At 42.9% G+C, this 143,348-nt stretch overlaps 3 protein-coding genes, 1 long non-coding RNA gene, 1 other non-coding gene and 1 pseudogene across 5 annotated transcripts; 3 read left to right on the forward strand and 3 right to left on the reverse strand.

Annotated features, from left to right (window-relative positions):
• Positions 1-252: 252 nt before the first annotated feature.
• On the forward strand, positions 253-68,781 carry NUP205 (nucleoporin 205). The gene is made up of 43 exons (XM_037513925.2): positions 253-498; positions 6,255-6,397; positions 7,780-7,951; positions 10,944-11,088; positions 11,483-11,642; positions 12,063-12,291; positions 15,008-15,172; positions 18,395-18,570; positions 21,033-21,149; positions 21,332-21,469; positions 24,140-24,290; positions 25,575-25,780; positions 27,125-27,307; positions 29,678-29,728; positions 30,493-30,702; positions 33,424-33,523; positions 34,165-34,302; positions 35,237-35,426; positions 36,108-36,228; positions 37,644-37,725; positions 38,327-38,491; positions 39,002-39,126; positions 43,482-43,596; positions 45,126-45,275; positions 45,862-45,933; positions 46,272-46,429; positions 46,886-46,966; positions 47,698-47,889; positions 48,394-48,661; positions 48,760-48,858; positions 51,916-52,064; positions 53,071-53,262; positions 54,149-54,270; positions 56,740-56,878; positions 58,594-58,720; positions 59,890-59,966; positions 61,711-61,839; positions 62,019-62,145; positions 63,492-63,658; positions 65,115-65,238; positions 65,684-65,812; positions 66,369-66,442; positions 68,436-68,781. The coding sequence occupies exons 1-43, from the start codon at positions 471-473 to the stop codon at positions 68,586-68,588; spliced, it is 6,039 nt and encodes a 2,012-aa protein (XP_037369822.1). The 5' UTR covers positions 253-470; the 3' UTR covers positions 68,589-68,781.
• On the forward strand, positions 38,676-38,835 carry LOC119252041 (U1 spliceosomal RNA). Its single transcript, XR_005126708.1, has one exon. It is a non-coding gene; the product is annotated as a U1 spliceosomal RNA (small nuclear RNA).
• On the forward strand, positions 50,843-51,909 carry LOC119257550 (ATP synthase F(0) complex subunit C2, mitochondrial-like; annotated as a pseudogene).
• Positions 56,546-67,274, reverse strand: LOC119247471 (uncharacterized). Its single transcript, XR_005125760.1, has 3 exons — positions 67,221-67,274; positions 56,974-57,060; positions 56,546-56,890 (listed from the first exon to the last, which is right to left on the reverse strand). It is a non-coding gene; the product is annotated as an uncharacterized LOC119247471 (long non-coding RNA).
• Positions 68,782-91,464: 22,683 nt separating the features above from the next.
• Positions 91,465-124,764, reverse strand: SLC13A4 (solute carrier family 13 member 4). Its single transcript, XM_037513954.1, has 16 exons — positions 123,905-124,764; positions 118,777-118,905; positions 111,575-111,711; positions 109,884-110,056; positions 109,467-109,521; positions 107,044-107,083; positions 106,478-106,555; positions 104,278-104,462; positions 103,031-103,150; positions 101,857-101,958; positions 99,952-100,053; positions 99,125-99,222; positions 98,805-98,929; positions 96,197-96,358; positions 94,844-94,981; positions 91,465-92,795 (listed from the first exon to the last, which is right to left on the reverse strand). The coding sequence occupies exons 1-16, from the start codon at positions 124,001-124,003 to the stop codon at positions 92,658-92,660; spliced, it is 1,881 nt and encodes a 626-aa protein (XP_037369851.1). The 5' UTR covers positions 124,004-124,764; the 3' UTR covers positions 91,465-92,657.
• A 2,759-nt stretch (positions 124,765-127,523) lies between these two features.
• On the reverse strand, positions 127,524-138,630 carry FAM180A (family with sequence similarity 180 member A). The gene is made up of 3 exons (XM_037513963.2): positions 138,342-138,630; positions 132,476-132,576; positions 127,524-130,093 (listed from the first exon to the last, which is right to left on the reverse strand). Exons 1-3 carry the CDS (start codon positions 138,415-138,417, stop codon positions 129,713-129,715), a joined length of 558 nt encoding a protein of 185 aa, XP_037369860.1. The 5' UTR covers positions 138,418-138,630; the 3' UTR covers positions 127,524-129,712.
• Positions 138,631-143,348: the final 4,718 nt, after the last annotated feature.

Consider the following 143,348-nt stretch of genomic DNA (forward strand, 5'->3'; position numbering starts at 1 on the left):
AATGCAAGGAAGTTTAATTTGAAATGAAGATAATGATTTGAATGTAAGGTTTTATAGTATCACAAACGGGGGAGGTGAGGGCGGAAAAGTAAAATAGAAAAAAATAATATCACAAAGGAATGTCATTTCAATAACTATTCAATAACTAGGTCTCCGTATCTGCGTCCCACCTTGCCTAGTTCAGTCATTACAAAAACTACATTTCCCAGGATGCACTGCACAGCAACGTCAACCCGAGGGCCTCGCGTCTCCCAATGGGTTGCCCTCGCCTTATTCGAATGGGACTAATTCCGGCGAAAATTAATATCTGTGGATAAGAGCCGAATTTTGAACTTGCGTTCGCTTGGGACGGTCGGGCACGCCTTTTGGGCGGGACAACGTGGGATCTTTCTGTCAGGCATCGAGCCGGGCAGCCTCACCCTTTTCTGGGACCTCCGTGCGCCCGGGGACGCCGTTAGTGCGCCTCCAAGATGGCGACGCTGTTGGCGGTAAATTCGGGTAAGTGTGGCTGGGGCGCGGGAGACGTTGTGGGGCAGGGGGATCCTCGGTTCTTTAGGGAGAGATCCAGACTGTGAGGACCCTCGGGGTCCCGGCCCCCATTTACGCTGGCTGCCCGCTTTCCCCTGGCTTCTGGAACGAGAGTCCCGCCCTCCCCTGTTTGAATGGCGCGAGGCAGCGCTGCGGCTCCAGCCCAGGAACCCGGGTTTGAGAGCGGGCGGGTGGGGGTTTGGCCCGTGGGGCCCAGGATTTCGTTTCTCCTAGCTCAGGACTGAGCCCGGCCCCTCTCGCTCCCCCACTTTTGTGTCTTGGGCCGGCATTTCGCCTGCATACTGTGAGTCTCCGGCAGTGAGGCCAGAGAAACCGAGATCTTTTTCAGCCATGAGCGCATGTTCAAAGCAGGCACTGGGCCCCTTATGGGAATTGGGGATCCTGCAGGAGACGAGTATCTTCGATGGTGAGGGGTACAGTCCGGAAGGGGGCGGGAAGGGGGTGCCTCGAGCTCAGATGACTCCCCGCTCTGCGGGTGTGGCCCGTCTCTGGATGCTCCCGTACCTTAGAAGCAGTAGATCCTCGGGGCTGGGTAGAGAAGTCGGTAAGGAATCTGGGAGATCTGGGGTGGGTTCTCTTTTGGCGATTCTCAAATTGGGGCGGCACCGCCTCCCGGGGAAATTTGACAGAGTTGGGTGCACTGTGATTGGCAAAGTTCCTGGCACTGCTGGCTCCAAGTGGGCGGGGCAGTGCTGAAATCTAAGAATCACCTGCTCAGAATGTCAGTGCCTGGGTTAAGATGCACTGAACCTCATGGGCACAATGAAGACCATATTTGCGTAGTAAATGTTTGCAGAGAAGTTTTTCCCGAGTGCCCTTGCTTTCTGTTTCTCATTATGCAGGCCTCCCTTTTTCTCCCACCCGTCCTCCCTCTAATGGGACTGCTAGTCTCAAAAAGTTGTCTAAATCTGACTTGCAGATCGAACTATTTCGGAAATAATATGATGGTTTATTTTATAATAAGGAAAGGTTGTATTTATTGGGCACCTACTGTGTTACAGGCACTGGATCAAATGTTTTACATGCCTTATCTCATTTAACTCTATTTATAAACCTATGGTATAGTAGTTATTAAATATCCTATTTTATAATTTGGAAATAGAGACATTGAGTTAAGTAACTTCCCCGAGGCAATACAGATAATAATTCTAAGCCTGTCATAGATGCTTAAATTATTACATGCTACTACTTAAGCAAAGTATTATTATATTATTTTTATTACCCCCAATTCTGATATATCTGAATGTTAGTAATGAAGTTACTTCCATACTATTGCTGTCCTCCCCTAGCACCCAGATATGAAATTAAAAGCAGTGTGTGCATGTTTTATGTGTAGTGATACACATTTCTTCAGTATGCACTCCTCCTAAGTTACTATCAATAAACATAGACCATTGAAGAAGGAAAAGTTGTTGCCAATAGCTGCAAAGAGTTTATACAGTGTATAAGGCTTTGTAGCAGTCCTTTTTAATCGGCAACATAGAAAGGAAACATTTTTAAAAAGCAAGAGCATATTTTTTTAAAAACTTTAACATCTAGGGAAGCAACCCAAATGCTCATAGAGGAATCAACAGGTAAACAAAATGTGGCATACACACAGTGGAATGTTATTTAGCTTTATAAGTAAACAAGTCACAAAAAGACAAATATTGTATGATCCCACTTAAATGAAATAGCTGAAGTCGTCAGACTTATAGAAACAAAGCTTGGTTGCCAGTACTTAGGGAAAATGGGGAGTTATTATTTAACGGGAATAGACTTAGTTTTGGGAGATGAAAAAATCTGGAGAACTATTTACTACAGTGTGAATGCACTTTACTGAATTGTATGTTAAAACATCTGCTAAGATAGCAAATTCAATGTTAGTTTTTTTAACTCACAATTAAAAAAATTTAAACATCTTAGAGTTGTGGAAGAGGAAATATAGTTTGTAGAGTTTTAATTTGCTGAAATTCGCCTGCATATTTACTAGTATTGTGACCTGTATCATCACGGCTGAGTAGACATACAGGCTTGTTTGTAAACAACCATTGGCCCTGCTTGACAGTCTGGTCACCCTGACCTGTTCCCAGCAGTGACTATTTCAGACCTTTTCCATACTCTTCTAACCTAATCTTAGTCACAGAAAAAAATAGAAGCCATGAGTCATGAACTCTTTTTTTTACCCTCAAGCTTAAAATCCTATACAGAGCTGCATGCTTTTCAATCAGTTTCTCTGTGACTTCCTCTTTTAAGCTCTTCTCCTTGTTACCCCCTTTATTTCCTTTTCTTTCCAGTATACTCTCCTTACTCTTGATTCATGCCTCAGTCAAGTTGCTGTTCTCTTGTTCCTCTTCACAGTCAATCCTTTCAAGAAATTTGTTTTCACATTCCACATTTCCATCATTCCGCTTCCTCCTCCCACTTTTTTCAGTCCCCATCCTCTTAAACAACATCCTCTTAAACACTAAAGTTAACATGCTCTTATATTTAAAAATATTCAGTGACTTAAAAAAATTTTTTTTTAAGATTTATTTATTTATACAAACACTGGGGTACAGGTCAGGCACAGGAGGATGAGAGAATTCACCAGAGACAGAGCGGGGAGCAGAACAGGCAGACAGAGTGAAGACACTGCTGAGGCGAGCAGCGGGCGAGGCAGGAGAGTCTGCCGGGCTATGTGGGTTTCTTCCTGGCGGGCCGAGAATTGAACCTGCATTGTAGAAGCTGTGGACAGCTTCACAGCGCGGCGCTCAACCCACTATGCCATGGGGGAGGCCCTTCTGTGACATTTTTAATCTTTATCTTGCTTGATCTTTTAGGATAAAGAAAAAATCCTTAACATGGGTTTGGAAGCGCCCAGCGTGGTGTGGTGTTTGCCTCTTTTGCCAAAACCTTCTTCTGTCCTCTGGCTCTCTTAGCCTTTTAAGTTCTTTGAGGGTCTGGTGTTCCTCTTTCTAAGACAGTGCATGTTGGATGTTAGTTAAACTTAGGTGTGACTCCATGATGAATGTATTTCCTTACTACCCTATAAGCGTACCCTTACCCAATACATGATGAATGAATAAATAAATGTGAACTTGCTAGAGTTTTCTCTAAAATCAGTGAAAATAAATGTATTTTTTTATTTATAAACTTTACTTTTTAGAGCAATTTTAAGTCAAGAACAAATTTACCTAGAGACTTTTCTGATACCTTCCCTTTATATCCTGTGCCAATTAGTTACCAATTCTGACTACTACTACAACAGACCTTTCCTTTCTACTTTACTGCCCTCATCCAAGTTGAGGTTCTGTCTCCTTTGAGTGGTGACTTGGCTATCATCCTTGTTCCTGACAATTGCTATTCTAGTGAGTCCAGCAATCACAGCATTGTCTTACAGTGCCAGTTTTATTTTGTCATCTACTGCTTGCAAATTTCCCTCTTACTAGTAAGAAGAATTCCATGTTGGCCTGGAATCTAAGACTCAAGCCTACTTTATCCTTCACATTTAGAGTCAAGAAAAGAATCTCTAGGAAAATCAGCTAGTCACCATCCAACTAGGACCTCAAAGTGGTCATTAGGATCCAGGGGTTGGTCCTTGTTTTGACAGATGCAGAACTCTTGCTTTGGTAGTTTGTGTGCTCAGAGTTGACTGGATCCCAGCAGTTGATTTTTCTTTAATCAAACTCAGAAAAGACATAAACTAGTATGCCAATTCACTGTTCATTAATGAGAGTATATCTGCATGGGTGCTCATGTTTGTCAGCACATTCTTTAGTCTACAAATTTATATGATACTTTTTTTAATCAGAGGATTGGCAAGTACACAAAGCAGGAGTTGGGTGGTCTCTCTGTGTAAGACCTAGACATGCTGATTCCCACTCCCCCACATCCAAAGGCCTGATAGATCATTGCTTGCCCTGACGTTCAGGTAGGTTAGATTCTCTGTTAGATGTGTTCTCAGCATGCTGTACTTCTCCATCAGAGCTTTCGTTATACTGGTAATTGCTTTTTGAATTCTGGTTTCAATCTGTTTCATCAATCTCTAAGTTCCATGTAGCCTGAGATCCTCTCTGTCTTGCTCATTTTATAGTCTCTGGCAAATAGAGGGCCTACAGTAAATATTTGTTGAGTGAATAAATGATCCAATTTGACTGCTCTATTCTTTGCTTTTCCTGCACATAACCCCTTAGAGTGAAATTTCTTAGTACATTGCCTTCTGTCAGCATTGTTCACAGGATTGTAATGCATTTAATAGGTTACAGTTATCTTTCATGCCACTCTTACGGTCCTGGTAACTATATGGTTTTGTGTTTTCTCAGCGGTTCAATATGCATAAGACCATCCTTTACAGTTTATGTTACAGTTTTAAGTTTCATCTGTTGAGTGATTGATTGGTTTTTACTAGTTTCCCTTTGAGAGTTTTTGCAAACATACATGGGGACCATATCTGATTGTTGCAAACATAAACCTTGGACTTCGGGGTAGTGAGTCTTTAATTTAGTATGTCTCCCATTAAAAAAGGAGACAAGAATATAAATGATCACAGTACATTGATGTGGTAAATAAATGAATGAATGTTAATATCTAATAGAAGATCTTGGTTGTCTTGAACAGGTCTATGCCCTGGACTGAGATGTGTGCAACAATCCCTTAGAAACCTTTGCCATCATTTTGATCTTTTGAAATTCTTTATTTATTTTTTGTGTGAGGCTACAATCATATCCCTTTCTCTTTTCTTTCTTGCTTGCTTTCTTTTTTATTTATTTATTTATTTGTTTGTTTATTTGTTTGTTTGTTTTGTTTATACATGCACTGGGTACAGTCAGAAGCGCGGGAGGGTGAGAGAATTCACCAGAGCCAGAGCGGGGAGCAGAGCAGGCAGAAGGACCAAAGTACACTGCTGAGGGGAGCAGCGGGCGGCAGGAGAGGTCTGCGCGCCATGCGGGACCCTCCTCCGGTGGCCGGGGAGCAGCCGGGGATCGAACCGGCACTGCAGAGGCTACGGGCAGCTTCGCAACCCAGCGCTCAACCGCTGAGCCACTGGGGAGGCCCTTGCTTGCTTTCTTGCTTTCTCTCTCTCTCTCTCTCTCTCTCTCTCTCTCTCTCTCTCTTTCTTTCTTTTTTTTAAGATTTATTTATTTATTCATACAAGAACTGGGGTACAGGTCAGGGGGTGAGAGGATTTACCAGAGACAGAATGGGGAACAGAACAGGTGGAGTGAATGAAATACACTGCTGAGGGGAGCAGCCGGCGAGACAGGAGAGGTCTGTTGTGCCATGTGGGTTGCTCCCTGGCTGGCTGGTGATTGAACTTGTGCTGCAGAGGCTGCGGACTGCTTCACAGTGCAGTGCTCAACCTTCTGTGCCACTAGGGAGGCCCCATATCCCTTTTTCATATTGTTATTGAAATAAAACTTGGTGTGAGCTTTTAAAGACAAGGATTGTATCCCATATTCCCTGTGATATTTTACTGTTCATTTATGGAGCTTAAATATTTTTAGATCAGTGAATTTGGCTGAGGTTAGATGAATTTGCCTAGGTAAATATAAACATGATCTCAATTTCTTCACTTATAAACTATTTGCTGGATATGTCTTAAATTCTGATAAGTATGCTTTTATATTAATGTGAGTTTTGCCTGTATAACTGTATATTTGAAAGTGACAGTGAGCATGACTACAATGTATAAGCAGTAACTTTACATAAGTTTTATTTGATGCTGGTTTTATTTTTTCTTTAAGCTGCAAGTCTGTGGGGCCCTTACAAAGACATTTGGCAAACAGTGGGAAATGCTCTTTGGAGAAGACAACCTGAAGCTGTCCACCTTCTTGACATGATTTTGAAGAAACACAAACCTGACTTCATCTCATTGTTCAGAAACCCAGTAGGAAATTTTCTTTTTCGCCTTTTGAATTTACTTTATTAAAAAGATTGCAGGAGCAAGTCAACTTTTAATGCACGTAAATGGAATATGTTACTATCCTTGTCCATTCAAGTTTTCTCAAAAAGTATGATTTTTCCCTGTGGGCAGTTATTATCTTCCTTTTATTCTCCATAGACATTAATATTGTGTTTCTCTCCAGCTAGGAGATATGATAATATTTGAATACAATTTAGAGAGTTTTGTATTTTCCAGAAATATGAGTCTCCTTAGAATTTCTGACCTATAGTTATACATCTAAGCTTAGTAAAACTGATGATTTCATTTATGTCCAGGCACTCTTCTACAGTTGAAATCTTTATTATGTTATGTAAATTGTGTTAGCTGAACTAATTAATTCTTGCATATTGTCAATCATTGCATCTTGGAATCCTTTTTAACCAGGAATAGAGTTCTTCAGTGGAGGGGCTTCATCTTTGGAATGCCTTATCTTGTTTGACAATTTTCTCTCATAGATTAACAAGGCCATCTAAGAACAATTTATGTTTACCTTACTAGAGATGGTCTTTTGTGTTTTAGGTTTTTTTTTTTCTGTTCATAAGGAGAACCTTTAGCTAAGGAGCTAGTTAAGCTGAGTTCTGGTATTGGCGCTATAAAGAGTTACAAGACCACGGGCAAGTCACCTGACTAACCTGGACTTCAGTTTTATACCTGTTACTAGAGCAGTTGTAGTAAATAATCGTTGTGACCTTTTTCAATGCATAAATTTCTACGATTTTATGATCCTTCTAGTAATTTGATACTTTTATGTCATTTATTAAATATTTCAATACAATAGACCTTTTTAGGAATAAAACTGCATTTTAGATAATAATAAACTATCAGCTTACTAATTAATTCAACAGTTCATACATCCATTTGTTCTCATTTGAAGACTTAATTTTTAACACTTATCATATAGTGTATACTTTGAAAAATTTTTTAGAAAGTTGAAAAATTGTATACTATGTTATGTGACTATTAACAAATTTTAGTTCAGAGTTTGATAGAAGTAGTTACTGAGACGGTAGTACTAGTATACAGAGTTGAAGGTACTGTAAAATAAATATTTTTCCTTGAACCAGGGATGGTTTTATTTATTTTCTCAATTTTCAAAAAATTTATTTATTTATTTTTCAATTGAGGTTAGCAGTGGTTTTACAAAACTGAGTAGTGTAAAATACTACCTCACAAAAGTCTAATTATAAATTATCTGATAAGAAATACTTCTGTCCTATTACCTGGCTGCCTTCCAGGAATCAACTTCTCTAGAAAACTATAATACCTCATCACCAATGTGACTGTTTCTGTTTCATTGTCTTATTTACTTGTTTTTACCATTGTAGCCAAAAAATGTTCAACAACATGAGAAAGTTCAGAAGGCCAGTACAGAGGGAGTCGCCATTCAGGGTCAACAGGGAACCCGACTTCTTCCCGAGCAGCTCATTAAAGAAGCCTTCATCCTCAGTGACCTTTTTGATATTGGAGAATTGGCAGCTGTTGAGCTGCTTCTTGCTGGTAGGTTGACATTTAGCCAAACCTATGGTAAACTAGTACAGAATTATAAAATTACCCACTCGAGTTTAACATACTGTTTAGATTGATTCCCAGTATACTTTCAAGGCTGTAATTTAATGAAAAACCATATTTTAAATATCTCCTTTCTATAATCTTTGATGAATGGAAAGACTTCAGTTTAGTGATCAGGCCAACCCTGGTGGCGCAGTGGTTGAGCACTGAGCTGCGGAGCTGCTCGCAGCCTCTGCAGCACTGGTTTGATCCCCGGCCGCTGGCGAGGATCCCACATGGCGCGACAGACCTCTCCTGCCGCGCGTCACTGCTCCCCTCAGCAGTGTCCTCTGTCTGTCTGCCTGTTCTGTTCCCCAGTCTGTCTCTGGTGAATTCTCTCACCCTCCTGTGCTTCTGACTGTACCTAGTGCTTGTATAAATAAAATAAATAAATCTTTATTTTTTTTTTTTTTAAATTTATTTTTATTTATTTATTTATACAAGCACTGGGTACAGTCAGAAGCGCGGGAGGGTGAGAGAATTCACCAGAGCCAGAGTGGGGAGCAGAGCAGGCAGAAGGACCGAAATACACTGCTGAGGGGAGCAGCGGGCAGCAGGAGAGGTCTGCGCGCCATGTGGGACCCTCCTCCGGTGGCCGGGGAGCAGCCGGGGAATCAAACCGGCGCTGCAGAGGCTGCGGGCAGCCTCTCAACCCAGTGCTCAACCGCTGCGCCACCAGGGAGGCCCAATAAATCTTTAAAAAAAACAAAACAAACAAACAAAAAAGAGTGGTTAAAAATAATTAACTAGCAAAGAATAATGCATCTCACATGCAGTCTAGAACACAAAGTAGTTATTGTCTTATACAAAGTGAGAAGGTAGGGCCTCCCCGGTGGCGCAGTGGTTGAGCGCTGGGTTGCGAAGCTGCCGGCGACCTCTGCGGCGCCGGTTTGATCCCCGGCTGCTCCCCGGCCACCTGAGGAGGGTCCCGCATGGCGCGCAGACCTCTCCTGCCGCCCGCTGCTCCCCTCAGCAGTGTGCTTCGGTCTTTCTGCCTGCTCTGCTCCCCGCTCTGGCTCTGGTGAATTCTCTCACCCTACCGCGCTTCTGACTGTACCCAGTGCATGTATAAACAAAACAAACAAACAAATAAATAATAATAATAAAAAAAAAAACAAAGTGAGAAGGTAATGTTACTGCTTTTTTGGAATTTCTTCTTGAGAGTGATTCAGACCATGAGTAGGTACAAAATAAGAATTTCATTACTGAGTCTTAGGTAAAAAATAAAGCAAGGCTATAAGAAGTAGAGATGGGGGCTAGGAGGGAATTGCTTTAAATAGGGACTTAGAGAAGCCGTATCTAATATTTGGATATTTGACCTGAGACCTGCAGGATGACAAGGTGCCAGAGTTGCTGAAGGATGTTCCAGGCAGAACAGACTTCAAGAGCTAAAAGATTCAAAGAGCATCTATTGTGGCTGGAGTATCACAAGAGACAGGGAGTGTGAAGGAAGAAGGATAGAGCAAAAGTCTGGTCATACTTAAGCTTGCAGGCCATGAAAGTTAATTTGGATTTTATTTTAATTGCAGTGAGAAGTTGTTAACAAGAACTTTAAGCAGAAGAGTTATATAATCTGGAAGAATTTTGAAATCGTCTCTTTGGCTGCTATCTAAAGATTAAAATTTTCATAAAATAAATTAATTTTAATTATAATAAGGGAGCCATGAGGAGAAGCCATGTAGGCATTTTATCTGAAAGTCTAATATGTCTAAAGATAATAATGCAACTGCCAAAATCCTTTTGACTGAAGACTGCATTAAAAGAAGAAGCATAATATTGAGAATGAGGGAGTATACCCATACAATGACAAGGATGTTAACTGGATATCCTCGAGTGTTGAGTTTAATTCAGAACATTAACAAACATTTATTCTGTGACTGCCATGGGCAAGATACTGTGTTAAGACTCCATAGATAGAAAGATGAATAAAACCTCAACTAACTAAAAAGGAACTTATAGTCTAGTAATTGAAAAACACATAAATAATTATGACAGAATTAAGTTCACAATGTGTGTTTGTGCAAGATTTAGTGATCATTCAGAGGGAAGAGGATTTTAAGTTGGCCTCAGGTTGTACAGAATCTTTGAAAACATCATAAGGCTTCAGGTAGTTGCTGAAAAATAAGTAGGCTTATGTCAAGTGGAATAGCTGTACATTCAGCAAGACAGAATGGTTCCACGCAGAAGAAATGGTCTGTATAGAGGTGTGAGCAATGAGATGAATTTGGGGAACAATAGGGAGTGGAGTGATTTGGCTAACAGGAGAAGGAAGGCCTAGGAAATGAAACAAGCTGTAGGCTAGGTATTTTTTTATAATTAATTAAATTTTAATTGAGGCAATATTTGGATATCTCCCCATCACATATCGCCACCATAGTGCACCCACTGCCAAATCACCCACAGTCCACCACCATAGACCCTTGTGCTTCCTTCCCTTTTTGTTCTTACTGTCCTCTCCTCCCCCCAACTGTGCTTTTTAAAGGGACAAAGTGGTAGTTATTTAGAGAAGAGCTGTAAAAAGGGCAAGTGAACTGGAAATGTAAAAAAGGTTTATTTAATTTTCAGAGAAGACCCTAGGGGAAGAAACTTCCAAATATTTTTTAAGATTTCCTGTGTAGTAAAATGGACGTTAAATAACATTAGGTTCACTGGACAGCAGTGAGACCAAAAGGTTCTCACCCAGCATATGGAAATCAGATGGAGAGGAAATTGAGAATTTGGAAAATGGTGAAGTCTATGTTATTGGCTATGTTCCAGCCTGAGTTGGGCGGCCCCTTGGATATGTTGTGGAAGGAGTAACTCAACGGATGGGTGTTTGGAATAGAGGAGCCACTTAAACTCTGAGATCCTAATTTTTTGAACTGAACTTTGCCTATGGTGATTTTTTTCCTATAAACATGTATGTTTATTTATTGAATTATTTCTCAACTTCTTATTTTAGGAGAGCACCAACAGCCACATTTCCCTGGCCTCACCAGGGGATTAGTAGCTGTTCTTTTATACTGGGACGGAAAGCGGTGCATTGCAAATTCCCTGAAAGCTTTAATACAGTCTAGGCGTGGAAAGACATGGACCCTCGAACTCAGGTCTGTTTGCTTCTGAGAATTTCCAGGGGTTAGTTAGAAATGTCTTTAAAAATTATAATTTTAGAAATAACAAAAACCTCTCTTTATGATGTATAATTTAAGTAAAATATGTAACATAAGTCAAGTAATGAATACCCCAGTATTCTGCCAAGAATGACACAACAGTATAAACCTGCTTAATTATGTTTACAAATAAAAAACATTTCATTTATGTCTGGTTAGAAGTTTATTGAAGCCAGTGACCTAAAAAAGGTAAGAAGAGCTAGGTTGTAATTCATCCCAGTTATTGCCAGTAATGCATATTATTGTGAAAAGAGTGTTTGCTGTATCCATCTGATGAGGAAGTATAAACACTACAGTTCATTATAACTTTATTGATTTCCTTTTGTTACAGCCCAGAGCTGATTTCCATAACAACACGCTTTACAGATGAGCTGATGGAGCAAGGATTGACTTATAAAATCCTAACTCTGGTGTCTCAGATTGATGTGAACAATGAGTTTGAGAAACTACAGCGTGAAAGAGGTTTGGGCAATGAGAAACATCGCAAAGAGGCAAGGGTTCAATGAGATAAATTCATGGGTTGTCTGTCATATTTTGGAGGCAGAAAAGTTATGACAACTAGAATATTCTTGTAATAGAGGCCTAGGAAAATTAATAATGCTTATTAAAGTGCATAGGCATCTGCATTAATGAAATTGTCTTGCAGCTATTTCAACTTCTTTCTAGTCACTTTAGGTGACTTTCTAACTCTTTTTTCTGGAATGAATTCTTCCAGAAATTGGTCATCCCATCTGATTAAAATGAGGCATTGACGATAGTTTGTTTAGAATTCCAGAGGTGAGAATTTAGGGTCTTTGGTGAATTGAGATAGATTTATTAATTAGCTTTTATAAAGATAATTTATATTTTGGAATAAAACCAGTCTTCATTGCAATTTATTTATAATGATAACCATCTGTTTTTATTTCTAGGTTTCTGATCTCATTAAGGAGTGCAGGCAGTCTCTGGCAGAGAGCCTTTTTGCCTGGTCTTGCCAGTCACCTTTAGGCAAAGATGACACTCTGCTCCTTATTGGACATTTGGAAAGAGTGACAGTTGAGGCTAATGGCTCCTTGGATATAGTGAATCTGGCTCTTCTCATGGCACTTCTGTACTGCTTTGATATCAGTTTTATAGAACAAGGCACAGAGGAACGAGATGGTATGGGTTTTTAAATTTATTATTTTTTAAAATCAGACTTAAAATTGTGGAGATAACATTTAAGATGGGTGATATTTTAACTATTAATGTATAAGTTGTATATTGTTTCCTTTGTTTTCATTTCATCTGTTTGAATTTTTTTTTTTTAATATTTATTTTTATTTATTTATACAAGCACTGGGTACAGTCAGAAGCGCGGGAGGGTGAGAGAATTCACCAGAGCCAGAGCGGGGAACAGAGCAGGCAGAAGGACCGAAGTACACTGCTGAGGGGGGCAGCGGGCAGCAGGAGAGGTCTGCGCGCCATGTGGGACCCTCCTCCAGTGGCCGGGGAGCAGCTGGGGATCGAACCGGTGCTGCAGAGGCCGTGGACAGCTTCGCAACCCAGCGCTCAACCACTGCGCCACTGGGGAGGGCCCTGTGTTTGAATATTTTAAAAAATATTTATTTTATTTATGCTTACGAGAACTGGGGTATAGGCAGAAGTGTCGGGGGGTGAGAGGATTCACTAGAGACAGGGTGGGGAGCAGAACAGGCAGAGCCACTGCAATACAGTGCTGAGGGGAACAGCGGGCGAGACAGGAGAGGTCTGTTGCACCATGTGGGTTACCTCCCTGGCCAGGGACTGAACTTGTGTTGCAGTGGCTGCGGATAGCTTCATAGTGCTGAGACTTAACCCTTTGTGCCATCAGGGAGGCCCATATTTGAATTTGTTTTTCAAATTTTCAAATTTTTTTATTTGTGCCTAGAAGAACAGGGGTATAGGCCAGAAGTGCTGTGGGTAAGAGGATTTACCAGAGACAGAGTGGGGAGCAGAACAGGCAGATCTCCTGAAATACACTGCTGAGGGGAGCAACGGGTGAGACAGGAGAGGTCTGCTATGTCTTGTGGGTTAGCTCCCTGGTCAGGGGTCAAACTCAGGTCCTAGGGGTGATAGCACTGAGTCTTAACCCCTAAGCCATTAGGGAGGCCCCCCATATTTGAATGTTAAAATGTAAGATCACATTTTAAAAATAATTGCAACCTGTTAGATGTTTCTGTTGTCCTTTTGGGTTTTGGGATAACCAAGTGTTAAAGGATATGTAATACATGTTTATGAGTTACTCATGCCTGACTTACTTAATTGCTTATTTCTTTATTAACATTTCAAAGTTTTCAAGAGAAATAAGAAAGAGTAGCTATAACATTTAGTAACATATTATTTTTGACTTGTATTTTCTGTGACGTTTCAGATGAAACTTCACCAGGTTTACTTGGTAACCATAAAGACATTTAAGAACTAAGGATCTCAAAAATGGTTCCTACAAAGGAAGATTGCTGTCATTTATAAATATTTATAATTATTCCAACATTTATCCCTATCCATTTTTGATTACATTATCCAAATCTCCTCTCATTAGGTAGATAAGGATAGTAGATACTTTCCACTAATCTTTGATGACCATCTTTATCCTGATTTAAAACACATCTACCCTTTACTTTCCATCAAGTTGTCACATGGTCCAGTGTATGTCACGTAATAAGTGACACCCGTCCTCATAGAACCCTCCAGTTAAGATATTGGTCACCTTTCCTGTATTGAATAAAATGAAGCAAAGAATTACAGGGTAGGCTGTGTTAATGACAGTTTAAGAGCTGGGCCTTTTAAAAGCTAAATGGAATGCCGTGGAAGTTTCATAGACTAGGATGTGAAGTTCTTGCATTAGCTTGAAATTACATCAATTTTGGGCACTTATAATGTTTAGCTCATTTTAATTGTAAGGTCTTGTTAGTCATTCTGTATATCTCGTTAATAAGTGGGAGGAGTAGATTATTAGTGCATATAACAGTTGAAGATTTAAAAGTACAGGAAATTAATATGTTCTTGGTTGGGAACCACTGGACTGAGTGAGTATTCACAGGATAGCCAAAGGAAATGTGAGAAAATAATGAAGTAGCGCCTCCCTGGTGGTGTGGGGGTTAAAGTCTTAGCACTAGCAAGCTGGCCAGGGAGCTAACCCACATAGTATAGCAGACCTCTCCTGTCTCGCCTGCTGCTCCCCTCAGCAGTGTGTTTTAGCAAATCCACCTGTTCTGCTCCCCATTCCTTACCCCCCCTCCCCACACCTCTGGCCTGTACCCCAGTTCTTGTATGCATAAATAAATAAATCTTTAAAAGAAATCATGAAGTAAAAGAAACATTCTTAATCAGTGGTGTTTCCTGTTATTTTAGTTTGCATTCGGAGCCCTGTGCTTCTTTTAAGTATAGTATAATTGAATTGTAAATTGAAAATTATTTGGCTGTTTCATTTATGTTACAATCAGAGTAGACACTTGTGTGTAATTTGTATCTTTTGTTTTGGTCACCTATGTGATATTTTAAATTTAGAATATTACAAAATTCTATCTTTTTTCTTCTATAAAAGACATTGATTTATAATTTATAATTTATATACCAAAAAAATTATGGCTCTTTAACTTTTTTAAAATATATGGTATACTTTAAGAAAACCATTGAACACAGTGAAATTGAAATTTAGGATTATTGTCTTTCTCCTTCTATTTTTAGTGTGTGGGCGATTCTCACATAGTGTCCCTTTTGGTTTGTCAAGCATTAATGTTAATTGTCATAATTTTTTGATGAGAATACATGGATTTTCTGACCTTTAGGCCTTCTTTATGTCAAAAGTGAGTATTTTCCTACTTTTTAGCATAGTGCTCCTTTTTTGTGTTTTCAGATATGATTCATCAACTTCCCCTGTTGACAGAAAGACAGTACATTGCAACAATTCACTCTCGCCTTCAAGACTCACAGCCTTGGAAACTACCTGGGCTGCAAGCCACTGTCAGACTTGCCTGGGCGCTGGCATTGAGGGGAATCTCTCAGCTACCTGATGTGACTGGTAAATTGATTGTAGTAATCTTGTTATGAGAAACAACATATCAATGTTTAATTATATAGCAACAGTTTAGGAGGACATCTAGAGTTGTATTAAATGATACTTTGTAATATAGTGGAGTATGTATTTTTTCCCCCATTGTTTCCCCAAAGAAATTGAATGAAATATTTCTCTTTCTTGGAGCCAGTGTCAGTGCTCTTGGAACTTCCTTTTTTCCTTAAAATTTTAAGTTTTGAAATGACAGTAGTATCAAAATACTTTTTTAATTAAAATTTACTATTTAAATTTTTTTTTTTTACGAACTGCTTTTTCACATTGTGTCAAATTAAAAGCTAGTATTTTTAAAATTCACTATATTAGAAAGATATATTTGGATCCGTGATTAACCGATATGAAATTCTGACTTGTAGCGATCTCTTTACCCACTACTCTAGCATAGCTTACTCTCTGTGTACATGCAGGTAATTATATTAATAGTAATTTACACCAACAGAGTGAGAATTATGGTTTCATTGTAATTTGAAGCCCAAGGAAATGCCACTTATTTTTATGATACATCTGGAAAAATTTCATTAGAATTTACAGTCCATGTCAGTGTTCTCTAGTCCTAGAGTGTTAACAGATCCCAGTATTTTATCGGTTGTGTGATTCTAGAACATTTTACTAGTGATATGCTGTTCTCAAAGGGATTGCAGAAAGTTGTATTTTATGAAGAGTCTTTCTTTGGCCAGTTTTTTATATTAAAGCTGATGGAAGGCTAATTAGGTGTTTTTATTTCCAAAATTTTTTTTTTGCGGATTTATTTATTTATGCAAGCACTGGGTACAGTCAGAAGCACGGGATGGTGAGAGAATTCACCAGAGCCAGAGCAGGGAACAGAACCGGCAGACCAATGAAATACACTGCTGAGAGGAGCAGCAGGCGCAGCAGGAGAGGTCTGCGCGCCATGTGGGAACCTCACGCGGTGGCTGGGGATCTAACCAGCGCTTTAGAGGCTGCGGGCAGCTTCGCAACCCAGAGCTCAACCTCTGCGCCACTGGGGAGGCCCCATTTCCAAATTCTTTTTCTGAACTATAAATATGTCTTCTCAGTTCTCAGTTACAAATTTCTTTAAGTACTTTACTGGAATGAATTTTGTTTTTTGTTTTTTGGGTTTTTTTTTTTGCAGAACTCTGTACCATCAGCCTTTGTTTGCTTCACCTCTTTGTTTGGAATTAATTTTTTACCCTTTAAATTTTTAAGTAGCTGTGTGATAGTTAATCAAATTCACATACTATAATTTATTGTACTGAATTATAGTATTGAGAGGTACAGTAGAATATACCACAGTTTGCTACAGAATAGTAGAAAAGAATAGGAATCCAGATTGGTTAAAAGTCCTGTTATCTTTGGCTACTTAATCTCTTTTCTATGGTTATACTAGTTATAAGCTTTGGCAATGAGCTTTCCATTATAAATTATTATAATAGACATTTTTAAATTATAACAATTTTCTGTTTTAGTAATCCTCCCTATCCACAAGGGATATGTTCCAAGACCCCCAGTGGATGCCTGAAACTGGATATTACTGAACCCTATATGTACTGTTTTTTTTCTGTATGTACATACTTAGCATAAAGTTTAATTTATAAATTAGGTACAATAAAAGATTAATAAGAATACTAATCAAATAGAGCTGTATGTACTAATCAAATAAGTATGCTGTAATAAGTTATGTGAATATGGTCTCTCTTTCAAAGTATTATTTATTATATATATTACCTTCCATGCTATGGTTCACCGTATGTAATTGAAAACATGAAAAATGAAACTGGATAAGGAGGGACTACTATAGTTACTATTTAAAAAATTTCTAGAAAAGGTGAATACCTTACATTACAGAAATGATCATTTCTTGAAGTAATCTAACAAAGTTTTTACTCTTATCAAAGACTTCTGAAAAATTTATCAACTGTCTTATATTGTTTTATAAAAATATATTTTGAGGTTTATTGAACTTAAAATCTTGCAACTTTAATTGCAATATTTGTGAATTCAAGTGAAGGGCTAGAATTAATAGTTGTTATTAATATTTTAGTAGCATTAATTAATAATTTTATTTATCATCATTAGTCATAATAAAAAATTAAACTATTTTGTTCTCAAGAAGTTCGTGTTGATGTAGGTAGATATGTGGGCTTTATTTCAAAATGCAAAACCAAACAACCCTAACCCATCTGTCTCCCTTGCTTGAGACTATCCTGACATCTATTTCTGACCCTTTTCAAGGCAGTGATAATGTACTTTTAGTGTCACAGAGACACTATCTGGTTTCTGTGATGGTCAGGTTGACTAAGTTTTGTAGCAGTTCTTTCCAAAACCCAGATTACCACAAAATTACCTAGTAATTTTGTAATTAAAATTTTCAAGATGTAATCAGCAATGTATTTTTTTTTAGCAATGTACTTTTTGATGGAAGAACATAGTGTCACCTATTACATACTCTTACCAAAAAAATTGAGTATCAATTAATTTTTATTACATTCAGAGGGCAGAGAAATTTGTTAACTATATCATGGGAATGCAGTGACAAGCCATGACTTTTTGAATCATCCAGTTTATATCATTATGATAAAGCTTTCATATTATTTTACTATGTTAATACTTTGATATTAGCTCTGACCATGCCAGTGTTATATCATACATTTTTTTTTTTTTCTTTTTTAAAGATTTATTTATTTATTTATACAAGCACTGGATACAGTCAGAAGGGCGGGAGGGTGGGAGAATTCACCAGAGCCAGAGCAGGGAGCAGAACAGGCAGATTGACAAAGTACAATTTGAGGGGAGCAGCGGGTGGCAGGAGAGGTCTGCCTGCCATGTGGGACCCTCCTCCGGTGGCCGGGGATGAAACCGGTGCTGCAGAGGCTGCGGGCAGCTTTGTAGCCCAGCGCTCAACCGCTGCGCCACCAGGGAGGCCCTATATTATACATTTCTAAGGTAAATTTTTTAAATCCCCCATGATGTTACTATGAGTAGCATGTGATTTTTCTCAAATGTACCTTTTCAGTAGTACTTTGGGGTTTGTGAGTTAGTTATAGTTTTGCACAGTCTTATTTTGTATGTAGCACATATGAGATGGTTGAGAACATGTGAATTTTGAACCATCAGCAGAGTATTAGGAGTTATTGTAATCTAGTTTAATAATTCTTCCTCTCTGTGCTGTTTTTCTAAATATATTTTTAGCTTTGGCTGAATTCACAGAAGCAGATGAAGCAATGGCAGAGCTTGCAATTGCTGACAATGTTTTCCTGTTCCTCACTGAATCCGTGGTGGTATCAGAAAACTTCTATCAGGAGGAATTTTATATTCGTAGAATCCATAATCTTATCACAGATTTCCTTGCACTTATGCCGATGAAGGTAAGGAGAATAAGGAAATGTAGTTGGAGAATTTTATGAAAAACTGATCAACTAACTTTATGTTTTGGAAAAATAATAAAATGTTTTATTGCAGACTAAAATTGGACAGTAGTTGTGTTACACCTTGTGAATTAGTTTGTGATTCATGAAAATAAAATAATATGAGGAGCCATTTGCTGAGAATAAGCTAAAAGGAAGAAATATTTGATTTTGAGCATGGTTTTTATTGAGAAAATAATGGGCAAATGAAAATGTTTCTCTGGGTAGAAAATTATTAACCCCATGGTACCCTAGGCATTCATGCTAAGGTTGCATTCATGCTATTTTAATACTTTTATACATGATTTGGAGGAGACACAGTGGAAAATCTACAGCTTTATAGATAGTCTTTTAGACTCTTAGCTGTACTATATAAATGGGCTTCTGCATGAATTTAAATAAAATAATATTTAAGAAACTAATGCAAAGATTGTTTTTATAATTTCTTTTTTTCCTTTTTTAAAAATAATATGTTTAGGGGGAAGGGTGCCCATCTCTAGTGAGGATTCCTTTGAATAAAGGGATGGAGCTATAAATTTCATCCAACAAAGGGTTTTAGAGCCATTCCAGACTTCTTTTTTTTTTTTTTTTAATAGAGGCATGTTTTTTATTTATTTATTTATTTGTTTGTTTGTTTGTTTTGTTTATACATGCACTGGGTACAGTCAGAAGCGCGGGAGGGTGAGAGAATTCACCAGAGCCAGAGCGGGGAGCAGAGCAGGCAGAAGGACTGAAGTACACTGCTGAGGGGAGCAGCGGGCGGCAGGAGAGGTCTGCGCGCCATGCGGGACCCTCCTCCGGTGGCCGGGGAGCAGCCGGGGATCGAACCGGCGCCGCAGAAGCCGCGGGCAGCTTCGCAACCCAGCGCTCAACCACTGCGCCACCGGGGAGGCCCCAGACTTCTTTTATAGTATATGTTCTGTATGCCATTTTATGCTGAGAAGGCCACCAAAATGGTGGCAAGAAGTAAATGAGGAAGCAAAGCCCTATAAAACTATCTTTTCTGTGTGTGTATAATAAAAGCACCCTGAAGGATCTTCACCTGTAATTTTGCTGTGCAATTCTTATACCATAATTCCAAAAACATAGGACAAATGGAAAAAGTACCCAGAATGGCAACAGATGATTGAGGAGTGAGGTGTTTATTCATTAAATGATGAATGAGGTGTTTACTGAGTTTCTCCTGTATTCCTGGAGAAGTGAAGAAGACAAATAAATAGGAGACTTGTTCCTTGCCAGCCAAGAATGTATAATCTAGTTGGAAAAATAAGATAGACATAGAAAAATACAGGTAATGAATAAATGAAAGGTATAGACAATAAATTATAATGAATTCCTTTAGGCTAAGGGCTCACCTGGACTAGAAGAGTTAAGAAGTATTTTACAGTTCACTTTAGTGTTGAAGGACTTGATAGATTAACATCACAGAGTTTTGGAATAGGAAGAAATCATTTTACATTTGCAGAAATGAAGCCTTAGAAAGGTTGAGGCTTTAAGTTTTTCATTAGTCCCGATGGAACTCTGATTTATTGAAAGATAATGTCATCTAGAAAGATGAAGTTTGAGAAATTTGAAAAGACAAAGTCATAAATGGCTTAGAGATGGTAAACAATGAATTTATTTACACAATTCTTGAATACTAAACTTTCTTTAATCAATACAGGACTATTTAGGTTATTTCTTGAATGACCTTTCGTGGTTTGTGTCTGTTAGTCTCCATTTCATTGAAATTAACAAATTGATATAAGGTATAAGTTTATCCTAATATTCCTGTATTATAGTTTTCATGTCTATGGGATCTGTAGTGATATTTCTTCTTTCATTCCTAATGCTTGTTTTTGTGTTTTTCCTTTTTTTCTTAATTAGCTTTCCTTTCTGGTGTTTTATTGTATATTGAAAGAGGAATGTTGAAATCTCCAGTTGTAATTACGCATTTGTCTAGTTATGATTTTTAAGGGAGAATTAACTTCTTAGTTATCATTTAGTTGACCCAAGTATAATAAGGCAATGGTTTTAACCAGACTATAATGTCCTTCAGAGTGGATTTGGGAAATGAATGAGGTTAGTTTTGCTTGTTTCATGGACTGTAGTAGTGACATTGCTAGTTGGTGGGTAGTTTTGGGGATATTAAATATTCTGTAGTGTTCAACATTATCCAGCTCTGTCCAAAATGCCTGGTACTGAGAAACACTGTAGTTAAACTCATTTTATGAGAAATGCTTGAAGTTTTAAGATATTATAAATTATGGATAGTAATATTGCAACAAAATTCCTAGCATAATTTTCCATCTCACTTAACATGGAATAGATATATCATAGTTTTTCTTTCATGTAATCACTTTTGGATAGTTGCTTGATTTTCTGGTTTTATTATTAATCTCTTTAATAAATTTGTGTATTCAATCATGTAATAAATCCAATAGGTGAAACAGTTGAAGAATCGGGCAGATGAAGATGCTCGAATGATTCATATGAGTATGCAGATGGGTAATGAACCCCCCATCTCTCTTAGAAGGGATTTGGAACACTTAATGCTCTTGGTAAGTAATTATGTTGGCTGGATTATCTCCCTCCTTTCATTAATCTTTCCCTAAGTTTGAAAATCTTCAGGTGTGTTTAATATTTTGAATGTACAAGTGAATCCAATAAAGGTTAGATGTTTATTTTAAAGTAATATTTGAGTTATAGACATTTTCCCACAGACTTTATTTACTCTTTGCAGATTGGTGAGCTATATAAAAAGAACCCTTTTAATTTGGAGCTTGCTCTAGAATATTGGTGTCCCTCAGAGCCTCTTCAGACTTCTACAATCATGGGATCCTACCTTGGGGTGGCTCATCAGCGACCCCCTCAACGCCAGGTAAGTGCCTTGTTTATTTATTTATTTTTTTAAAGATTTATTTATTTATTTATACAAGCACTGGGTACAGTCAGAAGTACAGGAGGGTGAGAGAATTCACCAGAGCCAGAGTGGGGAGCAGAACAGGCAGACTGACAAAGTACACTGCTGAGGGGAACAGCGGATGGCTGGAGAGGTCTGCCGCGCCAAGTGGGACCCTCACCAGCAGCCGGGGATTGAACCAGTGCTGCAGAGGCTGTGGGCAGCTTCGCAGCCCAGCACTCAACTGCTGCGCCACCGAGGAGGCCCGCTTCGTTTTTTTACTTTGTACTCTGGAATAGTAATTAGGAGCCTTGAAAGCATGAATAAATGTTATTTCCTGATATTGCTATTAACAGAAAGGATCACTAGTGTAACCTTTGAACATTTGTACTTTTCCCCTTTGTTTAAGGGACTTTCATTTTTTTCATTTTTTTTTTTTTAAAGATTTATTTATTTATTCATATAAGCATTGGGTACATTCAGAAGTGTGGGAGGGTGAGAGAATTCACCAGAGCTAGAGCAGGGAGCAGAGCAGGCAGAAGGACTGAAGTACACTGCTGAGGGGAGCAGCGGGCGGCAGGAGAGGTCTGCGTGCCTTGTGGGACCCTCCTCCTGTGGCCGGGGAGTAGCCGGGGATCGAACCGGCGCTGCAGAGGCTGCGGGCAGCTTTGCAACCCAGTGCTCAACCGCTGAGCCACCGGGGAGGCCCTGTTTAAGGGACTTTTAAATTCTTAAATTTAAGTTCTGATCATTTTGGAGTTTATGGAGTCAGTTAGTTATTAAATAATAGGTATCTAGTAAAATAGAGACAGAAAGGTTCTAGTCTCTTTATATGTCAGTTATTTGAATTTTATTAGTATTAACTAGTATTGGTCTGTTCCTATAGGCATGCCAATAACCAGTATACATCTTTCTTATCAAATTGGGGAAGATGGAAGAGGTACAAGTACTATAAGAAGCAGCTTAGAAGTTATAATTGATTACAACTATGAGTCAGTAGATAATGCAACGTCCATTTTCTATCCTGCAGGATATACTATAGCAAATGAGATGGATTGTCTATCTGTCTTCATCTTTTTTGGAATTTCCGGATCTAGAAATTTCCACACCTCACATATTTCATTTATAGTAGAATCTATGATCTGACATCTTTTTTTTTTTTAAAGATTTATTTATTGGGCCTCCCCTGGTGGCGCAGCGGTTGAGTGCTGGGCTGCAAAGCTGCGCGCAGCCTCAGCAGTGCTGGTTCGATCCCTGGCCATGGGGCTAGGGTCCCACATGGCGCGCAGACCTCTCCTGCCGCCTGCTGCTCCCCTCAGCAGTATACTTTGTCACTCTGCCTGTTCTGCTCTCCTCTCTGGCTCTGGTGAATTCTCTCACCCTCCCGTGCTTCTGACTGTACCCAGTTTGTATGAATAAATAAATAAATCTTAAAAAAAAAAAGATTTATTTATTTATGCACACAAGAGCTGGGACACAGGCCAGAGATGCGGGGGGTGAGAGGATCCACCAGAGACAGAGTGGGGAACAGAACAGGCAGACTGACTGAAATACACTGCTGAGGGGAGCAGCGAGCGAGACAGGAGAGGTCTGCTTCACCATGTGGGTTGCTCCCCAGCCGGCTGGGGATTGAACTTGTGCTGCAGAGGCTGTGGATTGCTTCATAGTGCGGTGCTTAACCCCTTGCACCATCAGGAAGGCCCTGACATCTTTTTTTTTTTAAACTATATTTTATTGTTTTATTTTTCCTCCATTTAAAAAAATGTTTTAGAGAGCATTTATTAAAAAATTTTGAAGACTAAAAACAACTTTCTATTATGAAAAATTTCAAACATAGGAAAGGGAGAACACTTACTGAATATGATGAACACCCTACCTCTTAATTTAATAACTATGAACATCTTACTCTGTTTTACTCAGCTACTACTGTTACTTTTGCTATATTTATTTTCTGGGATATTTTAATGTGAGTTATATACAACATGATATTTTACCTCTTGTTGTTTAAGCTAATGTTTTGTAAAAATAAGGATATTTTTCTACATAATCACAAACCATGTTATCCCTAACAGATTTAACAATAATTTCCAATAATCTGTAACATTCTCTATTCTGAGTTCTGCTATTGAGTGTGAATCATATTTCAGTTGTTGACAATAGATTTGAGGTATATGCAAGAAAAGAAAACACTAAGAAGTAGAATTGTGTAGGAATTTGGCATTGTGGGAACACAAAACAAAATGTGTTTAGGATTACCATCAAAAATCTTTCTGATTCCTAGGTCTCCATACTAAATTTGATGGGATGTAGGTACTCTGGGTTATAATGTCTTTGAATTTAACTAGTTAATTTTGATTAATAAATTTCAGTTGTTTTACATATGTATATGTGAGTAGTCTTATGTTGTGTGACATTGAGATGTTTTTTAGAAATGTACTTCATGTTCATAAGAATATTGTTCTGTAATTGCATTAAATTGCGAACAAACAGAAGAGGCAATTTTTCTTAATACCACATTATTTGGTCTCTGTTGGGTTAAATGAGAGTACTTTATTAGTTTCATTTCATGTGTTATTTATATTAGCTAGTCCATGTTGCCTTAAAGTTAAGGTATGGTTCATGTAAACTATTGGTTTTTCCCTATTTCAGGTTGTCTTGTCAAAGTTTGTGAGGCAAATGGGTGACCTGTTGCCTCCAACTATTTATATTCCTTACTTGAAAATGCTCCAGGGATTGGCCAATGGGCCGCAGTGTGCCCACTACTGTTTCAGCCTGCTCAAAGTCAATGGCAGTAGTCATGGTAAGGAAAATAGGGGGATTTGTCTAAGTTCACTGAGACATTCTTGAGTTCAGTTTTCCCCAGGCTATTAAAGAATATTGATTATTTGTACTAAATTCTACTTGGTGTATAAATTATTTTCATAAAAATGGGGAAAGAAGCACCCTGGTGTCTTTATGGTTAGTGAGTGATGCCTAAGTTATGCCTGATTATGGTCTCACAAATGCGGACTTTTACCATTTGTTTTAGGAAATACCATTCAGTTTGGGAAATCAGAATTAATATATAAAATTTTAAGAACACGTCTGGTGCTTCATAAAATATATACCCTTGTCACATAGGTTTGATTCATTTATCATTATAGGTACTTGTTTTCTAGATTTCTGTAATTAAAACTTTTTTTTCATGACCATCTCCCAATTTCCTCATATAATTTTCAGACTTGTCTGAAACACTGTGAAAGGGAAGAGAAAAATTTATTAAACATCTGCTTTTTTAGGTAGATATTATTACTTTCATCTTTACATGTCAGAAAAGTGAGGTTTAGAGAAGTTCAGTGATTTATCCAAGGTGACATATAAATGGGGCTTGTCTTATATGCGATGCTTTTGCTCCCAGTGCCTGATATCTAAACTAGTTATCGCTTTCTTTTTTTATTTTATTTTTTTAAAAGATTTATTTATTTATGCATACAAGAGCTGGGGTACAGGCCAGAGATGTGGGGGTGAGAGGATCACCAGAGACAGAATGGGGAACAGAACAGGAAGATTGACTGAAATACACTGCTGAGGGGAGCAGCGGGTGAGACAGGAGAGGTCTGCTGCACCATGTGGGTTGCTCCCCAGCTGGCCGGGGATCAAACTCATGCTGCAGAGGCTGCAGATTGCTTCATACTGCGGTGCTTAACCCCTTGCGCCACCAGGGAGGCCACTAGTTATCTCTTTCTTTGGGTATTTAAGCTCAATGTTTGGCAATTACTTGGGAAAAGCAGCCCCATATAGTGATGTGACAACACTGAACTCTCCTCCATATGAAGTAGGTAACTAACATTCGAAGTGATTTATCTTTGCATTTATGTGGATACCACCCATTTACAGCTCTCAGGAGGAATTAATCCAGACTTCTAGTTTGCAGAGGGATTCTAAACTTTTCAACACACTACTTATCTAGATGAGGCAACACTGCTTTTTTCAGGACAACATATTATTTATCTAGGACAAAGGCAACGTTTATTGACTTTCTCCATCCATTTTCAAAAATACTTAGACATTTTTGAGAGAAAATTCTGTCTGTCTTTGTTTACAGTTGAGAATATTCAGGGAGCAGGTGGCAGTCCTGTTAGCTGGGAACATTTCTTTCACTCCCTAATGCTTTACCACGAACACCTCCGGAAGGACCTCCCAAGTGCAGATAGCGTTCAGTACCGTCACCTTCCCTCACGTGGCATCACGCAGAAGGAGCAAGATGGATTGATTGCATTTTTACAGCTCACATCTACCATCATCACTTGGGTAGGTTACCCCGTCCACAGCATATGAGAGTATAATTTTATTTGTATTCTAGCACAGGCCTTGAAGAATCCCCCAAATTTTCTTGTAATGCTTACAGTTTAAAAGTGATATATTTGGCATATATATAGCATTCTTTTCTCAGGCTCTTTGTTTCCCCACCTCCAGAGGGTATAGTTTTGGTTACCCCTGCTCACTGCTATAAGCTTATATGAAAATAATACCCTACACTGGAGAGAAACTAGTCAGAAGGGCAAATAAGAATCAGTTGTTGATACGCGTCCTTCTAAAAAGTTTTCTAGCATATGTGTGATAAGTGTGTTGATGTATGTATAGACATAAAGAATAGCTTTATTAGAAAGAAAAATTATTTGCTGTATTGATTTTTTCTCTCTTCTTATGCCAAAGCATCTTACCTGTTACCACCAAATTAGTCTTTGTAAAAAATATTCATTACATCATTTCCCTGCTTAGAAATCTCTCCTAGTTATTTCTTTTGTTCACCTGAGCAAAGTAAAGTTGCTCAGTGTTGACGTTCTCTGAAGGATAGGCGTGGTGTCTTCCAACTTTTTGGCTTTTCTGATAATGCTTAACATTCTTTTTTTTCCTTTCCTTTTTTTTTTTAAAGATTTATTTATTTATTTATTTATGCATGCATGCATGCATGCAAGTACTGGGTACAGTCAGAAGCGTGGGAGGGTGAGAGAATTCACCAGAGCCAGAGCAGGGAACAGAACAGACAGACTGATGAAGTATACTGCTGAGGGGAGCAGTGGGCGGCAGGAGAGGTCTGCGCACCATGTGGGACCCTCGCCCGGCAGCCAGGGATCGGGCCGGGGATTGAACCGGCACTGCGGAGGCTGTGGGCAGCTTTGCAACCCAGCACTCAATTGCTGCGCCACCTGGGAGGCCCAATGCTCAACATTATTAAACACCAAAACATAAAGATAGTAATTCTTTCTCAATTTAAATTGAGTGATACTGACACCTTCTCTGTGTCTCCATTTTTTTCTCAGAAAAATACAGGTATTTGTTCATTTATATTTTATCTTACAGAAAAATGTATTCTTCCAGAAAGGATTTAAAAATTTATGTGACTGACAGACTGTTTATCTCTATTATTTCCTGTACTTTCTACAAAGGCAATTTATCCTCAGTTCTTTATGTTGACTGAGCTAGTCTGATCTGATCCACTGGTAGACTCTGAGCATAAGGTCTAACCTAATCTTTGTTTTCATGTGTCAAACCATGACTATTCAGTGGAATTGCTAGCAATTTAGGTGACTACTGGTCATTTTTCCTAGCCTTTAAGCAGAAAGTCTCATTTGTTTTGTGTGCAATCCTTAGAGTGAAAACGCTCGTTTGGCACTTTGTGAACACCCTCAGTGGACCCCTGTGGTAGTGATCCTGGGACTCCTGCAGTGCAGTATCCCCCCTGTTCTAAAAGCTGAGCTGCTGAAGACACTTGCAGCTTTTGGAAAATCTCCTGAAATTGCTGCTTCCCTCTGGCAGTCACTGGAATATACTCAGGTATATTTACAAGCTCTCTTATTTTTATTATTACAGTTTGGAAATGAGATTTGGTAATATCCTGGAAACAAGAGCCTCCAATTTGAGATGCTTAGAGTGCCAGGAACTTCGTAATAGAAACTTAGAATTTGGGGATCAAGTATAACATCAGAAACTATTAGACTTAACACAACTATACAAAATATATAGTATCAGTAGGCCTCATTATTTTTTTAAAAATTTTTTTTAAAGATTTATTTATTTATTTATACAAGCACTGGGTACAGTCAGAAGCACGGGAAAGGTGAGAGAATTCACCAGAGCAGGGAGCAGAATGGGCAGACTGACGAAGTACACTGCTGAGGGGAGCAGCGGGTGACAGGAGAGGTCTGCGCACCATGTGGGACCCTTGCTGGCGGCCAGGGATTGAACCTGTGTTGCAGAGGCTGCGAGTAGCTTCGCAACCCAGCACGCAACCGCTGCGCCACCAAGGAAGCCCTCAGTAGGCCTCTTTAAACATTTTAAGAGCTTGTATCTTTTTTAAAAATCTGAAAAATTCTTACCACATTGTAGATATATGCAGATGATAGCTTACAATATGTTTGAAAATAAAGTTGTAAGCAGGACTAAAATAAAACACAAACTATTAGATTTGAGTTTTCTCTTAGATCACTTGACAGCTTCACTAGGCTACTAAAGACTGGCTCCTTAAGCCTTTGTTTTTCAATATATTAATAAATGGACAATATATTAATATATTAATAAATGGACACAAGTCCTCAATTCCCTGAAATCAATCTGTTGTAAACCTTCTGAAGTCATCTGTTCTCACTAAATGTGGGGAATTCCTACTTTTCCCTTCTGGTCCTTCTGTGCTCTTTCTGTCCCATACCAGAGTGAAGTACCTCTGGACAGCTACACATTGCACTTAGGTGGTTTTCCATTGAAGGACAGGGCAACTGTTTTATAAGGTAACAGAAATTTTAATTGCGGCCAGAATTTTTATTGGCGGTTACACCAGGACCTTAAATTTAACTTTGGGCAAAAGTGGGAATGTGATCAAAGGGATTTTTAACTTCTATACATTTAAGGAATATGTATGCTGAAATGGGAGGGAAAAATACAGATGACAGAAAGTTTGAGAACTCAATGAATTATTAACTTTTTAAACATAAGCCTTTCTGGAATTTTTCTGCCGAGGTATAGTTATTCTATAGGTGATAAAGTAAAAAGGAACATAAGGATGTGCTTTATAGAAATTTCTTTAAGAAAATGGAGTGTGTGTTGTCTTAGAAATAATATGAGAGCCTGAGATTCTTACACATTATTCATAGATGCTACTGTTTAAAGCAGTCAAATATTCTAGTCATTTTCTAACATGTGTGCCCTGAAGATGTTGTGTGCTGAGAGACAGAGTCACTTTTGGGTTGATATTAATACTTCATTTTTTCATTCTTGAGTGTATCAGTACTTACCTGTGTCCTGGGTGCCTAGTGCTTCCTTTCACCTAAGATGAAATGTGATTGGGTTTACATTTCTAACTTAGAGCAAGATTTCTTTTTCTTTTTTTAAGAATTCCACCTAAAGTTTATTCTCAAGAGTTGCTCGAGAGTAACATGACATTAAATATAGCTAATTATACCCTAGACCACTTAGGTCTCTAGCTTAGAGAGGATGAAACATCTTAACTCAAAACTTATGCCCACATCAGAAACCTGTTCTTAACAAGTATACCTCTTGTTTTCTAGTACCACTGGTTTTAAACACACCAGTGACTTGAGTGCTGGTGAAATTGTATCCTGTAAGTTTTAAGATTCATTCCTAAAATATCTCAGAGGAAATTTGCTTAAAAACATGTTGTGTGCACTTAAAATTACCAGTTTTCAGAAGCCCAGATAATTGGAAGTTCTATCTGAACCTGACCTAATTGCTGATGAAAATACATCAGAGTCTTTTTATTTATTCTTTTTTTTTTTTTTAAGATTTATTCATTTATGCATGCAAGAACTGGGGCACAGTCCAGAGATGCTGGGTGGGGTGGGCAGGGTGAGAGGATTCACCAGAGACAGAGTGGGGAACAGAACAGGCAGATCGACTGAAATACACTGCTGAGGGGAGTAGTGGGCGAGCCAGGAGAGGTCTGCTGTGCCATGTGGGCTGCTCACTGGCCGGGTGGGGTTCGAACTTGTACTGCAGAGGCTGCGGATCACCACACAGTACGGTGCTCAGCCCCTTGTGCCACCAGGGAAGCCCTTATTTATTATTTCTGATCAACATTGTAAGATGTATGAGTGCAGGGGTGGGGAGGTTTTTGACTATTGTATTGCATTCTCATTACTGCTCTTTGATGAATGAAGATTTCTACCAACATCTAATTCTTGTTATTTTAAGATATTGCAGACTGTAAGAGTTCCAAGCCAGAGACAAGCTATCGGCATTGAGGTAAAGTTTTTCTTTTAATTTAAATGCAGTCCTCCTATATTCACATATTGATAAGATTAAGGGAAATTATTCTTACTGTGGTTATATTTATATGTTTTCATTTGAAGGATTTTCTAGTCAGTATTGAAATGGAGATAGAACTTTTAATGAAAGGAACCAAAATACTTAAGATTTCCCAGTTGGACCAGATGGTCTCACTCATAGCAGGAATCTAGAAAACCTAAATAAGGGACCAGGAAAAAGAATAACTAAGAAAGAAAAAGTCAAAATCAACAAACAACTATGACCCAGATACACACAAGGGGGGGTGGGAAGGGGAAAGAAGCGATTGGGGTCAAAATAAGGGGATTGCAATTGTATGGGGAATATAAAAATAAAATTAAAAAAAAAAGATTTCCCAGTTGGGAAAGGATGTTACATGGTAACCATCCATATTCACTGTTTGGTTTGAACTCGATTTAATTAGGTTACTTGAGTCAATCTGAAGTGAGAATTTACTGTTTCAGTTTCTTCTCCATGTTCACTCTCTTTTTATTAAAGAAATGCTTAAGATTTTTAATTTTAACTCAAAGTTGGTAATAATATGTGGGCATTTTAGATTCTTCCATCTCACTGATCTTGAGTCTGTACTTTTTCTTTTAAATGAAAAATGTATTTGTTGTGACTTTTGGTGTGATATTATAGCAATATGAAGGAGTTAATGTCTGCAATATGCTTTGCCATTTGTTGCCAACAGTTTGACATTACCAATTTTTCTTGGAAAGGTTGAACTGAATGAAATCGAATCCCGCTGTGAAGAATACCCGTTGACTCGGGCCTTTTGCCATCTTATTAGTACGCTGGTGGAGAGCTCATTTCCTGCTAATTTGGGTGCTGGACTGCGGCCTCCTGGCTTTGATCCTTACTTACAGTTCCTTAGAGATTCTGTGTTTCTCCGATTCCGCACAAGAGCTTACCGGAGAGCAGCTGAAAAGGTTATGTTCAGAGAAATCTTTTCTTTCCTTCCTCCCTCCCTCCCTCACTTCCTTCCATTTTTTCATTTATCATATAAGGTGCTATCAATTCATTTTAGCTTTTTAAAGTTATTAAAATTCAGTCTTAATCACCAAAACATCCATAGTCTGAGTAGTTTATATGCATTAAGGAATAAATCTGGACGCTAAAAGCTAAGCACTGACTTTTTAGTGAACAGTACTTTATATGAATTTGTATTCATTCAGATCCTTGAATGAACAAGTGCTGACCAGAATTTAACCAAAAATGTCATACCTTTGACAGTTGGTAACATACTATTTTTTCTTGGAATGATTTAGTTTAGGGACTGAATTAAGGATGAGTTTAACATACCGATTTCTATTCATTAGTAGCACTTACGGGTTGTAGAGCGTTGGCTTAGTGGGAAGGTGTATTACGATATCTGCCATGGATTGAGCCTGAAAGCATACTGACATATTTGCTCCGGTTGTAACCCACTCTTAACTGAGTTTATCTAATATATCATTTTATGTAATTCCAGTATTACTTGAGGCAGATACTATTAATATTCCCATTTTACAGATGGAGGCTTAGCAAAGTTAAGAAACTTGCCTAAGGTCCAGGACCAGGATTTGAACCTAGGACTCTGATTCCAGATCCAAGCTCATAACCACTAAGCTATGTAAGAGACCCTTCCAGGTTCTGATGTGATTCACTTTAGTCTATAATACTGTTTGCCTCACATTACGCACAGTTTGCTGTTTTTGAACCTGTTGGGTTTATTTGTTGTTATATTAATGATTGTAAAAATAATTTATTTCATGCTAATTTGGGACAGTTAGGAATATACGGAAAAGACAGGAAGGAATTATATCACCCATAATCCTGTTGCCAAAGGAAGGATAATTGCTAGTCTTTTTCCTGTGGGTATATATGTAAATTGAAATAATTAGTTATGTTAGTTTGTATCCATTTTTGGCCACTAACTACAGTATCATGAAGATTTTTTCATAATTTAGATAATTTGAAAAGTCTTTTTAATGACCGTAATCATTATTTTTAATGATACCGTCTTTACTTACTTGTGTTCACCATTATTTATTTTATTCATTGCCCTATCACTACACATACTTTGTTTCTACTAGTCCCAAATAACTGAAGTTCATTTTTAATCAATTGCTTTATAATTTTGGCTTATTGTATAGTAAAAATAAATACTGAAGAGGTGCATTTTTAATCCTAGAATTACTAACATTTCCTATCGGATGAAAACAGTAGCAAACACGCTCACTGATAAAAGTCATTCAGATGAATATGGATGCTGATAATTGTCATCTCTTCAAACACGTGTTCTTATATATTTTTTGAATTTGTTTTAAATACCTTATTTCCCTTTTCTTGAAAAGGTTTTTATGACCTTTGTGTTGAGAGCTTCATTCAGCCATGTTCTGTCCAGGTGCTACTCTTTTTCACTCACGCATGTCTGTATTTCAAGTGCTGCTGCTTCCCCCAGTTAACATTAATTTCAGTCCTCACCCCTAAACCCCCACAACATATTTACCAAAAGAAATTTTCCCTCAATTTTGTGAATTTAATTCACTTGAAAGTTTTTCTTTCAGGTTTAACTTATATCACTATAATTTAGAGCACTAGCTTCTCACAAAAACAGTGCTTTGGATTGAGATAGAGTATTAGAGACTATATTTATCAGTCCTGAAATCCATTATCATGTGGTGATAAATCTTTTTTATTTAAGTAAATAAATTTATTTTGATAAATAATCTTGAGAAATTTACAAAATAGAGAAAATTTTATATTTTCCTGAATAATTTAAAAATAATAACAAAATTCACTGTATAGTCCCAAATCCCAAACTCAGCCTTGATAAAATTATGTGAAGAAATAAAGATTTTTAAAATAATTTAAAAAACCACCCTGTGTGTAGTAATGAAGCTCAGTCCTATCAAAATTCTTTACAATGGATTTTTTAAAACAAAATATTAATTTAACCATGCCACCATGTATATTTTTCCTTTGGAATAAATTTTTCTCTTAGAATAGTTTTCTCTTTGTTGTTACATAGACTTTAAAAACATTTTAAACCTAAGGGCCAATTATGGGGTCATTCACGGCAAGCCTATCAGTGACTTTTTGTTCTTCACTTCTTTGGCTAGAGCCATGGCATAGAACCCAGGGCTGGGAAATGTGAATCCCAGCATGTGAATCCTCAGCATGCTTGCTGCCAAGCTTGAGGGTCTTGGGGACAGCATTTGGGCTTAGCACTTCACTTGCTTTGCCTGTGAAGTAAGGGTGATTAGATAAGATGATTTTTCAGATCCTTGCCCCCTGAGATTCTTGGAGAAAATGTGAACTATTTGATACTTTGGAGAAGTGTCCAAATCTGATGTTGTTTAATTACACATTGACTGACTTGATGCTAGGTGCTTTAGATTTGCTAATGAAATCCAAATTTCTGCTATAGAAATGAAGTTTTGTTTTAAACGAGTAAAGCTTTTATAAATATTTTACCTTGAAGAATAAGCCAGTCCTTTATCTTTTAACAAAATAAAGTGAGTTAAGATTTCAATTTGCTTAGCATGCATTAGTTAGGTAGACGAAAGACTTGACTTCTTTTCTGGAGAAAAGTGATAAAAATAAGAAGCCTAGCAAGGCTATCACCCTGGGTGATTGTTACTGAAATAATTTGTGTCTTTCTGTAGTGGGAAGTTGCTGAGGTTGTTTTGGAGGTGTTTTATAAATTGCTCCGAGATTATGAGCCTCAACTTGAAGATTTCATAGACCAGTTTGTGGAACTACAAGGTAATTTAATTATGTCACTTTCAGATAAGGTGTCAGTTATTATTTATTTATTTTTTTTTAGAGAAGAAAAAAATCAGGTAAATTTGTTTTATGACTCTTAGTTCATCATAAAGACAACTCTTCAATTTCAGCAACACATTTTATTTCTCATGAGATAAACATATTTTTATAACATAATTTGTCATTTTATGGCCAAGGAAAAATATACAAAAAAATAAGGTGTCAGTTATTTATAAAGCTAGGTATAATTTATAAATTATATATGTAAATTATAAATAACTTGTTTATAAATTTAAATTGAAATTTAATCTTTTTTGTAACATAATTTTATTCATTTTAATTGTCCTGAGTAAGAGAAAATAAAGTCAAATTGTACTGGTTGGAGGATCAAGAGCACTGCCTTACAGATTCTCTAATGAGTTAACATTTACATGTTTATAATTAGTGACTAACTGCTGTGTCCATATCGGCTTTTTGAAGATTTTCCAGTGTATACAATTTGTGTTATTGTTTCTAAATTGAAACTTGCCATCATCTGTTTAGGTGCTATTTAATTTACAAATCTCATAGATACTGTGTTATTGAGGATATAATAAAAACGCCAATTCACCATCTGTAAGACTCTGCTATGTCTTCTTTAGGAGAAGAAATCATAGCCTATAAGCCACCAGGCTTTAGTCTGATGTATCATCTTCTGAATGAGTCACAGATGTTGGAACTTGCCCTTAGTTTACTGGAAGAAGGCGTTAAGCAGCTTGACACCTATGCTCCTTTCCCAGGTATGTGCTTGAATGTCATCATGTCTTGGAAACAACTTTGATAGTTTCATCTTTTGTAAACTGATGGCTTGAAATAGATGATCCCTGAAGCTCTTTTACATGGTAATGTTCTCTCTGTATCTATAGTGATATTGTCAGTGAGTCATAACATAAAAATTTATTATTTTATTTAATATGTATATTAAAAGTGAAAACAGATGTATTTCATCGTAGCTTTATTTTGGAAATCACTCCTTTAGTTTCTCAGTCTCAGCACCATAGACATTTTTGACTATTATTATTATTTTTTAAAGATTTATTTATTTATTTATACAAGCACTGGGTACAGACAGAAGCGCAGGAGGGTGAGAGAATTCACCAGAGCCAGAGCAGGGAGTAGAACAGGCAGACTGATGAAGTACACTGCTGAGGGGAGCAGTGGGCGGCAGGAGAGGTCTGCTGCGCGCCATGTGGGACCCTCGCCGGCGTTCCGGGATCGAACCAGCGCTGCAGAGGCTGCGGGCAACTTCGCAGCACAGCTCTCAACTGCTGTGCCACCTGGGAGGCCCCCATTTTTGACTAATTATTTGCTGTGGGGGCAATCCTGTGTATTCTAAGCCTCTACCCACTAAAATGCCTGTGGCACCTTCTCAGTTGTGACAACCAGAAGTGTCTCCAGACATAGCTAAGTACCCTCTGGGGCCAGATTAATTCTCATCTGACAACTAATAGGGGGAAATTACAGGAAACATGACTGAGAAGCCATTGCAGAAAAGTAACCTGGGTCACAAGTGTTACCTTGACTTGCATGGGCAAGCACTTGTGTGAGGTTCCTGCTGAAAGCTTGAAAACTGGAAGGCTTTTAGAATCTAGAATTCTTCATCTTGTTTTCCTAAGAACTGACTGATTTTCTAAGATTCATGTGGAGCTTTCTAACTTCAGTTTTGCTCTCTAGGGAAGAAACACTTGGAGAGAGCAGTACAGCATTGTCTTGCACTTCTCAATCTTACTCTACAAAAGGAAAACCTTTTCATGGATCTTTTAAGAGAGAGTCAACTGGCTCTGATAGTCTCTCCTTTGGAACAGCTATTGCAGGGAATTAATCCCAGAACGAAGAAGGCAGATAATGTGGTGAATATTGCCAGGTAAGTACAATTTGTAGTAGAAAAATAGGCTCTTTGAAATAAATGGGCCTGTTAGCTTTGATTTCTACATTTGCGGCCTGTTTTTATTCTTGCTTTCTTTTAGCTCCTCTGATGTTAGTTACTCTGAAACTGTATTCTGTGTCCTAAACATTTCTAAGTATAAAGTGACATAATTTTCATATTGTTTGTTTACTATAGGGGTTGGATGTTTGGAGGATGGGACTGGGGAGCAAACTTCTAGTAGTTTGCTGGCAGTGTTTGGTGTTTCATGACTGGTAGAAGCGTCACCCTGATCTCTGCCTTCAGCTTCACGTGGCACTCTGTGTGTGTGTCTCTGTCTCTCTCTAAATGCTCCCCTTTTATAAGGACATTAAATTGTGAATTTGGACCCTATCTAATGACCTCTTATCACAATTGATTTCATCTACAAAGAGCCTATTTCCAAATAAGGTCCCTTATTTGGAAGTTGTTGGGTTTGTTATCACCATATGCATTGTGAAGGAAACAAATACAAATCAACCCCTAACAGGCTGCATCTTTTTAGAAGGGGAAACCTTTGTCTAATTTACCCAAAAATACTATATGGGTAGAAGAAGCATTGGTCTAAGTGTTTTTTATTGAGCATAATGAAAAGACAAAAGTTTCACTGCATTGCTACTCAAATGTTTTCTTCTTTTAAAGGTATCTGTATCATGGCAATAACAATCCAGAATTGGCTTTTGAGAGTGCCAAGATCCTCTGCTGTATCTCTTGCAACTCCAATATTCAGATAAAATTGGTTGGAGATTTCACACATGACCAGGTAACTGATTTTGTTGTTATTTTTGTGCATTGTGAGTATATATGGATGTGTCTGTAGAAGAATCTTAGTTTTGTTTGTGGAAAAATTCTCTAGGAGTAAGTATATTTATATACAGTGGGTAAAAATCTGCCCATGTCCTGAATTGGGATTTGTTTTTGAAGATAATACTATTTCCAGTGATACTGCATCTACTCTGTGATTATACTTTTTGGTACAATAATGTGTGACTATACGGCTTAATGAAAGAGTACATTAGAACGGTTAGGTTTGTAACTGTTTTTTCATCTTTGTTTCAACCTTAAGTCAGTTGCCTATGTTCTGGCTGAGACTAAATCTAAATGTCTGACTGTAGTACATTGTCTATTTCTGTGACCTTCTGTTGGCCCACATTTGTGTCACATCAAGTGATAATGCACTGATATCAAAGATAATGAACTTTGTAAGTTCTCTTTCTATTCACTGAATAACTACAACTGGGCTACTGCTGTTTCCCATCTCCCCCCACACTCCCTTTTATAGACTTGTTTCTCATTGTATCTTTATATTGGAAATCACTACTTTAGCTAGTTGAAGGATTTTATTGTATGTGCGTCAGTGTTTTGAAACAGATTTTTCTAGTATTTTGGATGAAATAGATCTTTGTTTTGTAGTAACCATCCCTAATATTGCAGAACTCTTAGAACTGTTCCCTAGCTACTTTCTGCTTATGTAGTAACCTTTATTTGTTATAACTCAGGATGCCCTTTCATATTGCTAAGTGATCTCTGGGATGGCAATATCAGCTAGTTGAGAACCACTATAGTAAAATATTGATATCAGATCTGTTTTTAGATGAGGTTCATGAAATCACAAGATAATCCAGGGATATTGAAGATTAAGATTTTCAGTTTACTGGCATTCATTTTAATATAAATTACCGTTAATGATTTTAACATCCTACTGAATTTCTTAAGGAGGTAAATAGTATTTAATGTCTCAGAGGTATAAAACAGGTGATAAGTAATACACTTCCTAGGAGAGAAGGTAAGAATTATATTTTAGTTAAACTCTCATAATGATGAATATATAACAAAGAGGTCAAGAAAGGCCAATTTAATGTGGTTTTTTTTTTTTTTTTTTTTTTTTTTAAGAAAAACTAGTTTGAATCTTTGGGGAGGATAATTAGGGAACCACATTTGGAAATCAATAAATTTTTATAATTGTGTCTAATTTTTTTCTACAGAGAGCTGACTTGTGGCAATTTAAGGAACCGTATTTTCTATTAATAACAACTAAAACCCAATTCCTTTGTTTTAAGCAGATTTCCTTTTATCTTTATAGATAAATGCTTATAAACATGTATTATGTTTATCATTTTTCTAATAATTTATAAACTTTTTATAATTTGTCATTTTTTAATCTTTGTGTAACTTCAGAGTGTAAGTCAGAAGCTGATGGCTGGATTTGTAGAGTGTTTGGATAGTGAAGATACAGAAGAATTTGTACGTCTAGAAGAGGGTATGTCTTAGATTGACATGTATTATATATTTTAGTTTACATAAAAACTTAATAAAAGAAAAAAATTCTCAAAAACTGTTAACAGTCTAGCGGTAATGTAAGGAAAATTGAGAATCTGCCAACATTAATGTGTAAGACTTGAGAAGTCTCTAAACAAATCTGAAATCAACATGGCTAGTTGGGTAAACTGGAACCAAAGAAAATGTGGGGGTTTGGAACACAAGTTTCATATTTTTAAAGTTGATTTATGGTTTGTTTTTTTTTTTTTTTTTTAAAGATTTATTTATTTATTTATACAAGCACTGGGTACAGTCAGAAGCGCGGGAGGGTGAGAGAATTCACCAGAGCCAGAGCGGGGAGCAGAGCAGGCAGAAGGACCGAAGTACACTGCTGAGGGGAGCAGCGGGCGGCAGGAGAGGTCTGCGCACCATGTGGGACCCTCCTCTGGTGGCCGGGGAGCAGCTGGGTATCGAACCGGCGCCGCAGAGGCTGCGGGCAGCTTTGCAACCCAAAGCTCAACCGCTGTGCCACCGGGGAGGCCCTAAAGTTGATTTATGTTAACTACTTATTTTTAATTTTGTCTTATGATTTCCACATTAAGGGTCAGAACTTGAAAAGAAGTTAGCTGGAATCCGTCATGAAACAAGAATCTACATCTTGAATCTTCTCATCACCTCTTTGGAAAGAAATCCACCCAGTCTTGCTCTCTATCTACTGGGCTTTGAATTAAAAAAGCCTGTCAGTACCACAAATCTTCAGGATCCAGGTACAGCTATAAGACACGTAGGCCTTTGTTTCTTTTCATGCTTAGGTGACTAAGTGGTGATTTATTGAATATTGGGCTTGTGGGCTAAGTCACTGAAGTGAATAATGAAGGTTATGTGATGGGTTTACCTTGATGACTTAGATCGGGCCTAGACAAAGCAAGTCTGAGAAAATTAGTATCTATCTTACTTACCTGGCAGGGGAGATACCATGACCACAAAGTTGGTTTCCCTGGGGCGAGACTCATCCATTACACTCTGGATGTGCTGACCCCTGCAATTTCCCCAAATGTGGGAAATGACTGCCTAATTTGTGGTAGTGGGGGACTGTGTTCATGCTCTCCACTGTTAAAAAAAAGAGAGAGAATTAGTATCCATCAGTTTTCCTTATCAGTATTTGAAAGGGTATTTACAGTATTGCACATGTTATAGAATTTTAACTTTTGTAAGAATAATTTAAGGGTCTTAATGCAGAAATTTTAAATACGGAGTTTCCTTTTGGTCTCATGTAGGCGTGTTAGGTTGCCCACGGACGTGCCTTCATGCTATCCTCAACATCTTGGAGAAAGGAACTGAAGGGAGGACAGGCCCGGTGGCAGTGAGAGAATCCCCTCAACTCGCTGAGCTGTGTTACCAGGTATACAGAAGCCTGCTCTTTGTGGGCCTGAACAGAAGCAATTTAACTAGCTCCTTGGCTACACCACAGTTATGGTAGTATAATGAACAGTAAGACTGAATTGAAATGAGTTAATGTTGTAGTTTACCAGTTTTTCATTTAAAACCCATAAAACACAAATCTTAGGATCCTTTAAATTTAATATGTTTTTTAAGATCTATCTATCTATCTATCTATCTATCTATCTATCTATCTATCTATCTATCTATCTATCTATTTATACAAGCACTGGGTGCAGTCAGAAGCGTGGGAGGGTGAGAGAATTCACCAGAGCCAGAGCGGGGATCAGAGCAGGCAAAAGGATGGAAGTACACTGCTGAGGGGAGCAGCGGGCAACAGAAGAGGTCTGCGCGCCATGTGGGACCCTCCTCTGGTGGCCGGGGAGCAGCCGGGGATTGAACCGGTGCTGCAGAGGCTTCGGGCAGCTTCGCAACCCAGTGCTCAACCGCTGTGCCACTGGGGAGGCCCAGGATCCTTTAAATTTACAGATCCAATGTACCACTGACTTGAAACATGAGGGAAATTAATTTTTGTAACATAATGACCAAGTAGTGTAGAAACTTTCCAATGATGCTTTGTTTCAAGTTGGTTTTCTTTTAGTGGAGAGAGCAGTAGAATTGGGTCAGAAGACTTTGATTCCTACCTCTACCCCCCTTAACTAGCTAAGTCAGCTTGGGCATGCCATACAAACGTCTCTGAGTTTTTTAATCTATGAAATGGACTGTTGTGAGACTTAAATAAGAATGTGGTAAAAGTGCTTTTCAAGATCCATGTAAATTATGTAGTCCTGTAGCTATTTGAGGTGTTAGAAAGTTGAATTACTTTTTTCATTCATTCATTCATTCATTCATTCATTCATTCATTTATTTTTAAAGATTTATTTATACAAGCACTGTGTACAGTCAGAAGTGCGGGAGGGTGAGAGAATTCACCAGAGTGGGGAACAGAACAGACAGACTGACGAAATACACTGCTGAGGGGAGCAGTGGGCGTGGCAGGAGAGGTCTGCGCACCATGTGGGACCCTCGCCCGACAGCTGGGGATGGAACCGGCGCTGCAGAGGCCGCGGGCAGCCTCGCAGCCCAGCGCTCAACCACTGTGCCACCAGGGGAGGCCCTACTTTTTCATTTATTTATGCTTAATTCTTACCTTTATTGTTATTATTCATTTTATAACTATTAGTTTAAGAAGTAGACTTTATAGAGCATCACTAATTTCTCAGTTTAAATGGAACCCAGATTCACAGGTTCATCATAAAGAAATACATAATTAGCTTTTAGTGACATGGAGATTTTTCTTTGTTGTTCTCCTGTGCTCTGGCTGCCCACACACCCTTTCACTGTAAGTACTGCTGCTCGGTCTTTCTTGGAGTCAAACTTCATTCTTACTTAATGGGGTGGGGGGGAGGTCAAACTTGATGTACATTTTCATTTTAACACAGTGTTACAGAATTTGACATACATAGGTAGAAGTAATGAATCAACTTACTCATCTAAACTACTCATTAGGCAGGTGAAGAGAATGAAGCCATATTTAAGACAAAAAGGTGGTGAGAGGAAGGGAGAGAAGAATCTGACAGCAGGAGAGTATGTGCCCTGCCTCTCAGCACCTGCTTGTTTTTACCATGGAGGAAAACATGCCAGGGTAGCTAGAGCCCCTGATTTTTTTAAACCACTGTTCTAGCCAAACACAGCATGTGTATCCCAGCAGCCTGCCAGTTTTATAACATATGCTCTGTGACTTTGCTACTCAGAATGCAGACTAACATCATGAGCATCATCTCCTGGGAGCTTGTTAGTACAGAATCTTCGTCCACTCCAGACCTGCTGAGTAGAACCCAGAGTTTTAACAAGAAGCACTGTTCTGTTTTTAATGAAACATGCTTTCTTCACCTATGGGTGTATACTTCACTGGGCTTGAGAAAGAAATCCAAACCTCTAAGAAGAGTTTGTTAGTTTCAGTAAACCTGAGCAAAGGGAAATAATTTGGGCTTTATTGATACTTTAATCATCCAGCAATTGAAGGTCTTCAGGGTGAAAAAGTCTAAACTGAATCTCATGCCTTTGCCTTTTCAAGAATGGAGATTTTTCCTGCCTGGTCCTGAGAGCTAGAAAGGGGACCGGGCACATACCCATTAAATGGCTTGCGACTCACTTTTTTTTGTCCTTCCTCCAACAGTGTTCTGTCTCCCATATCTCTGAGCATCTATTCCTGTGTCTTGTTAACTGGTCATCTGATATAGATGCTGATTATTGTTTTGCTTTGTGAAGTTCAGTGTTAGCTTCTTAAATTTTTTTTATAGGGCATGGAAAACACTATCAAAGCTGTTTGAAAGACTAGCATACATCTGCAATAGAACTACTTTTTACCTTGTGCTCCCTTTTTCCTTAAGAATGCATATTTCTTTAGTTATATGCAGTAGCCATACGATTTTGTGCCCTTCCTCTCTTTCTATGTACTTTCTATGCTTCTACAATGTAAGTTACATTTAGGTTGTTTGCTGCTTGTTACTCTGCTCTAGTGTGTAGTTGCCTTTTGTTGTATATTTTTAATCTGTAACTAGACATGGATTTATAGTCAATTGTTATCTGTTTATAAAAGTCACAGAACACTAAATTGGTAAATACTGAGCTTGTGTTCCTAGGGAAAACATAAGATGAGATTTCTGCAAACCTCTGATAGCAACATTTTCATCAACTGATGAATACATAACCTTGTTTTCTCTGTGTTGTTTCATGACACTTGATTTAACATTTATTGTTGATTCATTAACATTGAACCCATGGCAGGAGTTTGACACTCAGACCTAGCTTTCCTTGTGAGGCTCATCATAGGCTCCTTGCTCTTAGGAACCTTGTACAGGACATCAGCACTGTGCTTGCGGGCAACAGTAAGATCACTCACAGAAAGTACAAAGAAGGTGAAAAACAGGGCAATAAATAGACTGTGACAAAGACTCGTGTTTATAGCGTTAAAAAGCCTGAAACAAAAAGGCAGCTTGTTCAATTTCAGCTGAGAATGTGCAAGTTGGGTGACTGGAATTTTTGCTGCTCTTTGCCTTTCTGTGAGTGACTCCCAAAGCACAAGAAGTGATTTTGGAGTTAGAAATAAACTTTAGCATGTACCCGAATTTGCAAATATGGTATCTGTTAATGAAGACTATGTTGGGTCAAAGAATATGAATACTTTTATGAGTTCAGATTTTAATTTGCAAGTAATTGTAACAATTGCAATAGATATTAAATGGTGTCAATAATAGATGAATCTGAAGTGCCTGATGTATGAAAAACAATGAATAGTAATAAAATGAATCAGTCATGGAAGTTTTCACTACTCCTTTGCCAGATACTGGAATTTGATTTTTGCAATTAAAAAATCAGTATTAAAATTAAAAAATCAGTATTTTGCTGATTTACAGTAAGACACCTGCCTTAATATTGCCCAGATTTTTTTTTATTACTGAAAAGGATGGACATAGTTCTTTGATTATAGGCTATTTTAGTTTTTCTTCATCTAAAATGTTTTTGCCATTTTATCTATTTACATCTTTATGATATTCATAAACCTAATGGAGCTCTTTATACATATTATATTCACTTTTTCCTATATTTGAGATCAAAGCTTTTATCTCCAATTCTATTATTTTTTGTTAAATTTTTTTTTTTTTAAAGATTTATTTATTTTATTTATTTATTTATACAATCATTGGGTACAGTCAGAGTGCGGGAGGGTGAGAGAATTCACCAGAGCCAGAGCGGGGAGCAGAGCAGGCAGAAGGACCGAAGTACACTGCTGAGGGGAGCAGCGGGCGGCAGGAGAGGTCTGCGCACCATGTGGGACCCTCCTCTGGTGGCCGGGAAGCAGCCGGGGATCGAACTGACGCCGCAGAGGCCGCGGGCAGCTTCGCAACCCAGCGCCCAACTGCTGCGCCACCGGGGAGGCCCTATTTTTTGTTAAATTTTTGTGTGTCATTTCAAGATCAGTTCTCTACTAATGTCACAGCATTCTATAATATCCCAATATATTTCCTTGAACTACGGTCCCAAGGATTGTTTATAACTCTGAGTTTCTATTTTATCTATTTGCTTGAGCCCATTCACTCTTAATTATCTATCTTACCTTTTTTCTAAAAATGTATAACAGAAAATGATTTTGGTAGTATGGAAAATAGACTTTTGGTGGCATACATGCTGTAGTATATACAGATGTTGCCTTTTAATTCTTTACACCTGAGATCTATATAATGTCACAAGCAAATGTTCCTTCAATTTTTTAACAAAAGGTGATTTGGGGATTTTCTTATTTTAAATCTTTAGGTGATATATCAGTTATGTGCCTGCTCTGACACATCTGGTCCTACTATGAGATACTTGAGAACCAGCCAGGATTTCTTATTTTCTCAGTTGCAGCATTTGCCTTTTTCTAACAAAGGTAGGATGTTGTTTTCCCTTGTGATTATAACAGATTTATAAAGTTCATACTGACTGACTTTACTTATTACATTTGGGGGTAGCAGCTCTAGTATTAGTAGAACTCTTTTCATTACTCTTCTTTGTAACTTTGGTTGCTTTGTAATTTTGCTTCAGAAGCTTGATGTTTTGGCTGTTAGCACAAAATTATTGAAAAATAACCTGTCAAGGGTGAGATTTGATAATTTCCTAACAAATTCTAATTGAAAATTATGTTGAAGGGATAAAAAAATTCTGGAAATTTAGATTTTTTAAGTGAGAGTTGTTTTATAAAAATATTTGTTTTACTATAAACCAGAGACACACTGTGGGGGGGGGGCAGGGAAAGGAGGAATTGGGGTGATAATAAGGGGGGTGCAAAGTATGGGGAATATAAAAATAAAAAAAAATATTTGTTTTGCTTTGTTCTTGTGTATACATTGAAGCCAGTACAGATATTAAAATAAGAAATAGAAAACTAATTATGATAGAAACAATTTCTAACTTAGTTTATTGACTTGACACAATTATCCCATAATTACGCTTTATCAGGATTCTGCATTATATAATTTCATTTTTGACCCATTTTTGACAACTTTTTGAATTCATGTTTATCCAGGCCCTGATGGCTTTTTGAATTTTTTAAAAGTTTTCTTTTTATCATCTTTATGTTTTAGGAAATCAGGACTCACAGATTTCATAATATCTGTTATTAAGATTACCAGTTTTTAATTTACTTTTTGGAGTGATAATGTGTGAATGATCTAAATTACTATTTACCATTTTCCACTTCATTTTCATAAGTGTGTCTTATTTTTGCTCCTACAATTTTGTTTGTATAAGAACCTTAAAATATCTTTCATAACTAATTATAAAAAAAGAATCTTGGGCCTCTTCTGGTGGTGCAGCGGTTGAGCGCTGGGTTGCGAGGCTGCCTGCAGCCTCTGTAGTGCCAGTTCGATCCCCGGCCACCGGCGAGGGTCCCACACACACACACAAAAAAAAATTCTTGTCTGTTACAGAATCTGTTTTTGAAAAATCAATCTACCTTTATTTTTAGAAGTATTAGTGTCTTATTTGGTGACTTTTATGTTTATATTGTTGCAATTTAGAACTAATACTAGACTTTAAAAGTCCTATTGTGTGATTCCCAATCCTAATTGTATGTCCAACCAGATATCCTTAGTTATCTTAAGAGACAAAATAAAATTTTTCAATTTAAATTTAAATATTAAGTTTTATACTGATGTCAAAATATGACAAACTCAGACTTGTGTAGCTCTTTACTAAGTTATCCTGGTAGGGGAAGCTTGATTCCTTTTTTTTCTTCATTTGCATTTGCTAATTTTTCATAGAAATCTACTGGCTTGTTTCTTCCTTGGTATCTGTTTCTTCTTCTTTAATTTTACAGAGTGCTTAATTACTCTGCTGCCAAGTCTCATAAATTATTAACTAAGTTACATGGGACAATATATGATGATTATGAAATTTAAGTTGTGTGTTTCTTTCCAGAATATGAAATATCTATGCTAAACCAAATGTCATGGCTGATGAAGACTGCCTCGATAGAACTGAGGGTAACTTCTCTGAATCGTCAACGGTCACATACCCAGAGACTCCTACACCTCTTATTGGATGACATGCCAGTGAAGCCATACTCAGGTGATTATGTGAATGCTGGCATTTGTTTTATTGTGCTGCTTAGTGGTCTGTGTGAATGCAACCATAGCTTTGAATCATGGCTAAGTATGACTTGACTATAGACCCAACAAGTTCTTCCTGCCTTGCAATATTTTCCCTTCAAACCCAGAATTTTAAAGTCATCCCATAGCTGTCATTTTATTATTGTTTGAGGCATCCACATTATACTTTGTGCATATATACAAAGATTCAGTGGAGTTTGTCACACTGAGTCAATACAGCCCAAGATATTTTAATGTGTATTATACATGCAAATTAAGCATATGCTTTTCTAATCATCTTATTGGCATGATTGGCCCTCCTCTTTTGGAGTTCTGATTATTCTCTTTACAATTGCGAAGTGGATCCTGTAGTGATGGAAAGAATTAAGTGCATGTTGTTAATAAGTTTCCATCAATCTTTGCATCTTAATTATCCATTTGCAACAGACTCTTTGACCTAGAAGCCATGCATGACCTAGAAATAAAATACTTCATGTTTCTTATTTTCAAATAAATTTTATGAATGTTGTTCTTTTTCTGATTTATTATTACTGATGCGCCAGCAGATGGTGAAGGAGGAATAGAAGATGAAAATAGGTCTGTCTCTGGGCTCCTTCACTTTGACACCGCTACAAAAGGTAAAGCTCTTTCCATTTGTGACACATTTATAACTATATGACATTGCTTAACATTTCAAATGATGATTGTTATGCCCTTATCTTCAAATTCTGAACTGGAATAGAAATGCTATAAAAAGAATTATTTGTTATCCAAAAAAATTTTTTTTGGTAATAGGATAATAGGATGGGGGGAAAAATTGCAAATGGATGTATTAGAATAAAATTTAGATTTTTAACTCAATCTTTTGTTTCTAGACTAAAACTCTTTCTGAACATGACATTTTCCATGAAAGTGAATAGTGGTGGTTTGTTATCCCCAGTATCCCAAGTAAAATTGGCCTGCTTTTTATTTCTAGTTCGTCGAAAAATTCTGAGTATTCTTGACTCAATTGACTTCAGTCAGGAGATCCCTGAGCCTCTGCAGTTGGATTTCTTTGATTGGGCCCAGATTGAACAAGTTATTGCTAACTGTGAGCATAAGAATTTACGGGGACAGACAGTCTGCAATGTCAAGGTGAAGAGTTCTTTAAAGTGTGTGCAATATCAAGTGCTTCACTGTGCTTTTCATTTTGTCAACAGCCAGGAAATAGAACTGAATATACCACACCAAGTTTACCTGCTTCAAAGGTTTCCCCACCACTTCCCTCCTAGTAGTTAGCCTATCCAGCTCTTACTCTGGAGTGATTTTCAATACTCAGCTCTCTGCCAGGTAAATGGTAATGGCTTCCCTGGTAGGAAAAGGATATCTAAGGCCTTTGCATTAACTTACCTGCTTAGCATCTCTCTGGTAACACTTTCTGAAGGTGAGGGGCACCTAATGTGTTTGACTAGAGACTGAACAGTACCACTGTGAAATCAGAGATAAAAGTATCTGAAACTTTTCCTTTGAGGATAGTTTAAAATAATTGCCAAGTGTTATCGTTCTATCAGCGTCTGACATGGTCTCATTTCTCTTTTCCCAATTCTGTAGCTGCTTCACAGGGTTCTTGTAGCTGAAGTAAATGCCCTTCAGGGTATGGCAGCCATAGGACAGAGACCTCTGCTGATGGAGGTAAGCCCTACTGAGTGTATGTTAGTTTTAAACCTTTTATGCTTAAAGTACTTAAATTGCTGTTGAGAAGATGAAATGGTATTTCATTAATTAACAAACTACTTAAAATAATTGAACTTTAATGGAATTTTTCACTTCTGACTTTATAAGCTGAAGTTAACTCTGGGATGCCAGAATAAATAATATTTTTTCTGCTAGGCTAGTTAGGATGTGCATCCTGTTCATATTGTGCTAGACTTCACTTGCTCCCCATCAGTGGAGTCATTTGTCATCATGAGTAGGAATTTATGGGTAAAAGGTGAGGTAGAAGGAACCACATACATGGGCCACAGCAAAAGGCAGAAAAGTAAAAGGCACATCAAGAAAACATACCACCGAACTTGTATTTTATCCAACTCTAGGCTGCAGAGTAAATAAGTACAGAGGAGAAATATGATGGGGTTAAAAATCTTGTATTTCACCTACTTCTCCTCCACTCCCTTCTTTCCTTTCTCTCTCTCTCTCTCTCTCTCTCTCTCTCTCTCTCTCATTCATGGCTTTATATATATTTTCTGGGCTCCAGGTACCAGTCAAACACGAAAGGTCACCTGCTAATTGCCATGCTTGTAGAAGTTTTCCAAAGTATCTATAGACGTTTTCAAATTAACAGATAGTATTACAAATAGGAGCTGTTGGCAATAGGCATTTTTTGCCCATGTGTTAACCTTGCAATTCAATTTCTGTGGCTTTAGGAAATCAGCACCATACTCCAGTATGTGGTGGCAAGAAACAAATTGCTGCAGTGTCTTCATGCAAAACGACATGCGCTAGAGTCCTGGAGGCAGCTGGTGGAGATTATCCTGACAGCTTGTCCCCAGGACCTCATTCAGGCAGAGGACCGACAGCTGATTATTCGTGATATTTTACAAGATGTGCATGATAAGGTGACATCATTCCTGAATTACTTTTATATTGTTGAGCAAATATTTATGTACCATTTGAACGTAGAGTTTGTCACCTTTTTTTTTTCCTGTTATATTAGGAGTAAATAGAGTTGTGCAATAGTAAAATTAATATTTTCTCCTTTAATTCTTTACAGTAGTGGTCTCATTCAGAGTATCAGAATTATCTAGGGAGCTTTTAAAAATTGTATGTGTGTGGATCTTACCCCAGACCTACTAACTGGGACTCTCTGGTGGTGAGCCTATTTATGTGAATTTCCATTAAAATCTTCCCTGCGGATTTCTGATAGGAGTCCCTCCAGGTTAAGAACATGTGTTACTGAACATCATTATTTAAAATTTTCTGTAATATCAGCTTTGAATTTTTTTGACTAGTACAATTCTATTCTTACATTTTTATAGTAATTGAAAAGATGAATATGGTATAAAACATGTTAATGTCGCTGAATGCAAGGTTCTCACTCTGCCTCATTTTTCTATTTTAAGATACTAGATGATGAGGCTGCACAGGAGTTAATGCCAGTGGTAGCAGGTGCCGTGTTCACACTCACCGCTCACCTAAGCCAGGCTGTTCGCACAGAACAGAAGCAGCCATTAGTCTTGGGACCTGGGGAGGCCTCATATGCTTTTGTGCTGGACAATACTTTCACCTCACCGCCTTCAGCCGAGAGCCCAGTGGTGGGTTTTGCTTCTATTGGAGATTCTTCACTTCACATCATATTGAAGAAGCTGTTAGACTTCATTTTGAAGACAGGTTTTTTTTTTCATCTAAATTTTCTATGAACTTCAACTTTGGAATTTGTTTTAATTTTAACTAAAGAGAAAGGTTTTCACCCTATTATATCTCCCTAGGAGGCGGATTCCAGCGAGTGCGGACACACCTGTATGGCTCTCTGCTCTATTATCTACAGATCGCACAGCGACCAGATGAACCAGACACCTTGGAAGCAGGTACACTTAGATTGACTTCTAATCTTTCCTGGCTTTAGAGATTAGTTCCTTTACATTAGAAAAAAATAGCATCTTTTGATTAAGCAAAACTAATGCGTCTGTATGTAATCATTAGAATGCGTACTCTGAATATAAAGAATAGTTTTTTTTATGAAGATAATACTGTGGAAACAAACTCTTAAATAGTATTTAATTAGCTTTATACATTTTTCCATTTTAGATTAGCAGTAAATAGAGTTATACAATACCAATATTGAAACTTCTCCCAAGAAACGGTCATTCTGTACATTGGTAGCTCCTCTCTTACCAATCTCACGGAACAGTGTGTTATAGATAGTTTGTTTACCATCTTCCCTTTGTAGAACTTCATAGAACATATCTAGTTAAATCTTTTAAAATGGGTATTTTCCATGGTATATAAAAGTAACATTTTTAACCATTTGCCTTAATCATAGGTATTTAAATTGCTTCTTATTTTTACCATCCCAAAAAATGCATCAAATATTCTTTTTATGCCTATGTATTTCTTCAGAAGGATGATGTATGGTAGAATTTCCATATGAAAGATTATGCACATTTTCATTTTAATAGATTCTACCAAATGACATTTGACCAGTGTAACTCATCAATAGTGTACTTATTTCTTTTTGTACTAACAGAGGTTTTCCCTGGGTAAATTCCAAGAAGTAGAATTTCCATTTGTAACTAAGAGTAATAATCTGGATTCTTTGGCTTCCAGATATGAAAAATGTTTTTAAATGTTTTAACTATTCAACAAGTAGTATATAATGCTCTATATGCCAAAGATTCTATTTAAGAACTTGTCAGAAGTACTTTCTGATAATGGACATTCTTGCTTTCTTTGTGTGTGTTACTTGGTAAACAGATTCTTTAAAACTACTTTGTGTGAGATCCACATTCTTTTCTTTAATGTTTACCATGTATATGTTTTAAAAATATATATTTTTTGAAGTAACTGGTTTATATAGACTATATTCATAATCTCTTCCTTAGAAGATATTGTCAAATGCTATACTTATAGAAATGTTCTACCCACTTAAATATAGCGCAAAAATACTTTCAAAGGTCATTAAAAATTACAGAATAGTTCACAGAACCTTTGGTAGTGAGATAGTAATGGAGAATTTTTTTTTTTAAGATTTATTTATTTATTTATACAAGCACTGGGTACAGTCAGAAGTGCGGGAAGGTGAGAGAATTCACCAGAGCCAGAGCTGGGAGCAGAACAGGCAGAGTGATGAAATATACTGCTGAGGGGAGCAGCGGGCGGCAGACCATGTGGGACCCTCACCCGGTGGCTGGGGATCGAACCGGCGCTGCAGAGGCTGCGGGCAGCTTCGCAGCCCGGCGCTCAACCGCTGCGCCACCAGGGAGGTCCAGTAATGGAAATTTCACTCCTCCCTTCTTAGCCCCTACCAAACTCTCATTTTCCTCTTGTCTACAATTTTTACATTTTTAGTTGTTGGCAAAATCATCACTTAACCACTAGGTGGAGCTCTACAATATGCGCTTTATAGGAAGTCATTCTTGAGGTGTAGGAAAGAAGGATAACCATAAAAGAAAATTCATCTGCTTTTAATCTTCCAATGCTCTGTTTTTAGAGTACTTTTATTCCTTAATTATTTTTTACTGAGTCATAATTACTGCTTATTTGGACTTATTTAAAATAACAAAATACGTTATTCCCTACATACTAGTATCTTTTTAATTTCAAATTTAAAATATTAAATTTAGTAAATATTTATCAAACACCCCATACTTTTCACTTTTTTTTCCTTTTAAAGTGACTTTTTTAAAGCGTCTTTTATTTATAAGTAAGAGATTAGGAATTACAGTAAGAATAAATAATATTCTCTACTCATAGTTCTGGGTTTATGTTATTTTTGAGCAAGAATATTGTTCCCTGTTTATTAAATCCAAAATAGCCATTAATATTTTTAAAAGGGAGGATTAGAAAGGATAATTTATTACCCTTGAGGCAGTGACTTTTACATTTTACTTTTACATTTTACTGAAACAGTTTTGTCTTGCCCTTCTCCCACCTCTTCTCTGCACTGGGAGCAGCTCTCCTGCTACATCCCCTCATCCCCTGAAAATATATGCCATCCCTCTCTGGTCAGGAGCACCTCTCAGCTGCTGAGTAGATCACTGTCTGCTGTGGCGCTAAAACCACCAGGGACTCTGACAGATGAGCCCCAAGGTGACTGGGTAGCCCACGTTGCTGAACTCGCTTATTCCAAGCTGCAGCTTCCAAACCAGCATCATTTCAAGGGACATCGACACAGCAGCCACGTTCACTGTTGCTGGGGCTACCCCAGTAGGGGTAACTGGCCCTGTGGCAGGAACTGGGACTGTGTTTGGGAGCCCAGCATTGGTTGTGCCAGGAGCCCTCTCTGAGGCAATAGCTCTTCTCTGACACATTCTGGGCTTTGCTCTCTCAGCAGCCCAGGGGCTCTTGCCTGATGGTGGCCTTTCTCATCCTCCTTGCCATGTGAAGAGCCATCTCCACCTGCCATAGTTGTTTCTCTCAAGTTTTGTCTGCCCTATTCCCTTTCCTGTACTCCCTGGGGAAAGCAGTTGGCACCTGGGAAAAGCAGTTGGCTCAGTGTTTTACAGGGGATACAAATAAATACTGTATCAGTAAGAAACAGACAAGTTTGGTGATAATCCTGTGTATAAAACAAAAGAGGAGATGCCTTAGCTCCTTAGGTTGGGTTCCTGATAACCCACCCATGGCACCCATTCTGCGGGAGCTGGTGGTACCCTTACAGCACTGTTTCTGAACTTATTTGAGCTGTTAGCCCACCAGTCATTAATATTTGCGCTTCTACTCTGTGCCAATATTAGGAAAATGGAGATAGATATTAGTCCTGCAGTTCAGTAAGGTCCCATCTGATGTGGGGAAACACAACAAGCATGGAAACCTACTCATTGGTTGGTGGGCTTTCATGTCCATGGAGTAATAAGAGGATATTTTTTGTTGTGTAATTGCCTTTCATTAGAGTATTGACAAGTCTTTCTGTTGCAACCCTCTAGCCAAGAAAACCATGTGGGAAAGGCTGACAGCTCCAGAAGATGTATTTAGTAAATTACAGAGAGAAAACATAGCCATCATTGAGAGCTATGGCGCTGCCCTCATGGAAGTGGTCTGTCGAGATGCTTGTGATGGTCATGAGATTGGGAGGGTAAAGTAACCTTGTATAGCATTATCACTGTATAAGCACTTTGACATATTAAGGTATAAACTGAATTAGCTTTTATAGGTATGTCACATATTGAGAATTATTTTCTGCAGTTTATTTTCGTGAATTTGCTTATTTGCTATAATTTGGAATTTGTTTTTGTTTGTTCATGTTTTGTTTAATTCTGTTCAGAATATTAGTTCAGAGTGTTTCCCTAGAATAATCTTTTTGCTCATTTTGAGGTTGACCTTATACTTGTACAAATAGATGCTGTTCAATAAAGATCTTCGGATAAGAGAATGCTGGATTGACAGCTTTTATACTAAATAAATCTCTCTCAGCTTTGTGAAGGAGAATTTGCATTTATATGTCTTTAAAATTATGTGACATACTGGTGATAATGTAGTGAGAAGATAGTTTCTTGCTAATCAAGAATTATGTAGGTTTGAATCATGTTTTTGAAGACCATTGGAGACAGGATTTTAAAAAATGAGACATGCCAGTTACACCTCAGTAAAAAAGAAGGGTAAAAAAATGGGGGTAAATATAAATTATAAACAGCAAAATAATCTTAAAATCTTTTTAATGCATAGAAAAAGATGCTGGGAAGTGATACACCAAAATGGTTTAACTTTATCAGATTACATATTTTCTACATACTTTTTAATGATTTTTTAATGAGAACATAAAACTTTTTTATTTTTTTAGGGAAGCTATTTTTAAAAACTAATGTTTAGGTTCTGCTAAAATATATTTGAAGCTATTATTTTAATCTGTTAGGTTTTGTTTCAGAAGTATAACTTTACTCTGTAAGACATTCTTTTATTAATGGACTGAGTGAGATTCTGCATACAGTACTTTGAATTTTTCAGAAAACAAAATATGAAAGTTTTATTGCAAGCAATTATTCTCTTTGTAAGAAAAGTTCTAAACATTTCCAGGGAGAGGAAGTTGCTGTTGATTTTGATATTCTTCTCCATCCTCAGGACTTTGTTTTGTTTTCTGTCAGATGCTGGCACTGGCCCTACTTGACCGTATTGTCTCCGTAGACAAGCAGCAGCAGTGGCTTTTGTATCTTTCTAACAGTGGCTATTTGAAGGTGCTTGTAGACAGCTTGGTGGAAGATGACCGTACTCTGCAGAGCTTACTCACTCCACAGCCTCCCCTTTTAAAAGCCCTTTATACTTATGAATCGAAAATGGTAAGACTTCATATGCATTTGGAGTTGAATCAACAGCTCTTTGCCTCTCGGGACTGTACATCTATTAAAGAAAAGTGACCTACATTTTGAATACTCGTATCACATAAACTGATCATTTCTAAGGAGCTTTAAATCTGGATTTGTGCTAGAGATGTGTCTTCTGAGCATGCCAAAGTTGGGGTGAAATGATCCTGAGAGGATTAGTTGGATAACAGGAGTGTGCTTACCCAGGAGCCAGTGCTGCTGAGTGATAAGGCACCCAGTGTTCTAAGAAGAGCTGTGAACAAAACGTTTTTCCACAACAAAATTACACTAAAAATTACAGTGGTTGCTTCTTGAACATTCTGTGTAGACATGCCGGTTCTGCTTGAAACACAGGATTTACAGAATAGTATAAATTCACCATTTTCTTCAAATTTCCTTTAATTTTTGTGTTTCCTCTTGGTTAAAAATGTCATAGTAATATTGAATAGAAGCACTGAAGTCTTAGATTTATTAACTTTCCCCCCACATTCATATGTTTATTCAACAAGCATTTATTAGCTACCTATTATTTGCCAGGCATGGCATTAGGTTTTGGAGATAGAGTTGTGAGCAAAACAGACAAACCTTCCCTGCCCTCCCTAAGCTCATACGATGATAACTGAAACTACAGTGTAGTTGAATAATCAGGCAAAGCACTATGAGAAGCCCATCAGATATGCTGTGCCATTTAATTCTCATAAAAATCCTATGAGATAGGGTATAAATATGCCCATTCCTTGTTAGCTCTGAATATTTCTCCATTGATGATTAAACAGCAGAAATGTGCCATGAAAGACTCTCATTTTTATATAAGACCCTTGGGTATGATTTCTGCAATAATGATCTTCCTTTTGTGACTTAGGCATTTCTCACAAGAGTGGCTAAGATACAGCAGGGCGCTTTGGAGCTGCTGAGGTCTGGAGTGATTGTGAGACTGGCACAATGCCAGGTCTATGACATGCGTCCCGAAATGGACCCACAGGGGTAAGTGTCTGTATAGATTGGTATTGTGAAGTTTCAAGTGAAGGGTTGTTAAGGAAAAAAGAGATCCCAAATATAATTTTCCCACTGATTTACAAAAATGTTTGAGCAATACATTTTCATCTGGGTGATTTTTTTTTTGCTTTTGTTTTTGTTTTTCTTATATCCCCATGTCATTTACTAATGACATGGGACCTAATTAGGGACCTAATTCTTCATTTTAGAGCAGGAATGTTAAAAGGAAGTGGGAGAGCAGTTTGCTTGTTAATGTCCTTCCCAGTGTTGTTTTGCTCAACAGAAATGTGTTTTCAATTTCTCTTGTCTTTTAAGACATTGTAATAAAATTATAAATTTCTGTGGCTTTTCTATTCGTGATGATTCAAGTTAAGGTTTTAGTGTATATAATATTTTTTCATTTTAACATTTTACCAACTTCTTGCTAAAAATGAAAGCTTTGAGTGAAATTATTTTTAATCTTCTTAGCAGGTCTTGGGGTTCAGTTTAAACTGGGCTTTTTTTCTTTTTGTCCACATGGTGCAACATTGCTGGGCAGATAGTATGTCCTGCCGATGATAGTGACACTTAGGTCTTGAGTAATTTTCTTAGAAATAGCCATTGCCTGGGCCTCCCCGGTGGCGCAGCAGTTGAGCGCTGGGTTGCGAAGCTGCCCAAAGCCTCTGAGGCGCCGGTTCGATCCCCGGCTGCTCCCCGGCCACAGAGGAGGGTCCCACATGGCGCGCAGACCTCTCCTGCCGCCCGCTGCTCCCCTCAGCAGTGTACTTCGGTCCTTCTGCCTGCTCTGCTCCCCGCTCTGGCTCTGGTGAATTCTCTAACCCTCCCGCGCTTCTGACTGTACCCAGTGCTTGTATAAATAAATAAATCTTTAAAAAAAAAAAATAAAGAAATAGCCATTACCAAACTGAATCTTTGAGTTTTCAGATGTATCTACAAAACTATTTGACCTCCAGGAAAAAGAATTTTTAATTGGTTTCTAAAGTTTTGAACAAGAGAGTTGTTTTTTCCCCCTTAGGTGAAGAGAGTTGTGTTAATTACACTCCTCAGTTCATGGCATGTTATTATCACTTGTCTGAGCAACACTCTTCTCACCTATTCCCCTTTATTTCCATATTTTGTATTCATTCCCTTCAACAGGCAACCATAAACATTTATAATAAATAGTAGTTGTTAATTAATACAATGTTCTGAGATAATTGTCTTAAAGGCTAAGTAATCCTTGAGCTTTTTAAAAATCTTCTTATTTTTTATATATAATGGGCAATGTAGATTTTTTTTTTTGCCTTTGGGTTTAGGAGAGAGAAATTTAGGGAAAAAAGTAACTTTTGTTTTTTTTATCTATTTCTTAATCACAGTCTCAGTGGCCCAGGGAACATTTCTTTCTTTCTTTGTTTTTTTAATATAATTTTTTTTTTCATTTTTATATTCCCCATACAATTGCGACCCCCTTATTTTGACCCCAATCCCTCCCCTCCGCCCACCCCCCACCCCCCACCCCCCATAGAGTGTCTCTGTTTCATAGTTGTTTGTTGATTTTTATTTTTACTTTCTTATAGTTATTCTTTTTCCTGGTCCCTTATTTAAGTTTTCTAGATTCCTGCTATGAGTGAGACCAACCGGAATTTTTCTTTTTCTTTCTGGCTTATTTCGCTGAGCATGATCCCTTCCAGCACCATCCATGTTGCTGCAAATTGCATGGGTTTATCTTTTTTGAATGCTGAGTAATATTCCATGGTGTATATGTACCCCATCTTCTTGATCCAGAAGATGTACCTAACTGCCCTAATGTACTTAACTGCCATGGTAATTTGATCTGCTTTCCCTGCCATCAGTCTTCAGGGTTTTCTCACTAAGATAGATGGCTGCTTGTTATTTTTGGGCATTTGGGTTGTTTCCACTGTTGTAAACAGTGCTGCTATAAACATAGGGGTGCAGGTGCTCTTTGGAATTGATGTTTCTGTGTCCTTTGGGTAAATACCTAGGAGTGGAATTGCTGGATCATATGGAAGCTCTATGTTTAGTAGGTAAAGAAATCTCCACACAGCTCTTCATAGTGGTTGGACCAGTTTACACTCCCACCAACAGTGCAGGAGAGTTCCTTTTTCTCCACACCCTCGCCAACATTTGTTGTTGCTAGTTTTTTTAATATGTGCCGTTCTCACTGGTGTAAGATGGTATCTCATGGTAGTTTTGATTTGCATTTCCCAGGGAACATTTAGAGTAAAATAAATATGGTTGGAAATTTTCAAATGTCTTAGCAAATTACTCACACTTATTTTACTATGATTTAGCAGAATTCAAATAATTCCATTTTTACTAAATGTATATGTGGCTACTCATTATTAGCTTTGCATCTTAGCCACCTGTGACATGTTTGCATGGTCATGGTTGGGGATTATTAGAATGCACCTAACTTTTGGACTGTTGCTCTCTTCTCCTTTGGTGAAATAAATGAAGCGTGTTTGGCATGAGAGACCCCCCCATGTTCATCCCTACTCCGGTGGATCGGTACCGGCAGATTCTCCTTCCAGCTCTCCGCTTGTGCCAAGTCATCCTCACATCCAGTATGGCCCAGCACTTGCAGGCAGCGGGGCAGGTAAGAGGAATCCTAGTGCAAAAAAGAAATGTTTGGTGAAAACCCCTTATTTTACAAATGCAGAACCCCTGTATAGGAAGCTTAAGTGAATTTACCTTAATCGTACTGTTTGTGGCAGGGCTAGGTCTAGAAAGTGGGTCCTTGTATACTGTACTGAAATTCATTAGCCCATTTTTGTTCTCCTGTTTGAATGAAACACCACAGTTAATAAGTAGAACAGTGAGATGGAAAGCAAGAGGTTGAATGACTTCTAAAATGTAATTGAACCAAGGCATTTATTGAGAGAAGACTGTACATTTATTAGGCCTTGCAGAAAACAGAGAAGGTAGATGGTAGTGCCGCCCTTAGTTGTGATACTTACAGAATGAAGTAATTGAAATAAGTGAATTTTCTAGCTTAATCACATTTTTATCTTTAAACTTGTTTTATTTTCATGGCTTTTCCATAAAAGCTTCAAAAATATATATTTTGTTTCTTTAATAATATAATTTCACTAATTAGGTTTATTATTATTAATCTGCAAACTTTTATTGTATTTATTGCTCTATTGTGATTCCCTCAGAAACTGCCCTAATGGTAATTTGATCTGCTTTCCCTGCCATCAGTCTTCAGGGTTTTCTCACTAAGATAGAGGGCTGCTTGTTATTTTATACAGCATCAGTCTAGGTAATATCCTACTCCTTTCAGACATAAACTTTGAGTCAGTATTTTAAGACTCACAGACTTTTTTTGTCTCCTACTTTATTGAGATTAAGAGTTTTTAGTAGAAGTGGGACCGTTGGCAGGAGATGTTGGTTCTGTACTACTGCTCTTGTACTGATTCTAGCAGCATCCACTGAGGAGCTGTAAAAATACACAGATTATTGAGTGTCATGTCCAGCAATGGTGTGCTGAGGCTAGGAATCTGGTATAAAAAATAAAAGAGCACAGCTCCTTAGAGTCATTCAGATATTTGGCTTGTTTGGGTTTCGTCTCTGCCTTCAAAGCATTTATAATCTAGTTGAGATGTTTGTTCATGAAAATAGTTTGAGAATCCTGCATGACAGTGCATTGTAGAATGCTAAGGTAGAAGTACAAAGTTTGGAGGTCCGGATTTATATCTTTCCTATTTACATATCAAAAGGATAATGAGACTAAAGCTTTTATGTGATTGTTCCTAGGTTACTCTAATCAGACTTTCATAGAGCAACTCGAATTCAGTGAATCATTTTTTATGCCCACTCATAGTAAATTCATGTTCTAGTTGCATATGCACAAAGAAAAAAAATCAGGGTTACATAGTAGTTTTCATGTACTAATTCCAAATTATAGTGCACTTTTCTATAGTACACTTCCCCTAAATATATTACTTTCTAAACATTGACATCATCTTTTAGCTTTCCATGAATTCAGTATGTTTGCTTTTTGTAGAAATAAACAGTTTAAGTGCAGAAATAAGTTTTTCTTTTAAATTTTATGTTTATTGTTGTTGAGATACTGTTCTAAATGCTTAGCATGTTAATTGGTTTAATCCTCATAAGTCTCCTAAGTTAGAACCGTTGTTCATACTTTATAGATGCGAAATAAGTAAATGCAAAATTAGGTAATGGCTAATCTAATATTCATTACATTGAATTACTTGCTTCAGTGTTTTAAAAAAATGGTGATTTATAAATGGGTAATATAATATTACTCTTGTATGTGTTTCTTCCATTTCTCTCTCCTCCTTGGCTTAGGTGTTGCAGTTTCTTATCTCACATTCTGATACCATTCAAGCAATCCTGCGCTGCCAGGATGTCAGTGCTGGATCTTTGCAGGAACTGGCTCTGCTGACAGGAATTATAAGTAAAGCAGCGCTTCCTGGTGAGTTTTTTACATTGGATGGACTTTAACTGATTCTTTACAGACTGACATGTACTTAATAGAACAAGGTTTTTATTCCTTTGCAGCTGTATTTGACTTAATTAAAATTGGTAATGCTAATAATGTTAGCTGACCTTGTAAAAGGAATAAGTTTATATACAAATGAAATATGTTCAGTCTAACAAGTTCAAAAAGCTCACAAAATAATTGACACTTAAAATCCCATTCCTAGAAATGGCCAAATAACATTGGTAGGTTGCTTTGTGTATGAGAGAGAGAAACGGACATACAGAGGTAAGTTGTGAGAATGGCATAACCATTTACATGCAGTTTTATAAGATAAATATTTAATTTAGTGAACTTAGTTAAAAAATTAATGGAAAATAAGGCATTGGTACTTCAAGAAGTTGATTTGCTTGATTTAGAAATTTTCTAATATATCCAGACTGAGAAGTTGAAAGGATATTTTATTTTTCTGTGTGCAAGCTATACTTTTGCCAAAGGAAAAAAGAAAATCAAATGAGAGTTAATAGAAAAAAAGAAACACATTCCATTTTTAGTGTTTCATATTCTAAACACCTATGAGAAAGTACTTTATTGCTGAATTTAGAAAATTTTAACTTTCATGGTTATAAATAAAAAGGTTTTTCTTTAAAAGTTAAAAAATAGGGCCTCCTTGATGGCCTACAGGTTAAGTCTAAGCGCTATAACTGCTGCCACCTACATTCAATCCCCGACCAGGGAGCAACCCACATGGTACAGCAGACCTCTCCTGTCTTGCCTGCTGTTCTCCTCAGCAGTGTATTTCAGTAGATCTGACTGCTCAGTAGATCCCCTCTCTGTCTTTGGTGAATCCTCTCAACCCCCTTATCTCTGGCCTATACCCCAGTTCTTCTATGCAAAATAATTAAAAATTTAAAAAACAAAAACAAAAACTAAAAATTGCCTTTCAAATTCACAAACTCATTCTAGATTTTGATTATAAATGAACGAGCATGTGCTAGTGTCCCTATAACCTGTGCACGGTTGTGGTTCTCAAAACTCTTCCTTGTTAAGAGTCTGAGTATATGCTCATAAGGAATATAAAATATTAGAACCAATCTTCCACTGTAATGTTTTTATTTTGTTGATTATAAAACTACGTTTAAGAGCACTCCAATTTTATTTAGGTATATTAAGTGAACTTGATGTTGATGTAAATGAAGGATCCCTAATGGAATTACAGGGGCATATTGGAAGATTCCAGGTAACTGATTCTTTTTTATTTTGAGTAGCAGCTGAAGGACTTGTAAAAATACAATAGTTCTCGTACCTATCCTCTTCATTCTGCTTCCTAGATTTGGGCAAACCCTTTAAACTCTTAATGATTCTTTCATATCTCTGCATTGCATACTTTTATTGTTACTACTTGATTTTCCAATTTCCACTAAGGAAGATGAGACTTTAGATCTCTGTATTCTTTCTCCTCCATCATACAATATGTGCCTTTCCCACTAGCCCCCCTCTTGTCAAACTCAAGATAATCATATCAATTTTGGTTATGTCAATTTTAGTGTTACATTATTACGATTATGTAAATGTCATTTATGATTAAATGACAGGAATAAAGCACTTTTTTGTTTACAACATTTTGTTTTCCCTAGAGTCAATAATTGGGGGGTTTTTTGGCTTGGTTTTTATGTAGTTATTATGTATTCCCAAATGCTTTTCCAATTATTTAATCTCTCAATATATTCAAATATTATATAGCTTATCAATTAGCTATTTTATCACTGTCTGGGAGCCTCCATATCTAATCTGAATGAATATCTGTGCATTGTACTCACTAAAAGTAATTATATTTATACATTAGAATTTATAATCCATTGTTTTTGATTCAGTAATTTCTCAACCAATCTTCTTTCAAAGAAAATGTATTTTTCGTTGATCTTTTTAAGGTGACTTCTGGAAATGTTTTAGTATATCAGTTTTATTTGTAAGAGTAACAAACATAGTTATTAGTTTACAAAATAGATATAACTATTTTGGCAAATAGTTATAGTCTGTAATACATTTTGCTATATACAAACTTATTATTTAAACAAATACCAGTTTAAACAAGACATTATATATGCATGTGTGTACACACATATGATGTTACCGGTTCTTAAAATGTTATTATTGTGTGCTTACTATGTGCAGAATGCCATGCTAAGCACTTTAAATAAATCCACTGTCTTAAGTAATCCTGGCAACAATCTTAGAAGGTAGGAATTGCTATTAGCACTCTAGAAATATAAGCATTAAAAATGGAGGAAATTAAGTAATTTGTCCCAGGTCACTTAGCAAAAAGTCATGTACCTGCTGTTGGAACTTATATCTCTGATCCCAAGCCCATGTGCTAAATAAACCCTGTACGTATTGCCAATTTAGACAATCTTGTCTTTTCCTTCTGAGAATCATAGGAACAATTGTATTGTCAGTGAAAAGTACCAGTATTTCAGACAGATGTCATTTGCATTTTATCTGCCTATGCTACCTATGTTCCCAACCTTTATATGGAGTCTCCAGACGCAGCCCTGGAAGTAATAGCCTTTAGATTTGAACCTTAGTGACAAAATTATCATGGGTGTGCTTGTTGCTAACCATCTTCCATTTACCATCTCAATTTGCTTCTCGTTGGTTAACTGCGTGCACTTATTTAATGGGTATCTTCCAATGAATAACTAAGTACTTTTTTGGCAGAATACAGAAAATTCTTAGGTTATATTGGGGATTAACTGCTAAAGAAAAATTGGCATTTTCATGAGTTAACTGCCAGTCAAGAACATTGGGGGAAAGATGAGTTTTAATAGTGCTAACATTAGTTGGCTCAGTTGAAAAAAGGGAATCAGATGCGTTAGAGAATGATTCTCCTCCCCACTGAGTTTTTTTTTAACATCCCTGAAGAGAGGTCACTAATTTTAAACATATCCAGCTAGATCTGAACTGAATATCCTTTTTTTCCTTAGCGCCAGTGCTTAGGACTACTCAGTCGCTTTGGTGGCTCTGACAGATTGCGTCAGTTTAAATTCCAAGATGATAATGTGGAGGGCGATAGAGTGAACAAGAAAGATGAGATCGAACTGGCTATGCAACAGGTAAGAGGGGTAAGAATTGTGTAACTGTCCCTTAAGGTTTTTATGTTTTTGAAAATATTTGATAAAGATAACATGTAATTTTACAAACAGATTTATAAATTTGGTCTTCAAATCTGGATTTCTGTGACATTAGGACATTCAGGGAGCTAATATTTTTTATTGCTTTTCTTCCATTGTAGATTTGTGCCAATGTCATGGAATATTGCCAGTCACTCATGTTGCAGAGTTCCCCTACCTTTCAGCATGCTGTGTGTCTCTTCACCCCAAGCCTGTCAGAAACCATTAACAGAGATGGACCCCGACAAGGTGAGCCTCATTCATTCAGTCTGTATATGAGTAAGTTGCTGTCATTAGGACAAGTTTTTGTTGTCTTCAGTAAGATAAGGGGTTTTTTTTCTTTCTGAGTAATTATTGGGAAATTTTTAAATGGTTTTAAGAAGGAGATGTGAGTAGGTATTATTGTCAGACTTGTGGATAGGCTGGAAAACTCAAGACAATAGGGAAACTCAAGATTTTTTGAGCACAAATCTAGAAGAGTTGTGTGGATATATTTTTCAATAGTACTTGAGATCCCATGGGAAGGATCTAGTATTAGAGAGTAAGCTAGCTGGGTGGAGGGTGAAAATATAACAGATAGTTTATATGTAAAATCAAATCAAGCTAAATACAGTGTCTGAATTGGGTTTTGAATAACAGCTCCAAGTTTTAATAATATAGTGAAGTAAAATTTAGATGTCAGGTATCCTGACTTACCCTATGATTTCCTAATGACCCAGGAGGAAAGATTTGGAATACAAGGTAGGATGATGGATTGGTTAAAGCTGTCATCCCAGGGCACACCACGCCCATTCTGATCTTGGTGGGAGTAATGGAATGGACAGCTCATAATTTCAGGAAGGCTTTTGTGAAGATTTCTGTGAATCATTTTGTCATCATTTCATCTTTTTTTAACATCTTATTTTTAAATTACATAAAATGCATAAAATGCATACATAGAATATTATTAAAAATATATTCATTTTACAACCTCTTCTATAAATTAAGCTGCAAACTCTGTCTAGCTCTTACTTAATGTACTCATAGGATTAAAAGTGCTTTTTAAATTGAGGCTAAATCAAATTATACTTTTGGAATACTTCAGTTACTGTTCTTCCTATCTCTTTGGAACAATGACTTTGAACTGGGAATTCAGTAACCAGAAAAATGTGAACTGGAAGTGAACCCAGAAGGAGAGGCAGGAATTACTCACTTTGAATTAAGAAACTTCAAAATTGTGTGTACCGTTTTTGTATGTGTGTGCACAGTGCAGGGGCTTGGGGGTCTGTGGGAAGATAGATATGGTGGTTAGTAGCTTTCATCAACTTCTCAAAGACACCCAGAAAAGGATAAGCGCTACCATTTCCAACAACCAGATTTCCTTATTCTTCCCCAAGGTCCTCAGCCTTCTGTACATACCTCATTACAGCCACTCCTAACCGCTCCTTTGAACTGCAAATGGTATTTAAAAGTAGTCCTGGGTTGATTTTAATAACAGATTGCATGTCCTTACATTCCTGAACATCCCGTGTTTAAAAGAGGTCATTTGGAATTCCTATAAAATGCTTGTAAGGGGAACATTGTTTTTTGTTTTGTTTCTTAAATTATCTTGTTAGATACCCAAGCTCCAGTGGTTCCATACTGGCGCCTGCCTGGTTTGGGCATTATTGTCTACCTGCTGAAGCAGAGCGCTAATGACTTCTTCAGCTACTACGACAGTCATCGACGGAGTGTCAACAAGCTGCAGAATGTGGAGCAGCTTCCTCCAGATGAGATAAAAGAGGTAGGAATTTTGTAATGAGCTGTGGATACTTCTGTGAAGCCGTCGCTTTTGCTATTAAGGGCATTGCTCACTATTACTGTGTCACACTTGTGAGTAAAGATGATGTATGCAGTAGACAGAAGGAAGAAGAGTTCCTGGCCTTGGATTGCATCTCGTAAGCACAGCAACTCTTGACTGAAGACAGGGGCTTATGCCTCTTCAAGACCACCTGCCATTAGTAGACAGGCAGTGACCTTTGAGTAAAGAATTTCGGTAACTCTGAAACCTGTGCTGAGAAACTCGAGTTCCTACTGCAGATGTTTTTTTCAGTAGAAGGTTGTCTTAGTGTCTTTAGTATCTTCAATATCTGCTGAGTGAATTTTTCAGACAAATGATGTGGTGTATCAGACCTGACTGCTTGCTCTTGGTGTCTGGAATCATCCCCTGGTACTTACTGTAGCTAAAGTGCTTGCTCTCTTAGTAGCCTGTTTTCTTTCTGTTTGGCACAGCTGAACATAAGGCATCTCTTTGTGGTGTTGAAGCTTCTTGGTGGCCTGTTGTAGCCTGGCTATTGAGCCACTTTGCCAATCCTGGTTCCCATGAGGTTTTTTGAAAAATTTCATTCACTCTTAAGAGTAGTCAAAGTTACTCTTCGGTTGTAGGGAAAAATTATTTTATTAATGATGTGCCAGGCCCTGAGCTGCATGTTTTACCTGAGCACAGGAGGCAGATATTGTGTCCACTCCCCATTTCTCAGATGAGGAAGCTGAGACACCAAAAGTTTGAGTAATTGACCCAAAGCCACATAACCAGCAAGTAAAGCGGAGGCAGGAATGACTGACCGGGTTCAGATAACCCCTGAAATTGTGTGGTTTACACCTGGCAGTTCTTCCAAATGCAGAGCATTTCATGGGTGATGGCAGGACTGACCAGAGGTGCTATAGCGTCACAGTGAACTATGTGGAGCTCACCAGCCCCACGCCAGTCTGCTCTCTGCCAAGCCTAGTGACTGGACATTAATTGAAATGGTTGTGTTTATAGGTGTGCCAGGTTGAGAGGTGGCCAGGGGAGTTATGTTCTAGAAGTCTACATCATCTTCACAATATGCATGATAGCTGTTACAGAAATGTCCACAGTATTGTTACACCTGCTACTTGAAACTCATGTTCTGTTTTGTTTTAGTATTACGGGGAATTCAGGGTTGGGGCCCATCATGAAAATGTGTTTCCAGGGCAAAGCTTTTTCAGAAAGCAATAGATGAACATTCATTTGTGAAGTCAAATGCTGCTTTGACGCTTGTTGGTTTGTTTTTTAATTACTAGCTTCCTAACTTGATGATAAACTCTTGCTTGTGAGGGTGTTTAAACTCATTTGAGTGTTTTTCCTAATACTTAACCATAAGCAACCCTCTAAGAGTAGAGTTTCATCTATTTTGTTATGTTTAAGATTCTTAATATTGCATGTTTCTTTTTCTTAGTTGTGTCAGTCTGTGATGCCTGCTGGTGTTGATAAAATCTCCACTGCCCAGAAATATCTTCTAGCAAGACGGCGGTTGGTGAAATTGATCAACAATCGAGCTAAACTGCTATCCCTTTGTTCTTGTATCCTTAATGAAATCAAGCATGACTTGAACGGTGACCTTTTAATAGAGTCTTCACATGTGGGAACTGTTTCCTTATTATCACACTATTTGGGGACTCAGAACTATATGATAGAGACATGGTTACTGTTAATTTTTTCCCAGTAATACCTGTTAGATTACCAAGTGGAAATTTTTTTTTTAATCTTTCAAATAGCTGATACTCCTGATAATATATAAAAACTGTCTGGACAGACAACAAGGACATGGAGATGGTGCTAGCATAGTGCTTCACAGCCCCCACCTCCTCCTTCTCAGCACACCTGGCTGTTTTGGGACCAGACACCTTTGGTGTCTGTTAGACAGAGGGTGTGGGCACATCTCTAATTGAGTCTGTTCCTTTTCCCCAGAAACTGGTTTGTAGGTCTGTGATGAGATTGTTTTCCTTTCATTTGAGCTCTCCCCAGTTATCATAGAGACCTGCCTGTTTATTCTTTGGCGCCACCTGGAGTACTACCTGTTGCATTGCACTCCCACGGATTCTCAAGATTCCTTGTTTGCCTCCAGGACTTTATTTAAAAGCAGAAAACTACAAGGTAGGTGTCATTCTGAAAATTAATGAACTATGAATGCCTCTACACTGTAGTACCTTGAGAAATTAGTTACATTTTTTCTTTTTATTTTATGTTTTTGGGTTATTAAGAGTGTATTGGGTAATAGAGAGATACTTAGTTATTGGACATAGCTATTTTCTGTATTTTGCTTCTGGCCATGGGACATGGTATGGGTCATAAAGGTATCTTAGAGACTTCTCAGTTTCTTGCAGTTAAGGGCTAATCTAGACTCTCCTGATAAATAATTTTCCAGAAGAATGGAAGTGGGTCAGTGTAGGCCATAATTTTTGCTCTTGGAGTGAGCCTATGACCAATGCATATACATTAGATTCCTTAGATAGGAAGAAACAAAAGAAAATCTTGAGAACCTTCTCCTAGACCAGTGAAGTGCTTCTGGGGCCTATATATACTGAAACTGAAATAGTTACTAGTGTTAAGCCATTTTTTTCATTGCACTGTAGTTCACTGTCTTCAGCTTCTTTCATTGGCAATAGGTACATACTTGCAAAGCTGAGTTGACTGTGCGTTTTATCTCTAGATTCCTTTGCTTCAGACACTAATCTGGACTTCAGAAGTGGGCTGACTATAGTGAGCCAGCATGACATCGACCAGGTACAGTTCCGTTCTCATGCTCTTTTTGTTTACTTACTTAAATTTATTTATTTAGTGTTCTGATCTGTTACTCTTTTGTTTACTTAATATTTACTTATTTATTTATTGGACATGGAGAGGAAAAGCCAAATATATTTGTAAGATTATCATTTTCAAGGTTACATACAAAGACCTGATTTGAATTTTGGCGTGGCCACCTAACAGCTTTGAGAAATTGGCTGAATTTTTGAGCTTTATTTCCTCATCTAAGAAATAGGAATGATAATTCAACCTCAAAGAGTTTTGTCAGAATTAAGTGAAGGTCGATAATGTGAAGTGCCTAGGGTAGTCCTGGAACATATTAAGAGTTTAGTAATTGGTAGGCCTTATGATCTGGAAACTCCCTAAATTCTTTATGATGAACTTCATGGATTTTTTAAGCACTTAATTTCTCAGAAAATAATTTAATGATAAGATTGTGAGCAGCCATTAAAAATGCAACTGTAGCAGACTATAATATTACATTATACAGTAATATATCCTTAGTAACCTCTTTATCAATAGTGTTAGGATGAAGGAAGAGCAGTCCAAAAAAATTAATGAAAACCTCATTAAACTAATAACGACATCTTATTCCTCACAGAGCCTCTATTGTTCGTGTGATACTAGGAAAAGTATGAATTACAGCTAGCTCTGCTGCTAGGCCTCTGGATGTCCTAAACAATGAGTTGACAATGCCCCTGCCTTTCTCCAAGCCCCCTTGGTCACTGCCTTTCCGAAAGCTGAAGGTTGAAGCTACCTGCAAAGGAGAGGAACAGCTTCAGATACTTAGCCAGTCGTCATGGATACCACACAGTCAGCCTAACCTCGCCTATGTGACTTCATAATAGTAATTCATTTTTTGGCTAGCCTTCCTTAGGGAAGCTAGTATTAAATGAGGTCATGGCAGAGTTAGCTAAAGAATAGATTATCTGGAAGATGTTTAATAAACATGTTGAATTAATAACTTACTGTTTCAGTCAGCTGGTCTGTTGTAAAGTTAGAAAAAGTCAGGATTTAAAAATATTCTATGGTTTGATTTTAATACGAAACTAAAAGCAGGTAGATTCATCTAATTTTGTATAGTACTTAAAAGATGGATTCAGAATTGCATATGCTTTTTTTTTTTTTTTTTTTTTTAATAGAGGCATGTTTATTTATTTATTTATTTGTTTGTTTGTTTTGTTTACACATGCACTGGGTACAGTCAGAAGCACAGGAGGGTGAGAGAATTCACCAGAGCCAGAGCGGGAAGCAGAGTAGGCAGAAGGACCGAAGTACACTGCTGAGGGGAGCAGCGGGCTGCAGGAGAGGTCTGCGCGCCATGTGGGACCCTCCTCTGGTGGCCGGGGAGCAGCCGGGGATCGAACCAGCGCCGTAGAGGCCGCGGGCAGGTTCGCAACCCAGCGCTCAACCGCTGCGCCACCGGGGAGGCCCTGCATATGCTTTCTAAGAAATATGAATTCTAAAGTATACACCAGGTTTCCTCCCCACATTCAGATTTATTTTTTTGAAAGTAAAAGAATGCAAAGTTTTTTTAATTGAAAAAAGGAAGTGAAAATTAAAAGCTTCTTTCCAACCTGTTCTCTGTTTATTTCCTTAAAGACACTCTTAATAGCATCTTACATGATCCTTCAGGAAATGTTTTCCTGCATATGTCAGTTTATCAGCAGCATGACAAATGGAAATGTTATTTAAAAGTTGTTTTAAAACAGAATCAATGGTTGTTGCTATTTAAACCCTATTTAAAATTTCACATATTGGATGTGAAATTTTTCCCTTTTTTATGCAAAAAAAGGAAAGGGGAAAACATCAGTATCATACCAATACATTTTCAGGTGGAAAATGTTAATGTTTAGTTTATTTGGGGCCTGAGAAAGGACTACATTATGAAAATTCAAAGGTAAGACATGGAATAAAGGAAGTACTTGAGACTGCAGTTTTAATAATGAAATGTTATCTCTGTTGCCTCTAGCTTCAGTCTGATGCCATCAGTGCTTTTGGTGAATCTCTACAAAAGAAACTTCTGGACATTGAAGGATTATATTCAAAAGTCCGATCTCGCTATAGTTTCATACAAGCTCTTGTCAGACGTATCCGAGGCCTGCTGAGGATATCACGGAATTGAGAACTTATGCTTACACTCTTCCAGGGAAGAGATGAATTGGGAAAAACCCTCTCCTTTTTATAGATAAGTTTGTTTCTAAATTATGACCAAAAAATATTTTGCTATTTCTTTCTTTATATATGGATATCTTTTCTGTAAACTTCTTAGCCTGGTTCCATTCTCACCAGTAAAAAATAAATACTTTTTAAAAAAATGAAATAAATGTATGGTCAGTCTATTGAAACTTTACCTAAAAGATGATCAGCATCAGGAATCTAGCAAATAAATCTTCCATTGTGGTGGCTTCCCTCAGGAGTATTCTTCTGACTGCTAGGTTAAAGGTCTTGTCTGGAGAGTCTAATGTTTTCTCCCTTATGTCTACATTCTTCTTTTTCTGATGTTCAGGAGTACTTCATGGAGTCAAGTGGATAATAAACTATAGCCGAGTTCTTTCATGGAATATGCTACTCAGTACTGTGAATCATGTATTACAGAAACGTCCAAAAAGTAAAGCCTTCTCTTTCCTAAAATTATTTTTATTTTTTAAAAATATTTATGTATACAAGAACTGGGGTACAGGCCAGAGGTATGGGAGGGTGAGAGGATTCACCAGAGACAGAACAAAGAGCAGAAGAGGCAGATGGACTGAAAACTCTGCTGAGGGGAGCAGCAGGCGAGACGAGAGGTCTGTTGCGCCATATGGGTAGCTGCCTGGCCTGCTAGGGATCGAACCCTCGCTGCAGAGGCTGGGGACAGCTTCATAGCGCAGTGCTCAACCCGCTGCACCACCAGGGAGGTCCCCTAAAATTATTTTTAAATTTTTTTCTTTTTCCCAAAATTAGTGGTATTTTTTCTTGTCATGTATGTAAGTAACAATATAGTTTGCATGTGTTTCTTAGCTGTGATTACAAAACTTCTCAAATTCATCATCTGCTTCTATTTCTCATATAATTAATATGATGGCTACAATTAGGGCAAGAGAATTTATACAATCACCATTTTACTTCTTGCCCAGTTATATTTATGTTCAGTGACAACTTCCTCTGAAAGTCCATTTTTCCATTTCTAGCCACCAATTATTTCAGCCTTATGTATCAGAGACATTGCTGAGAGAGGAGTCTTGACTCTTACACAGTAGCTGAAAGTTACTACTTAGTTCTGTGTGTTGCTTTTTCAAAAATCTTGTCATCAAATTTCCATGGCGTTTAAGCATTCTTTTAAAAAGGCTTTGTCAATGTTATGTATTGAAAGTAACTGAATACCATGTGTAAACATTAGACTTTTGATAGGAAGCATTGTGCTGAATAAACACAAGTCTTAAAGGATGTGGATAAACTGATAGCTGGGTCCCGTGTAGTAATGCTGTTGCTCCACTGCTCAGGCATGTGGTAATCTTTATCTGGAGCACAGACAGGAGCTTGGGGGTCATCAGAAGAGAACTGGGGGCACAGATGCCAAACATTTTATAAACCTGAAGTGTGAAATGGAGATATTAAACTCAACTGATAGTAAACTAAATTTGAAATTAATTAAAAATTTCAGTTTACCAAGTATATCTTCTCCCCTTCCCCTTTATCCCCTTTTCTCCTGAAATGGCAGTACACCGGGCTAGAAGGTAGGGCAGTGCAGAGGCCTCTGGGAGAGAGGGGAAGGAAGGATTGCAGTGTGGTCAGATATGCTGTTTGCATAGGAAACCAGCAGAGAGGCTAACCCTGAGCCACAGGGGCTCCACCTGACTCAGCTTCTGCACCTGCTCCTGGAGAGGGGCTTGGTGTCGCCCCTGCTCTTAAGCAAAGCACAGGATAAATAGATTTTAGATATCTTGTTTTAAAAAGTTTTAGCATTTAAAGGGTAGGTTCACTTACTCCTCAAGAATACTAAATAGGGCCTCCCTGGTGGCGCAAGGGGTTAAGACGCAACCTATGAAGGGCCTCCCCGGTGGCGCAGCGGTTGAGCGCTGGGTTGCGAAGCTGCCCGCAGCCTTTGCGGCACCGGTTCGATCCCCGGCTGCTCCCCGGCCACCGGAGGAGGGTCCCACAGGGCGCGCAGACCTCTCCTGCCGCTCGCTGCACTTCGGTCCTTCTGCCTGCTCTGCTCCCCGATCTGGCTCTGGTGAATTCTCTCACCCTCCCGTGCTTCTGACTGTGCCCAGTGCATGTGTAAACAAAAACAGACAGACAAATAAATAAATAAAGAAAACATGCCTCTATAAAAAAAAAAAAAAAAAAAAAAAAAAACAGTAAGACGCAACCTATGAAGCTGTCCCTGACCGTTGCAGCACGAGTTCGATCCCCAGCCAGGGAGCTACCTACATGGCGCAGCAGACCTCTCCTGACTCGCCTGCTGCTCCCCTCAGCAGTGTATTTCAGTCGATCTGCCTGTTGTGTTCCCCACTCTATCTCTGGTGAATCCTCTCACCCTCCCGCATATCTGGCCTGTACCCCAGTTTTTGCATGCATAAATAAATAAATCTTTTAAAAAAAAGAATACTAAATAAATATAAAGTCTTAATATATTGTTTTTACTGAGTAAATCCGTTTGATGGGGTGAGAAAATCAAAGAGTTACCTTTTCCCTAATTATTGTAGTTTTCATAAAGCAGTGCTGTGTAAATTGATAATGTCTGAACTTTATCTCACTTATCAAAACTATTCATCACAATCTAGTCTTTTCTATGAATTTAGCTTTTGCTTTCCCAACTTTTTGAAGCATTTTGAATCTTTTGAACATTTGAAAGAAAAGTACAGTGAACCAAACAACTTTCCACTAGCTTCACCAACTGTCAACATGTCTCACATTTGCTTTATCTCCTTTTTATATGTATCCATGTTGTTTTGACCTTAGGGCTCACTCTTGATGGTGTACATTTTTTTTTTTATTTTATTTTATTTTTTATTTATTTTTTTGACAACAAAACATTTAATTATTTTTTTTTCTTTTTTTTTTTTTTGCCCCATTCTGACCCCAATCCCTCCCCTCCCGGCCCCCACCCCCCAAAAAGTGTCTCTGGTTCATAGTTTTTTGTTGATTTTAATTTTCACTTTCTTATAGTTATTCATTTTCCTGGTCCCTTATTTAAGTTTTCTAGATTCCTGCTATGAGTGAGACCATCCAGTATTTTTCTTTTTCTTTTTGGCTTATTTCGCTGAGCATGATCCCTTCCAGCGCCATCCATGTTGCTACAAATTGCATGTGTTTATCTTTTTTGAATGCTGAGTAATATTCCATGGTATATATGTACCACATATTCTTGATCCAGTCATCTATTTTTGGGCATTTGGGCTGTTTCCAAAGCTTAGCTATTGTAAATAGTGCTGCTATAAACATAGGGGTGCAGGTGTTCTTTGGAGTTGATGTTTCTGTGTCCTTTGGGTAAATACCTAGGAGTGGAATTGCTGGATCCTATGGAAGCTCTATGTTTAGTAGGTCCAGAAATCTCCACACAGCTCTCCATAGTGGTTGGACCAGTTTGCACTCCCACCAACAGTGCAGAAGAGTTCCTTTTTCTCCACAACCTCACCAACATTTGTTGTTGCTAGTTTTTTTAATATGTGCCATTCTCACTGGTGTAAGAGGGTATCTCATGGTAGTGTTGATTTGCATTTCCCTGATTACAAGTGATGTTGAACATTTTTTCATATGTCTGTTGGCCATTTGCATTTCCTCTTCAGAGAAGTTTCTTTTTAGCTCTTCTGCCCATTTTTTGACTGGATTATTTTCTTTGTTGTTGCTGAGTCTCATCAGCTCTTTGCAGATTTTTGTGATCAGTCCTTTATCATTAGTGTTGGGTGCAAAAATGTTCTCCCGTTGGTGGGGTTTCTCTTTGTTTTTGTTATTGTCTCTTTTGCTGTGCAGAAGCTCTTTAATTTGATGTAGTCCCAGCTGTTTATCTTTGCCTTCACTATCACTGCTTTGGGTGATGTGTCTGTAAAGATGTCTTTGATGTGCAAATTGCGTAGTGTTTCGCCTATATTTCCTTCTATGTATTTTATGGTTTCAGGTCTTATGTCTAGTTCTTTAATCTTGATGGTGTACATTCTATGGGTTTACACAAATGTGTAATGACATGTCCAGCATTATTTTATCATACAGTGTTTCATTGCCTTAAAAGTCCTATTTAGGGGCCTCTCTGGTAGCACAAGGGTAAGTCTCATCACTATGAAGCTATCTGCAGCCACTGTAGCGTGAGTTCGATTCCTGACAGGGAGCTGACCCACATGGCACAGCAGACCTCTCCTGTTTCCCCGCTGCTCCCCTCAGCAGTGTATTTCAGTAGATCCACCTGTTCTGCTCCCCACTCTGTCTCTGGTGAATCCTCTCACCCCCTGCACCTCTGGCCTATACCCCACTTCTTAACTATGTAAAAATAAATTTAAAATATCCTATGTATTCTGCTTATTTGTTTTCTCTACTGTCTGCCACCCCACCCTATGCCCTGCAACCACTGATATTTTGTTTCTGTAAGTTTATGTTTTCCAGAATGTCATGTGATTAGAATCATACATACATTCTGTAGCCTTATCATGCTAGTGTCTTTTACTTAAGTAAAAGCATTTAGAAAGATTCCCCATGTCTTTCTATGCTTCATAGCTTTCTTTGTGATTAGCTTTGAGTAATATATTCCATTGTCTGGAAGTACCATAGTTTATTTACATACTCACCTACTGAAGGACATCTTGTTTTTTCCCAAGTTTTGGCAATTATGAACAAAGCTGTCATAAATACACATGCAGGATTTTGTGTAAATATAAGTGTTCAGCTTCTTTGGAAAAATACCACAAAATACAAATGCTGAAGTGTGTGGGAAGAGTATATTTGGTTTTGTAAGAAACTGCCAAACTCTTCCTAATTGACCATATCATCTTGCTCCACCTTCTCACCCGCATTTAATGTTGTCTGTGTTCCATTTTTTTGGCCATTGTAATTGGTGTCTAGTGGTATTCTAATTTTATTCCCCTGGTGACATGAGGAGAGACATCTTTTATGTGCTTACTTGCCATCTGTATCTTTGGTGTGGTATCTGTTGATGTCTTAGATCCATGTTTTAATTGGGTGATTTGTTTTCATATGGTTGAGATTTAAGTGTTTTGTATAATTTGGATAACAATCATTAATCAGCTGTGTCTTTTGCAAATATTTTCTCTCAGTCTGGCTTGTCTTTGATTCTTTTAACGCTGTCTTTCACAGAGGAGATGTTTTTAGTTTTAACGAAGCCTCCACATCAATGATTTCTCTCATAGATTGAATCTTTGGTGCTGTGTCTAAAAGGCATCACCATACCCAATTTAGGTCTGTGATTCATTCTGAATTATTTTTGTGAAGGGCATAAGGTATATGTCTAGATTTTTTTTGCATGTGGAAATTTAGTTGTTCCAACACAATTTTTTTGTCTTTCCTCCTTTGACAACGATCAGTTAATTGTATATATGTGAATCTATTTCTGGGCTCTCTATTCTGTTCCATTAGTCCATCTCTTATTCTTTCACCAGTACCACACTGTCTTGATTACTGTAGCGCTAGAGTTAGTGTTGAAGTTAGGCAGCATTGGTTCTCCAACTTTTTCTTCAATATTGTGCTAACTATCCTATAATAGGTCTTTTACCTTTCTATGTAAACTTTCAAATCTATTTTTCAATATTGATCAAATATCTTTTCTGGGATTTTAATTGGGATTGAATTAAATCTACAAATCAACTTGGGAAAATGAACATCTTGACAGTATTGGATCCATGGACATGGAATATCTTACCATGTATTTAGTTATTTTGTTCATCAAAACTTTGTGATATTCCTCATATAGATCTTCTACATATTTTGTTAGATTTATACCTAAATCTTTCACTTTGGGGGACTCTGATGTAAATGGAATTGTGTTTTTATTTTCAAATTCCACGTGTTCATTGCTGGTATATAGAAAGTCGATTGATTTTTGTATATTAACCTTGTTTTCTCAACTTTGCTATAATCAGTTATTTCTGGAGTTTTTTGTTTGATTCAGATTGTCTACATAGTTGATAATTAAATTTTTGTTTGTTTAAATTATTGATCTTTATATATGTATAAAGTATGAGGAATCCAACATTTTTCCAGGTAGAAAAAAATACCAAACACAGATCAATATGTGCTAAATGATCCATCTTTTGTCTATTTGGTGTTCAGAATCACTATAACAGAAATGAAAAAGGTAGATTGATAAAGAATTATAATTTTAAGGAGCAAGTTATCAGAGAAGGCCAATGGATAAGCGCCTTGAGGCTCAATGATTCTTTGTTGGAGTTAAGATCTCTTGGAACTTAAACCAGATGAAAAAGAATGAAGCCAGAGGGAGTGCAAAGCTTGTGAGAATATGCAACAGCTGAGAAAGTGGAGATCTGGCTAAGGTCAATGAGCTAATAGAATAGGAAGTGGCATTTTGGAGTATTTTACTTAACTGGTGGAGTAGGTCTAGTAGATGACAAAGTATGGGTGAAGAGTTAGTGGATTACTGACGTGATGTGAGGGCAAAGATCCTTAGAGGTAACAATTCTGCAGAATGCATGTGTATATAACCTTTGAAATCACTGCTGACTGTCATAGTATAGGGCTGAGAGGATGGCTATTAGATATCAAACCCTTCAGTTTATGAGACATTCTAAAAAGTAAGTAGATTAAGGCATGGCGAAAGGGTAAAGGGAGGACATGAATCTTAAAGAAGCTACTTTTATATGACAATATATAAGTAATAGCCTGAAAGCAAGACTTTCTTTTTCACACCTTACAGTTATTTGGGAGTATGGGTGAAAAAGCTTTTGAAAGGATCTTAGGGAAAGCCAGGCTTCATTTAAGCCTTTATCTGGAAGGAGGGAATAAGGTTTTATGTAAGGAATTTCAAAAATACTGTGTTCAGCAAAGGCTATGCCAGGCACTTGCTGGACACTAGGGATTAAGTCATAAACCGAGTAAATGAAGCCCTCACCTTCATGTAGGACATAGTCTGGTGTCTTGTAATCAAAGCATAGTCTATAAAATTGAGTAAAATAACTTTTTTCCGGTAACAGTATCACACGGAGATTAGCAGAAATGCAGAACTTCACATTCAACATATACTTAATCAGTCTGCATTTTCACAAGAAATCCCTAGGGGACTTGTATACACACATTTAAAGTTTGAAAAAACACTGGTTAAGACTTGACTGAGTCAAGTTTAACTTGGACATGTTGGAAAGGAGAGTGTTGTAGCATCCCACTAGCATCTCTTCCCTCTTTGTAGCCACTTTAATGCACAGGGATTCTTTCCCCTCTTGTTATATTAAGGAGCACCCAACATCAGCTTGAACCACCAGCATTCCTTTTCCAAGTACAAGGAAATGGTAAGGAAAGATTAATCCAGTCTTCTTATTGGCCGGACCATGCAACGAGTAAACACATTCCGGGAAGCAGAAAAAAACTGGAAGGCAGAGGAAAAAATGAAGCAGAAAATACTGCTTATATTCCTGACGTCTTTCCTGTTTATCACCATCCACTGTACTGTACCTCCATGATACACTCTCTTGGTTTCGGCTAATATAATTTGGTTATTATTCCGAACCAGAATTGTATCCAACAGAACAGATAAGGGTGAAATTAGAAGGCTGAGAGCAAAGAGAAAAGGGTGGGCCTCGCTTTGCAAGTGTGGGGGGATGGGAGGGGTGGGCCTCGCTTTGCAAGTGTGTTTGTGTGTGTGTGTGTGTGTGTGGCTGGAGACAGTAGAGGGCTTTGAACAACAGGAGTATGTGGTGGCACAGGCAGTCACGAGTTGTGCCAGAGTCCAAAGGTCCCCATCTTATTTACTTAAGCACCTAACTTACCACAGGTCCTTAACTCAGGTTACATAGCATACCTGTGGAGCCTTTGGAAAGTACCACCCCTCCCGCACGGACTCTGCGTGGGGCCCGGTGCCTCTCCTGCACCAAGTCCAGGGGTGATTCTCCTGTGCACCTGTTAGGGGGAAAGGATGTCCTAAAGCTAATTCCACACAGGCTTTTCTCTATGCCTATAGTGGAGTATTAATAAGTCCCTTGTAAGCGTGCGGGTGAGGACCCACAGCCAGGCAACCCGTTCAATATCCGGGCTGCCCTATAACACACCCACCACGGGACGCACAGCCTCCTGCAGTCCTGGTGAGACAGTCCTGAGCCTCGTGCATCAGAATCGCTGGAGTGTGTGTGTGTGTGTGTGTGACCGTAACACAGATAGCTGAGTCCGACCCAGTTTTTCAGAGACCTGGGGTTGGGAGACTGGGGCTGCGGGGCCTGAAGCGGCAAAGCCGTCCGCGGACTTGCTCAGAGCCCGTCCTCGGGCCCGCGGTCCAGCCCGGTGGTGCTTCCCGGGCGGCCCTGCAGGGGGCGCGGCGGGCACTTCCGGCTAGACCCGGCGCGGGCGGGGCGGGGCGGGGCGTGACCCGGAAGCCGTCGGGAGTCCCGCCCTCACGCCGGGGCAGCCCGCTCGGACCGGCCCACGAACCGCCGCGGCGCTGCGCTCCCTCCCGGTCGGCACCATGCTCCAGTTCCTGGTGAGTGGAGCCGCCGAGGGCCGGCCGGGGGCGGCCCCGACCCTGAGGGGGCCCTGGACCCCGCCGCGCGGGCCTGGACCGGGGCCTGGGCGGGGGCCCCGGCGCCCCCCTCACCCGCGCTCCCCTCGGGGCGGGCTGCGCGCCTTTGTTCCCGCCTCGCCCGGCGCCTTTGCCGGGGTGTCTGCGCCCGTCAGGCCCTGAGACTTGGCGGTCCCCGGCACAGCCTGTGTGGGGAGACCCCCTTATTGAAGCTGCGGGACCTGACGGCTCCCCGGGGGTCCCCCGCCCGCCCCGGCCCGGCCCAGCCCTGCGGGTCGCCGTGGCCGAGCGCGGACGGGGCCGGGGCGGGCCGGGGTGAATCCTAAATTAGTCAGCCACCTCAGGGCGCAGAGGCAAGGTCAGAGCTGGAGCCCTGGAGCCCTCAGCAGCCCTTTTATAGCTTCCCGCGGTGACCGAGCCCGGGGCACGAGGACCTCTGCCGAAGAGCTTGCTCCGGGGGCGCTGATCGTTGCCATCTCGGGGCTCTTTGTTCAGCTAAAATCGGGTTTTCTGGCACAGCTCGCTGTGTTTTTAAAGACTGGCTGAGGAAGGCTTCAGAAGGATTTGCCAGTCAGATTTCCAAGTGAGAGTCTCCCAAGTTTTTGTGCCTTCCACACTTGGTGCTTTCAGCCTCTCACTCTGACAGGAGGCGGGGGGGTCTGTCCATGATCTCTTGGGGTGGCCCGTGGAAGTTCGGTGTTCTGGAGATCAGGTGCTTTTCTGTCTGTTAGAGTCTTTATCAAAGAAATTTAAAAGCCTCTTTTTCTGTCCTTTTTGAGATGGTGGTGTTGGATTTTAAAATCTGTAGCAGGAGAGTGTCCTTCAAGTAAACTGCCCAGCGAAGACAGGGCTTCTCCGCTGCCTGTGGAATTTTCTCCAGGTGTTAATTTAGGAGTCCGGAGAAAGAATTATTACCTTTTAAAAGGAAGCCCTCTGGTTAACAACAGCATCATTTAGCCCCAATGGGAATGGAGCAGGCATTGATTCAATTGTATGAAACTTTGTAAGTGCTTTTGTAGAGTGAGTTTGTTTGGTTTTGGAATAACTTTAGCTGTGTGTGAATATGAATGGGATTGATTTAAGAATTTGGAGTTCCCAGCACTTAGGAGAATCCATTAAATTCCTAGCTCAGGACCTCCCCGGTGGCGCAGCGGTTGAGCACTGGGTTGCAAAGCTGCCCTCAGCCTCTGCAGCGCCGGTTCGATCCCCGGCTGCTCACCGGCCACCGGAGGAGGGTCCCACATGGCGCGCAGACCTCTCCTGCCACCCGCTGCTCCCCTCAGCAGTGTACTTTGGTCCTTCCGCCTGTTCTGCTCCCCGCTCTGGCTCTGGTGAATTCTCTCACCCTCCCACTCTTCTGACTGCACCCAGTGCTTGTGTAAATAAATAAATCTTAAAAAATAAATAAATAAATTCCTAGCTCAGAAGTAACGAACGTAGATATTCCTTTACAGTCTTTCCCCTACCTTCTCAATGCAGTCATTGAAAGAAGTGGAAGGCATTACTTGGTTCTACCTGTCAGATGATTCACTAATGCTCTGAGTCTTTCTCTTTACTTTCATCTATTTCATCTGTAAAACAATGGGTTGAAGGAGAGGATCCCTGAGATCTCTCTTTTAAAGATTTTTAAATTTATTTTTGCGTAGAAGAACTGCATGTAGGCCAGAGAGGGTGAGAGGATTCACCAGAGACAGAGTGGGGAGCAGAGCTGGTGGATTTACTGAAATGCACTGCTGAAGGGAGCAGTGGGGATCCTGACAGGAGAGGTCTGCTGCGCCATGTGGGTAGCTCCCTGGCCAGGGATGGAACTCGGGCCATAGGGGTGAGAGCACTGAGACTTAACCCCCAGGCCACCAGGGAGGCCCACATCGTGCTTTTCACCTGCATACTCCTGGATTTGAGCACTCGCTCCCTTGAACAGAACAGATTATTTGGGAAGTAGTAGAGGGGTCACAAGGTAAAAACCTGCATTGTCACCGTACATTTCGGAACCCTCAGAGATGTTGCCTGGGGTTATCATTTCTGGGAACACTGATCATGTTGCTTTATATCCCACTCATTGTTCATTCCTTCTTCAATGAAAATACCCATCCTATCTCAAAAACGTGTTCCTGCTGCCTCTTTTCCCCTTTTACTGCAGTAGCTTCCTTGATGGCAGTATGGTTTAGCTGTAATTCTAAGAAAATTTTTGAGACTTTCACAGGAGCTCCTGATAAGACTGACAGGAGGGCTTCGAGTGCACCGCCTGGCATACTGTTACTGGGCGGTGTAGCTCTTGAAGGGGCAGCTTTGATACCATCACCTCCTTTTTAGTCCCTCTTCCCTTGGCTTTGAGTCTTGCGTCTCAGTGCTTTCTGACATTCCTTCACATTAGTACACATAATTTTCACAGGAAGAACTTGCGCAGAGTGAAGGTTAATGGCCATCGGTGCTGTTCTAGAGAAACACCCAGTAACTAAAAACACTAGCGATTAGATAGGACTGTCCCAGCTGTCACCCTAAGATACTGATCCGCCTAGGTCCTGTATCTCTAGCCTCAGTCCTTAAGTCTCTGCCCCTCCAAACCTGCTCTTAGTAGTGTGTTTTTTGTCATGCCATCACCTTACCTCTTTGCTGACAGCTTCCAGATTATCTTGTTTTTTCCCCCAGTTCCAGTTGGCTGTCATCATTGTCTACTGGACATCTTGTCATACCATCTGGGTCAGACCCATTACCTCTTCCCCACGCCACCCTACAACCCACGCCTCACACCTAACTTCTTTCTTTGTTCTCTGGCCTAACTTTCTCAAGTTAGAAATACTAATATAATCTTTGATTTATTTCTCTCCTTCTTTCTCCATATTATTAAGCTGCAATGTGCATAGCACTTATATTTCCCTGCTATGTAATCTTGGTCAAGTTACTTACCTGCTCTGTGCCTTAGTTTCCTCCACATTAATTGGGCAATAATTGTACCTGCTTTATAAGATTGGGTAGAGCATAAATTAATTCAGGAGAAAGAGAGTGCACATAGTAAGCACTTAGTAAGTACTAGTTACTGTTTTCAGCCATCAAGTCTCCATCACGTCTTCACACCCTGTGAAAAGTTCCAGCCATGTGTTCCCACTGCCAAGTATGCAGTCTAGGTCTGTTTTTCACTCCACCCGTGTACTGACTGCGTTAGCCTAACTGGTGTAGAAAGGTAGGTTTTGAGTTAGAAGAGTTATTTTTGGGTTCTCTTGTCCAACTAACGTGCTGATGCTTTCGTCTCCTCCACTAAGGGGACATCTGATTCCATCACGTCGTTACAGCATGCTCACTACTTAGATGATCTCTCAGTTGCGGTAGGTGTCTCCATAATGACTAGAAATTAAAGAGTGATTCTTACCCATCTGAAAACCTTTTACATATTTGAAGAGTGTTATCTTGTTACCTCTCTCCTAACTCCCCACCCCTCTCTTGTTTCTACTTTTTAAAAACATCTTTGCTTCTTCCACCCATCCTTCATGAGTTAAGTTCCTCATGCTGGTTATCTTTCTCTGAAAATTCTAGGTTTTGAGTTCTTTTAAAAACATGACTCTCCCAATATAGCCTACTTTAGCCATTGAAAAACAGGGCCGTTGCCTCTAATTGTGTATTTTCCCCTGATGTCCTTGCTTCTAGCTTTCCTTGCAACTGCCAGTGTAATCATCCAGGATGAATTGCCTTATTCACATGCTCAGAACTGTCAATGGTTGCTATATTCTTTTCTACAAATCCTCGTCACTTTTACTTGATTTTCAAGATTTGTTAACCTGGCTCCATTTTACTTTCCCAGTGCCCTCCAGCGGTGTAGCCTGAGTGCTGTTCCAGCAAGCACCTCCTTGTGTTCCTACCTTCCCACTTGGTTTTCCCCAACCCCCTCTTTTGCCTGTCCATCTACTCCCAGTTGCCCAACTCCCAACTTTTTCTTCTCAGTTTTTACACTATTATGTTCCATTTACCCATTTATTTAGGTCTTTCATCACTGATGTAAATAGTCATAGATTTTGTTTGTTGTATTTATAGGTACTTTTTGGTATTGCTGTAATTGTGAATGGCATGGCTTTTAAAATAGTATTTTCAAATTAGTTGTTGATGTAGAGAAATGCTATTGGTTTGGGTGTTTTGACTTTGTATAGGGTAAGGGAAAATGTCAGGCTTTTCTGCCCTCCCGCCATCAGGATAGATGATGGATCCTTGTGGTCCTGAATGCATGCCTGATGGCGGCACCTGGAGTAGGGTGTAGGCATAGGTAGATGGGATTCACCTGGGCTAAGACTGGGCTTTTAAGGGCGGCATCATGGGGACGCCAGAAGAAGCCGAAAGAGAAGCCGAGAAAGAAGCAAGAGAAGCAGAAGCTGAGAGAACGCCAGAGAGCCCAGATAGAATGAAGACTTGCTGGGGGCTGGGAGGACTGCCAGCTTCCCGGCCCCCCAGCACCCCTGCCTGCCATATGCCTGGTGAACCCCAATAAAAGACCTGCAAAAAACCACTGAGGACTCTGACTCCTTCTTTACCCTGTCTGCTGGATCTTAGAAAACCTGCACTGTGGCCAGTCCTGGCCCTGCACTTTGTTATCTAGTAAACTTGCCTTTCTTGCTTTTAGTGGAAATGGTCCTTGGGTTTTAGTATGTTTATGTTTCTGGTATTTTCTAATAAATCAAGGAAATTCTATTTCTAGTTTGTTAAAAGCTTTTATTAACGTTTATTTTATTGTTTTATTGACGGTTGATTTTTATCTTGTTTCTCATCTGGTGATCATACTAATTTTCTTCTTTAATGTAATAACTTAAATTACATTAGATTTCTAAAATAGAGCACTTGGCCCTTTGTGCCATCGTTTGGTAACATGGCACCTTTATATATTAAATACACATGTATTAGTCTTGTTTTTAGAGTAGACTGTCAACTGTAAGGGAAGAAGCAACATAACTTTATAGGTAGATTTCCCCCAAGCACTTGGCACTTAGAACTTTGTGGTTTAATTTAATTACATAATTCCTCTTAGGCCTAATTATTACTCTCAGATATTCATTAGACATTTGAATATTTGAGTCAGTTTTTTTGAGAACAGGTAAACACAGTTCTACCTGGGAGACTTCTTACTGCACTGTTACTGGCTTTTTCATGAATGTCCCTATTTTACTGCCTCACTAGAAGAATTAACAGCTTTTTTTTTCTTTCTTCACTCCCTAAGGAAGATAAAAGTATATAACCTAGTTTACATCTTAAAAGTGTGCTTCTGTGGAGGCAATAGAAGGGATAAAGGTAATGTCCCCAACAGATTTTTGTTTTAATGTGCAGAATATGTTTTTATTCTTACTTGAAGCAATAAACATTTAATAATGATCTCCACACCAGGTCTTAGTGGTTTGTGCTAAGGCACAAAAAAGGGTTAATTTTTCCTCATTTTGGAATGGAGTGTTGGATTGCTTCTGTAGCTGAGACTAAAAGTGAGAAATAAAATGATGAGTTTATCTTCTATTAATATTAGATGAGGTGCACTTTTTCATTTTCTTGTCAGTGTGTAGTTTTTCTCACCAGAGGCCATAGAACATTTTCAGATATTCCAGTGATTGCTGGTTATAGCCATCTTTGCTAAATAAAGTAAGATTATTTTTAACTTTATTTAAAACATTGTCAGTAAATATATGGTTCATATTCTGTGTCATACCTTGGGGGGGATAGGTGTGTACTTTTTGAAAATGTAATTTGATGAGTCATATTTCAGGCTTGACAGGTAGTATTCACTCTGGTTTATTGCTAGGAGCCATCTCCACAAGAGTCTTACTGCCTTGAGTTGACCTTTTTAGGATTTCATAGGATTTTGTGCTTTTTTATGTTAATAGATGCAGTGTGGTGACTGACATGCTCATGTCCACATATACAGAGGCGTCTACTCTCAGCATTCCCCTATCATCTATAAAAGTCAGCCAGCAATCTGAATGGACCTCATTTTTTCACTCTGACATTTCCATTCTTTTAAAACATTTGTCCAGGTTGGAAGCAATCAAGTTGTCTTGGATTTCCTCAGTTTTATCCCATACAGTTGATGTTTTATCCCAAGAAGTCTGTACCTTTCTGTTTGGTGTTAGAGCTATCATTCTCTTTTTTTTTTTTTCCCCTCTGTTAAGTAAATCTAATACTCTGGAGCTGGAAAACATCTCTCTACCTCTGTTGACCTCTGCTGTGTACTAAGTAGGAGCAACACTGATTAAAGAAAGTGATGGAAAAAAATCAAATGTCAGTTTGAATTTATGAAATTAGAAATTAGGTGTTTGCTTGCAAATTCTTAATTATTGGGAGAAAAAGCCCCAAGGAATTATAGATCCTCATTAAAACTTTGGGGAAAGGAGTGCTTTAATTTTTCCTGAAACAGTTTTGTTCAGAAAAATAGCATCCAATGGGATACTTTGCCATTTTCTACGAGTCGTGCCTTGCCTGTCTTTGTCACTGAGAAGATCTAGCTAGGGGGCCTGTGTTCCCCACAGGTGTGTCAGGCCTAGTAGACTCTGCTCATGCAGCATCCAAGCATAGACTTGCTCAGAGTCTCCTGTTCTTTTCTGTCCTATGTATTAGTTTTTGAGTGTGTGTCGATTTGTAATTGAGACTTTCCTGTGCTCCTTGGGAATGATTCTGAACAAGTCACTATCCTGGGCCTTAGGATCCTCTTGAAATATGAAGAGGGAGAACGGTGAAAGCGCCTTCATTTTTTGAGATCCTAAAATTTTTAAAAAAGATTTATTTATTTATGCATACAAGAACTGGGTTACAGGCCAGAGTTTGGTAGGGGGGGGGGTGAAGCGTGTGAGAGGATTCACCAGAGACAGTTGGGAACAGAACAGGCAGATTTACCGAAGTACACTGGTGAGGGGAGCAGCAGGCGAGTCAGGGGAGGTCTGCTGTGCCATGTGGGTATCTCCCTGGCTGGGGATCAAACTCGTGCTACAGTGGTTGCCGATAGCTTCATAGGTTGCATCTTAACCCCTTGCGCCACCAGGGAGGCCCTTGAGATCCTAAAATTTAACTGATTTTTTTTTTTTAACTCAAACACTTTACTTGATGTATGGAGGAATAACAATACTCATAACGTCTACCCCCCGACCCCCCAAAAAGACAAAAAACCCAAGTTGCAGCTTTTAACAAAAATGTCAGAAGTTTGGCTTTAGTTTCTAGAACTTAATAGCTAAGTATTTATGGCAGTTCTGGGGGAACATGGGGAATTTAGCGCAATATGGTCAGTGCTACATTCGTTTTTTTTTAAATGCTCTTAGCTTTTGGGGAGGTTATCTCCATCTTTATTTTATAGAAAAAAGATGTGACTCTTAACTGTCTGACTCTTGACAGAAAACTAGGGTCTTCTTACCATCCTGAGCGCCTTTGGAGAGTGTTATCTGTGTAGTCTGGTTTGATTTCAGATGGCACAGAACTAAGTATGCAGTGTAACTCTTCCTGTTCTCTTCTTTCAGCTTGGATTCACTTTGGGCAATGTGGTTGGAATGTATCTGGCGCAGAACTATGACGTAAGTAACTTGCTCCCATGTAACCAAATTGTGGTGACTTGTCTGGAAGATGTGCTTTCTAGATAAATGCGATCCATAGATCTGTTTGAGGAATAAGTCCTGAAATTCGTAGAGAGATTTTTCCATTGTCGAAAAATACAAAAGAACCGAGAGAGCAGTATCTGCCCTCTACAGCCCAACAACAGGCAAAACCTCACCAGTGTGACTGGTGTCGTGGTGACCCTGAGCTGTGTTTGTGAGCCCAGAGTGATACTAAGTTAATCTTACAGCTTATGGATGATCTCAGTAAGAGCTTAAAGATTAATTGGATCATCTTTTCAGTGCCCTCCCTCCCCGCATGCAGTCATAAAGGTGACTCAAAATCTGGGGGATGGCTCTGTATAGGGCAGCACATTTAGGGGGACAGTTTGTGAAGTGGGGAGTTGCGGTAGCCTCACCTTACAGATGGGGAAGTTGTAAACCAAGTGGCACAGCTGCCTGTGTGTGGGGATCCTGGAAAGGCAATGTTTGTTAGACAAGAAAGAAACATGACACTTACTTTTGGTTTGTTTTATAGTGAAACTTTTGCTATGACAAAGGGAATTCCCTTTTCAACCCTCACTTGTGTCATAGATTTTTCTTGGCAGGGGCTTTAATGCTTATATCACATGCACGACTTTTAGCTGGCATTGGACTGCAGGGCTAAGAGTAGTACTCACGTCGGGGCCTGGCCTTCAGGGAGGGAGCGTGCTTTCATGTACACCTTCTGAGCGCCTTCAGCTGTTACGAGATCCAGAAATATACTTAGCAGGGCTCTTTCAGAGGAGCATAAAAACGTGTACAGCCATTTATCTTTGGAGAAAGAGAAATAAAAGAATTTCTATTATAATAATTTTCTTTCTTTTTAAAGATACCAAACCTGGCAAAAAAACTTGAAGATATTAAAAAGGACTTGGATGCCAAGAAGAAACCCCCTAGTTCATGAGGCCGACTCCAGCGCTGCCTTCTGAATTCTACTGTACTCGGGGCCGCCTTTAACTCTGAACCAAAAGCTTTTGTTTTAACCTCCAGTCTCAGTGATTTTCTTCTTTGCCAGACCCCGTGTTGCCTTAATGTGCAGATGGGGCCACGAGGTCAGAGCGACTCTGGCTTCTGCAGCATCCTCACTCTTCCCATCCTCCTGGCCGCCTGTGAGATTCTCAGACGGGAGCTCTGGTGCTAGATCAGTAAACTTGACCTTTAAGCAGTTGTCTCGCCCTTATTCTGTGGAATTTCTATTACCTTTTTTCAAAAGAAACATTAAGGCGTTTTTGTATAGCTGATCAGAGATAAATACTGATTTCACAGATTAGCAATTAAAATAGGGTCTAAACATCTGGTACTAAATTATGTTAATTTAACCAGTATTCCATTTGCTTTTCATTAATTGAGAAACTCGATTCCAAGAACTCTGTCACCAACTAGGAAATTTTAAAATTTGTAAAATAATGGTCTTTGTCCTGAGTAAAATTCATAGTCTAATAGGCCTGTTTTTCCTTAATGGTGAATTTGATCTCTTTTCTCTCAGAATGATCAGGCTTTCTTTAAGGTATTACATGTACATTGATATTACATGATGGATAAATGACAAGAAGTTTGTAAAAGGAAATTTTATGCTTTTTCATATTTAAAAAAGCATTTACAAAAAAAATAGAAAAGCATTTACATTATAACTACAATGATTCTCACAAGAAGTTTGGCCCGATTGTATAATAAAATCAGCATCACAAGAAGGAGAATTTCTGCTTCTCTCTACAATTTATGCTTTTTTCCCCTGCAGAAGTTACTCTTGCAGTTTGTCAAATGTATAATCAGTCCATTTTTTTTTTTAATTCAAAAAAGTTTGAATACACCACAGTTTTCATGGGTCAAGATACAAAAGTGATTTAGACTAGATGGGCTCTTGCACGCCTGTCCTTCGAGCTCCTCGTTTCCTTTCTGGAGGCAGACACTGTCAGCATTTTCCTGTATACTTTAGAGAAAGATTCTGTGCCTAAAATGCACATGTGCATGGGGTTTTTTACAAACTGATAAACTGTACAGAGAGTTTGTTCCTTGCTGTTTTCTTTTTTTATATCTGGGGTCATTCCATGTCAGTATTTAAGGAACAGGAACCTCTTCCCCTTTTTAGCTGTATAAGTGGATTTTGGCTGCTTCTATTAAATGGTTATACCATAAATTATTTAATCCACTAATGATTATTTAGGTTGTTTCCTATCTTTCGTAATTACAGGATAGTAACAAACTTGAACCTGCTGTTAATACATTTCTATGCAGGGTGTAACTATAACCTAAACTCCTAAGAGTGTAATTTGCATGACAGATAAAGTCCCCTTTCATTGGGTGTTTAGTTTTAGAGGCTTGTTGGACAACTTTACTGATAACATCATTTCTGAAGACATTTTTTTTCAGTATCAGTAAACTGGAGAATGATTTAGAGAAACAGCTTTGTTAGAAAAATCACCTTTTTAGACAGTGATAACACTGATGGCCTATGTAGTAATGAGAGAAAGTGATTCTGCTTCTATTTAAAAACATGGACCCTTCATATGGGAAGATGAGTTTTAATCCCTGTCAGGTTGTCTTGGTGTGCGAGAAGGATTAGTATCAAATTACCGGTATGATCATGGGCAAGGGACTTATTTTTTCTGAAACTGTTGTCTAAGATGTGGATGCAATACCTACCTCTAGGCTTCCGTGAGGAACAGTTGAGAGGCTGTAAGTGATGTGTTGCACAGTGCTTTGCAAATTGCCAATAAATTCCAATTATTGGTCCAAACATGCTGCTTTTGGTCAGAATACTTTTTTCTGCAGTCGCTTTTGGAACCAGTTCATAAACCTTGCAAAATTTATCATTGTTATGTGGTCACTCTCTTGGTTGTTATGAAAACCTACAGTATTCCTCTTGTTCATACCACCTGTTTCACAAGATTTGATTTACTGAATTGTTAGATTGAACTGCAGCCTGGAAGGATAAAGGTGTACCATCCTTGAGGGTATTTAAAATGCTACAAGGTTAAACTGTTTTCAAGGAGGAATTTCTTGTCACCAGACATGTGACCTTTGTTATTTGGTGGTCTCCCAGCGTGGCTGCTTTGGTGAAGGCCACTTAGATCTTAGGTCTCTATATTACACCATGTGAACAAAATTCATTTGGATTTAGGGTTTCCCCAGGAGTGATGTAACCTCGCTGATGGACCATTATTACTGTGGGGGCCATATAGCAAATAGATCTGTGTTCACCTTCCCAGGTAAACTGCTGTGCAGTGAATCCCTGCTGTCTCGTGGTCACTCCAGATACTCTTAGTTAGATCCTTGTAGCAGTGAAAAGGGGCATAGAATTCTTGGGCAAGATAATCTGTACAGATCTTTTGGCAGAACTCAGGACCATCAGAGCTTTTAGGGTATATGTGGAAATTCACAATGTGGCCAGGAGTTTTGGTGATTGTAATCAAGGCACTGAAAGTTACGTCCTGTGGTGTTTTGTAGGGACCTTTGCCTCACAAATCAGTGGAGAAATGGAAAGAACTACAAGTATGTCTGTTTTTTTTCCTTAAAAATGTTTGGAAACCATTGATGTGATTCAAGAAAATTTCCACACCTAACCATAAAAGGAGGGTTGCTCAAAATTACTGAATTACGCACATGTGCAAAAAAAAAAAAAAAAAAAAGACTTCAGGACTGACGTTGGGAACTTAATAAATGCATTAACCTTGAAAAGCTTATCCTTAAACTAACCACCTCTCACAAAAAAACCAGAAGAAACCAAAACAACCTTATTTAAAATTGTCAAGAGACTATTTTATAGAAGTTGAAGTTACCTATTGACATCTTTAGACTTCTGATTTGGTGTTCTATGCCATCACATAGGTGTCTTTTTGATTTAACAGAACAATTTACAGTTGACCCTTGAACAACATGGGTTGGAACCGTGGGAGTCCACTTAAATACAGATTTTCTTACAAACAGATGATGTAAAATTATGGTATTGTAAATGTACTGTAAATGTATTCCCTTACGATTTTCTTTAGCTTCAAGAACATATTATATAGGGTCTCCCTGGTGGCGCAGGCAGTTGAGCACCACACTGTGAAGCTGTCCGCAGCCTCTGCAGTGCCGGTTCGATCCCCGCTGGCCTCAGGGCAACCCACATGGCGAGCAGACCTCTCGTCTCACCCGCAGCTCCCCTCAGCAGTGTATTTCATCAGTCTGCTTGTTCTGTTTCCCGCTCTGTCACTGGTGAATCCTCTCACCCTCCCATGCAGCTGGCCTATACCCTGGTTCTTGTATAAATAAATAAATCTTAAAAAAAAAAAAAGTATAGTATGTAATACATATACCAAACAAAATACCTGTTAATCAACAGTTTGTGTAATTGGCCAGACTTCTGGTCAACAGCAGGCTATCAGTAGTTAAATTTGGGGGGAGTTAAAAGTGGGTTTTTGACTGTGGAGTCAAAACCTCCAACCTCCACATTGTTCCAAGATCAACTGTAAATTCCTTTTTTTCCCTAACTCATTTACTCACTTTCCATTTGTGTGACTAGATGAAAGTTAAAAGACACACTGCTTCTGGTTCTCTCTGCCTCTGGGTCCATAGAGCGAATGTATGTGTGAGATGTTTCTATTTCTACTGAACTGTTCACTCCCTAGACACTGTCTATGCTGATGTTTGTTTTTCTGCCGTGGTCTCCTACATTTTTAATGCTCTTTCTGATGCTTCTCCTGAAGGAACACCATATACTTTACTGGAGCATATGAAGCTTTTCTTAATTTCTCATATTGCATATTGCATTTCCATTTCTTACATAGATGAATGGTTCTTTTTTCCATACTGACTATAAGGGCCTTGTGGCAAGGAAGGAGGGGGAGGTGGTGAAGGGAAAATATTTTGAGAGCTTGCCTGCTCTTAAATAGGGAGTTTGTGACACTTAGCTTTTCAGAGGTTCAGTTATACCTTCCCTAAATCAGAATGCAACATGCTTAGTGATTTTCTGAAGACCTACTCAGTGCCGTGTTTTCTACGGCTCTAGAAAGAAACAAGCAGAACAGAGATTCAGTTGAAAGTGGCATGGAGTGGGACATTGCAAAACTTGAGTCCTGGGCCTGCTTGCATCATTGCCTCTGGGGTAAGAAGTGTGACTGCGTCACTCTACGTGTACAGTTGTACAGGATGGAGATCAGAAATGGTGCCTTGTGAGCTATGCAAGTCAGTTGGACTCAGCATTTCTTCAGTGACAGCAACTCCGGGGTGAGCTAGTTGTGCGGAGCAGTGCCTCCATGCTTCGGGCATCCTGCCATACCCGGAGTGATTCTGGTCTTTAAGACAGACTTTTTCTAATGTGGTCCCCAAGAATAAAGCCAGATACTCTATTTGGTTCAAATGAAGATTAGGAGTCTTTGTGTCATGGAAATGCTCCTAGGGAAGATTGCATACCCTGTGCTTGATGTAAAGGATTTTCAGAGGTTACTTTGAGTAAATTTGATATACACAGTTGTCCCTTGGTATCCCCAGGGGATTAGTTTCAGGAAACTGCCCCCCCCCCCACACCCCGTAGATCCCAAAATTCACAGATGCTCAAATCCTTTACATAAAATGGTGTCATGTTTGCATATATCACCTGCCACATCCTCCCATATACTTTATGTGACCTCTGGCTGACTTATGAGACCTAATGAAATGTAAATGCTATATAAATAGTCACTATACTGTATTATTAGAGAATAATGACAAAAAAGCCCATTATGTTCAGTACAGACAAACCTAGGCCTAACTGCATAGTACGTATTTTCAGTCCACCTGTGGTTGAAGAAAGGAAGCGGAATCTGCAGATATGGATGGTGGACTGTAATTGATTTGTGAATGAGACAACTACACCAAATACACGTCTTTGTTTCTGTTTCATCATCTGTGAGATGATGATCATTTACAGCGTTCCCATCCATACAGTCTTGTGTTATTAGAAGATAAAAATCAGATTAAGTTTGCAACACACATGAGGCGACAAAGACTATTAGTTATTGTTCAATAGGGTGAATTTTCGATGACAAGGAGTTGTTAGTCAGAGCTGACACTACGTAGCATTGCCATAAGCCACTTGTTTGGCCCGAATCTCTGGTTTCGGGAAAGAACAATGTGGTCCTTCAGAAGTCAGTAGACCAAATGCTCAAATGCTCTTTTTACTTGGCTCACTGGTGTGTTGTCTCCTAGGAGCGCCTGGCAGCAACTGCAGTGGGCAGTTGATTGCTTTCCCTTTGGGAGTGAGTCAGGTTCTCAAATAGCTGAAGAAGGGTCAATAATCTTAAATCCACTTCATTCAAAGTCAACTTTTCTTTCTCTTTTTACTTACTTCTACTCCGAGTCATCTGTGCCTTTGTCTTTTGTCTGGCTTAGAGGCTTTGTGCCTATGTTCTGTCAGATCAGGCCTCCGAAAACTTGCCTGCCTTGACACTAGGAGTAACACCTGGACTCTGAACCATTTGAAGCAAAGTACCTGCAGCTGCATGAGAAAACCAGCTGGGTGTGTCTAATCCTGGTATTTCACTGCGGCTCCTTAGGTGTTTACTTCTATAGTGGCCAGATAATGTGGTTGAAACTAATTGTCAGGGCAGAGTTTAATCTTCTGGTTAACCTGGTCAGGCATGCGCTGTGATGGGAGCATGCGCGTTTTGACCGTCAGAAAAGAGACTTCACAACTCTCAGGTACTGAGAAAACTAAGAGTGATTTTATTGATAAATTATTGTGGGAAAACTGTACATGCTATCAATAGTAACTTAGAATCAACTAAAAGAGTGTAATAGCCCTGGGGTACTCCTTTCCCTGTGAGATGTACTTAGTGAGTAACTGATAGGGAAAGCCAGAAATGTGGGATACTGGCACACAGGCGGGTCTGGAGCTCTGTCCAGACACACAGCCAGGGCAAAGGTGGCGTGGGCCTTAGGAGGAAGGAGACCTTGATTTCCAAAGTGATTTTCTGAAAACATTTATTGGGCGGTTACAGATTACTGTGTATTTGCTGGGGTCTTCAAGACACAGAAGACATCTCCCCACCTCCCACTGACTTGTAGAAGGTGACTGATATGTTTGGACCTTCTGTACTTTATCTTCTCAGAAATGAACTACCCATTACATCTAGAAGAAAGCCAGTCGAGTATCATGACTAGCGCTGGAGTCTAATTATAGTGTTGGGGTCCTTAATATGACAGGTAAGAAAGTTTTTTCTCCCTCCCAACACTTAACCAATATAGTGGTCTTGATAGCGATGAATGAAGAGAGAGATACGAATCTCAATGTGTCTTCTTTCTCTACTTCCTTTTCCTTTAACAAAGAGAACAGCACCAGACCCTTTCCAAAGGGGAACACTGTTTCTTTACAGGAACTTGGTGTCAAGGTAAAGAGAAGTCACAGAAGGGAAATGCTTAAAAAGGAATCAGAGCAGTGATAAAAAGTACCGATTGCCACAAAGAGGACACACTGAGAATCGCCTTTTGTGGAGAGAACTTAAGATAGAAGACATAAGAGAAAGCAGCTAATGTTAGGTCTCAAATTCTGGGTGAGATTTTTCTCCCAAAAGGGGAGATGTCACTGTTTTACTATCTGTGCATAGGTAGGATCATTTGGATTTCTGCTCCTCCTAAGAAAGGACTATGATATTCAGAATAACATCACACCTACTGGGGCTAGTCAATTTGTGAGGCTAGCCAGCTTCTGAGGGGCAACTAAGGTTTCTCTTTCTGCCTTCAGAAAGAATTGACTGGGGAGACTAAAGGAAGTGAGAAAGATTTTAGGTTTTCTTGAGCTAAAGAAAGGCAAAGGAAAGAGGGCAGAGAAGACACATCTAAAGGTGATTTTGGTCGCTGGAGGCTTCTGTGCTTCACTTGAAGTGGTAGGTGGCAGAATGTTCTGGTGGGGCTTATGTGCTTCTGGTGAGTCCAGTTCCGCTGGGCGCTGGCAGTTCCTTTGGCCGGTTGCCCGTTTGTGTTAGGCTCGATCAGTGATGTTACTGACCTTGGCCCAGGCCGGAAAAGTGTCCAGGTGGAAGAGGCTCACTCCCCATGTATTGATGGCCACCATCACTATTACCAGGCCAATGACATTGACCCCCAAGCCAGCTTTCACCTGTGGGACAAACCAGCACACCCTAGTCACCCTGAGTAAGCAGCAGCCTGGATCCCAAAGTGCTCCCCAACTACTCCCCCCTCACCTTCCCCCATCTAAGTTTCACCCCTGACGGGCTCATGCCCACCTGCCTGTGCCCATTTGTTCCTGTCATTGCCTGGCATTCTCTAGTGTCTCCTTGTAGGGTGACATCAAACTGAAGGACGGGAAAGGCAGGGAGGGCTTGGGAATGCGATTAGAGTCATCTGCTCTTGTAGCGGTCCAGGCCTATAAGATGTGTACTTGGAACATCGGGTCTTGGGATGGTAGAAGAGTTATGCTAAAATAGGTGTCGATGGCTGCATGATAAGGGAATGTGTTAAACTAGCCAGATCTCTCTAAAGGAAGAAAGTCTCAGAAACTTTAATGTGCTCACAAATACGGGGAAGATGTGTGTGTGTGTCTGGAATGCTGTGTTCTGTGAAGCTTTTGACACTGTTACCTGGTTTTTCAAGGAACAGTTACGGAAGTGTGGGCCTTGGGTTCACCTGGGGGAACAGGTCGACTGCCTCTGCTCAGCCCCTCAGAAAAGTGATACAAGCATGCTAGCTTTGCTGTTTTCTTCTGAGGGAATGTCACCTCTTCCATTTCTGCCATAGCATTGACACACGCAGGCTGAGGGGGATGTATGAGGGAGGACGGGATGCAGAGCTAGGGCCAGGTGGAAAATGTACGTGAGGGTGGGTGCATCCCACCAGTGAGTCAGCAAAGCGCACTGGCCGGATGCAGTGGTTAGGGAGAAGCGAACACTAGGCAGTCGTTCCAAACCAATGACTAGACACGACCCCTCTCTGCTTTCTGGCCAAATCCTGGGCTTATTAATCATCCCGGTCTCCTTGGGCTTTGGGTGTGGAGAACCACCCTTGTATGTGTGGAGGAAACAGGTTCTACAGGAGCCGAATTTGGAGACGAGCCGGACCACATAGAACATCTGGTGTGAACCTCCCCACTTAGCAGGAGAGGACACCGCAGTCTCAAGTCAGTGCCCCCGCCGGGGTAGGACCCAGGGCCAGCTCACTTGTCACGCGATGCCTCTAGAAGACTAGGAGGGAATATTGGAGACTTCCTGCACAGGAAGCGGGGGGACAGGAGATGGAGGTAAAGCTCAGTATAAGCAAACAGTACGATACCAAGGGGGAGTGGGGTGACTGACTCCCCTTCCCTGAAGTACTGCAGTGACTTGGACAAGCATTTGAACGGTAGAAAGGATCTGAATGTCCACTACCAGCCTGAGGCTCTTTCTTCCTTTCTCTACTGGCGACTTAGAGGGCTGCGGAGGGTGAGTTTGGGCTCTTGTGAAAAAAATTTTCGACCCTCAGCAAAGTGAATGGAGCCGATTTTACCCAGGCTGCAGCAATTTGTGTTGTGATTTTTCATCCTTCTCTCAGCCCCCAATCAGTCCTGAAGATTAAAAAGCAGAGCTAAGAGTGTAAGGTGAGGAGCCGAGGGTGGGTATACCCAGCACCACAACCAGTAAAACATCTCTTCAAAGTGATCTTTTATGAGCCCCGCTGAAAAGAAAGAAATGGACTCGGGCGGAAGCCATGGCTGCGTCTGGGACTCCCGGCCAAGGGGTAGTTCAGGAGGATTTTGTGAGTCTTGTCCTTACAAAATCATTCAGCCTAGGTTTCTACAATTTCTATACTTCACCTTCTGTGAATAAACCAGTAGCTTTTTGAATGCGTATCCCCACCGGTCCAATGAAGAAACTGAGGCAGCGACGTGCAAGCCGGGCCACGTGTGTGTCTGTGGGAGCCGTGTCTGTGCATGTACCGCCTTCCTCCCAGAGAGGTTTGGAAGGTTGAGCGTTGAGAGGGTCATGTAATTGCTATTTTCGGTGCTTATGGACCAACCCCAACCATTTTCACCAGTACCATTCTTTCTGCCACAGCAGACTGGGTGCTGCAGGCCAGGGGCACCATCCAAAAGAGTAAAATTCAGAAGGCTGTGGAGCCGGTCCTCCCTGTCCTGGTGGCTGGCCCGGCAGGAGGCGGGCGCCTACAACTCACCATGTCTTTGATCTGGCAGTGCCCGTAGCTGAAGACGATGGCGTTGGGGGGGTTGCCCACAGGCAGCATCACTGCAAAGGAGATGCACATGGTGACTGGGATCAGGGTGTAGAGTGGATTAATGTGCAGCGTTTCAGACTAGGAGAAGAGAGAATTCACAGAAACATTAGCGTTGACACTGGACTTGCATTCCCTGTGCTTTACCTCATAAACATGCTGAGGGATGGCGTGGTATTGGCTAACCTCGGCTGGACACCTGAGCTGGGGAGTGAAATCACTGCCCTTCGGGACATCCAGTGCTTCCAGGTCAGATAGATGGAGCCTCACAGCTCACTCACTCCCCATGGACACGTGGGCTTTTGAGTTACTTCCTAGAAGGGGTTTCTTACTTGTTGGTACTAATCTAAGGAAGTGATGTTAAGATTTTTTTCATTAGCTGAGAAATTCTTTCTTCAAACACTAATCTCACGAATAAGCTGCTTTCATTGAAGTGTAAGGAATCCCTCATCCGTGGGATCCAGCACTGAAGTGTTGCTTGATGTAGTGAACTTGAACCCGCCATGGTCTTGCTCCCAGTGTTGTCAAGGTGTAACTCCGCGAGCTCCCACACTCACACCAGCTGGTGGCAGGGAGAAGTTGGGGGAGGAGCAGTGAACAAAGAGAGTGATATGGGGGAGCAGGGGGTTCATTTTGTTGGGACTGGGGAGACGCTTCCCTTACCCAGGTTCCTGTTCACATTCTGAGTCCCGGGCAGTGGTGTGCCTGGCGTGTTACCTTCACGGCTGCTTAGCCAGGCCAAGACCCTGCTGCTGCTCCCCGCCTAGTCCACTCATACTCTGAGGAGGGAGATCGAGGCTGGCCTTGCTCTCAGTTCTTAGAACCTCCTAGACAGTGGAATGGTGTGGAGGTGGTAATGACAGCAGTGGGCGTGAGCTTTGCATCCAAGTGTACTTTGGGCAGCATTGTGCCTCCATTTTCTGTAGTTATTTCTCCAGCTCTGTTGTTGGGTTTTATGTCAGGAGAGAAAGGTAGATTGTAGGGACTGGATGATTGTAGGGAACTGGATGATTGTAGGGAACTGATGATTCTAGGGAACTGGAACCCTAGGGCTGCAAGTTACTCTATCCTTATTTCTATTCAGGCTGCCCCTACCCTGACCTAGTGTTTTGGAAAAGGGTTTCTAGAACCCTTGCTGTCGTTTGTAATATAGCTATTTACTTATCAACTTAATTTTTCAAACTCTGGTTTGAATACCCATCAGTGACGACTGTGGCAATGTCCAGGAGAACACGCAGCCATAGTGCTGCTCCCCTGGGGCATCCACCTGGACCCCTGGGACTCCGCTGAACTCACCAGGCTGCACAGGATGGGCAGGAAGATGGTGATGGTGGCTGGGTTGCTCACAAACTCTGTGACAATGGACACCAGGATGCATGCCAGCAGGGTGACCGCCCACGGCGGGAGGCTGCTCAGGGACAACATCTGGTGCCCAATCCATGTGGAGAGGCCAGAGCTCTGCAGGCAGAGAAGGTGGCACAGTAAGAAGAAAGGTGGAAACGGACATTCTCTTAGACTCCAGGAGGTCAAGATTGTGGCGGGACTGGGAGACTGGACCCAGCAGCATTCTTGACTTCTATGAGTAAATCATTTTTGTAGCCCAGAACATTCTTTTTTTGTGGTTGCATGACATTCAGTCTTAGGGTTTCTTGGCCACCATCACGCATGGAGAGCCATGCACCTGAAATGCTGTCACCCTTCGAAGACTTTGCCTGGATGGCTGGCAGGGGTTGGAGAACTTTGGGAAGAGCCGCCCCTCAACTTCCGTCTCATAACTCTTTCCCCAGCTTCTAATGCTTTCGTTCTGTGCATCGGATCAAGAATTCTCTTTCCATAGATTGCCAAGAGTAATTAAGGATAATTCTGCTTTGGAAATCAATTTCAGTTTATCACTTGTGAATAGTAGAGGGTAACCTAACTAATGACTTCTTGGCAACTATTTGTTTTCTAGAACTATTTATAATTTGAAATAAACTTATGAATTAGCCTGCAAACTTAGAAAAAACAACAAAGGTAAATTTTTAAATTCTCAACATGAAAACCTTTTACACTGGCTTTTCCTCATTAAAGCCAAGCACTCTGAAATTTTATGAAACTCAGTAGGAATCACATATATTGTTCCTGAATTACTAAAGTTGGTAGAGTCACTAGGTTTTATAGAAAAAACAACTATACTATCTGTAGTTCCCTTCCAGAGCTGTAATGGTTTGACAGTAATTTTGGTTAAAATAAAAAGGATACTATAGGCCAGAAGAAACAACTGAAAATCAGTAAAGGCAAATATGATATCCTGAACTCGGAATTAGAAATACTGACAGTGTATATGCCGGATTGAGTGAACTTAATAATGGTTAATAATAGTTAATAAATGAGAGGTTTATTTGACTGCAATTTCACTATAAATGTTGACATGTGTGCCAGTGAAGCCTTGTAAAACTTTCCATAAAAATACTTCTGGTGCTTGGCTCATAGATGAGAGAAGGCATTTGATTACTATGACTACTCTGTAGTAGACATTCCACCTCTGGGCCACGTGTGCATAAGACCAAGGGCAAACTAATGAGTTCTGAGGAGCTAGACCAGCATGGTGAGGGGGCGCTATTTCTTTTCTTTTTTTTAATAATGAACTGCAACTACATTGCATTCTTTTTTTTTTTTTTTTTAAGATTTATTTATTTATGCAAGCACTGGGTACAGTCAGAAGCGCGGGAGGGTGAGAGGATTCACCAGAGCCACAGCGGGGAGCAGAGCAGGCAGAAGTACACTGCTGAGGGGAGCAGCGGGCGGCAGGAGAGGTCTGCGTGCCATGTGGGACCCTCCTCCAGAGGCAGGGGAGCAGCCAGGGATCAAACCGGCGCTGCAGAGGCTGCGGGCAGCTTTGCAACCCAGCGCTCAACCACTGTGCCACCACTAGGGAGTTTCAGTTAAAAAAATTGATCTAGAAGGATCTATTTTTATTATTTTTAAAAGATTTATTTTTATTTATTTATGCATACAAGAACTGATGTATAGACCAGACTTGGAGTGGGGGTGAGGGAATTCACCAGAGACAGAGTGGGGAGCAGAACAGGCAGATCTGCTGAAATACACTGCTGAGGGGAGCAGCGGTCTGCTGCGCCATGGGTCAGCTTCCTGGCTGGGGATCAAATTCGTATTGCAGTGGATGCTGATAGCTTGATCGCATGAGACTTTAACCCCTGCACTACCAGGGAGGCCTGGGTCTATTTTAATAATTATTACCTAGGTGAGGGTTCCAGAGAGCAGGGCCAGAACCGACATCGGAAGACATCCAGAAGGCCTGAGCTAAAGGCAAAGGAACTGTTCTTTGTTTTTATGTTCCCTGTGGAGGGAAATCTCACTGGGCAGGAGATGGGATTCTGTGTCCTTCCTAGTGTAGGATTCTGTGAGCTTCACGTCAGTGACGCAGGTAGCACTGGCCAACACCCCTGAGTGGCCAAAGGTGAGCCATGTTTAGAATGGGTTAATGCACTGAGGGAGGGAGAAACTGTGACTCTTGATCTGGTTCGCTGTTAGGGTGGTTTTCTATTTTGGAAAGGGTTGACTAGAAAATTCACCTACTTCCCACCAGCCCTCTTTAAGCATGCTCATCGCAATCCTCCCAATCAGGGAATGGGGGAGCATTTCATTTGCTTGTGGTTGTGCAGGTCTGTGAATGAGGTGCGAGCGCCCTGCGCCGTGACGGTGGCGCGGCTCACCTGCCTCTCTGATCCCAGTGGCGCTAACTTAGAGGCCAGAGTGGGGCAGGATTCCCATCCTGGCTTCCTTGTGACTTGGGTGAACATTTCCCTCTGCCAGTGCCTCTCAGTCTTCCCTCCCAGGGCTGGAATGACTTGGTAGGCAGGGTGACTGGAAAAAAGCCCGGTAAGAAGAGTCCAAGGGTTACCTTGCTGCCAGAAGCCAGAGCATAGCCTCCTCCCACCAGAATGACAATCTCCCAGGGCATGGTCTTCTGGAAGTCCTTCCACGTGATGATGGGCTCCATCCCCAGTGAGGGCTCCTGGTTCTCCCCTGCGGTGCCGGCAGACAGTGAGCTTGAGCAGCAGAATCCTAACAGGCGGATCCATGGGGCCAGGGGCCCATCATGCTCCGGGTGAGTTGGGAGACAGCTCTGCTATTTTGCGGGGAGTCAGAAGAGCTCCTTCCAAAAATAATGACTTGAGGATTGACCAGAGCCAGCCCCAGCCTCCCACCTTGACCTCTCACCATCTTTCTTTTTCCCAAAGCAAGGCTTCTTGGCTGGAATCAGGAAGAGGAGGAAGCCAAGGAAGACAGAGACCGTGGCGTCCGTGCGGTAGCCTTTCCTAGCAAAGAGACAAGCAGGGCTGGAGGTGGAGGTCTGGGGGTCCGGGGGGCAGCACAAAGTCAGGGGGAGTCTGTCAGAAGACGCTGCCTCTTTCCAGGACCTAGTTCAGACAGGCTGTCAACCTGACTCCTGGCAGTAGCCGCCATGCTCTCCCCTGGAAGAATTCTGGGCAGCGCATGATGTCAGAAGGCAGGGCCTGGCTGGGGTAGAGGTCTCAGAGTAACGCACAGGCCCATCGGAAGGAATGGTCAGGAATTATTTAGAGAAAAGAGACTCGAAAAGGATGAGTCGACCTTCCTCGAGAACACCTCCAAGTGTGTCATCCTCAAATGGGGAGCCCTTGGGAATGTACTGAGTGGGACAGGAGCCTTCCCTGCCACAGGCCTTGGCCACTCCGTGGCCACGGTCTCTTCATGATTGGCATTTTATTTTATAGCCATTTTCTCCCTTAACTCCCATGACAAGCTGTGAAATAACAGGTTCTAAGAGCTTTGGTAACGAGACCAAGGTGGAGACAAATCTGGCAGGTGGCAGCACCAGCCCCAGCCCCCTACCGGGACTCCGAAGACTGTCTTCTTCCCGACACCACACTGCAGCTTCCCTCCAAGGGGGGCCTTCCCAGGAACGAAGTATTTCTGGGGTTCTTAAGAGTCTAGGAGGGGACACCCGGGCAACTGTCTGAAGAGTGTGGGTGACAGGGTTGTTGAGGAGGACTCCGATCACTCACTTTTCAAAGAAAGAATCCCAGCCAGGAACAAAGCCAGGCTCCCGGGTAAACCACAGCACGGTCATCAGGATGAAGAAGAATCCAGTGACCATCTCAGGGTAACTGAAAGAAAACAGACCGGCCTCCGGGCATTACTTTTCCACTTTGCTCCGGGAGGCTCCTGTGTTCAGGGCTCTGATACCAGGGCCATGAAACTCGGCGACGGCTTAGCCCCTGTGAAGGGCAGGTGGTGAGGTGGGAGGAGGGCAGAGATGATGCCAGAAAGTGTGACGTCACCCATGTTTACTGGAGACGCTTGGAGGAGGAGGGAAAGAGAACACCGCCTGCAAGGAGAAGGCGGCAAAACGGGCACCACAAACCCTGCTGTGGGTACGCGGGTGGGGCCGCCTTTCTGAGGCAGTTTTCAAATATCAGGATCATTCTTCTCAGCTAAGAAAATAACCAGAAATGCACATGGAACCTTTGCCTATTAAACAGTTGGGCACGACGAAATGGAAACGACTTACATGTCATTGACAGTCCATGACATTGAGTGCGTTTCCATGTAACTGTGGCTTCACATGAGACACAGCTAATAGTGATGCTTCCCCAGCAGAGGGAATGACCCGGGACCTACGGACAGTCTAATGCTAAGTGGACAGAGGCAGGATACATAGTGTACGGTGTGGACTGAATTCTATAAAACCACACATAAGTTTAACCTCAAAAAACATGGAAGAGCACATCATGTTATTAGTTATTAACAGTTAGTACTGGGATGCTAGGAATAGAAGCCAATTTTAATTTTTTCTTTATACTTTCCTCTGTTTTCTTTTTTTAGATTTATTTATTTATTTATACAAGCACTGGGTACAGTCAGAGGCGTGGACGGTGAGAGAATTCACCAGAGCCAGAGCAGAGAGCAGAACAGGCAGACTGACAGAGTACACTGCTGAGGGGAGCAGCGGGCGGCAGGAGAGGTCTGCGCGCTATGTGGGACCCTCGCCGGCGGCCGGGGATCGAACCGGTGCTGCAGAGACTGTGGGCAGCTTCGCAGCCCAGCGCTCAACCGCTGCGCCACCAGGAAGGCCCTACTTTCCTCTGTTTTCTAAGTGTTCTACAATGAATATGTATTCCTGTATAAACCAAAGTTTTAAAAAACAGTTTGGCCCTGACCCCTTTCACGCAGCCAGAACTGCACGTGCCAGTTATAGGAGAAATGATTTTTTTTAAAAAGATTTATCCATTTATGCATACAAGAGCTGGGGCACAGGCCAGAGATGCAGGGGGGGTGAGTGAGAGGATTCACCAGAGACAGAGTGGGGAACAGAACAGGCAGACTGACTGAAGTAGAGTGCTGAGGGGAGCAGCTGGCGAGACAGGAGAGGTCTGCTGCGCCATGTGGGTTGCTCCCTGGCCGGCCAGGGATCGAACTCGCACTACAGAGGCTGTGGATTGCCTCCTAGTATGGTGCTTAACCCCCTGCTCCACCAGGGAGGCCTGGAGAAATGCTGTTAACAATGCGGGCTCTCTGTGGGGAAGCTACCGAGTATTGGGAGGGTTTCTCAGACTGGAGGCTTTGATCTGTTTGTTCCTGCCTGACAGTCCCCACAATGCCGCCAGCTCCCACCCAGGGCCCACTGGAGCTGTTGTGGCCCCTTTAGCAATGTGGGCTGCTGACTTTAGAGGGAATTCAGCCCTTCTCAAGAGGGCAGCTGTACTGTCTCCCGAGTTCTTTCTCCGGCTGCCCACCTACCAGCTCCACCCCGGGCCATGGCTGTGTCTTGCACTTTGAATGTAGCAAAGATTCCACCTGGAATCTGGGCCAGCCGGGCTCTGGCGCCTAGGCTCCAGCGAGGCTGGCTCTGCCCGCTTGACTTGCCGCGTTCTCTGGAGCAGAGAAGAGCATGAATGGCTGATTCATACCTAATGTCTCCCAGCTTCTCATATTCCTCTTGGATCCTCTTCTCTGAGACTTCTTCCCTTTTGGTCTTCTTCTTCTTGCTCAGAGAGCAGGTCTCTCTAAAGCTGAGAAGGGAGAATGGGTAGAAGAATAAAGAAAACAGACTTGTGAGGCCCAAAGAAGAACAAATATTCAGCAAGTATCAAACAGCTGACTTGCTGTGGTCACTTTGCTCCTCTCCACCCACATGCTCTGTCCCTCTGACCCCACCGACTGTGTAACTTTCACCTGCCACTACAGAGCCCTTCACCAGCCTTCATTCCCCACGCCTGCCCGGAAATCCCTCTGGGCATATCTGTGGTGTACTGGTGTGAAGTGCAAGTGGTCTTGTGCAAGTGCTGGTGGGGGGGTTGTTTCTACACACTTGCCTTTCACGTAAGTGAGTCTCAAAGTGATGTATACGTGTTCAGAGGCTGATATGTTTGTGTGTTGCACACACTCAGGTGTTTGTGGGTTCAACTGTCTAGACATAGGACTCATGCAGGGTAGAAGTGGGTGTTGTGTTTCTCTTGGCAACTGGATAGAAGTATACAGCTAACACTGATTTGACTACTGCTTCTGAGTTAAAAAAAAAAAAAAGCTCATAGAACATTCTCTGACCAGTGGGAGAATTAGGCTCTACTGACTAGTAGCAAAACATCATATGTATCTTCCTTGTGTGCATAAAACTGATCAAATTTGGGTAGACTGATGGTTATGAAGAAAAGGCATACTAAGTGGATTAATATTAGAAATAAGATGGCAGGGGAATGTCTGCCTCGTGGCCTTGAGGGACATGTGCATGTGCTGGACACCCACTAAGTCAAATCACTCATGTCTGTAAAATGAAGCGTAAGGCAACTTCTGCTTAGAGTTCAAATCACTCTGTTCTGAGAGCCAGGAAAGTACAGTGAACACTCCCCAGTGCAGGCTTTTCACATCCAACAGTTCCTCCAGCCAGGTACTGGGATGAGGACCGTTTCTTTGCAGAACTTATGAAAAGCAGAGCTCACGTGTGTAAGAGGGGCCTACAACAGGCGAGCCTGGCTGCACTGCCTTCTCCGGGATGTCTCGCAGGAGGCAGCTGCCCTGAGGCCTGGCCCTGGCCCTGGAGGACAGGAGAGCCTCGGGTCTGGCTGGCAGGGCCCCAGGACTCACTTGCAGCCCAGGAACAGCCAGTGCATCCAGAACCAGCTGACCACCAGCATGATGAGGGAGATGGGGAAGCTGAAGAGGAACCAGGTGCCAAAGTTGACCACCTCTGCGGCTGGATACTGGCTGGAGAGGAGAGAACCAGGTCAATGATCCGAAAAGGGTGGATTTCTCTGTGGAGTTTCAGGGGCACTGAGCTAAATGCTCCTTAAGCAGACACCCGGCAGGGCAGAGAGAGGGTGCTAACAAGCAAAACATTCCCTAGCGCTCCCTTGTTTGACGGCTGCGACTGTTCCAAGCCAGCCGAGAGTGATGAAATGAGCTAAAACAGGCGTCTGAGCAGTTACAGCGGCGCTCACCAAGTGTCGCTCTCAGGAGAGTCCTCCTCCCCTCCCCGGCTACTGCTCTTCATGTGCATAAATTAATTTTCCAATCACAAAGCCAACCAGAAATTGAAGTGCAGAAACTTGGAAGCCAGGACGGAGTTACAAGTTGTGAGGACTCCGTGACGCGCAGGGCCAGGCTCCTTAGACCTTAAACTGCCATTGGGCCTCCTCCTCCTCCCTCCTTCTTCCCTCCTCCTCCCTCTTCCCTCCTCCCTCCTATTCCTCCCTCCTCCTCCTCTTCCTCCCGCCCTCAGGTTCTCCCGAATCCAGTCAAGTCTACTCTCATCTCTCCGTGCTGACCCTTTCTCCTCCCGCCGCCGCGGGTGTCAGGCCGCCACCAGCTCTGTCCCCCGCCCCTGCAGCTGTGTCCTGAATTGTCCTCCTGCTACTCGCTTCTTTCCAGACCATTCTCCGATATTTCATCCAGCCTGAGTTTCGAAACCTTAAGCCTGCTCACCTCACTCCCTGCTTAAAGTTCTTCAGCTGCGCCCCAGGCCCTGGGTGAAGTCCCGATTCCTTACGGGGCCTTGTGGGCCCTTCGTGACCTGCCCACCTCCCTCCCTGGCGGCCTTTTGCCCTCTGCCATTTCCTTTCATCTGTCTGCCTCCCGCCTCGGACCCTCCTACACACTGTTGTGCTTGTCTGGGAAGCCTCCTGCATCTGGGGTGCTCCAGCTCCTGCCCAGGCCCGCGCCCCCACTGTCCCCTCTGGGTGGAGGCATTTCCTCCTGTAGCCTGGGGGTGCTCCCTGAGTCCTCCTCTGGTCACATCTCGCTGTTCCAGTCCCATTTCCTGCTGCCTCCTTAGCTCCCAGTCCCTGAGTCACAGCAGACGAGTCGTCCATTCCAGTCGCCCGCCAATCACTCACTTGTTGAAATGTTCCAGGAAAATGAGGCTGGTGGAGGTGCCGATGATGGTGGTCAGGCCCCCGATGGTGGCGGCGTAAGATATGCTCAGGGAGAGGCACTTGCAGATCATCTGGTCGTGCTGGGACTTGTACTTTCTGCCGAGTTCCTGGTTCCTGGGGCGGGGGGCCGGGACACGGGCCTTTTCCTGCCAAGGGAAACAGTGAATCTCACCCCAGCCCGGCTGTGCCGCGCCAAACACGCGACTCTGGGTGCCCGGGGTCCACGGCCAGGCTTTGAGCTCGGGAGTCAGAGCGACAAACCCCAATCTCAGGGCTTCCATCTGACAAACCGGGCAGCCCCTCCCGGCCACGGTTTCGTCTATAAAGTGGGTAAAGTCGCCTTTTCTCGGCCGGGGAGTTGTGAAGAAGAAGCAAAGAGATGAAAAGGCTCTGAGGACACACAGAACCTGGCACCCAGGGATCACTAAGCTGGTATTTCTGTTACTGACATTTTTATTGGTATTGACACGCTCTGTTTTTCACTTGAAGTCTAGTAAAACTGGTCGCTCCCCACTGCATGTGTGACTACCCCCAGGGATGGCCGTGCCATGTGCAGGTGGATGACAGTCCCCTGGGGGAGATGACCGCAAGGCAAGCGTGGGTCGCGGAAGAATCCGGCTGCCACCGGGCAGGGGCAGGCTGTGTGCTTCTCTCCTGTCCTTCTTTACTCTTTTCTCCATTCTTCCTGCTGCCTTCTCCTCCCTCCTGCACACCAGCTTCCACCTTGCTGTGGTCCTCTCAGGGGCTGCTTAGTCCAGGTGATGGCCTTTCAGGGTCAGAGGCTGCTGACCTCTAGTCCCAAGTGCACTAAAGGAGCAAGTGTCCATCTGTCCTTCCAGGCCTGGCCACCCCTTTGTGAGTCTTCACTGGAGTTAAGAATGGCTTGGAGTGGAGGCCACTAGGCCAGGTAGGTTGCAGGAAAACCATGGGGACAGGCCACCTTGCCACCTTTCTCCAAGCCCTTAACCCCTGGCCAGTCTTCCAGGAGGGCCCAGGCCAGTCTGGGCCCTTCCAAATCTTCCAGATTGATCATCAGAGCTGGAAGTGACCTGATATAGAATCTCTGATTCAGTGGCTTCCATGATCCTTTTTTCTTTTCTTTTTTTTTTTAAGATTTATTTATTTATGCATACAAGAGCTGGGCACAGGCCAGAGATGCGGCGGGGGGGGGGGGGGGGGAGGTGAGAGGATCCACCAGAGACAGAGCGCGGAGCAGAACAGGCAGACTGACTGAAATACACTGCTGAGGGGAGCAGCGGGCAAGACAGGAGAGGTCTGCTGCGCCATGTGGGTTGCTCCCTGGAGGGCCGGGGATCGAATTTGTGCTGCAGAGGCTGCGGATTGCTTCATAGTGCGTTGCTTAACCCCTTGCGCCACCAGAGAGGCCCCATGATCCTTTTATCTGATGACTTTGACTCAGTACTTAACATGTCAATGTAGCGTTTAATTAGCACACCTCTGCCAGTTAAACAACTGAGTCACACGCATGGGCAGAGGGACTTGGATTTGGATGGGGGTGCCCCCCTCACTAGCTCCCAGGCCTTGGGTATGTGATTTTATTTCTCTGCTTCAGCTTCAAAAATGGAGTTCAAAATCGCTGCCTCGCAGAGGCGAGACCAGAGAAAGTGCTTAGCACAGTGTTAGCCAGAGAATATGTGTAAGATAAACGGTGCCCGTCATTGGTGCTGCTGCTGGTGGACACTAAACCACGGGAATGGTTTTGATGAACATAAACATTTGAAAATCAAGGGTTATAAGTGACAGCTGTTATTTCACACTCATTTCAAGATCCTTTTTATCTCTGCATTTTGTTTCAGTGGAATAGTACTAGGGAAGTTCCTTATTTGCACTGAAAAGCATTTGCCTTAACATTCTTGGGACATGGAAGTAAAATATCCGCAGTGCTCCTGAAGCACCTGTGAGGATCAGTCTGAACACCTGTGATCCAGACCACCCAACCCCCAGTTTCACGGTTGAAGACATGGGGCTTAGGCAGTGGGTGACTTCCAAAGTCAACAGCGACCTGGATGTTTCATCCCCCGGGCACACGCAGCCCCAGACCTGCTGGGGAGAAGGGGCCTGGTGACAGCTCGCTAGCCCGGGGCCCTCATGACCAGTGTCCTCTGGGAAATATTTCAGGTGGGAGGCGCCATTCCCGTACCTGAGACAGGTGCTGCGTCTTGCCTGGGGGGCCTGCTGTCTTGCCAGGGCTGGTGATGGCGGGCACGCCGTTCAGGTTCTGTGGGGACAAAGGACGTCACCTGTCAGGAAGAGCCGACTCATCCTCACAGGATACCCCGCTAGGCCTCCGTCCCACAGGTCCCCATCCAGCCCACAGGCACCCCACTTCAAAACTTGGCTGCACATGGCTCTGCCCATACAGGAGAGCTTGGACTTCTGTAACTTTATAAAAAGCTAAGAAGAGCCCCTCACTTTCCTTTAATATGAAGAAAATGAAATAAAAAAAAATCTCACCATAACAAAGTTCACAGTTTGGGCCGATCAGAGTCCCATCCATTGGAATTGATGTAAGAAATAGGAAACCAGTTTTGGAGGCCCAAGGGTGAGCAAGTAACTGCTTTCCCCTATAAATGTGTGCCTTTTTAAAGGGAAACCCCCACAGTAGCTCCTGAAAACACTCTGGGGTCCAGCGTGGCTGCTGGGGTCTCTGCCCCTGAGTTATCTTGAGGGCTTTCCAGTGGCCTCTGCAGAAGCCCCAGGCCATACCTTGTTCTGCATCAGAGAAGTGAGGTCCGCAGTCGAGGTGCTGGAACAAAGCAAAGGCCCAGACTTCGTGAGATGGATGTGTTGAGTGTGGGTTTAAGCGACTTCTCTAGTCTCCGATTTTCTAGGCTACAAAGAAGCCTCACTCACCCTCGCCTTCTGGAGACACTGTCAGGATGTGGGGGGCAGGAGCTTGCTGTTTCCCCAGGCCGGGGCACCATTCCCTTCGCAGGGATACTGACCCACCCTGCAGCTGACATGACGGGCCAGCTCTGGAATACGGACTTTCCTCACAGGTCCCTGGTGCACTGACACAACAGGAAGTTCCCCAGTGAGCGTTTCTAACTCCCCGGGGGCACCAGGGCGCTGGTGCTGGTGCCACCCCGGCCAGACTGTCTGCTTGGGGTGCCTGGGCCCCTGAGCCGGTGAGGGTCACTCTCTAGAAAGAGAAACTTGTAAAGTGGAGGGTTGCACTGGTGAGGGGCTGGTGAGAGCAAGGGGTTTCTGATCAGCAAGGACAGTCAACTGAGTCCCCCCCCACACCTGTTGTGCCCCAGCCTTTGCCTGAGTAGAGAGGCAGGCGAGGCTTTAACTGTCTCATGACTGACTGACGCTGAGGAGCAAACGGCTGTTTCCACTGGTCTTAATGCTGGGGACAGTGGGCGCTTGGAGCCACCCGCCATAAAGACAAAGGAGAGGTGCTGGACACCCCCCCAGGACTCGGGGTCCTGTGGCATCACCCATCTCCAGGCTACGTCAGGGAAAGGACAAGCTGTTAATGGGGTTCAGCAGGAAGATTCTTTGGAGAGAGAGCTGTCTGCAGGGGCGTAGTGTTGGGATGTTTCCCTCCCCCCCCCCAAGTCAGGTGGGGCGGGCAGGCAGCCGAGGAGGAGACTGGCCTCCTCACACGCAGACAGCCCTGCTCCCACACCCTCGGACAGAGCTCCAGGGACAACATGAGCTTTGGCTTTGGGGTTCGGAGATACATAGATTCATGGGGAAAAGAACAAAAGCAGGAGGCCAGTGAGGTGCTGCCCACGAGGCCCATGTGAGGGGAACAGCCCCGCTGCAGTGGGAGGAGCCACTGCCCGTTCTCCAGGGCACTGAGGCCCGGGTGGGCGTGGCAAACGCAAAGGTAGCTGGGCCATCTTGAACAGTTTTGCCCATGAGGCAGAGGCAGCTCCCGAGGGGCTGTGAGATTGAGCCTCAGATCACAGAGCAGTGGAGGAGTCAGGTGGGGGACACACCTGCTTATCTCCCACCAGCAGGCCTGGGGCTATGCAGAGGCAGCCCCAAGGGGACACCCCAAAGACCCTGAAGGTAGGTGCCTGACCAGTGAAAGAGCTGGCATCTGAATTTCAGGGAGGGCAGGAACCCCACCCTACAACACCTGCAGCCCTTTATCTTATCTGCACCCTGAAGCCTCTGCCCTAACCCTGGAGCAGGTCCGAAGCAGCAGATGAAGTTGCGGGGAGGGGAGAGAGAAGGCACTTGTCAACTCTTGCCCCCACTGGCTTTTTCCTCCTACTCTGCAGACCCAGGCCGACAGGGGTGGCTGTGAGCAGGGAGGAGATGGGGCAGAGATTGAAGCTTGGATACGAGTCTGGACTGACTGCGGAATGTCTGAAACTACGATCGTCCTAATATTTGAAAGGAACAGAAGATCTCAGGGATTTGCCCGAGATATCAAGGGTCACACTTTAGAGCTATTTCCTGATGGCGCTGCGTGTGTCCACCCCCTTCCATCTGCTGATACGCTCAACTGAGTTCTGTATTTTGCACAACAAGGGCACATTGGAAGGCTGAGCTCTAATTCAAATCCAACATTTAAAGTGGAATATTCACCGTGGGATACACCTGGAAGATTCCTTATCGGTGCCAGATCTCCAAAAGGAATCAGCTGTTAGTGGACCGACCTCACATCCGTATTCATGACTTTATTTCTCCTGTCCTAGCTGCTGCTTCTCTTATTGACTGTCTTCTCATCGCCCACCTGTTAGCTCATTTTCTTTTGCCATATCTAACAAGATACAGAGCTAGGAAGACCTTAGCTAACAGCCATAAAATGCTTTGTGATTCTCTGAGGTCTCCAGAGACATCCATGATGTCGGTATATTGCAGTTAATGTGTTCTCCTAAGAGGGACATCAGTGGAGCGCAATGCTAGTGGGTAGCTGCATGGATAATTCATACCCCCTCTCATATCTGGTATTGTCTTTTTCTCTTTAGTCATCTCTGCGATACCCTGTGGTTAAGGTTGTGCTCAAGATCTTGGCAAGTGGCTCTCAGGTTTGGAGGGGAAATCAGGCCGGTGAAGGGGGTGGGATGGCAAGACACCCCTCTGTTTTAGGGGCTGAGCCCAGCATTCCTGACCTCTGCAGGGGGCCTGCAGGACTCTGTCTGGGGGGGGGGGGGCGTCATACTCACTCTTCATTGACAAAGATGAGTTCCAGAGAGGGTTGGCTGTTGTTTACATCAAGATCTGCAGCACAAAGGACAGCAGGAAGTGAGATGTGGGGGGCTGGAGCTGGCCCTCCAGCCCTGGCAGGGGCTCAGGGCTGGGTCTCAAAGAGAAAGGAGCATGGGCTTGTCACACCCCTTGAGCATTTAGCGGAAAGGAGCAGAGGTGGCTGCTGCAAGTGAGGAGGAGGAGCTGGGATTGGGGGGGATTGGCACAAGGTGGCTTCAGTTACCAGAGCTGGCGTGGGCTGGAGGGGAGGGCAGGGAAGTAGCAGAAGATTGGGAGGGACACAAGTAAGAGGGTCCTGGCAGTGGCACCACATTGGGGAGCATTGGCAGAGGAGGGTAGAAGTCAAGGGTGGGGGGGACTCCAGCAAACTGTACTCATGGGCTCTGCCTCTTCGGGGCTGGAGTTGCTGGCGACGAGCTGCTCCTCCTCGGCGCCGACCAGCTCCTGCAGCACGGCCTCCACGATGGGCATGACCATGGCCGTGGTGGACGTGTTGGACAGCCACATGGACAGCAGCGTGGTGCAGCACATGAAGCAGAGCAGCAGCCTGCAAGGCAGGGAGGGCCGGGCACACATTACCAGGCGGCCATCCCCAGGGCCTCCTGCGGACCCCTGGCGCTGGCCTGGCCTTCTGCAGCTGGAGCTTTTCCAGAAAATCAGGGGCACCATTCACCTTTGTACTCCTAGGGCTCGGAACAGAGTAGACAGTAAATATCTGCTGAGTGAATAAATCACACTTCATGGGCTAGTGGCCTTAAAAAAGCTCTGCTTAAGTGAATGGCCTCGGTAGCCAACTCTGGGCCTCGGCCTGACCCCGACTGCTTGTCTCTTGCTGTGGACATTAGTATGTTACCCGCCCAAGTCATGGAGGTGCCCCAGCCACCGTGTGCGTTTTCAGAGGGCATCTCAGAGTCAGCGCATGGAGGGATCCCCCAGGAAGGGAGCACCCCTGTTATTTCTCCCTGACTCTGAAAACGTGCAATGCGCTTGTACGGGGTTCTCATCTTGTGAGCTGAACCGATCTCTGGACACCTGTGTTTATTCCTTTACGTGGAAGATGGGCTTTGCACGGCTGGGGCCAGCAAGCGTGTGGATTACATTGGGGTCGGCCCCAGTCCCGTGGCGATCAGCTCAGGCTGCTAGAGCCAGGAGCGTCCTGCCCTGGACACGCACTCACAAGCAGCGTGCCCTGTGAGCGTGGATGAGGCCAACGGAGAGATGTGGAAACACACGGGGGTGAAATGTTCTTGAAGCTAGAATGCTGAGGTTTAAAGACTGCTGAGTCGAAACGTGATGAGCCGCCATTGTGCCCAGGGGGTTGGGTGTGGGTACGAGATGGTCACTGAGGGAGGGAGTTAACTTAGGGTTGAGGGGAGATGGGCGCAGCTTATGGAGGAAGCGTCACGGGGATCCATCTAATCGACTAATGCCAGAAGCTAAGGCCACGTTATTTGTACTCTGACTCCCAGGATCGGGGCCGTCAGCTAGGAGGAGGGCAGGAATACAATATTCCAAAGGGAAGATCAAGGCCGGCTTTCCAGTGGAGCAGCAGTGAGGCTCACACAGTCTTTCCTACACTTTCCCCGAGGCCGGGCTCCCCGCCGGCCTTGGCAGCAGAGAGCCGAAGGCTGGGAGACTCTGGTCTAGGGCAACCGTGTAACCTGGCCTGTGCCCCAGGCCCACGGCAGCGAAAGCTCAGGAGGGACAGGGGACAGGCCAGACACCTGCTTCCTGTCCTCCTGGTCACCCCAAAAAGACTGGGAAGCAATTTGTGTCATTTCACCTTGTTTGACCTACCGAACACCTCACATTTCATGCCCTGCTTTCTTGCTTCTGGGGTGCTCAGGTCAGCTATTTTGATTGGGATAACAAATGCCAGCAAAGGCACAGCCAAATCTCTATCCTGTGGTCACAGGCCCTCACCCCGGAGAGGGCGGTGGGAGCAGGAGGCACTGGCACCACCCATCCCTCTGGGTGGAAAAGCAGCCTGCCCTGGGCATCCACCCGGGGTCCAGCCCAGAAGCTGGGGGTGGGGGGCAGGGCAGCGGGGCGCCCCCGGACTTACATGCCTGGCTTGGCTCCGGCCATCATGACCATGCGCAGGGCGATGCGCTTGTGCAGGTTCCACTTCTCCACGGCGGCTGCCACGCAGATGACGCCCACGAGCAGCAGCGTGGTGTTCTTGAAGTACTCGGCCGCCACCTGTGGAGGCCATGCTGTCACCCGGGCCCGCCCTGCCCGCCCCGCCAGCCGGCGCTGGGGGAGATGAGGATTATTAAATGACGGGCCGATGGACGTGTCTGTGCATGTAACAGACACGCTACCTTGCGCAGGCTGTGCTAGGGGCTTTACAAAGAGTATTTTATTTAATCGGGCCAGGAAACTTATAGAATAGATATTCTTCTCCCCTAAAAAATAAAATCCCCAGGGCCTCCCTGGTGGCAAGGGTTAAAGTCTCAGGGCTATCCAGCTATTGCCAACCATTGAGGTATGAGTTCATGAGTTCGATCCCCGGCCGCGGAGGTGACCCACATGGCTCAGCAGACCTCTCCTGTCTCGCCCGCTGCTCCCCTCAGCAGTGTATTTCAGTAGATGCACCTGTTCTGCATCCCACTCTCTCTTTCACGCCCCACCCCTCTGGCCTAAACCCCAGCTCTTGTATGCATAAATAAATTAAAAAAAATCTTTTAAAAAGAAATTCAATATTTTTGAGTATTTTTAAATTAAATATTTTAATTTGAATATTTTAAAATCCCTTCAATATTTTTAAAACTATATAGGCACAAAACTAGATTTACATAGTATGTGTAGTTTTAGATCCAGCATTCTTGCATTTTAAGTTGTATCCAGATCCTTTTCTTATGAGACTTAAATTTATTGAAAAAATTCATGTTAATGTTTGCATAATGCACCATAGAATTTATTTGGCCATTTTCCTTTGTTGAACACTTAGGTTGATTCTTTTTGTTGTTGTTGGGCTGCTACAAATGGAACAAATAATCATTTTCTGCTTAAATTTTACCCTTCCTTAGCATAGAGGTCTTGAAGGTGTCTTTATAATTGCCTTAAAAATTTTCAATAACTCCAAATAATTCCAAAGTCCCAAAGACTCCCATAATGATGACAGCTCAGGAATTCCCATACACACACACACACTCTCTCTCTCTATATATATATATATGTATACACACACACACACACACACAGATTTCTGAACCATTTGAGAGTAAGTCACATGTATTTTGGCTCTTTACCCCTAAATATTCCATATATTTACAGCTTATTGCTTGCCAGTAAAACTTCCTGTGACTCTAGCCTGTGACCCCAGAACATTCCTTGTGGGCTCCACTAATTTCACACAACACAGAGCTGCCATCATTGCTTCATGCTTGGACTATTTATTTCTTAATGTATTCTCTTGCCTTTCAACTAAACCTTAGGCTACAAATGGCCAAGGACCGCGTTGCTTTCTCTGTCTTAACACCTAGTAGAATAACATGCAAAAGAAGAGGCTCAGTCCATCCTTGCCACATACACAAGAACTGTTCCCAACAATGGACTGTGATAGAAAATGAGAGGAAAAGATAGAAAAAATTAATGTCTAATTGAGAAACTCTTTTAAAGTAAGAAAATAGGAAACGTTTTAACTGCAGGAGAAATAAAGATTGGACAGGGAAGGAAATGTAGATGATACAAGTGGTGTTTGCAGCTGATGCTGTTTACTTTGATTGTTGAGTTAACTGTTAAACTTGATTGTTGAATTAACACAAGTTGGGCTGCACCACTACGGGGAAGATGGAGGGAGAGGGTTGGGAGAGATAAGAGAACAGGTCCTGACCCGGTGGAATGGGGAGTCAGCTGATAATGGCTAAAAAGTGACAACTCAAGAATTAATCTACGAATAAGATATAGGAATGTGGAGCTTAATACCAGGAGAAGCAGTTACCAGAGTTGAAAGTTATTGACTCTGGGTCGGGGAGGTGGGACTTGGTGGTGGTGGTGGTGGGGTTGGGGGGTGTCCTGGGGGCCGAGCAGGGCTGGTTTTCATTATGGGCTTTTCAGTATTATTGGATTTTCAAACTGCGCGGTGCACTTCAATAACACAAAGGCAACCTGCTCATTGCCCCCCTTCTTCTTTGGCCCCCAGGAGATTCCCTTGTGTCTGGTTGATGAGGAGAACATGTGCCCTTCCTGTGATCATAGCCTGGAAGAAGAGCTCTCTGCTTCCAGTTGAGCTACTTCTGGTCCCCAAACCCAATCCTCATGGACATGGTCACTACTAATGCTCCCCGAGAGCAAAGAAGGCCCTTTGCTCTGCGGGACAAGGGGCTGGGGGCAGAGTGGGGATTCCTGGGAGGGGCAGGAAGGCTTCTGGCTGTGACTGTGGGCCAAGATGAGGCCCCCGAGAGGGAGGCGGTAGCGTCACCAGGATCCTGAAGGTTGGGGGGGTGCCTGGACCTCTCTTTCCAGCTCCGTGACCTTCCTAAAACTGGGGATTTCTTCCCCTCTGCCTTCTGAGGCAGAAAAGCAAGATTCCCCTCCTTGGGAAGCTTTACTCAATGTCACGAGGGTTACTTTCTCCAGGAACTGTGCACTGGGAATCTAGATAATGAAGCTTGTTAGACGTGTTTGCAAAGAGAAGTTAGATTCTCAAATGAGCCCCACTCCCGTGAGTTCTGGGCTTTGTGATATTTGCATGGGCGGTTTTATTGCCCTTTGTGCTTCATAGTATGAGGTAGGTCAAATCCCTGGACTTGGGGAGCAGAGGTATTTTAGAAGACCTGACTCAAGGAGGTTGCGTTGAGAGGGTGGTGATGAGTATAGCAATCCAGCATGGCTTGGGGAGTGCAGAGCTGCATGCTCTTGGACACCTGACTTGATGCTATTGGACAAGCTCTTATGCCCTGTGCCCTCTAGAGCTAAGCCCCCTAACAGGCTACCATTCCTGCCAGACCCAATCCAGGGTGACTGGTGCCTCTTATGAATACCCTTTCTGCTGGGTAAATTGGTGTGACTCAGACACCTTCTCACCCCCTGATTTGTATTCTTCCAAGGACAGAGGTTGTCAACCCCAACTCAGGGCCTGTCACTGGGCTTTCACTTCCAGGGACAGGAATGCCAGGACCATGCGTGGCAGACCATTACAGTGTTCCTTCTACAGGGGGGCATCGTCCCTAAGATGCTTTGACTCTGGTTCTGGTTTAGCCCTTTGAGTTTTATAAGTTGAGCTGCAGAAGCCAGAAATCAACCCCCTCTTGAGCCTTCTTCATTCCTCTTGTGACTCTTGTTCTAGAGTTTTGATATCTCACCCATCTCTGAATGAGTTCCCATGTAGAATTTGGTGCTCTGGACACCTCTGTTCATTAATTATAGGTAAGAGTTCAGTATATATTGGCCAGTGGCTAGGAGCAAGCTCTGGCACCAGACAAGTCTGGGTTCAAATCCTGGCTCTGTTACTTAACTAGCTGTGTGACCTCCTGTAAGCTACTTAACCTCTCTGAGCTTTCATTTCCACTGTGAAGAGAAGATAAAAACAGTCAACACTTTACAGAGGATTAAAGGACCTCCCACAGTGCCTGGCAAAGACAACTGTGGCTGCCTGCCTGGACTGATAGCTGACTCATCCTGAGTCCTCAGCGAAGAGCCAAGGGTCCTTTTCACACATCCTATTTATCCTATTAAACTTCATTTTGTCAGTTTCACTCCATTGTCTCATCCTGTCAGCATCAATTCTGTCACCATCAGGCTCTGCAGCATCTGCAAATCCCATAACATGCCTTTTATGTTTTGGTTTGCTCTCTCTCCAGCCCAATGCCAAAATGTTACTCAGGATTCTCTAGTTTCAGCTGTTCAACCAGCACTTGAGTTCCTCAACTATGACACCATTCAGCTCAACTTGACTCTTCAGAGTGAGGGTATTTTTTCCCCTTGAAATTTTGAAGGCACCAAAGGAAAAATTAATTTATATTCAATGACTTCTGTTTAAATGACCAGGGAAATTATAAATTCTTTTAGAAAGATCTTGATCAGATAAAGTTTGGACACTTAACAGGGTTAATTTATTTTCTCTAGAACATTCCTGCATGTCCATTGTAATCTGTCACAATGCCAGAAAACGAGGCATTCTTGCAGAGGGCCTTCCCTATGCTTTCTTGTAGCTTGTACTATCTGTAGAATAGAAACTTCTTGAAATCAGGAGTCATTTCTCTGAGGTCATGTAAGCTTTGCCCCTAGTGAATTCTTAAGCTCTGCTGACCAAGTCATCACCCTAAAAATCAACCATTTCTATCTATTCACATATCCAGCCGACAGTGGAAGTTCAGACGCAGTAGTTATCAGATTCCAGTGGTCAGAAGTTATGTTTCTTTCATTTTTGTGCCCGTCATAGTGCCAGTAACATTACGTATCATACACGGTGAATACAGAGCTCAGGAAATATTTTTCTGAATTTGAGTGAGTAGCACCAGGGTCCAAAGTCACAGCCCCAGACTCGCCCTGATCTGTGTCCTATGCCCCCCTTCAGAGGGAGGGTCCACTCTGGACACACCACCAGGATGCAGTGCGATCCAGAAACATTAACGAGGGCTGGAGGACGCCTGACCAGCGAGGGCCGGGGGCTTCGTAAATCCCAGAGGGTGAGCTCGCTGGAGAGGCCACGTCTCCAGAAAGCTCATTTCTGGTGCATATCATGAACCATTTAAAGAATAAAGACTCCCAACAGGCTCCAAGAGAGGGAACCAACCAGTAGCCAAGGGCTTTGGAAGGACTTCACCCAACAGCATAATTGGGTAGTATTTTAAGTCAAAGGATGAGAGAGGACTTTCCAGGGAGGAAGGGCGGCTTCAGTCCCAGTGAGAGCTTGGCAAACCCAAGGCAGGCCTGCCCAAGTCTGGGGCGGGGGCTCCTGAAGACCCCAGCCTCGCTTCCCTGGTGTTCCAGCCCATGCAGGCAATGGCTGTGGAGCAGATAAGCCTCACAAAGGCTGTAACCAAATCATCTTCCTTATCAGCCTTTCCCTCTAATCTGCCACTGGAAGGCCTACTAAACAGGCTAGATTTTGGCTAAACTATAGCTCAACCGCTAAGTATCAAAACCACTTTATCAGATACAAGGGGTAGGATTTTTTTACCCAAATGATAAAACTTGCCCTCTGGCCCCTACAGGACTTTCTGCCTCCAGCGCCAGCAATAACAACCCTGCAATCCCCTCGTCTTGTTCTCCTCACAACCTCATGTTACCCTCACCAACTAGTGCTTCCTTAGACTCCTTATAGGGCTGGCCTTCTTGGCTGAGCAAAGGGACTGTGTGTGTGTGTGTGTGTGTGTGTATACTGTTGCCTTAGCAACATAGATCTGAGGCCCCCACAGGCAGCCTTAGGGACAAGCCATCATATATTTTAAGGTTAAGGTATGCTTTTGGCTTTTTGTTGGTTTTTTTTTTTAAGAAAAAAAAGGGAAGGAAGCTGCCTGCATAGACACAGGTGGGCAGAGGTCTGCAGCTGAAAGGGATCGTTTTGTTAAGAGATGCCTGCCTAGATAGTCTCAGGACCAGAGCTGCCTGTTGTCAGTGGTTGGCCTCCCTTAGTGAAATACAAAGCCAGGTCTCCTAATTAACAACTAACTCACTTTAAAATGTTATTAAAGGTTTGATTCTATAACTGCATTTTTTCCTCTACCCTCTACATTCAGCCCCTGACTCATGGGCTTTTCTTAAATTGGTTTCACAGATGTAGAAAGAAACTTGCAGACAAGTGTCTATACTTCTCTTAAGCAAAGGCCCTTGCAGGCTCGCACACAGACCCAAGCCACACGTTCTCTTTCCGCATGGGGTTGGGGGGATTGCAGCCGCGCCTGGCGATTCAGATCTCAGGCTGGCGTTTATGTGACTCCCCAGGACACAGCTCTAGGAAGAAAAGCACCGCTGAGGGTTTGGGAGGCCTTGTCCTTTTTGGAGAACTGAGGCTATGACTATTCATGCCCCAAAAACAAAACCCAAAGAACAAACCGACAAAAAACCCATAACAAAAAACACACGAGTGACTGAAAACCCAAATGCTCCAAAACAAAACAAACACCGGCCAACTGAGTCCATTCAGTAGAAAGACAACCTGTTCATTTCCAGGCAGCTACAACTAACGGATCACCTAATTCTAATGACTCACCACGAGGCTATAAGGCATTTTATGGAGGGTTTTGCTGGAGGCCTACTTAGCAGAAGTACACACTTTGCAGCCTAATAGCTAAAGGCTTGAATCAGTGTGCTACGGCCTACTTTGTGGTTTTGGCTAAGTTCCTTTATTCCCTGAACCTCTTTCCTCAACTGTAGCATAGAAATATTAATGCCCACCTTGTAGAGATCTTAGAAGAATTAAATAACAGATATAGCACTTGCGGCGGAGTGCCTGGTTCCTAGCAGGCATGCAAACATCTCTGCCTTTCCTCTCCTGTGCCTCTGGCTTACTCTCTACCATTCAGTCAGCTACCCTGAGCAGACACCAGAGGAGACAGTAAGGAGACAGCCCAGAGGAACCAGATGGCAGTGAGTGAGGACCGCCATCTTGCTACTGATCTGTTTTTCCTCTTTCTTATTTGTGGAAGGCTTAAGTGTTTGTCCTGAAGCACTTTATGTGGGTTTCGTGCTAATAATTTCGGTTTGAGTCTTTAAGAATGCCATAGGAGATGCCAGGCAGAGGGCAGACTCTGGGTAGACAGGAGATAAGGAAAGAACACATGGTAACCTCGTTGGGGAAAAAGCAACAGAAATGGGTTTTTTTCTTTAGCGGAAGTGGATGAAGACATTGTGAGGACTCAGGGAACATGAGTCTCTCTGGCAACCAACATTTATTGAGCATCTACCCTAGAGACGGGCTCTACTTTCTAATGAGACTCCCAAGACCCGGGAGGTCTGATACCTGCTTTGCCTCTTAATGGACAGACAGGACACTAGGACAGACCAACAAGATGGAGACTGTGTGCCCCGATCCCAGAGTTGTGGAAGAGTTTCAGGTGGAAGGAGCAATTGGATGTGCTGAATCAGCAAATCACAGACCTGGAAGGAGGCAAGATTTGAACCAGTTTGAAGGAGACACAGGGTGACGGAGAGGAAGCCAGGGCCTGGAGCAGCAGGTGGGAAGGCTTAGTGCCAAGGGGTTGAAAAACAAAACAAAACACACAAGCCCCTCCTAGGTGCTTGGAGCGTCTCCCCTCACCCTGCGCCCTCTCTCACTGCCCCCAGGCTCGAGCAGGGGCCCCGGGCAAGTGGGCTAACCTCGCTGGAGCGGAGGACTCCGAAGAAGGGGTACAGGAAGGCTGGCACCAGGGCTGCAGCTCCCAGGGGCACCGCCTCGGACACCCAGTACACCGCCGTCACGATCAGCACGTAGGCGCACGCTGCCTCCTGTTAGGGGGGAGAGAGGCGGTTAGTCACCCCGACAGCCGCAGCCGGATGACCCGCAAGGCGCGGGCACTCGGCCCGGGGGGACAAAGCCGGGCGTGGCAGGGCGCGGGGGGCACCCTTGGCCGAGGCCTGCCTTGGGGTGGGGGACGCGGACGGCTGCGCCTGGCGCGCACCAAGCGCGGGGTGGTGGCACCGGGTTGCAGCAACGCGCCGCCGGCTGCAAGTGACCACAGCCCTGCGAGGGCCGGACACTGGCGGGCAGGGACTGAAACTGTCTGCAGCGAGCGGATCCCACACTGCGCGCACTGCACAGGTGGAGCGCGCAGCTGCTCCTGGGGCGGGCAGGATATTTGCGCGTCAGGTGGACACTTAGAGCGGGTGCGGCCATCGAAGGCAGGGGGCAGTGTGTGGGACTGGGTCCCAGCGAGCTCCCAGGTCGCGCATTTGGGCTTGAATAATTCCTGCCTGGGGGCGGGAGGGGGCGTGGGGTGGTGGTGGAAGCCGGTGCATTGTAAAATGTTTAGCAGCATCCCTGGCCTCTCCCACTAGATGTCAGTAGCACCTCCCCATTGAGATAACAAAGTCTTAGACCGGCCAAAAGTCTCTTGGGGGGTGGGGTGGGGAGGTCGCCCCAGGTTGAAGATGGAATATTCTGACACTTCATTTCACCTGCGGGTGATGCGCAGGGAAGGCTCCCTGACAAAGGAATAAACACCACCCACCTGGAAGGAAAGGGATGGAAATGACACACTTTCCCGCCCCCCACCCCCCAACTTTGCTAGTTACACCACCTCAGGACTCACGGATTAATAAGCACAGAGTTCTTATGAAAACTCAGCCCTCCTTAACCAAGGCCTGCAGCAAGGCTGAATGGCACAGGTGAAAGGTGTTGGGAACGGTCACAGGCGTCCCCTGGGAGCGTCCTCTGTGGACAGTGGACCTGGAGGGCCACTGTTTATAAGACCCCAGCGAGCTGTGGGGTCCTCAGTTTTTACATAGTTCTTAACCATCCCTGCTCAGGTCTGGCAAGCCCAGAGGGCGGCTGGAACCTGACAAATCTTGTTCTGTTTATCTCTCCCTTGGATTCAGAGCAAACATCCTCAGACTCTTGCATAAAAGTTACAAAAGGTTCCTAGGATCAGTGAGGGGCTTCAGGAGTGATTAACCCAGTTTGACAGGATGGGACCTTGCTCCTTCCTGAAACCCATGGATGATGGGGTTGGGGCTTGAGCCCAACAATTGTTGACTGGAGCTCCCGCTGAGATGTTCTCTGGGGCCAGAAGATCAGCCAAGATAAAAGTCTTGGGAATGGAGATAAGACAGCATTAACAAAAAATGACCCCATTTGAAAACGAATGTAATGGAAATACCCTCTTTATGGCAGAAATAAAGGGACCTAAAACCCTTTAGCCCACTAGGTCCACTTGTTCTCACTCTTTTATGAGAAAGAGACCAAATAGCAGGTCCTGATGCCAATTGAAGTTGAAGGGGACAGAATGTCCCTCCCTTACCGAGAAGTCCTTGTTGAAGATTGAACCTTCAATCTTTCTGGTCCTGGTCATTAAACCGCCACAGAAAGTGAAGGGGAGAGGGCGGGAAAGAAGTGAATCTGTCCTTTACCGTGGGCTATTTTGCTTTTTTTTTTTTTTTTTTTAAATTTATTTATTTATTTGTACAAGCACTGGGTACAGTCAGAAGCGCGGGAGGGTGAGAGAATCCACCAGAGCCAGAGTGGGGAGCAGAACAGGCAGAAGGACCGAAGTACACTGCTGAGGGGAGCAGCGGGCGCGGCAGGAGAGGTTTGCGCGACATGTGGGACCCTCACCTGGTGGCTGGGGATCGAACCGGCGCTGCAGAGGCTGTGGGCAGCTTCGCAAACCAGTGCTCAACTGCTGCGCCACCGGGGAGGCCCTATTTTGCTTTTTTAAACTTGTTTTTGGTTTATTTCTTTTTCTTTTTCTTCTTTTTTTTTTTTAAATTAAAACATTTTTAAAAATTTACCAGGTACCATTTGGGTCTGAATTAGAATTTGGGGGTAAGCCAAATTCTAATTTAATCTTAGGTAATTCAACTTTCTGATTGTAACTATTAGGAATTTGGACCGGTTCCTGCAGGAAGTCACCAAGCCACCTTCATCCCTGGTATTAAGAACAGGATAAACTACCATTTAGATAAACTTCTCTTAGAGCAGAAGAATAGATAGAGACCCCCGGTAGAGAGGTTTTTCTGTATAGTAACTGACCAGTTCAGCCATGCAATTGACAGAAGCTTCCTTTTGCCCCTTCTTATTCTCAAAATTCAGTAGATAAGCTTAAATTCTGACAACTCAAAATATCCTGACTATAGAAGCCCTGTTTCCCTGCATTTAGGCATCAGGTAGCCCAATCTATGTAGGACAAACTGAATTGGGCTCCTCCAGTGACCAATGGGTCCCTCTTATCTACCCAAGAGAATATTCTAGAAGTCCAGATTCTTGTGTCTGCCACTGGTCACTAGGTATGTGGGGGTAGGTGAGTATTCAGGCTGTGCCTTGAAGGATTGTGTGGTCAATTCTTTTTTGCTCCTGTTACAAATACCGGAGAGTGTTCAAAAGTGGCAATTCCCCTTATAGAATGTTTCTTGACTTTGCTACCAACTATGGTCGGGTCTGCAACTTTCCCACACACCAGACACCCCAGTGATGCCCCACTCAAACTTCCTGGAAGGAACTTGAGGTCTGTTTATTTGCTGTGATAAATCACTGGTAGTCCTTGGTGAAATTTAGCTTGGCAGTTGGATGCAACTTCTATCCCTCTGGGGACACTAAACAGGGCTTAGTGATGGTGCCCCTCCTTGCATTTTCTTCTTCTGTAACAGGGTAAACTGAGTCTGGGCCTCGGTTTTGGAAAGCTGAAAAAAAGATCATTCTAATCCTTCCTCACATGTAGCTGTGGGCTGTCCTGCTGGGGCAAGCAAGTCCAGTTAGGAACTTTAAGGGTTAAATGTCAGAAGCTAAAAGTTTCATGATGGGGGAGACAGGGGGAGGCATTCTACATGTTGACTTGTGCCTGCTGTGGGCATGGGGGACCTCAGGGGCTTTCACATCACTGTTGAAGAAGAGCAGCGAGCGCGCTCTTGTTGATGCTGTGAGCAGACAGATGTCAGGTCTGCAGGCCTCGCTGGGGGATGTGGGGGGCAGGCTGCATCCAGCTCATGGGCACTGGCCGTACCGGGCCCTACCTAGCTGTCCTCAGGGTTCGGGGGTGAAAGCATGGACCTCTGCTAACCCATGCATGCTCACTGGGGAGCTTGGAGAAAGAGATTTCTATTTTCTTAAGGCACTGGTTCTCAAATAGGGGAGCTATTTGGCAATACCTGGAAGCATTTTTTGGCTGTCACCCTGGCGAGAGGGAAAAGCACATGCTACCCACACCTAATGAGCAGAGAGTAGGGGTGCTGTAAATACCCTGCAGACACCAAGACAGTATTCTCCCACACCCGAGAATTATGAGACCCCACATGTCACCCATGTGGCTGCTGAGAAACTGTGGCCTAAGGTGAGACTCTGGAAGAAGGATCCAAGCCAAGAAAGGGCACTGTTGCTGGGTGTGAGCCTGCTTTACGAGTCTCTTCAAAGTTGTTTATAGACCCACATGGAGCAGAGACTCACCCACCTTTTTCTCTCATTTTATTTTACGACACCCCTCCTCCCTCAAAATTACAGATTGTTTTGCCTACTTTTATTTATTTTTATGCCTACTGTTCACTAGAAAGCCAGGACATTCAAAGATGGGGTCCTAGGGTGAGATTTGGGGAACACTACCCCCGAGAATCATGGTCCCCAAAGATTGGGTTGACTTAGAGGTTAGCATCTCCTTAAATCCACCTGACACCGAGTACTACAACAACATGAAAAGCTAAGAAAAAAGATTGGCCCATTTGGACAGAGCAGAAAATTGACTGGTGCACAGCTCAGGAAAACCATCGGCAGCCGTCACGGATGCTAATCCCAGCCTGGTTTTAATCAGGGGCTGCTGGCGCCCACCCTGGGCTCTTTATTCTACTAAAGATTTAAGCCAGTTTGTTTTAAGAAGAACCATACTAATCCCCTCGATTTAACTTGGGCAACTTAATCCTGGTTACTAAGTGACTCAGTGAGCTCAGTGGAAGGCCCTCTTCCCGCCCATAAACACTGAACTTGTTTGAGCTCATTTTTCCTGATGTCCCAAGAAGGTTGTGGCCCTGAGTGGAGATAGAGGAGGTGAGCAGAGAAAGGGAAGGGAGATCACCGTGGTCTGAGAGGCAAGCCAAGTGCAGAGCCAAACCTAGCCAGGAATTAGGTCAAGGCCTACACTTGGGGGCTCTTACTCCTTTCTTATGGGATCGTTGGCTATCTCTCCTCCATGGGCACAGAAAACGGTGGATACAAATATTCCAGAGTCTACGCATGGGACCAGGGCAAGATGCCAAACGTCAAGGGCCGAGGGAACTTTCAGAGATTCATTTTCAAATCCTGGTTGTCAAGCCCACCAGAGGCTGCCCACGGAGCCCGGGGGACCACGCGCGCCCACGCTCTGTCCACTCCCTTTCCTCCGCATCCTCCTCAGGGTCATCATCTGGGGGGCTCCGGCATGGCCAGCTGCTCTCCATACAGTGCTCACGTGTCAGCTCCCGACAAATACTAGCTCAGCAGGGTGTCCTCCTGAGCGTGCCCTGGCTGCTGGCCGGCTGCTGGCCCAGATTCGTGTCCCACACATCAGCAGCCGCACGGTCCCGCCTCTAATCTCGGTCCTGCCCGGGAGCCATAGGGCTGGGGCAGTGGGATAGAGCCACAAAAATGGCCATTTGGAGGAAGAAAGTATGTTAGCTTCCTCCAGGGAAAAAAAAAAAGTTGATTTCTTCAAACCAGCAGAAAACCTGTGGAGGTCCAGCCTCAGCACCCCATTCCCTCCACCAAGGGCCCCTCCTGGGCCCTCCCCGGGGCCCCACCGGCCCCAGGAGGGGACAGAGCGGTACTCACGCTGCTGGGGTGGAGCAAGGGCAGAGGCAGCAGCAGCAGGGGCACGAAGATGACCAGCAGCAGGTTCCTCGCGCGGAGAAGGCTCTTGAGCCAGCCCATCTTGGCGTGCGCGCTGCTCCTCGGTGCAGAAGCTCCAAGGCCTTTGCTCCCGGCGAGGCTGGGACCCGAAAGACTTCTCACACCTTTCTCTGCTTCCAAGAGTCCTCTTGTCTCCGGGCAAACAGGAGCCAGTCACGGCCCTCGTGTGCACAAAAGCCTGGGCTCTCGGCCTTGGGTTTTAGGTGGGATTGGTGAGTACAGTTTTATGCCCAGCAAAAAGGGACGGGGAAAGGATGTAAATGGGGGCATAATGGGTTTCCTCTTTGCTTAGTAATAGAGTAACTTCATTCTAGGGCTCAGCCAAAGCCCCCTTAGCCAATCAAATTCACAACTCTGCCATGGCTGTGTGGCCCTGAAGAAGTCATTTAAAGACATCAAAAAATCAAAAATCCCAAGAGCATGTTGCGCCCTGCATCATTTTTCCTCTTTCTGATGGCCTGTTGTGGGCAGCACCTGTTTCGGTTGCCAGCAGCGTTGGCTGTTGGTAAAAATCTAGTACCCCTACTTCCTTCAAAGCAAGCCCCCCGCGTTTATCAGCAGCAGATGCAGACGTCAGAAGGGGCTGGTCTTCAATCCTATGACCTGGCACCTTAAAACTCAGTTCAACTTTGTTTCCTTCAGATTGGTTTTCCACTTATTATTTGCCTGGATCCTGGGTCTCCAAAGCTGTAAAAAAAAAAATCCCCAAGACATTCCAGTTGTCATGGGACAAAACCCTCCTGGAGGCCCACCTTTAACTTTTATTCACCTATGGGAAGCCAGACCAGGCTGTCGGCCCACCCATTTCTTCCAGCCAATCAGCACATTGGAAAGAATGAGTCACTCTCTCTTTCAAAGGCAGTTCTTGATTGGTCCCAGCAGGGGTCTGCTGATTCTGCACAACCTAGACAACTTGCAAAGCTTATTTTTGTTTCTGCAACTTCGGAGGGCCTGGAGGAATGACTATTATCGAAAACATAATCCCAAATCCCCAGGCCCTGCATTATCGGTGCAGATCTTAGGACAGAGCTTTCCCTGGAATCGTCACTGTGGGTTAGTCCATAGCAAGATGATAATGTTTGGTGGCAAGGAGAAAATGGAATATTCATTCTGGAGAGGATACAAAATAGTAAGACTTCCCTGGTGGCAAGCTCCTTTGCCTTGGCACCTGGGCAAACATGCATTGAAACCAGCAGAAGGTATTTGTAAGAAAGATCACAGACCTTTTTAGGGAGAATGGGAAGGGGGTTGCCTCTCTGGAAAAGTCTACATGTTGGGTTCATTTCAGATACCCCTGGAATGCAGGTCTCATGGGTCTTTCTGGCAGAAGAGAGTGCTCAGTTGCTTTTCTTTGGGGCTCTTTCGCAAGAAAAGAAACAGAAGGCTTCCTTTGGCAGGTCTGCAGGGAAGAGGTTGGGGAGCAGGGATATAGTTGCAAGTTCAGGGACCCTGCTTTGGCAGTGCTTGCACTCTGGAATTTCTGCTGCTTACAGATCTGGAGACACTGGTAGTTTTTTTTTCCTCAGGGCATGTGATTTGGAGCAAGGAAGAAAAGGGGGGAAAAAAAGAAAGAAAACTCCAAATGTTCTAGAGATGGTAGTCTGGGCAGAGCATTGCTTTGATCCAAGAGATACTGAGCAGTGTCGAGGGTTATGAAATCCACCTGTTCTTGAATTCACAGAATGCCAGGAATGTCTATCTAAGGTCTGCCTTGCAAGGTCTGCTGCTCTACCAATTAGAAATATCCCCAGGCTAAAGGTAAAGTCACCAGAGAAGTGACTCCAACAAAACCAGTTCTTCTTGCCCTTTGAGGCTGGGGTAACCATGGTAGACCCATCCCCATTGAAATTATCTTGCTGTTGACTCATTTCTTCAGATGCATGTCAAAGACTGGCTACCATATTTACTGCATCCAGGTGTCATTTTTGTGATGATTTTGAACTCAGAATGAACAATATCACTTGTGTGATGTTTGGGTGGCCAATATTACAGAGTCTGTGCAGTAATAAACCACTGTGGAAGTCAGCATCCACCATTAAACCCATGAGCCACTTCAAATTCCTTGGTGAGATAATCTGAGATGACAAAGATTCCATGGAACCAGGCAGCTCCATCATAACATTTTTATTGCACCATAAATGAAAATTTGTTAAATAAGATTAGGTAAGACCAGTAGTTCTCCTTCAGGACTCTATCTGTGGATATTTTCAGATGAAGAAAGTATTTTCCAAAATACAATGCTTAAAAGGTAAGACAGATCCCACTTACATGAGGTATCTAAAGCAGTCAGACTCTTAGAAACAGAAAGTAGATGGTAGGTGCCAGGGACTGGGAGGGGGAAAGGGAATTGCTCTGTGGGTGTAAGAGTTTCATTTTTGCAAGATGAAAGCGTTCTAGAGATGGGTTACACAACAGTGTGCATATAGGTTAACATTCTTGGACTGTACATTTAAAAATGGTTCAGATGGTCAAATATATGTTGCTCCCTCCTGCAATAAAAATGTAAGGCATTAAAATCAGTCAGAAAATAAGGAACACCAGCAATCAAAAAAGATAAACACATGCAATTTGCAGCAACATGGATGGCGCTGGAAGGGATCATGCTCAGCGAAATAAGCCAGAAAGAAAAAGAAAAATACCAGATGGTCTCACTCATAGCAGGAATCTAGAAAACTTAAATAAGGGACCAGGAACAAGAATAACTATAAGAAAGAAAAAATCAACAAATGACTATGAACCAGAGACACACTATTGGGGGGCGGGCGGGGAAAAGAGGGATTGGGGTCAAAATAAGGGGGTTGCAATTGTATGGGGAATATAAAAATTAAAAAAAAAGAAAAAAAAAAAGAAAAGAAGGAGCACCATAGACAGTCACTGAGAAGCATTTACTTTTAGCTGGTTTACCTATAGAAATACCTTCTGCCTCATTTACCACTTGGGTGATTCCCTCGTACATTCAAGGTGAAATGACAGGCAATGGAAGTTTCAGCACAGAGTTTTTCAGTGTCTCTTGAGAAATATCAGAGGTAGCCCTGAGCTGCCAACTGTAGAGGAAATTTCCAGAAATTCTAGATTCTGCAATTTGCCCAGCAGTCTAGAAACGGCAAGATGGTTGCGTATGTCATTGGCAAGTTTCTGCTGCCAACATCACACCCCAAATTACTCTGGCTATGAGCAGCTCCGAGAAAGGGTGACTTGGTTGTGACCTTGCAAGGCATTCATGGGACAGAATAGGAGGGTCCTTTTCTGGTCAGTGTATACTCTACGCTTTACTGGGGGAAGATTTGGGTGGTGAGCAAGTATTTGACTTTGTGTGCAAAATGAATTCATTATTATAAAACTTTTTGTGGGTAAAGAATTACTTTATGCTTAGATGAAAATAGTGTTTCAGAACCTAGGGACTGAAAGGGTGCTTTTCATTTGTTTTTTAAAAGGTCATGCCTTCTGAGCGCTTTCGAAGCTTTGCTTTTTTTTTCTCAGTGTGCTTCAATTCATACTGTACACAGTTTGGCCATGCCTTCTGAACATAAACAACCAAAAATGCCTTTAGATCTTTGTTGCTTTGGGAATGAGCTACCGTTGCTGCCACTGGCCCTGGGAACCAGCCTCCCCATCACTGGGACCACTGTCTACACTATGATGTGGTAGGCAGGGCCGGGGGGGTGGGGGGCTGTCAACGGTGGGTCTTTCGGCACCGTGACTGAAAGAACATTCTCAGATCCACTCAACGGGAGTAGTTCCAGGCTGGGATGCGATTCTGAATGTCCGGGATTTACAGTGTCTAGGGACCGAGTCCCTGCGGGCCCCCTCACTCCTTGCTGTACCAGCAGCAAAGGGAGACCACGCGGCGAATCTGGTTTCCGACCCTCCCTGTACATTGACCTTTGTGTTAGTCAGCCAGTGACACCCAGAGGAGACCGGGAGCTGGAAAATCAGCGCAGGCAGACTGAGGCCGACTGAGCCACAGGCAGCCGAACGGGACTCAAGAAACGGACAGAGATCATCGGAAGTGGGTTGGCAGGGGAGCAGAGACAGCAACTGAGAGAAAAAGGAAAGAACGAGACGAGTTCAGTGAGCGTGTCAGGAGAACATCCACATTAGGAAGAGAAGGATTGAACAAAAAGCATCGATCGGTGGCTGTGTTTGAAGGGGGTGAAAGGCAGTCTACAAGGGAAAGCGAATGAGAGACACCGCGCTTCATCTTCTGAGCCTGAGAACATCAGAATGCAAAGGTGTTTTTTCTCCGATGAAGACTAACTTCTTCCTGTACCCTAGTATTTTCCAAAAAGATCATGCAGGCTGTGCCGTGAGGCAGAGCTCCCTTGTTCAAAGATTAAAGTAAGTCAGGCCGGCTTTCGTCATCATGGGATGGCAGCTTTTAAATACCCATTTCAGAATCCATTTGAGCTCAGTGAATCCCGCCCCATTCAGAGGTCAGACTTCTTGAATTTGTAGCCTCCAGGACCAGCTGTAATCCTAGGAGAAGCCAGAAAACTGAGCTGGTGAGGACCCTATGACACCCCAGGTGCTTTCCTCCTGGCAAAGCCTGTATCTATGAACTCTGACTTAGCACAGAATTGGAACAGGCCTAGTTATCTTGCTTTTTAGGTGATCATAGCTACGATCAAGTTAATCCACCAAGCGCGAGTTATATGGGAAACAAAAACGCATTCTAGAAGCCTGGTGTGAGGAAGGCAGCAGAAACTCACAGTGGACACAGAATCAGCAAAACTGGGGACCTTTGGGCCCAGCAGACCACGTGGGGCCGGAGTCCACCCTGCAACATCTCACAGTTAAATCTGGACATTCAGAACAGGAGCAGCCTAGCGATCTCATCTTAGCTAATTCCTTCCTTAAAATGTTGCAAATGATCTTAAGATTCAAATCAAAGCTTTAGCATTGCATCTGCATTGCTCAAAAAGAGGTCAAGGCAGTATTGCTAAGGTCAAAGTGTTGGCATCCGAAAGGGCAGAGTGTTGTCTTCTGGAATCATGTTTATTTGCTGCACTTCCTTCTCGGCTGGCGCTGGAGGACTTAGCATTAGGACGGCAGGCATGGGGGTGGGTGGCACCTGCTTCATGAGGGTGACCCTTGCTTTCTCTGCTCAACGCACAAAGCATGACTGTTGGGAGCATTTCTGTGACCCCTGAGTTGTCTCCTCCACGTTAGATCAGCCTTCAGGAAAGAGGAACTATAACATCTAGGTCCTAAGTCACTGACATTCTAGCTGATCCTTCTTGGTGGCTTTTGCAATGGCTGAGAAGCGTGCCCGCGGCTAACAGGGTATTCCTGGTCTATAGCCCTATTTCTTTATGTCTTAACCACAAAACCTTGGGACAAAAGTTCTTTCAGCCCAACACCCTGGCCCCTTAGGACCAAAGATCTGCCCCCCACAACCCTCCATGCCCACACCTCTGTGAAGTTTCCTCTAGCTCTGTCCCTCCTCTGGGTGTTTGTGGCCATACCCAGTGTTGGAGGCTATCTTAGCCTCCTGTGTGTCGCCAGGGGAGCCTTTCTGCCTCTGGAAGCATCTTGAATGACCACTCCAGCCCCTTCTTCCAGCCCAGGTCCCGAATGGCATGAATCAGATGCGCTCACCAGGAAGCACAGGTGCAAAGAGCATGGGGACCACCTGTTTGATCCCTGCTCCTCTGAGTTGGTAGCTTGTGGTTCGCTGCTGGTGCAGGCAAGGGGTCCAGGCAAGGGGAGTTGGAATGCAGAATTTCGGGATTACAGCATGTGCGGGTCCCTGATCTGCCGTCCAGGCGCCTGCCTGTCTCTGGGGCCTGAGGACCGCGCCAGGTCCTGCCTCAGGGCCTGGAAGAGGCTCAGGAGGGACTGAGCCCAGACGTCCTTCTGGTGGCCCTGGGACAGGGCTGTGCGGTAGGCCACGTAGGCCAGTGTCAGCGCCGTCCTCTCAAAGTCCTCTTTCCTGAGGATGCCCGGGCGCTGGGCGAGGCTGGCGCTCAGCCGGCGGATGTCAGGGATGCGCTTGGGGATCACGTTGTTGCAGACGGCGTGGAAGGCCGAGGCCTTGCGCAGGGAGGCAAGCTCCTCGTCCTGGATGGAGATCTGCAGGTCCGGGCCGACTTTAAGTTCAGCCAGCAGGAACTGTGAGAGACATGGTGCGGAAAGACAGAAAGCATCAGCGCTGCTGAAGGCACACTGTAGCCGTCATCACTGCCCTTCCTTTAGGGAGGCCGCCATGGCAAGAGCGCTGGAATCTGAGCCCTGGGTCCCACTTGCTATTTCCCTGTTTGCTGTGTAAACTTTGATTAGTTACTTAACTTCTCTGAGCCTCAGTAGCCTCCTCTGAAATGGTTAGTGATGATTATCCACTGGGATTTTGTGAGATGTAAACAAGACAAATACGGACAACATCAATACAGTGTGTGGCCCAAAGCCACTATGCAAGGGACCTCTGTGTCCCCTGTCAGTGCCTCTCCTCTTTCTCCCTCCCCCCCACCAAAGATCTTCTAAAGCATGAACTGCTTTGGATACATTTTAATCAAAAGCTGGGAATTTGAAAGATGTGGGAATTAAGTGGGAGACATATTTGTCTTCATCTCTCACCTTTTCTTTAAAAATAAGGGGGAGGGAGCCTCCCTGGTGGTTCAGGGGTTGTCTTAGCACTATGAAGCTATCAGCAGCCACTGCAGCATGAGTTCGATCCCCAGCTAGGGAGCTACCCACATGGCGCAGCAGACCTCTCCTGTCTCGCCCGCTGCTCCCCTTAGCAGTGCATTTCACTCAGTCTGCCTGTTCTGCTCCCCACTCTGTCTCTGGTGGATCCTCTCACCCCACCCAATACACCTCTGGCCTACACCCCAGTTCTTGTATGCATAAATTAAAAAAAATTTAAAAAATAGGGGTGGTGCCTTGGGGTCTGCCTCTCTCCCCTGCTTAGCGCCAGGCTCACATTAGGCACCTGAAAAAACCTTGCATTCAGGGTGCTAGCTCTTCTCTCTGTCTCCAGGATTCTCTGGCTCGAATCCATCCTGCACGCCACTGTATTCTTTCTAAAACTTGGGTCAGTTTCACTTGGGTCAGTTTCACATGATTCTCATGTCCAACATTCGGCAAACACAACCCATTTTCTAGTTTGTTCTTCAGGATTAGACCCCTTGCACAGGCCCACTGCTCGGCTACAGTAGGCCGATTCTGACTTAGCAGGACAGTTCTCACGTGTGGAGGAAGTCAGAGGATGCCAAAGCTGGAGAGGAAGTTTGGAGACCATGGTGGTGCCTTGTTGGAGGAGGCCACCCTGAGTAGTGAGCAAAAGGGCCTTGACCCGAGTCTCTAAGGCATGTGAAAACACATGCGTCTCGGAGGAAAACCTCTGAGTGACAGGACTTGGTGTTGAGAGCCTGGAAAGTGACCTGTGTGGAGTCGGGCTTCTACATCTCCATAGTCTGAGAATAACAAAATGGAGAGACCCTGCGCAGTGAGCAGAAGGGCCTTGACCCGAGTCTCTGAGGCATGTGAAAACACATGCGTCTCCGAGGAAAACCTCTGGGTGACAGGACTTGGTGTTGAGAGCCTGGAAGTGAACTGCGTACATCTCCACAGTTTAACAACAACAAAATAATGAGCGAAATTCCCAGGCTCTGGCTAGGAGGCGATAAGATTATGTGTGTGAGAACTAACCGCCTGGTACCCTACTGTAAATAGATAATAGTAAGAAAATAGATTAATCACTCATACATGTTATCATTATGTGGTATGCTTTGATGTTACACCTGCTACAATTAAAATAGTATATCATGAGTACTAAGACAATAAAGATTTGCTGCATGCTGGACATGACAGTCCCCCATGTCTGATTTCCTTCACCGTCGCGTTCCAGGTTCGGACTCACTGGAAGTCCACAGTGCCTCACTTGAGGAGCTTCAGGCCCAGAGGGAAATGATGGCCAAGCGAGGCAGGCAGCTGGTGAGGGGCTGAGCCGGGACCAAAGCTCAGATCTTGAACCAGGGCTCTGACCTCTGAAGTGAACTGTTCGGCCCTAGGAAACTTACCTGTTGTTTGAGGCGTGGGGTCTCAGTGATGGAGGTGTGGGAGGCTGAGGAAGAGAGCCTTTGGAGTGACCCTAGACTGTCAGGAATGGAGCTGTCACAGATGCAGGACGGGAGACGCAGCTCCACCTGGACAACCACCTCGACACTGCCTGGACTCCAAGGACGAGCCCCACCTCTGAGCCTCGCCTGGGGATGCTGCCCCCCTCCACTGTGTGGGTCGCAAAGCCACGTCTGCCAGAGCTCTCGTTTTCCTGGACTGTGCTCCTAATGCCATCATTCTGTGTTACATCGCGCGGGGAAGGAGAGAGGGTCTGGAGGGATACCTTGCTTTGGGATTGCAGGGTTCTACAGCGCCCCCCACCCCGTTGGTTTAGCCTGTCCCTATGGGACAGTGACCTGATTCACTTCTCATCTGAAAAAGAGAGGGTGCAGCACCTTCTGGGGGACTTGACTCAGACACCTCCCCTCTGCCTACCTCAAAGAGCAGCTCTACTTCCTCCAAGGAGGTCTGCAGGATGGGGTTCAAGGTCATCGATGAGGATCTCTTCGGCCGGTGTGCCACAGGGAAGAGCGGGGCTGCAAGAAACCAGAGTGAGTTCACACGTTCACCTCCAGGTGAGCCAGCTGGTGGCAAAGTGACTGACTCTGAATGGGCACGGCCTTGCGGTGGACGTCACGGTGGCGGAGGTGACACACCTGCCCCTGAACACCTGAGTGTGGCTGGGGGAACGCCAACCCTCTTAAGTGGTCTCACTCTGTGTTTACGATCACCATTCTCACGTGGACCCTGGCATCCTGCCTGCATCTCCCGACCCCTCTCTCCAGTTCACTGTGACAGAGAGGATGGTTTCATCCTTCTACGCCCGCCCTGGTCTCGGTCCCTGCCTCTTGCCCCGACACCGTCATCTGCTATTGTGTCCATGCTCCTTCTAGAACCAGCCTTTCCACATGTGCATAAATCTGTAAGAAAGGCTGCAGGGGCCTCCCTGGTGGCACAGCGGTTGAGCGCTGGGTTGCGAAGCTGCCCGCGGCCTCCGCGGCGCCGGTTCGATCCCCGGCTGCTCCCCGGCCACCAGAGGAGGGTCCCGCATGGCGCGCAGACCTCTCCTGCTGCCCGCTGCTCCCTCAGCAGTGTACTTCGGTCCTTCTGCCTGCTCTGCTCCCCGCTCTGGCTCTGGTGAATTCTCTCACCCTCCTGCGCTTCTGACTGTGCCCAGTGCTTGTATAAATAAATAAATAAATAAATAAATAAATAAATCTTTAAAAAAAAAAAAGAAAGGCTGCAACCTTTCCCATATCTTTACTTTTTGCCTCTCGACTGGGTCTTGCATGTCGGCAGGAACACATGTCGCCGCTTCTGTTTATAAAAAGAATCGTCCTCGCTGCTGCTCTTCCCTCCCATCCTCACCTCGCGGCCGCCTGGCTCCCCGGCGCCTCCCCGGCCTCCTGGCCACACTCACTCCAGACCGACTTCTGCTTTGTTCTTCCTGCCCACGTCTGCGTCTCCAGCTGCCTGGGGGAAGCTGCCTCTGGACTTGTGGTTGCTTTTTCTCCTGACTCCCATCCCCAGTACTAACACACACACTCACAACTCACACACACACACACACACACACACACACACCCCTCCAGTCACACACACCTGCTCACATACATGTATAGACAGACCTAAACCCACTCTCGGCGCACACATAAACACACACCCTCACACATAAGACACAAACACACGTGTTCATGTACCCCCCACGCCTGCCCTCACCCCTACGCTCACATACACACATACACACCTGCTCACACATATATATAACGTGTGCACACAGCACCTCTCGCTGTGTCTGCTGTCTTCCTCTCCGCCTCATCGCTCAGACCGACATCCCCCATCCAACTCCAGTCAACATGTCTTGTCAGCTCTACCTGCCAAGGTGTTGGGATTCTGGCTTCCTGCCACATCCCTGCCCGGGCCCACTACGCGTCTCAAGCTTCTCTCCCAGTGCTGTCTCTGCTTCCATCCTGCTGTCCACCGCCTTCCTCCTCAGCACAGCATCTAGGTGATTCTGTGAACACCTAGTTCAGACAGTGTCACTCCTCTGCCCAGGAACCTTCTATGGCCTCCACCTCACTCAGAGGAAAAGCTGAAGATCTGTAAATGGCTCCTGGGCACTACAAGACTTGACTTCTTACTGCCTCTCTGAGCTTGTCTGCTATTCGCTCCTGGCTCCTGCTTCCTCAGCCACAGCCTGCCTCCCCCTTGTTCTTTGAGCACACCAGCCATGTTTCTGCCGCAGGATATTTGCCGTTGTCTTCTTGCTGCCTGGAATACTTTTCTTACGGAGACTACATGGCTCCCTTCCCTGCGTCCTTCAGGCCTTTAGTCACCTCCTCAGGGAAGCCCTCCCTGATTACCCTATTTAAAATTATAATCCTCTATAACCTCTCCCTGACCTATTGCCATCTGATGATATACATGTTTATTGTCTGTTTCCCCTTACTAGAAGCTAACCCCATGAGGGCTTGGGGTTTTGTTTACTGCTGTATTCCCAGGCCTAGCTTCATGCCAGGACTGTTGAATGAATAAATGATCCCATATAAACACATTTCCTGCCCCTATCACTATACTCCATTCTGTATCTCACTAAATTCTCTTTTGAACAGGGTGTTTCTAGAATTTGTTTGTATTTCTATGTCCTGGATAATTATCAGAAAGTAGTCTTGTTTCCTGCCTCCAATAGGCACAATTTTTATCTCTGGAGAGCCCCTCTTCTGGCTGGCAGGAGCTACTTTTAATGCTCCAAGTGGAGACTGACACCTGTCTCCCCACACCTTAGCCTCTTCAGGCTTTCTTGGTCAGATGTAGAGCCAGAAGGCTCCCCACAAGGGAGACCTGACTCTGCTTTGCAGCCCGACATACTCTTCGACTTTTTATTATCAGGGATAAAAATCTCTTCTTCTGGGCTTCCCTGGTGGCGCAAGGGGTTAAACACCGCACTATGAAGCAATTCGCAGCCTCTGTAACATGAGTTCAATCCCCGGCCAGCCAGGGAGAAACCCACATGGCGAGGCAGACCTCTCCTGTCACGCCCGCTGCTCCCCTCAGCAGTGTACTTCAGTGGATCTGCCTGTTCTGCTCCCCACTCTGTCTCTGGTGAATCCTCTCACCGCCCCCCTCCCTCTGCCACCCCATATCTCTGGCCTGTACCCCAGCTCTTGTATGCATAAATATTTAAATCTTTAAAAAAAAAATCTCTTCCTCCTCCCACCCCCAAAATCTGCTCCCTCCAACAGAGCAGTGTTCAGGCTGACTGCAGTTTCCATGTATCTGTCCTTATGGGTACCAAAGAGCTGGTTGGGTAGGATTCAAACTGCAGACCATATTCAGCCAAAACTACAACCATATTTTTAATGAATCAGTTGAAGCAACTCTGTGGAAACGACCATGGGTGTGGAAAGGAAAAGCTCTTGTTTATAAAAGCTCTTATGCCAGGCGCTACTGATGTCATTGGGTTTTTTTGCTCCGGGGCCAGCCTGTTAGAAACACAGCGACATTCTGTGTGAGCCTGGAGCTTGGCCCTTCGTATTGGGGGTGGGGGGCAGCAGTGCTTCTGAAAGGGCTGCTGAGGGCTGGCCCCTCTTGCTAAGATGCCCCAGATCCCCGGGGTGCTCAGCTGTTGGGAAGGGTTGGAGGGGGATGGAGAGGGAGGAGGAAGGTGAATGGGGACTTCAAGGTGCTAAGGTGCTTTCGATGGCTGGGGAGTGGGGGTGGCGTGGGAGGTCTCAAAATCCGGCTCTACCCTTTCACCTGAGCTAGACACATTAACTTGAACATCCTCAGTGTCCTCACCTGCAAAGGGTCAGTCTGGCCTGCCTCTGGGAGTTTCTGGATTAAACCGGGTGGAGTAAGCTGGGGTGCTCAGTAATGCTATCCCAGTTATCAGTACTTATTGAGCACTGAGCACAGAAGCTTCCCCTCATGGAACATTCCAGAATGAACCCAGATAACATTAAAATGGGTCCTGAGAATGACATAGACCCCACCAGCTCTCTGAAGGGTCAGTCTTCCCTACCAAAACTGCTTAATAAAGATGTAGATTTTATACATTTACTAGAGCATAAAATTAATACATCTATATTAATTAATACGTGTGTGTTTTAAAACTGGCTGCTTCCCCCAGCCCCCAGGTGCTCCCGCAGGGCCTGGCCCTCAGCCAGCTGGATCGGGTCAGGGCTAACCACAGGTGAGTCATTTGGCCTTAATCAAGTCGTGGGCCGGGACCAGGATCCTGGCGGTTCATGGAGCCGCCTCCCAGGGTGGAATCCTAGAGAGCGCTTTTCTGACGCAGAACTGGGAGAAGGGTAGGCAGAATGCTGGCCGACAGCAGGGTGTATTCTTTTGGGGTCTCTTTCTATATTTGTATGTTTGGATGGAGAAGGTGGAGGCAGGGGGCTGGTGAGGGAGTGTGTGGGCCCAGGAGGGCTGGAGGGGCAGATGGAGGAGGCGGATCTTGTAGGGAGAGGTCAGTCGCTCTCCGGCTGTTTTTTCTAAATTACTGGATTTTTAATTAGGGTAATCATTGGATACCCCCATCAGGTATCACCACCACCAAATCACCATAGTCCACCTTCGCAGTCAGGCGGCTTCCTTCCCCCCTGGCTGTTTGCAGAGGGCGGTCTCCTCAATTAGGCCTGGAGGTGGGGGTTGGGGGGAGACAAAGGTGAGCAGGGCAGAGCATTTGGAAATGTATTTTATTTGGGTGTGACTCCTGTTCTGTCTTTTAAAAAAGATGGCATTTGTGTAGTCTTTCAAAACTGGGAAAAAATGTTAAAAATGGAAAACGCCAGCGACCTGGAGGGCTTTTGCTGCTGGTGGCGGCGCCAAACCCAGACTCTGAGCCCCCACGTGAGCCTTTCATCTCTTACTTAACACCAGCTGCACCTGGGCTGTGCAGTGTGGGCTTGTGGTCTTTACCTGGTTTGTGAGTTTACTGGGGCTCGACCTTCCCCAGTGAAAAGCGGGTGTGGCTCCTCCCCACAAATTGCTATCACATCCTCTGCTGAGTATCTCCAACTTTCTTTGATGAATTTTTTCCATATTTTAAATGGCTAACATTTCTATACCGCCTTATCATTTCCAAAGCCTCTTCTCTATACTTTTGAATATGACTCTCATCACAACCCCGGGAGGGTAAATTATGCTGTTAATGTGATGCCCTTTAGCGAATTAAAGCTCCCGAGAGGTTTAAAGGGGGGGCAGGAATCACCCAGCCTGTTGGAGGCAGAATTTTAAAATCCCAGTTTGAACCAGAATTCCTAGCTGGGGGGCTCACAAGCTGGCTCTCCCAGTTTATAAATCCAGTCATCTCTTTCTGCTTTACGGCAGCCAGTGTGTTAGGAGGAGTGGATGGTATCATCTTTTTTAAATAGGCAAATTAAGGACGCCTGCACTGTCCTTCAGGGCTTCCTGTTCTCTACTCACAGCTTTGCCCCCCAAGTCTGTGCACATGGTGAGCAGGGAAGGGTGTGTATGTGTAAAGAAAAAGAAAAGAAAATGCTCATTCATCATTTGCGTCTGGGCAACAACTATGTCACAGTCTAGCTCCGAGGAATGGCAAGTCTTTAATCTCAGGCTTAAAAATGAAGGAAAAAGCCCCAAGTACATGCAGCGACTGCTGCCTCCCCCATTCCAGGTCTGTCTGGACTGGGTCCCACACTGGCCGTTCCTCCTTCCCTGACAATTCCTTGAGAGCCGGGAGACTCATCCCCAGGCCTCTACGCCAGGCTTCATCCTGCCGTGGCTCTCTAGAAATACCTACAAGCCCGATGTCTTTTTCTGGTTCTTTCTGGGAGGAGACCTCAGTTGACTTTAGGCAGTGGAGGGGCTGTATGGCTCTCTGTGGGCCCCTCACTCCCGACGGGGATAAGCTCCAACTGGCTGGGGGAGCATCTACCATGCCCAGGCCCGGCCTCCTGCTTGGGTTGCCCAGGTGGCGGGCCTTGTCCTCCCAGCACCACCGTCCCCTTGTGTTAGCTTCAGGCTGGGGCGCCCACACGTCCTGCACACCCGCCCAGCTGCAGGGATCAGGGGTGTCTAGGCGGCGGAGGTGGCTGGACTAGGGCATGTGGGAAAGGATGCCCTCTGCCTGCTGCACCTCGGCGGCTTTGATTTCTTTCCATGTCATTTCCCCATCAGCTTCCACAGCCAAGAAGCATAAAGCCATTGGCAGGGAGGAGATAAAAGGCGAGCACAGGACTTTGCATTTCCTCCCCTCCCCCTGCCTTCCCCCAGACCCAATTCCTAATTACACTGAAAGGGGATCAAGCCAACAAGTACATTCAATGCCACTCACCCCTGTTCCACCGCTGGGGCACCGTGGCCTGAGCATCGTAACACAGCAGCAGAAGCAGCAATGTCTTCCAACACATCTTTTCCTCCAAAAGATGAAAGGGCACCCCCAAGCCCAGGGGGACCCGGGAACTACAGGTAAGTTCGCAGGGTCGTTGGGGGGCAATACGTGAGTTCTTAGCACCCCTCCCTGTCAGCAGGGCAGGACACCAGCTCCCGCGTCCCCTCGGGAGGCTGGAGGCAGACGCTGCCTTCTGGGGGTCCTGGCGTGGGGACCTCTGCTAACCCGACTCTCTGCGGGATTGGGGACTGGGTTTCCACAGAGAGACTCTGTTTTTGAGCACATCTGGGGTGACTCACCAGGGCATGTGATCTCCTTGGCAGGGTGATGGATAAATATAATTTCTGTACTTGAGTTCCATGTGTTGGATGCACCCACTGGAATTTTTCTTTAACAAACAGACTCTCGGAACTTGTTAGAGAGCCAGGCCAAGAGCTGGCGGCTGTCCCCGTCCCCACACACATCAGAGCCAGGGTGAGGGCTGCAGGAAGAGCTGGGAGGCAGGCCTGGCAGAGCAGTGGGTGAGGGATCCCAGAGTTGCCTTCAGGACAGTAAAGTCCCTTGTCTTCCCCTGGAGGTGGGCCTGGCGGGGGCCTCAGCCCCGGTTCTGCCTGGGTTGGGAGTTGGCAGGTACCATGAGGTCTAGGTTGTGCGTGTAGGTAATGGCGCACAGGTGGCCTTTCACATTCACCACGGCCTGCGTTCTGGACTGTCTGCCCCTGGGGCCAAACCTCCTTGATTCTCCCAAGACAATATACTTATTTTGGGGTGAATAATTCATTTTTCAAATTGAGATGTAATCGACATCTTGTGTAAGGTCAGGATGTGACACGTTGGTTGGATGCATTTGCGTAGTATTGGCGGTGCATTGATTGGTGTTGCGTTTGACTCTGTCGCGTCACATCATTATCACTTCTTTTTCGTGGTGAGCACATTGAAGAACCATAATCCATTTTTAAAGATCTGATAAAGAAACCTGATTTTGTCCTTGTCTTCTCTGAAACTACAGATGTGTAATGGTAAATCTTTTTTTCTCCCTACTTTTTAAAAAAAAATTTATTTTTTTTAAACAGTATTTGCTTCCCCCCACCCCCTCAGGTGTAGTCCCCATAGAATTTCCTTTTCCAAGGCACCCGTGCACCATCACCTCAGTCCCCTGGGCTCCTCCCTGCCTCCCTCTGATCCCTCTCCCGCCTCCTCCCCTGCAGGATGTCTCTGATTTATAATTGTCTGTTTTTGCTTTGTTGTGTTTTGTACTGTTGTTATTCTTTTTACACTGATGTCTTATTTGGTTCCCTTATATTCCTGTTATGTGAAACCATCCAATATTTTTCTTTTTCCTTCTGGTTTATGTCACTGAGCATAATTCCTTCTAGCTCCATCCATGTTGCTGCGAATGGCATGAGTTTATCTTTTTTGATTGCTGACTAATATTCCATTGTGTGTATATACCACGTCTTCTTGATCCAGTCATCTATTTTTGGGCATTTGGGTTGTTTCCAGGTTTTGCCTATTGTAAATAGTGCTGCAGTAAACATAGGGTTGCAGATGTTCTTTTGAATCACTGTTTTTGTGTCCTTTGGGTAGATCCCTAGTAGTAGAATTGCCGGGTCGTATGGTAGCTCCATTTTCAGTAGACTGAGGAACCTCCAGACAGCTTTCCATAGTGGCTGGACCAGTTTGCACTCCCATCAGCAATGCAGGAGAGTTCCTTTTTCACCACATCCTCACCAACATTTGTTGTTGCTTGTTTTTTTGATTTGTGCTATGTAATGGTAAATCTTAAAGGACATTTAAAGAAATTCTAAAAATGAAAATTTTTTATTGGCGTGACTTCGTATTATAACATCATATAAATTTCAGGTGTGTATCGCTAAGGCTGAGCAGGTTATATTAATTTGCCGCTAATGTCCAGTTTTGTCCTTACCCGCACTGTTGTTCCCTTTATTAAAGGACATTTTTTCAAAAAGATTTATTTGTTTATGCATACAAGAGTTGGGGTACTGGCCAGAGATGCGGGGGGTGAGAGGATTGAGCAGAGACAGAGTGGGGAGCAGAACAGGCAGACTGACTGAAATACACTGCTGAGGGGAGCAGCGGGCGAGACAGGAGAGGTCTGCTGTGCCATGTGGGTTGCTCCCTGGCCCTCTGGGGATTGAACTCATGCTGCAGTGGCTGTGGATAGCATCATAGTGCTGTGCTGAACCCCTTGTGCCACCAGGGAGGTCCAAAAAGGACATTTAAATGTGGTTTAACCCCATGGGTCTCCGGTCTGGAGTGGTGGCAAGGGTAGATGGGCAGGGGAGAGGTGACTTCAGGATTTCCTCTGCTTCTGTCAGACTCTGCTTTTATCTGTTATGAGACGGTGCTTGGGAAAACAAAATGGCTATAAAAACCCCACTGATTTCACTAATATTTAATGCAGTATTGGGTTGCCGTGCTAGGTGTTCTTCCTGTGTCAACGCTTGCACTAAGCTGTGAGGCCATGCAGAACAGCCCTCCCCCATTGAAACACATTGAGGGCCTGCCCCTCTAGAACCAGTTTGCTAGTAAGCCACTTTGACATTTTATTTTGCTCAATGACAAGTGAGTGGGTAAAGGAAAAGTGGTATATGAACATAGTGGAATACTACTCAGATAAAAATGATGACCTCCTGACTTATTATAACATGGATGGAACCAGAGGGGATCATGCTAAGGGAAATAAGCCAAGGAGAAAGCCTTGATTTCATTCATAAGTGGATCAGACAAAACTAAACAAGTACTTAGAACTGACCTGCAGAACTGAGGTTCCAGATGGGTGGAGGAAGAAGCCCAGTGGACTGTGGTGGAGGGTTTTTAGTGCTTTGGTGGTGGTTATGGTAGCAGATACCTGAAGATGTAAGGCTGTGCTCCCAAAACATCTGCCATGTTGTACCCCAGTGTTAGCTCAATGAAACAAAACATTTCGATCTCCAGTCTGCAAACAGATGATTTTATGACAAAGCTCTGTTTCTATCTTGTTTAGAGAAGAGAGGAGTAATGGATTTTTAACAGTTAGGGCTTTTGTGTGAAGCTTCACGCCCTGCCCTCTGGCTCAGCATCCAGATTCTGAGTCTTCTGAAGTATCCTCTGTACAGCCAGCACCTTCAGGCTGGATTCTATTTTGAGGCTGAAAGTGAGGTAATTTAGTCTGACAACAGAAACACAGCTGTAATTATGGAGTACCAGTGTCCAAAGTGGAAAAGCCTTGGACCCTTGAGGGCTGCCAACAGAAATGACTCAGTTGTACATGCGTCCTGGTGCCTGGCCAGGCCAGGACGTCCTTCGGCAACGTAGAGGTCCCCTGTGCATGGAGAAAAAGAACATTCCTATAATTCAGCTCCTGTGTCATGATGTGAGGTCTGAACATCCAGTTGTTGCCAGCTCCGCCAGCCAGAACAGTAATGCTGGGGAGGAAAGGTCAGGCCCATCACTGCATGGGCCGGTGGAACAAAATGGGCCAGGTTGTGCTGGTGGCAATATTGCAAAGTCCAGGCTGCCTGGCTTCTGAAGCTGGTGCACGTGTCACTAAAACATCTGCCTGCAATCGGTTTGACTATAGACCAAATGGCTGCATAATCCATATTCCAAATATAAGCACCTATCTTGGGAAGGGCAGAGAGATAAAGAAGCTGCATTTTTTATTTGACTTGCCCAGGTTGGAATCTTTGTTTTTCAGGTTTAAAATCACCTTTAAAATCATTGCACCTTGGCTTCTTGTTTTTGTTGGGTTGTTGTTGTTTTGTATTTTCAGGGAGGTTGCTAAAATAGGGACACAGCAAGTATGGAGATTTAGCTGGAACAAATTTTTGCTGTTCACATTCATCATTTAGACTTTCTACCTTGACAAATGATGCTACTAATTCTTCTCTCAGAAGCATCTCAGTTGTCTTCAGAGTGCAAGCATTAGCTGGTTTCCACTATATTCAAACCACTGTGGGGAATTGTCTTCTTGGAAATTACTGTTTTTTCCTTCTTTGGGCAGAGAAACTGCCAATCCATTTCTGCAGAAGCTGAACTGGAAGGGCATCTTGTGGTAGATTTAGAAATTATATTTGCTAAGCAGATATAAAACAGGTAGGAGAATGGAGAAAAGATGCAAAATTATTTATTTGAGAAGCCATCTTTTGGTGTGAAAAGCACTGGGGAGAAAGTATAATTTGTACAAGGAATTACAGGGTATTCTTGGAGGAAAGGGCTGGATATTCACTTCATCAGTCAGGATTTCCAAGGTTCTGCTGCTTTAACAAATAATCCCACAGTTTCCATGACAATAAATATTTGTTTCTCCCTCATACAACACTTCATCATGAACTTTATTCTGGAACCCTGGCTATTGGAACAACTTCTGTAGGAAGCATGGCTTGGTCACCAGGACAGAGATAAAAGAGTTATGGAATGACACTCAGGTTCTTACCATTTCTGCCGAGAAGTGACACATACCCCGCATTTCAGCTCCTCCCACATTTAAATGACTAAACCAAGTCATAGGATGACTCCTGAATCCAGCATGGCAGTCATGTATAATTTTTTTTTAGATTTATTTATTTATGCATACAAGAGCTGGGGTACAGGCAGAGGCGTGGGGGGTAAGAGGATTCACCAGAGACAGAACGGGGAACAAAACAGGCAAATGGACTGAAACACACTGCTGAGGGGAGCAGCAGGCGAGACAGGAGAGGTCTGTTTCGCCATGTGGGGCACTCTCTGGCTGGTTGGGGATCCAACTCGTGCTGCAGAGGCTGCGGATTGCTTCAGAGTGCGGTGCTTACCCCTTGCGCTACCAGGGAGGCCCAGGCATGTATAATTCTTGCATAGGCCAGAAAAAAGGAAATTTGGTGAACTTTGCTATAGTCTACTGCATGTATTTACACCAGATCTACTATGATTGGCAGCTGACCTGGTTCTAAGGGGTGGGCAAGTGGATCC

The sequence above is a fragment of the Talpa occidentalis genome, unplaced genomic scaffold (genome assembly GCF_014898055.3).
Source record: "Talpa occidentalis isolate TD23 unplaced genomic scaffold, MPIMG_talOcc4v2.1, whole genome shotgun sequence".
Taxonomy (NCBI): Eukaryota; Metazoa; Chordata; class Mammalia; order Eulipotyphla; family Talpidae; genus Talpa; species Talpa occidentalis.

Excerpts from the sequence above, each read along its gene's own strand:
- NUP205 (XM_037513925.2), top strand. The coding sequence starts at position 471 with ATGGCGACGCTGTTGGCGGTAAATTCGG. Across the intron at positions 7,952-10,943 it reads TGTTGAGCTGCTTCTTGCTG|GAGAGCACCAACAGCCACAT; the intron begins GTAGGTTGACAT and ends TTCTTATTTTAG. Across the intron at positions 37,726-38,326 it reads ATTTGTACGTCTAGAAGAGG|GGTCAGAACTTGAAAAGAAG; the intron begins GTATGTCTTAGA and ends TTCCACATTAAG.
- FAM180A (XM_037513963.2), bottom strand. The coding sequence starts at position 138,417 with ATGTGTTGGAAGACATTGCTGCTTCTGCTGCTGTGTTACGATGCTCAG. Across the intron at positions 132,577-138,341 it reads GCCCCAGCGGTGGAACAGGG|CCCCGCTCTTCCCTGTGGCA; the intron begins GTGAGTGGCATT and ends GGTTTCTTGCAG. Across the intron at positions 130,094-132,475 it reads AAGTAGAGCTGCTCTTTGAG|TTCCTGCTGGCTGAACTTAA; the intron begins GTAGGCAGAGGG and ends TGTCTCTCACAG.
- SLC13A4 (XM_037513954.1), bottom strand. The coding sequence starts at position 124,003 with ATGGGCTGGCTCAAGAGCCTTCTCCGCGCGAGGAACCTGCTGCTGGTC. Across the intron at positions 107,084-109,466 it reads CTCATCTTTGTCAATGAAGA|CACCTCGACTGCGGACCTCA; the intron begins GTGAGTATGACG and ends GCTTTGTTCCAG. Across the intron at positions 103,151-104,277 it reads TTCCTGGAACATTTCAACAA|CCAGTATCCAGCCGCAGAGG; the intron begins GTGAGTGATTGG and ends TCTCCTCTCCAG.